This window comes from Hyperoodon ampullatus (assembly GCF_949752795.1).
Source record: "Hyperoodon ampullatus genome assembly, chromosome: 19".
Lineage (NCBI taxonomy): Eukaryota > Metazoa > Chordata > Mammalia > Artiodactyla > Ziphiidae > Hyperoodon > Hyperoodon ampullatus.
The window spans coordinates 15,448,302-15,559,277 of record NC_136932.1 but is presented as its reverse complement, the minus strand read 5'-3'; the positions used below and the strand labels follow the sequence as shown (position 1 = coordinate 15,559,277).

Below are 110,976 nucleotides of genomic sequence, written 5' to 3'. Positions count from 1 at the left end.
GCCTCTCACTGTTGTGGCCTCTCTCGTTGCGGAGCACAAGCTCCGGACATGCAGGCTCAGCGGCCGTGGCTCACGGGCCCAGCCGCTCCGCGGCATGTGGGATCTTCCTGGACCGGGGCACGAACCCGTGTCCCCTGCATCGGCAGGTGGACTCTCAACCATTGCGCCACCAGGGAAGCCCCGGGGCTGAGTCATTCTTGGTGGTGGCAGCTGTCTTGTCCATTGTAGGGTGTTTTGCAGCATCCCTGGCCTCCACCCACCAGGTTCCACTAGCACCCCTTTCCGCTATGACAACCAAAAATGTCTCCGGGCATTGCAAATGTCCCCAGGGGGCAAAATCATCCTGTTAGGAACTGGTCTAGGGAATTCCCTGGTGTCTAGTGGTTAGGACTTGGCGCTTTCACTGCCATGGGCCCAGGTTCAATCCCAAGTCGGGGAATTCAGATCCCACAAGCCATGCAGCGCGGCCCAAAGAAAAAAAGAGAGAGAGAGAGAACTGGTCTAGAGGAACCTGTTCCCACGGCAGCAATTTCAAAACCTCCAGGACACAGAGTTCACCCCTGTGTCCCTTCCTTCCTGAGATTCTCAGCCATCTGCGGTGCTTCCCAGGGAACATCCTGGTTCTCCTTCATCCTTCCCACCTTTCCCAGCCTTCTCCACCCTCACCTGCCCTGTGTGTCCTCATCATCCCAAAGCCCAGCCTGACGTCCCAACACACGCTGGCTGCCTCAGCTGGGAAGGGGTCACAAGTGATAGGTGAAGGACCCGAGTTAACATACAACTCATTCTTTAAAAAAATAAACTAGAAACCAAAGGATCAGATCCAGAATATATACAGAATTCCTAAAGACTCCCTTCAGAAAAAGGAGCAATATCCCAACAGAAAAAGCAGGCGATTCACAGAAGTGGAAACAGAAGGACTGAGAACATGAAATGAAAACCCAACACCCGACACACTGGCAAAAAGCAATTTTAATTCCAGCAAAAATGAAACAAAAGCCCAGGCAGCTATGTGAACCAACCAGACGGTACTGTCAATGGGGCTCATGACGGCCGCCCACCAAGCTGGGAGTAGGATGACCACAGGTATGATGTCGCCTGTGTCAATGAAGAGATGTGTGTAAAGCTATTTCCTGGTCAGAGATCATGGATGTCCGAGATTTCAGGCCATGCTGGGCAGGGTGCAGGCCAGCCTCGTGGGGTGGGGTGGCTGGGTGGAAGCGTCGCAGAGGGGCTGCAACTCAAGCTCTCAGGAAGAAACAAAAAAAACTTGAAGCCGGTATGATAAAATTATTGACTGGAAATGGATAGACCAAATGGAGTCTGTCCATATGATGGGATATTATTCAGCCTTAAGAAGGAGGGAAATTCTGACACCTGCTACAACATGGATGGACCTTGAGGACATGCTCAGTGAAACCAGCCTGTCACAGAAGGACAAATATTGTATGATTCCACTTATATGAGGTACCTGGGATAGTCAAACTGATAGAGACATAGAATAGAAGGGTAGGTGCCCGGGGCTGGGCGGGGGCTGGGGAGTTAGTGTTTAATGGGGAGAGTTACTGTTTGGGAAGATGAAGAAGTTCTGGAAATGAATGGTGGTGATAGTTGCACAACAGTGTACCCAAACGTCCCTAATGCCACTGAACTGTGCAGTTAAAAACGGCTAAGAGGGCTTCCCTGGTGGCGCAGTGGTTGAGAGTCCACCTGCCGATGCAGGGGACGCGGGTTCGTGCCCCGGTCCGGGAGGATCCCACGTGCCGCAGAGCGGCTGGGCCGGTGAGCCATGGCCCGTGAGCCATGGCCGCTGAGCCTGCGCGTCCGGAGCCTGTGCTCCGCAGCGGGAGAGGCCACAGCAGTGAGAGGACCGCGTACCGCAAAAAAAAAAACAAAAAACAAAAAACAAAAAAACGGTTAAGAGGGTAAATTTTATGTCATTTTTTGTGGGGGTTTTTTTAGTGGTCTTTCTTTCTTCTTTTTCTCTTTCTTTCTTTCTTTCCTTTCTCTCTCTCTCTCTCTCTCTCTCACTCCCCCCTCCCCCCCTCCCCCTCCCTCCATTTCTTTATTTTTGGCTGTGTCGGGTCTTAGTTGCAGGACACGGGATCTTTTGCTGCAGTGCGCAGGCTTCTCTCTAATTGTGGCGAGTTGCAGCACACGGGATCTTTTGTTGCAGTGTGCAGGCTTCTCTCTAGTTGTGGCGTGTGGGTTTTCTCTTTCTAGTTGTGGCGTGTGGGCTCCAGCGTGCATGGACTCTGTAGCTTGCAGCACGTGGGCTCTCTTGTTGAGTCATGCGAGCTCAGTAGTTGTGGCGCTCAGGCTGATTTGCCTCGAGGCATGTGGGATCTTAGTTCCCCGACCAGAGATTGGACCCAAGTCCCCTGCATTGGAAGACGGATTCTTAAACACTGTACCACTGGGGAAGTCCCTCTTTTTTTTTTTTGGCCACACCGCGCGGCTTGCGAGATCTTAGTTCCCCAACCAGGGATTGAACCCGCGCCCTCGGCAATGAGAGCATGAAGTCCTAACCACTGGACTGCCAGGGAATTCCCTATGTCATGTATGTTTTACCACAGTAAAACTTGTTTTCCTCTCGCTGTTGTGGCCTCTCCCGTTGCAGAGCACAGGCTCTGGAAGCGCAGGCTCAGCGGCCATGGCTCACGGGCCTAGCCGCTCCGCGGCATGTGGGACCCTCCCGGACCGGGGCACGAACCCATGTCCCCTGCATCGGCAGGCGGACTCTCAACCACTGCACCACCAGGGAAGCCCAGTAAAACCTTTTTGAATAATCAACTGGAGGGGGTTCTCAGGCTAAATTATATTGTTCTTTGCACCCTCTACACTTTGTACATTTACCCTTAAATCCAGGGCTGATTTAGGATGTTCCCTAAATGGAGTTCTTTCTGTGTCCAGTGCTTGGACGGGTTCTTGGGGCAGAGGGCGGGGGCTGGGGGGTCCAGCTGGCTCAGCAGGGTAGGGGTTGTCTCAGTGCTAATTTCCTTCAATGTCCTGGGACCAGGCAGCTCAAGGCTGGATCCTCAGGCCCTTATGGCTCTCTGGGTGTCCCTCTGTGCCCTCTTGCTCTGATCTCCCATCTCTTTGCATATTTCCAGTTGCCTCCACGGCTACTAACTCTCCCAAACACAGCATCCTTTTAACAGTTCCCTGCAGGCCCAAGAGTCACCCTTCCCATTCCTGCGTCTTTACCCAGAAAAATCCATCACTCTCTTCTCTCTCATTGCTGAGGTTCCTAACGTCAGGATGACCTTGAAAATCACTAATCCTGGAGACTCAGGCCCTGCTGGGGTCCTCACCTCCTCAGCCCTGAGCCACAGAAGCCCCTCCATTCTCGGCCATATCCAGGGCCCCGAATCCACCCCCTCTCAGGCATCCCCCATGCCTGAGACACTACTTTCAATGTGGGCTGCAGAATCAAGTGGACCCCTTGGCCCAGGGGACGGCAACTGGTTCTGTAAAGGGCCAGACAGGAAAAATTTTTGGCTCTGTGGGCCCAACGGTCACTGTGGAGACTACTCGATTCTGCCCTGTTGTGTGAAAGCAGACAGTACGTGGGCAGGTATGACCGTGGTCCCGCGAGACTTTATTAAATAGATACTCACGCCAATTCCATATAATTTTGCTGTTACACAAGAAAACTCTTCCAGTTTTTTCACCCATTTAAAAACGTAATAATCATCCTTAGTTTGTGCACTGTGTAAAACAAGAAGAAGGCTAGATTTGGTCCACGGGCGATATGTGGCCGACCCCCGGGTCAGACCACTTTCTGGATACTTGGGGCAGGGCTGCTCCTCGCTACCCAAATCCCCTCCGGGCCCACCTCTGGGGAAGTCTTGTGGCCTCCCCAGGTCGAGGGGGCGTCTCTCACTGTCTTAACTACTGAGTCCTGTCTGAACACACAAGGCACATTATGACACTTGACAACCAATGTTCCAAACAAAATAAATCACACTGGAACCTACACATCAAAATATGTGTTTTCCTTCCAATTCATCATCTGGTAAAGCTATATTCTTTTATTCTAATGATGACTTCATTCCATTGTCTGGAATATTTTTAGAATTCAAGAATCATTCCAGGATTACAAGATCAGTTAATGAGCCATAGAAGAAAAAGAATTCCCTTCTCCAGATCAGCACTGCCCAGAAGACATACAATGAGAGCCTCATATGCAATTTTAAGTTTCCTAGTAGCCGCATTTTTAAAAAGTAAAAAAGAAATGGGGGAAATTCATTTTAATAGTATATTTTTAGTTAAGCCACTATATCCCCTATAGTATCATTTCAGCATGTAATCAGTATGGAAAAATTACTCATGAGCTATTTTACATTCTTTAAATCTCCAGAGTCTGGTGTATATTTTGCACTTAAGCACACATCAGTTCACATCAGCCACCTTCCAGGTGCTTAGTGGCCTCCTGGGGCCCGTGGCCTCCTGCTGGGTGAGGCTGGGGCAGGTCTGTAGCCCCACCTCCTTCTGGGCCTCAAATGGTATTACTTAGTTTAATCACCCTAACCTCCAGAACGTGCTGCAAACAACGCTCAGCTGAGTCCAAAGACCACACCATCTTCAAGCTAAGACGGTTTGCCACCATTGAGGATAATCAAAAGAATGTGCTGGAAGCTCTGAAGGAGATTCCAAAATACAAGTGTTCACAATATAGCGTTTTCCCCCACATCGGCTGTGAAACCCCACTGCAGCTCTGGAAGGTACATTCTAGAAGTGCAGTTTTGCAAATGAGAAAACAGGGGCTGCACACCCCAAGTCAGCCAGTGAGCGGACACACCTGAACACGAGACCTTTGTCTTCTGTGCGTGGAATTCTGGCTCCTACCCCTGCCCCTGCGACCTGGGTGAACAAGGGCAATCCCCCAGTTCCACCCCCAGGTTGTTCAGTGCGGGGGACAACGTGCCTCTGGGTAGATCCAGCACGTCTGTTAAACATTAGCCATGAATATTTACTCTCTTCAGACAATGCTCATTTGTTTTTTCAATGTATTTGTTCCTTTGTGAGCCCATTTCATCTCAATTAAAACTGGTTCCCGACCTCTGCTCTCTGTCAAACTAGAAGTGGAGAATCCTTGACCTATTTTTTAAAAGCTTTTTCTTTTTTTAGATTATGAAACGTGTTCAGAGAAGTATAAAGAATACATGTCCCTTAACTCACACCATCCAAAAATAATCTGTGTATTTTCTACTATCTTCTGTGTCTATCTTAACAAAACAAAACCACCCACTGGAATTATACCATACCTTTCTTTCAGTTATAACATACATATATTTTCCCATGTGATATAGGTTGAAATATGTCCTCCCCAAATTGGTATGTTAAAGTTCTTACCCCCACACCTCATAATTCAACCTTATTTGAAAGTAGCTTCTATACAGAGGTAATCAAGTCAGAATTAGGTCATTAGGGTGGGCCCTAATCCAGTGACTGGTATCCTTTAAAAAGAGGGAGTTTGGAGATAGACACGGGTGTACAAGGAGAATGCAATGTGAACATGAAGACAGCCATCTACAAGCCAAGAAGAGAGGCCTCAGAAGGAACCAACTTTTCAACGCCAAGATTTCAGGTTTCCAGCCTCCAACACTGTGAGAAAATTAATTTCTGTTGCTTAAGCCACCCAGTTTGCGGTACTTTTTATGGCAGCCACAGAATACTAATACACCACATTATTAACTAATTTAAAAATTCAAAATGTCAACCCTCCATCTTGATGGCTATAAATAAAGAGGATGCACCATTCTTGAGCCAGCCACCATCATTAGATATTTGGTTTCCAAATAGTGGCTACTTAAATAATAAACTTTACATTTTATACATAAATCTGTACCTGTATCCTCATTATTTCCTTAGGACAATTTCTGGGATTCCTGACTATTTCCTTAGGAGGAAAAACTGGACCCCTGACATAATGTCCAATGGATTTCCAAAGAGGTATCAGAGTTTTAGGGATTTGAATCTGCTAATTTGGTCATTGGAAAATGGTTTTCTGATAATCAGTTCACTTGAGCAGGTTCTCCTATGTTTATTAAACATTTGTGAATTGTCTGTTGGTGTACTTTGCCAATTTTTCTGCTGAGGTGTCAGAATTCTTATTGATATGAAAGAACTCTTTATATAGCAAAGATCTTAATCCTTTGCTATTGTTGCTGCATGTATGTTTTTCCTAATTTGTTATTTGCCTTTTAATTGTATTACTCATTTTGAAATACAGAGGTTTTAAACTTCTAGGCAAATTGATGATAACTTTTCCTTAGTGATTTCTTTTTATCACTTTTACACTTTATATCATTCATCTCAAGCCAAAGATCCAGTCATCGCTGGCTTATATTTTCATCTAATTTTCTTATGATGTCCATATTCAATGAACTACTTTTGATATTTCAAAAAGCCTAATTCAAAGTGTACATTTACCTGAAAAGGCCACACGTGTTAACTATTCACCAGCTCACTGAACGAGTGTTTATGTTGTTTTTATCGCTATTTCCTGTTTTTACTGTGTACTGTTACTTGATAAAAATAGGGACATCAATATAGCTTAATAAAGCTGGGGTGTGTGTCATGTAAAATCTTACGGGAAATTTAAAAGGAGGGGGCCCTTAGCAATAACCCAGAGACCTGTGTGGCCTGGTCCGTGCTCTGGTCTGCACCCTCTCGTCTTCTCCTACATTGCACACGTGACGGACACACACGGTTCTCACACTACCAACACATTCCAGTGAGAACCACTCTCATTACAGGCCGGCTTGTACTGTAAACCGGGCTCTGCCCATCGGCAGCTGAGATGGTGACTGAGCCCAGCCAGAGCTGCCCTCCTCAGGCCCCAGCCATTCCAGGGGCCCACCAGCCACAGCTTCCTCATTTGAGCCAAAGGGAGGAGCCTAGAGCAAGCTCTCCAAACACACCTTCTCTGCCTGCATCCCCAACCCCTGCAGTACTTGCCCCTCGAATCCCCCTTACTGCCTTATTTTGCTTCTGTTTAAAGAGATGGCTTGTTGCTATTTACAGCGCAAGGGCCGTGGGTCCAGAATGCCTCACACACAGCGGGTCCTGACAGGGGCCCCTCACCTCCGTCCCTGTGGGGAGCGACGATCACCTGTCGTCCTCTTTACCACGTGGGACCACAGTCCCCCCCAACACAGCCCCCAGCTCCACCATCACAGCTCGCGTCCTGTAGCTGACCACCGTGGGGAAGGCGACGACCTGCGAGTCAGCAGAGGCTGGGTTCCTTGCTCAGTGTGAATTTCTATTCGGCTCCCACCATCCGAGTTGGCAGCGTCCTAATTTGGCAGTTCTATCCGAGTCCTCCAGCTGGTGAATATAAATCTGAGTTTACCCCCCACCCTACAGAAGAAAGGGAAGGAAAAGAATCCCAAAGAGCACAGTTGCTGCCAGGCTACCTCCCAGATGAGAATGGAGGCCCTCCCCGCCCAAAGCCCAGGACAATGCCCTTGGGGTGCAGTTGCCCCACATCAAGCAGGGCCTGCTAAAAAAGCACAGCTCGACTGAAACACCACTGGTGCCCAGAGGCTCTAAGGTCATCTGATTCAGTGCTTCTCCAAACCAGGGGGCTTTAAGAAATTCATTGGGCAAATCCCTACACTGTGACCCAGCAGGTCTGCGGGAGAGGGGTGCCCAGGTGACACCATCCCCATTTGAGATGGGGAACCGTTCACCTACTGCTCCCCTCCACGCCCAGAGGAAGGTGGAGAATTGGGCTCTGACAGAAGGTAGACCAGCCCCTCTGACGCTCAGGCTGTGCTGCTATCAGCACAAATGAATGACACGTCAGTGGCTGCCCAGGGTCACCCCCTCTGCATCCCCTGGTTTGTCACCAGTTGGGCGTTCAACAGGATGAAGGGGTGGGTGTTGGGTGGCTCCAAGGCTGCAGAAGGCCTCTCCTCACTGGCAGCCAGGGACCTATCTGTCACTGGGTTAATAAACATGGCTCTAGCCCACATGTCACCCGGAGTAGAGGAACGTGCAGCTCTGTGTCCAGGGACGTGGACTGGAAGCAGCAGGTCTGGAGAACTGCCTGCAGAGACACCCTGAGGGGAGGGCCCTGGGCTTCAGTGCCCACTGGTCTGGCAACAAGACTTGACTAATCGTGGTCTGGCCCAGGGCAGCTCTCTGTGTACCTGCCTGTCCTTCAGGGGTGTTCCAACGTACCCGGGATGGTGGGAAGGTTAATGGTCAGAGTCGTGGGGCTCCTTCTTCACAGATAAGCCACAGACGTGCAGAGACAGCACCCCACTCCCCTAGGGTCTCTAGACCCACCTGGCCAAAACCCCGTCTTGGGAAGCAACGGGCCCCTCTATACTATCATTTAAGTCATCCTCCTAGATTTCTAAGGTCTAGCCGTCCTGGACCTTCACTGCCCACTGCTGGGATCGTTCCCTGTACGCTGACCACTGCCCTGCTGAAGCTGCATCCAGAGCAGAGCACAGGTCTGGGCTTCCGATGGGCAGTTGGGCGGAGAGGAAAAAGGCCAGAGGCTGGGGGAGGGCTGGGGAGGGGATTCGGCGGAGCAGGGTAGGGGCGAGGAGGGCCTGCCCCCAGCACCTGCTCCCCTCACTTCCCTGACCAGCTGCATCCCCTGCGGAGCCCAAATTGCATCCCTCTCCCAGCCCCTCTGTTGGCTGGCTCTCGGGCTTCAACAGTTTGCCTTAGAGGGGAAAGGCCTTGGCCTTGGGGCCCCAGGCCCCTCCTCCACCCAACCCTGCCTTCATGCCCCACCTACAGGCTCTGTGGGCACCCTCTGCACACGTGCCCCCCCTCCTGACCCTGAGGCTACGTCCTAACTGGGCACTCCCATGGGATTTAACAGGCTGGGGGCAGGGCCGGGGATGGGGCCAGAGAAACAGGGGCAGCCTGGGAGGGGCACCCTGTCTCCTCCAGGGCACTCATGGGCTCTGTGGGGGGCATGTGACTGCTCCACAGCAGGGTCCACATCACAGCCCGCAGGAGGTGCAGATGGAAGGTTTCTGGGGAGCACTACATAAGGGGCAGGGCCCTGAAGGAAACAGTGGAGGCGATCCTTAAAGGATGTCAGGGCTGGGGCTCAGGCCAAGGAAGAGGGTGATGTCCAGGCACAGAGGAGTGCTGATGCCTCCAAGGGGCACGTAAAACAGAGGGGAGACTGGTAGGGAGGGCGGCAGAGCTAATCAACGGCCTGGCGCCTGCACTGCGGGCTGGGATGACAGGGGCTGTCTGGAAGACGCCACCAGGAGAAGCAGCAGCAGGTGCACAGGGAAAGCTCCCAGCCAGAGGAGCAGGCCCAGGTGGAGAGGAGGGAAGAGTCCTGGGAACGGATGGGGGTGATGGCCGCGCAAGGATGAGAATGCATTTAATGCCATAGAACTGTGCACTTCAAAGTGGTCAATATTCAAAATCTGCTGTGTGTACTTTACCACAATGAAAAAATAATAATAGTGGAACTTGAAGAGGGTATATGGACTCTCCGTACTTCCTGCTCATTTTCTGGTAAACCTAAAACTGTCCTGAAAAATAAAATATATTAATTTTTTAAAAAGACGCTTGGGACCAGGAAGCTTGCACCCAAAGAGGCCAGGCTGAGGTGAAATCGTGTGGATGGAGGCAAGGAAAAGGACAGGGAGCTCGAGGCCGGCAACAAAGGGAGCTCTGGTCCCCGCACTGACAGCAGGCTGCCAGCAGCAATGCCAGCGCCTGGCAAAGACCAAACAACTTGATGGGAGATCTTCCTAATGTCCTTGAATCCATAAGATGCACGACCTTGAATGGTTCTTGATCCGATGTGCAGAGCAGTTTACACCCATTACCTTAGGGACCCGGTGTCCTGCAGGGAACAAAGATCCCCACCTCCCTGGGAGACCAGAAAGCTGTGCTCCAGAAAGGCTGCCGGGTACAAACCCAGAGCAAGCAGAACACCCAGGTCCCCTTCACAGGTCTGGGGCCTTTCTACGGGCCAGACTTATTCTCCTTATTACCCAGATAGAGTAGGGGACCAGGGTACATAGCACAATCGTTAAATGCCATCAGCAGAGATCCTAAAACACACAAAACCAGTGAAGCCTGTAGCCAGAAAACAGCTATCTGACTTTTCACAACTCTAGTAAGGACTTAGAGTTAATTGAAATCAAAATAGCAGCTCGAGATGCTCAAAGCACTTTGTACGAATATCATAAATCCTCTCCCCAAATTCTGAGAGATGAAGGTGGATAGAGAAACAGCTCCAGGTAGATCAGTGACAATGATTAAAAAGCCTCATTCTAAAAAAAAAAAAAAGCCTCATTCTCCTCGAATGCGTTCACTTAATATCATTACTTTAAAATGGTTATGTCTTCATCAATATTGTTGATTTTAGATGATAAGTTCCTGAGTCCAAGACACCTCTGAGAAGATCCTTTTATGAAGGGCCTACCAGAATGCCATTTTCAGTAGAGTTCCAAATGCCATGTTTTTGTTGATGGAAAGGAGAGCGATGCCAACCTGGCAGTTGGCACAAGGAACATAGAGATGGAGTCAGGCCAAGATCTGGAATGTGCATTAGCTTGGGTGTACAAAGAAAAAGGGCAATGATTTTAAAAGGTATAAAATAAAAATGCCAGTGCTGGCTTTTAACCATCTCTGATCGATACCTGATTACAAGTTGAATTTTGTGCTGCTCTGAGCTGTCAGTGACCACTGACATTTTTGCAAAATAGGCTATTGTGTAATTCAAAGGGCAGATCAACTTGGCCTCCCCCCAGAAAAAACACACACCCTCATAAAACAAAAGACTCTCTGCAGAAACTCCCTGACTAGGGAGTCCATTCTTTCCTATTAACCTGCAAGTCTTTAAGAATTAGAACACCTTTGAGAACTATTCTTGGCGCTCTGTTGCTTGCAGCAGTAAGTTACACTGGTGATGAAAGTAGCTCAAGTTTGCTTCCAAGAGGAGGGGGGTTTGGTGGTCGTTGCAGGAGAAAGATGTCAGAAACGGCAGTAGCCCCAAGAGAAGTAGCTGGGGCTGGGAAGGGTAGCAGATTTCTTCTTTCACAGCCCTGTTCAGAACTGGCCCTGCTGCTGGGTTGGAGCCAGTGGGCAGCGGCAGGCCTGCTGTTAACCACACACGTTCCCTCCTCCCTCCCCCTAGGGGCCACTTGGCCACTGACACTTGGCCCAGAGGCAGTGAGGGGTGGGGCTCTCCTCTAGCTAATGTTTCCAGGGATTAAGTTAAGGCATCTATTACCCAAAATTCATCCCCCAAGATTTGGTGATTTATATCCAGGGAAAGGGAGTCCTCCTAGACACAGAGGCAAAGTCACCAAAAGCCAGAAATGAGCAAAACACAGATGAAGAAATGACACCCTTTAGAAGAGACACAAGTCTCCCCTCCTGCTTCCTTCACAAAGCACTTCTATCTCGAGTGTATTGGTTTCCCATGGCTGCCGAAACAAGTCAACACAAAAATAGGGACTTAAAACAATGGTGTATTATCTGGCAATTCCAGAGGCCAGAAGTCAACCCAGGTCTCACTGGGCTAAACTCAGGTGTCAGCAGGGCTGTGTTCTTTCCTAAGGCTACAGGGGACAATCTGTCTTCCTGCCTTTTCCAACTTCTGGAACCCGCCCAGATCCCTTGGCTCGTGGCCCCTTCCTCCTCCTTCAAGGCCGGCAATGTGAGTGAAGTCCTTCTCATAGGGCATCACTCTGACGCTGACTCTGGGCCCCCTCTTCCGCTTTCAAGGACCCTGGGATGACATGGTCCCACTGGATAATCCAGGACAATCTCCCCACCTCAGAGTCACCAGATTGGCAACCTTAATTCCAACTGCGACTTTAATCCCCGTTGCCACGTGACCTAATACAGTCACAGGTTCCCAGAACTAGGAAGCAACATCTGTGGGGACTGTTCTTCTGCCGACCACACTACACCTGTGGTAGGGTGGGCTTTCTATCTCCAATGACCATCAAACCCCCAGTCAGAGCCACTACCCAGGCCTAGACCCTGCAGAGGGGAGACCTGGCTTCCGTGTCTCTGAGCGGGCAGCAGGACAGGACAGAGAAAAGCTGCACACAGACCAGTGCCAGAGCCTTGGTTCCTGTGCTGGAGGCTCCATCAATTCCCAAATGGGAAAACAAATAGAGCAAAGGTGCAAACATCTCTTGAACCTTCCTAGTGAGACCGAAGAAACAGGGCAGCCTGGAGCCAGTAGCAGAAACGCTCTGCCCAGGCTTCTCCCGTTCACTGTTCTGTACTGTGTGCCTGCCTCGGGGCCGCCCTGGGTCAGCAGGACAGGTGTGGTCCTATCAGCTCACAAGCTGGCAGTTCCTTCACACCTGAGGGTCGCAGCCCACGCCCACCGTGACAGCTGTTCGCAGCACCTAGGGGGAGGCAGGTAGGGAGTGGGGCCACTGCATCCTTAGGGGGACGTGTCATGGGGCAAAGCCCACAGGTGATTCTTCCCCTGGCCTTGTCATTGTCACACTGCTCAGGAGCAAAATGCCCTGAGCTCTGGTCACCTGCCACGTGGCTGGGAGAAACCGGTTCATCTGCTTTGCCCTCAAAGCCCAATCAACACAGAGTTGGGACAAGGCAATGCCATCTTAAACACGAGCCAGACACACGCAAACAAGGATCGTTTTCCTCCCACAAAACATCTCTGCTAACACACCTCGCAGGAGGCCCCAGCTCTCTCTACCGACCCAGAACCAGGCACATGCACCACAGTCTTTTTGGGAACGCCGAGCTTTGAGGTTCACTGGGTGATATAAATCCTGCAGATCAGGAACCCCGTTCTCAGGGAAAGGTGGGTCTCCTTCAGTCTCATTGCTCAGATAAGACACCTGTGAGATGATATCACCCCTCCTCTCAGTTGTATTTAACTTCAAATTATGGGACTATTGCAGCAGAGAAATACATTTGCTGCACATGCATTCAGGATTCACAAGAAAAAGACTGTGGCCCAAAGATAGGGCTGCTGTGGGTGGGGCCTCTGTGTGGAAATGAGGACCAAAACAATCGACTTGCAGTTAAATTGAAGGAATGACGCTTAGGGCATCAACTCCAGAGCCAGAGGCTTGGGCTAATTGCCATAAGGAAAAAGGACCTTCAGGAGGCCGTAACTGGAGAAGACAGTTTCAGAAACGAGGGTGAGGGGAGGTCTGGTGGCCTGCTTAGCTGTGACTTTCCTCTTCCAACTGTCCAGTTGTCACTTCAATTGTCACCACTGCCTGGAAAGTCCCAAAGCCTCTGCCTCTCCCAAGAGAAACCATCTGCTGCCTGTGCCCCTCGACAGCAAACCTCCCAACACCATTTCCCTCAAAGAGCCAAGGAAGGGGGGCCTGCAAGAAGAAACAGACTTAAAGATGAGTCAGGATTGAGGACCAAGGAAGGACTATACCCAAAAGGCAAGGATAAGTGCAAATCCAGCCAGGAAAGCAATGACCGACCCCACAGTGGATGAGGTGCACCTGACTTCTATACTGTGCCTATAAACTTTAACACACAGAGGTTCTCACTGTCTGTGGCAAAGGAGTAGCTAATGTACCACAAAACAGAAATCAAACTGGGGGGAAATGTACTGACAACACCCCTGGAATGCAACACAACCAATCTTGCTCAGGGAAAGCATTTTAGCTACAGAAATTGAAAAATGAAAGGGTGTCCAATGCCATCTGTTAAGTATGCGCTTTGCTCAGATTCCAACGCCGGAAAGTGTAAAGACCAATTTATCAGACTGTTGAAATCAGGATCAGGGTCACTGGGTGGAAAACCAGCACACACACCAAGGTGTGCAAGCAGGTGCGGACACAGGCTCAGGGTGCACCCATGTTATGGTGGTTTCTATAGGAGCCAATCCAGAAAGAGCATGGAAAAGACACTGCCACATCTCTGTATGTGGTCAGGTGAGTCCACACAGATTCTTCATCTTGTGCATCAACTCTAAACACCTGCTCAGACTCGCTGCCCAAGGCTCAGGCAGAGAAGGGCGTGCCGTTCAGATTGGATAATGAATTTGGGTTCTTTCTGTTCTTTCCTTGTGCTAGCTGTATGACTGAAGCTACTGCAGGCAGACGTCGAACTCAGTTGCAAGTGACCTGATTTCTCTCCTCTCTGAGGATGTTTTTATCAGTTCAGAAGATTGGAGTAAAGGACACGCTTCAGATCAGATATCATCAGACAGCTCATCAAAGCAGATTCATTACAGATGCCAGACCAGGTGCCCAAAGGGTACGTGGGTGGTCGGTAGCATCAAAACCAACAGCACCGAATTGAATGGGAAAAGATTTCCTACATTATTGCCCTAATTTTTTTTTTTTTTTTTGGAGCAGAAAGTATGTGCCTTCTCTTCTGTGCATTGGCCTCATCTATTGTATCTGTATTAGATTGTATTCATCAACCTAATACAGATACAATAGAACAATGTACAATACAATGTACACCAATAAAACCACTGCTACACTCCACTCCACTCCACTGCTACAAATCCATCATGTTTAAAGCCATCCTCCCCAACTGTACCACTGTACGAAATTAATTCACTACTCTTACAGGAGAGGATTCAGGCCTGTAAATAACAAAATTGGGGACCCTCAGCCAGATGTGGGGGGACAAGTTAAAATCTCTACTCCAGATTTGTGTTGCCAGGAAACCTGATCACCTTGGTCCCTGGACAGCCCACAGGGACTCAGCACCCCAAAAAGTTACAAAGATTAGAATGTAGGGCTTCCCTGGTGGTGCAGCTGTTGAGAGTCCACCTGCCGATGCAGGGGACACGGGTTCGTGCCCTGGTCTGGGAAGATCCCACATGCCGCGGAGCGGCTAGGCCCGTGAGCCATGGCCGCTGAGCCTGCACGTCCAGCCGGAGCCTGTGCTCCGCAACGGGAGAGGCCACAACAGTGAGAGGCCCGCGTACCGAAAAAAAAAAGAATGTAAATATACCTAAATGGAGAATTCCACTTCTGCTTATGATTAGCTTTCCATCTGATGGCCCACATACACATGGAACCAAAAAACAAAATCAAACGTTTTTACCAATCTAGTTAAATGTGAAAAATCCAAATGATGGTCAATAATAATAATTAAAATTTTATAGTAACAAGCACTTCAAATGTGCCAGGTACTAGGTATTTCAGATAATTGTTGCAGTAGAACTCTGTGGTAGGTGGTATTACCCCCACTTCACAGATGCAGAAAACAAGGCACAGAGGTATTAAGTCAGTACTATGTACCAGGGTTGGTATTTGAACCCAGCAGTCTACATTTGGAGGCCATGTTTTTAACCAGTGCACTGAGCTACCCAAAGCCCGAGGCAGGGAGACCAGCACATTTGTAGGTAGGGTTCTGCAAACCCAGTGGCTGTCTTCTCAGATGCCTTTACACTGAAGCCTAGGGAGCTCTTTACAGACTAAACTGAACTGATATTAGCAGCTAGTGGTGACATAGATTAGTCCCCACTCTCTTGCATGTTTATGAATCACTTGGCAGAGTGAACCATGTTATTTGTCTGCAAAAATGGGGGCAGGGAGAGTGTGTGCATGTGAATCATAGGGGCCAGTTACAAGAGGGGAGGCAGTGTGTTACAGTGGTTTTCTGGAGCTGGAGCATCCTGGGCCCAAGGCCTCTATTACTGTCACTCCTGGATGTGTGAACTTGGGGAATTTACTTTAAGTGTCAGTGTTCCCACCTGTAAAATGGGGATAACTGTAAAGTTATCTGTAAAGTCAGTACTGACTTTATGGGTTTGTTTAGTGGGTTCAGTGAATTCATGCATGATAATCAGAAGCTATTTACACAACAATCATCATGTCTGGAGGATTAAAAAATTCCACTGATAAGAACTTTCCTTAGTCATATTCTGCGACTGCTCACCATAAACACTCCACAAGCCAAGCGTACTCAGCAGAGAACGAGCCTCCGAATACCAACAATGAATAGCCATGAACGAGCTTCACAGTTAATACTAAAATGCATTCCTAACCTTAATAATCCTTTATTTGCAAAAGTTTTCCTGGTTCTTAAAAGTGTTTAATGTTTGCTAATCAATTAAACATTAATGTTTCTAATGAGGAATTTCTAAAACTAACACACAGATTTTTTAAAAGTTCTCTAATCAATCTCTGACAGATTTAGGATGGAATTCATGAAACTGGGCCTTTGCACCTGCCCTTTGATAATATCCTCCGTCACATGGCCGTTTTTTGAGAACCATTTCCCTCTTCTCTCCAAATTAAAGAATTGGTGCCTGCAGGTGGTAAAGAAAAGTCGGTGGGACCAGTCACAGGGGCTGGCCAACCAACCCAGCTTCTCCTATGAACTTGAGGAGGCAGTAAAACAAACTTCACGGTAAGGAAAGTGAACGTATTATGTCGTTTTCTATTTCTGAATAGAATCTGAACTAGATTGTGGCCAACATATGACACCAACTTCCGAGTGTGGGAATAACAGGATTTCAAGATTCACCGCTTCTGGCAGCGTTCCTTAGGTTATATTTAGCAATCTTAAATTGCCTATTTTTTTTCCTTTTTCTTTTCTTTCTTTTTCTTTCTTTCTTTCTTTTCTTTCTTTTTTTTTTTTTTTTAAAGAAAAGAACAGGAGGAAGAGCCCGGGCCTAAAGGAAGTGAGTTTCCTGACATGCGGCTCTTAAACAGCCGAACCACCCACCCTAAGGCCGGGAATGCTAAGCGCGCGCGCTGTGCGGGTGGAATGCACACTTTAGGGGGCTGTGTCGGCGAACAGCGGGCCCCTACAACTTCTCATTCGCGTGCTCTGACGACCAGCCAGACAAAGACCGCAAGTTCTCCGGCCCAAAGCTCCAGGCAGGCAGAGACCGAATCTTCCCGAAGTAGGCCCACTCCCGGCCCCAGGGGCCCGCATCCACCGCGGAGAGGGGGCCCAGGGATCGCTCCGCGTGAACCGGCGTGCTCCTGCCCGCCCGGCTCCTGCTCCGGCCCTGCACCTCTCTGGGCTGCGGCCAGACCCCGGCCCCTCCCGGGCCCCGCGGCTGCAGGCCCACGCGCCCCGCGCGCCCCCACCCCGTCCGGCGGAGGGGCTGTGCCCGGTCCCCCGCGGGCCCCTCAGACCCCGCCCCCGCGGCCCCCGGCCTGCCCCAGATACCCACCCGGGTCCCGCACCGGGGGCCGGATTCGCGCCGGCTCCCGGAGCCGCCGCCGCCGCCACTGCCGCCGCCGCCTGTGAGGAGCGGTGGGGCGGGGACGCGAGGCGAGGCCCGGCCCCCGGCCCGCCCCCCGGCCCAACCCGGCCCCCGGCCCAATCAGGCCAGCCCCCCAACCCCCAGGTCCCAAACGGGCTCCAACCCGGCCGCGGAACTGCCCAAGTCACCTTCCTCCCTCCGACCCCAGGACCCGGCCCGGCTGCCCGCATCCCATTCCGGGCCTCACCGCCCGCCTGGGCCTCCGGCCCCAGGACTTTGCCCCGGAGGGAAGCCCCGAGCCTCCAGAGTGAAGGCAGACCCCCTAGGACGCTCCACGTGCGTGCTCGCCCTCTCTGTTCCACTCTCTGCGTTTGTTTTTCCTATTTTGAGGTAGGAAAAGAACACCACCCATCAGGAGACCACGGGGCGTCCCTCTTCCGCCAAGAATTCTTCGCAGGAACCCCGGGAAAGGGGTGCTGAGCCCCCCAGGTCTGGAGATGGACAGGCGGGCACTAGGAGGGGTCTCGGCATCCGAAGGTGCAGCCGGCTCCGGAGCCCCTCGTGCCCCTACCTCCGCCTGCCACCCTCAGGGCACTTAGCCGTCCCAGGTCCCCGGCTCCCCGAGTGCCCTGCGCGATCCCCCGGGGAGCCGGAGTTGCCCAGCTGGACGCACGTTGACATGTTTGTTGCTTTACAGAAACTGAGCCAGGAGGGGTAGAGCTCGGTCTTAGAGATAAAGATGGAGAAAATGCGTATTTATCCTTTAATATATTTACATAGTTAGATGTTCTGGGTTTCTAATGCACATAAATGGCACAAAGGCCGTCCGCCCCGCACGCCCAGCGCGTGGTCCTCGCCAGCCGGATGTTGACGGCGTCGCGTAGCAACGGGAGATGGCGGAGCCTGGCGGCCGGGCTGGCGGGTAAGCGGGCCTAGGGACCTTGGGTCTCGCAGCGACCCCCACGCCTCCCCCTTTCTATAGCCCCCTAGGCGCCCCTTCCCTTCCATGGCCTTTCCCCTCTCTCTGCCCCTGCCACCCCCACCCTCTGGGCCTTTCCTGCCCTCCCCGGACACCCCCACATTCCTGCGCGCCCTTCTCCCTTCTCACCTCGCGTCCCTTTGTCCTCTCCTGTACCCTCCCCTTTTCCCCTCGCTCCGGGCGCTCCACTCGCTGAAACCCGGGACTTGCTTGTCCCACAGTAACCATGACAACCACTGTGCTTGGTAGTCCCTGCTGCAGAGCCCTGAGAGCAGGGGTCTCTGTACTGGATGCTGCCCCAGCGAGGTGCTGTGAGAGGGAGCACCAGCCCAGCCCCCCGCCTCCCTCCCCCTCACCAGGGTTGGAGGTGGCAGGCGATGGGCCGGGGTCCCTATGGTCAGGCAGCCCCACCGTGAATGCCTTGAGCACACAGATAGACCGTAGTAAGGTAAAAATACGGCCACCAGGCCTCTGTTCTCTTATGCTTTGTTTAAAAGGATAGAAACTATTTTAAAGAATTTAACCTTTTACATTAGACACTGCTGTATTGTTTCTTTTTTTTTTTTTAAGGTTGGTCTACATGTGCTGACATGGAAAGAAGTCCAGATTACAATAAATGAAAAGACTAAATGCAAAACATATATATAGTGTGATCTCTAATTTGGGTGGGTGGGTGGCTTTAAATGCATAGAAAAATATTTGAAAGAAAATACCCTTAAATCTCTTACTTTTACCACTGGTTATCTTGAGAAGGAGAGGAGAAGTCACAGGGGATTTTCATTGTCTGTCACATATTTCTGTATTAGTTTTACTTTTTAAAAAAATAGAGTTTTTTTCTAATTAGAAAAAAAACCAATTTTAAAATGTGACATTCTTGTACTATCTACATCATGGGGAAATTGGCACTTCCCTGGTGGTCCAGTGGTTAAGACTCTGCACTTGCACTGCAGGGGGCACGGGTTTGATCCCTGGTTGGGGAACTATTATAAAATCCCACGTGCTCTGAGGCATGGCCAAAAAAAAAAAGAAAAGAAAAATTCACGGGGAAACTAACCAAGAGTTTCTAGAATATTTGTCCTTTTTGTACAATTTTCTCTTATTTTGCATTTATTTTTCCCAGTTTTGTCACAGACAGAGGTATATTTAAAGTGACTTTTCTGGCAGAATCTACCTGTTCCTTTAATGTTTCGATAATTGCATTTTTCATTCATTCTTGGAGTGACTCTTTTGTGCCACGTGACAGGCATGATCTAGTGCTGGTGTTAGTGACAAAGTCATGGCCATCAGCCTAGAGGGAAGGCAGATAATTAACGAGTAAATAAGTAGATATACAGACATCAAGGAGGTGATAAATGCCAAGAAAAAGAAAGATGTTATTTGAAACTGTTAACTTGTTTCTCTGCCACCAGGTCTCACCTGGAAGGCAAATCTCCTGAAGGACAAGAGGATCAGAATCATGAAGGCAACAGGGTAAAGTTCCTTATGGGATGAATTATTCTGGGCTGTATTTACTAAGAACTAAAGAGAGTTCAGACTTTCTCAAGAAAATTGTACGATGATCCTAGGACCTTGCTCTAGAACAGACTCGAGTCATTTGCAGAGAAGCTCAATTTCCTTCCACCCCATTCTGAAGTGTTGGTGGCTCTTCAGGAATGCCTCAGATATCCTACAGTTAGATTGCCCTGAGTTTTTCAGAGGTCATTTCCTGTCATGAAGGATGCAAAATAATTACCAAAAACAGAGAGCAGATAAATTAAAGCATGAAACATAATCTCCTAGCGATGCTCAGAGTGTGTAGCTGCAGTTTTCCCATTGGTGTAATTACCTTATTAAGAATAAAACCTCACAAGACCCTTTATACTTTGTATCCTGATTTTTTTCCTGCTACATGGCTACAGGTATCACCGATAGAGAAGAGCAGTGACCAGAGAAATGAAGAAACTGAGGGTGCTACAGAGCATTCTGAAGGGGAAATCAAAAATGATGGGGAAGTCACAGTCCAGGGGAAAGATGAAGACGATGAGAAAGTCAAAATCCAAGGGGAAATGGAAACGGAAGAGGAATTCGAATTTGAAGAGGAGTTAGAATCTGATATTGAAGCCACGGCCCCTGAAGGGGAAGTCAGTTCTCCAGATCTGGCTTACTCAGACATCAGTCCTGGGGAGGTGGCCAGAGATGAAGTTGGCCCCACACGCCGGCATGAAGGAGCAAGGAGGAAAACAGGTCTTGAAGACAGAGAGGCCCCCGGCCCATCCAAATCCAGAGGAGTGGGGGTCATCTCCACAGAGCTCTCCCAGCAAGTGTCAGGCTCATCTGAGCAAATGGACCAGGAATCGGTGAGTAGCCTGAGGTCTGTTTTATGCAAGTGTTTTACTGCTCAAGTTGTTTGTACTCCTATGTGAGGAACTCAGGGTACGCTATAAATAATTCACATTGCAATCCCTGTTAGAAATGCCTTAGTAAACTTAGGTCTCAGGATCTACCATCAAATGCCAAGAGTTTCTGGACCCTCCCTTGCTGTTCCCAAACCCAAGTTGGGAACATTCCATGTAAGGGCATCTAGGTGTCCAGTCTCTAGAGCAGCACTGTCCAGTAAAATTCTGCATGATGATGGAAATGCTTTTTATCTGCTCTGTCCAATATGGTACCCATTACTCACGTGTGGCTATAGTGCACTTGAAATGTGGCCAGGGACATGGAGGAACTGAATTTTTAATTTTTTGAAGATTCTAAGTAATTTAAATTTATATAACCAATTGTTACAAGTGGCTACCATACTGGACAGTGCAGTTCTAGATAATGACAATAGTTACATTCTTATAATTTTCATTTTTAAATTTTTTTTTGTGTACCATTTTTAAAGTCTTTATTGAATTTGTTACCATATTGCTTCTGTTCCATGTTTTGCGGGTTTTTTGGCCAAGAGGCATGTGGGATCCCAGCTCCCCGACCAGGGATCGAACCCGCACCCCCTACATTGGAAGGTGAAGTCTTGACCACTGGACCGCCAGGGATGTCCCCTCATTTTTAAATTTTTAAGCAAGCACAGACTTACAGAAAAATTGGAGTACCATAGAACTTTTAATTTTTTTAAGCATTTGAGAGTAAGCTGTCAATCTGATACCCCATTGCCTCCCAATGCTTCCATGTATGTTTCCCACAAACAACAATATAATGACTATCAAAATCAAGAAATTATATTACATTACCCAATCATCCTCAGGCCTCCTTCACCAAATGTCCCAGTAATGTCTTTTATAGCAGAGCTCCAGTTCAGAGTTGCCTGTTGCCTTCAGCTGCCCAGTTTCTTGTCTTCTCAATCTGTCCTTGACCTTGATGACCTTGACACTTTTAAAGGTCACAGGCCAGCTATTTAGTAGAATGTCCCTCAGTTTGGCTTTGCCTGGTATTTCCAGGTTCCCAGGTTTGGTTTATGATCCTTCGGCAGGAATGTCACAGAAGGGTGCTGTGTTCTCCTGGTGTCCTGTCAGGTGATGCATCATTTCAGCTTGTCCATTATTGATGATGTTGGCTTGGATCACTTGATGAAAAAAGTGTCAGCCTTATCCACTATAAAGATACCCCTCACCCCTAGGCATTTAAGAAACACTCTGTGAGAAGGTGCTTTTTTGGTTTAAGATAGGAAAGTGAATATTTATTTCAAATGAGAAAAAACAACAACAGATTACACCATTGTTTTAGGACTTCTTACTTATCTCAGCAATGTGTACTGCCGTTGCACATCTTTTGTCAGGTTTATCCGTCTATATTTTGCATTTTTTTAAAGAATTTGTGGAATATTTTATTTTTTATTTATTTATTTTGTTGGCTATGCTGTGTGGCATGCAGGATCTTAGTTCCCAGACCAGGGATCAAACCCGTGCCCCCTGCATTGGAAGCGTGGAGTCTTAACCACTGGACCACCAAGGAATTTCCTATTTTGCATTTTTTGATGCCATTATAAATGCTTTCCAATTGTTTGTTGCTAATTTATAGAAATACAATTGATTTTTGTATATCAATCTTATATTCAGCAACATTGCTAATCACCCTTGTTGGGTCTAGTAGCTTTTTTTTTTTTTGTAGAATCCATAGGACTTTTCACGAAAAGGATTGTGTTGTCTGTGAAAAAAGGCAGTTTAACTTCTTCCTTTCCAACCTGGATGCCCTTTATTTCTTTTTTCATGTCTGCACTGACTAGAACCTCCAGTACAATGTCAAATAGTATTAGTGAGAGCAGACATCCTTTTTCCAGATTTTAGGGGGAACGTTTTCAATCTTCACAGTTGCATATGACCTTAGCTGTGGGTTTTCATAGATGCCTTTTGCTGGGTTGAGGAAGTTCCATCTATTCCTAGTTTGTGGATTTTTTTTTAATCATGAAAAGATGTTGGCTATTGTCAAAAGTGTTTTCTGTGTCTATTGGGAGGATCATGTTTTTTTCTTTTTTAGTTTGTTAATTTGGTGGTTACATTGATTTTCAAATATTAAAACAACTCTTCCTTCTGAGATAAATATGGGAGGGATACTCTGAAACTATGGTAACATCCATCCCTCATTAAACTTTCAATTTATTCATGTAAAGTTTCGTATCTGTATGGACTCATTGTTTCCCATTTCATTCACTGTGTTATAATTCATTACTATCATTATTTATATTGAAGCTCAGATTTTTCCCAATTTGACCAGTGAGCCCATTCAAATTGGCCTTTGTGTCTTTCTGACACATCAGTACCATTCTTTTTTTTCTTTTTCTTTTTTTTTTTTTTAACCACCATCATCCTTTAGGCACTTTCTTGTTCTCTGGCACAGACTGCCCCAGCCTGAGAACCAGACATTTCTCCAGGAGCTTGGTTTCTTTTCACGGAACCCTCGACCCCAAACACACCATACACATACACACATACACGTAGCTCACACCAAAACGTCTCTAATTCCAAACCACCATTGACATGGTTCCTGCTAGTTTTCTCCCCTTCTATATTTTAACTCCTTTTTCCAACAGTAGGAGACCTGGTCCTTATTATCCTTAACATATTATTAATTTGATCAATCCCCCGAATGTAACCCTCACTGCACTTCCCTGCCCCCATGTGGACACTCCTCACCCCACTCAGGCTTGGACACACACCCTCACTGGGCCACCCTGACTGTGGACACCCTCATCACCTTGTTAGGCCAACCCCACCCAGGCCAGGCCCCAATTGTTTGGGCTGTGACTCTCCACACCGGGACCCCTCCTCAGCAGGCCCAGGCCTGACACCTGTGCTATCAGGACCCACCTCGGGGACAGTCTCTGGAACCTGCTCTCCTCACCTTGTCCAGGCTCATCACCCCACACTGGGCCAAGCCAACCTGTTGGCTTTAGGTTTGATTGCTCTAAAAGGGAAGTGAGGGGTAGGGCGGGGCAGGAAGAGAACGCATAATGTTTCTCCATCATGGACTCTGGGCTGGACACTTCAATGCCTTTGACATGTGTTGCTTCAGTGAATCCTGACAACAACCCTGTGAGGTGGGAACTATTATTATCCCCATAGTTCAGGTGAGGAAACTGAGGGCCCAAGGGACATCCTTGCCCAGAGGCATGCAGCTGTGATGGCAGACGGTCACTCTTGCTCTGAACGGTGAAGTGACAATCCCTCCCCACCCTGTGAAACCTAAAAGAGTTAATAACTTTAGAGAATGACACAATTTGATATTCGATGAGCCCTAATTAAGCTTTATAATTACAAATGACAAGTACATGATCAAAATCACTTTTAAGAATTTAACACAACAAAACAGTGCCCTCCTTTCTAAGATAGCCAGGACTGGGAATTCCCAGGTGGTCCAGTGGTTAGGACCCTGCTCTTTCATTGCCAAGGGCCCAGGTTCAATCCCTGGCTGGGGAACTAAGATCCCACAAGCCGTGAGGCATGGCCAAAAAGTAAATAAATAAAAGATAGCCAGGAGTGTTGAAGTATAGGTCACTTGTTGAGCTGTAAAGCCAATTTCCATCCTCGAGTCTAGTTTCCAGAAAACTCACGAAGAAACAGTCTCCAAATTTGATCAGCCAGAAGGGCAGAGACAAGCCCAAAGAGAGAACCGTATTTCTCACCTCTCACCTCTCAGTCTTAAGAAGTAACTTAATTGTGGAGTAGAAGCTGCTGTGTCATCGGCGTGGTCTGACACATCATTGACCTCTCATTAGGAGAAGCCATTTCTGGACACCCCAGAGGTGGGCTTTGGACTCTGGGCCCCCATTAATGTCATTGTGGTTCTGGATGCCTCAGAAATCATTTCTAGAAGCAGCATCACCTGAGGAAGTACAATGAGAAAGAACAGGAGCTGGGCGTTGAGATGACCCTTGTCTGGCTGTGCGAACTTAGGCAAGGGCTTCAGCTTCTGTGAGCTGCTTCCCTACAGATGACAGAAATGACTGGCATCCACCTTGCAGGGTCTTGTGCAGGGTCATTGTCTGTTGTTACTAATATTCACCTATTCATCAGCAGCAGTAATTACTGTCAACAATAATCGTTGCAAGAGTCCCCTTTAGAGCTAAAATGGAGCCAGGTGCTTCTATTGAGGGAAAACCTTTTCATATGGAAATGTCCCTAAAGTGAAACAGTTTGAAAGAAGAGAAGAAACAGCCCTCTTGGGAGACCCTGGCCAGGGCTCAGGCTTTCCAGCATCCTTTTATAAAGAGGATGCTCAGAGGTGTTGCTTACCATCCTTGGAGACAGCAGCATTTGGGAGTAAAGAAACCCAGGTCCAGCACACACCCGTGCCTCAGCGTTTACACTTTGCTACAGATCTAGACAGAAAGAAACCACTCCCGGATTCCTCATGGGAGTGGCGGTAGGTGTTTTCTGTTTTGACCATTTGCAAAAGCCAAATGTTATGCAAACAATATTCTATTTTTTAAAATAAGTTTATTTATTTACTTATTTATTTACGGCTGCATTGGGTCTTTGTTGCTGCACGAGGGCTTTCTCTATTTGCGGCGAGCGGGGCAACTTTTCGTTGCGGTGCGTGGGCTTCTCACTGCGGTGGCTTCTCTTGTTGTGGAGCACGGGCTCTAGGTGCGCGGGCTTCAGTAGTTGTGGCGCATGGGCTTAGTTGCTCCGTGGCATGTGGGATCTTCCCGGACCAGGGTTCGAATCCATGTCCCCTGCAATGGCAGGTGGATTCTTAACCACTGTGCCACCAGGGAAGTCCACAACTATGTTGACTTGAACACTGTAATGAATTAACTCCTTAGTCCTGACTAAACCCTCATAAATTCAGATTTGGTTGTTTTTGCTCTAAAAACAATCCCAGGGGGCGCTCCAGCAGAAGGTCTTTCCTCTGGGGGCTCAGCACCGCCTCGGACAGAGCCGGGGGAGCAGCAACACATCCCTGGACTTTGATGAGCCGCCTCTGGTTACCGAGGGCCCCTCCACGCAGGAGCCAGGTATTGTGGGACAAGCCACTTCACATGCCCTTCTACGCGAGGGCTGCCACTCATTCACCACCTGTTACCTTGTTTCCTGTTGCACTGTGAGCCAAAAGATAAAAATATCATTAACAGATATGGATAACACATGTGGAGCATTTTTCTGTTTTATCTCATTTAATCCTTACACTAACCCGGTGAGGTAGGCACTGTTCTCCATTTTAGAGACCCTAAGAGTCTTTAAGTAACCTATCCGTGTAAGTGGCAGAACCAGGCCGGGACCAAGACCCGGTGACGCCGCAGCCCACAGCCCTGGCCAAATGTCTCACTGCCTTCTGGTCTCGGGGCAGCTCACCCCTAAACGTGTGTCTGTTTGCTGACTTTCCAAGGCTTTCCTGGCACACCCCTATCTTTCCACTTGGCTCCGGTATCCCAGTGTTGAGTACGTGGGAAAGCAGATTGGGTTTTTTTATATTCCATATGATGGGTGTGTGTGGATGGTCCAGCTAACAAAGCCTCACATCACTCACAAGCAACATGCAGACAGCACACATCTAAAGGAGTTAGAAACAAAACAGGATCTCTCCAGCTCAGGAAGGGAGAAAAGTTGAAACTAGAGCCTCACTGATTTCTTTTCAATCATATCTGTTTTCCATTAAAAAAAAAAAAATCTAGTCCATCATTAAGAAGCCACCTTTCTGTTCACTATTTATGTATTAAAAGGTATCAACAAAATGTGTTTCCTTCTTGTCTACCTTTAAAGTGCAATCCTTTCTACAGAATGTGTTGAATCAGCTAGTAGAAAATTCATGAGCAGAAGACCCTGTGAATAGCACTTGTGAACCCTAACCCAAAGGGGTGCCTTTTGTTTCTTTTTTCCATCATGTTGCACGAAACTGGGCGTCAGCTTTGCCTGATAATTCCTCCAGAGAAGCACTCTCTCTATTAACTCCTCAGTGATGTTTGTTGTTCCCCCCTACTCGTCCCCCCAGAGCCTGATGCCCACCCCAGGGAAGGAGCCACATCCTTGTTCCTGGACAGGATCCAGCAGTTAAGCATGGCCGAGGAAGGAGGCCTGGTGGAGAGCGTGGAGTCTGAGGCCAGCGACGAGGCCAAAGAAGACAGATCCCAGCTGGTGGTTTTGGACCCAAACCATGTAAGAAAACATTCTGGAGTTTTGCTTTTGCCCCATGCAGACAAAGATGGACTTAGAGACATTCCTACACCTGCCCTGTAGGCCCTGCCCTGCCCCGAGCCTCCATGGCCCACCCTCCACCCGGCAAATGCCACACTCAGGTCTCACCTGCTCCCTGAATGGTTTATCTGCAGGGTTTGAGCTGCCACCTTGTAAAGTTTATTCTCCCTTTAAGTTCATTCATTCAGAGTCAGCATTTCCCAACCTCCACACTATAGACATTTGGGGCCGGGTCACTCTTTGTGGTGGGGACTTCCTGGGCACTGTAGGATGTTGAGCAGCATCCCTGGGGCCTCCACCCACTAAATGCCAGTAGCACCACCTTAGTTGTGATGGCCAGAAATGTCTCCAGACTTTGGGTATTGGGTGGACGCAAAATCTCCCCCACGGATAGCCACTGCCTTGAGTGTCCCACCCCTCTGGCAAGTGGGGAGGGCAGGTCTTGGTTGGATGAACCTCTTTGGAAAGACTTGGTGCTCCCGGTACCACGGGAAGGATCAGGGTTGCACTGGGAAAAGGGACTGAGGGTTCATTTGGTGCTGGCATCCCAGGCACTGCTCATCACTGCCCTCTGGCCCCAGGGATTAAACCAGGACCACTGCCCCAGCCCACCCTGTCATTTTGCACTCAGGTCCTTCAGTGCCTAGGATGAGACAACAAGTGCCTTGAATTTGTGGCTTCTGGAATAAGAATCCTGGGTAGAAGTGGGGAGCACCCAGCGTGGAAGTCATTTCTGCCGTCCCCTGCCAAGAGTTGTGGCAATTTAGGCTAAGCCCTGGAGGGGACAGCACAGTAACCGGCTGTGCTCTTCCACTGTTTTAGCCCCTGATGATAAGATTCCAGGCTGCCCTGAAGAACTACCTTAACCGGCAAATAGAGAAACTGAGGCTGGAACTTCAAGAGCTGGTGCGTACCTGTCCCGCCTTCCACCTGGCTGTGCACCCGCATCTCCGTGACCCAGCTTCTCTCTCTGGTGCAGGGCGTGGCCACCAAGCAAAGCCGAGTCCAGCGGCAGGAGCTGGGGGTGGACCTTTACGGGGTCCAGCAGCACCTGGCCCGCCTGCAGATGCAGCTCGAGAAGAGCCACGACCGCCACTCTATCACAGCGTGCGAGAGGCGGAAGAAGGAGGAGGAGCTGCAGAGCGTGCGCTTGCGCTACACCAGGACCTGCGAGACCGCCGGCGAGGAGCGCAAGAAGCGTAAGGCAGCCCCGTGTCGTCGCAGGCCTCCCCGTGGCGCGGCCCCGCGTGCCATAGACACCCCAAGGGGCATCCTCACATACCATCGTATCCCTGAATGCCATTGTAACCTGGTGGGGTGTTCCCAAGTGCCATCATGACCCCGAGGGGTGTCCCCACATGCCATCGCACGGCTTCATGAAAGGCAAGCTGTGTTCCCGTACTGGAGGGGTTCCCAAACTTTTGGGGGAAGGAAGACATAAATGTCTTAAAATGCACCTAATTAGGCAAAGGAGCAAACACTGAAAGCCAGCAGGCGGAGTATTTGGAGTCAAAAGCAAAAGAGGTGGGCTTCCCTGGTGGCGCAGTGGTTAAGAATCCGCCTGCCAATGCAGGGGACAGGGGTTCGATCCCTGGTCCGTGGAAGATCCCACATGCTGCGGAGCAACTAAGCCCGTGTGCCACAACTACTGAGCGTGTGCTCTGAAGCTCGTGTGCCTAGAGCCTGTTCTCCACAGCAAGAGAAGCCACCACAAAGAGAAGCCCGTGCGCAGCAACAAAGACCCAATGCAGCCAAAAATTAATTAATTAATTAATTTTTAAAATGCTGGAGAGGCTGGTGGGCTGCTGGGGTTGAAGATAGGGTATCCAGAAGGCAGGGAAGAGTGGGAATGGGCAGAGTTTAAATAGGTGGGGAGGTATAGGTGAGGCCAATCCAAAGCGCAGGAGCCCATGGTCCAGAGCCCTGCAGCCCCAGGATGTGTGGCAGATTACGGGGAATAGGTGGCTTTGGAGCAGAAGAGACAGTGAGGGTGCGACTAGTCACCGTGCACTGTTCCTATCAAAGCAACAGCTCTGCACGGAGCGGAGGTCATGGGCCACAGTGAACAGCGTGGTCACAGCAGGTTATTTCAGTTTTTGTGCTTTTTCATGTTTCCAACTTTCTTTATCAACTCTATATTACTATTATAATGGGGAAAATAACCTAAAAGAATTTGGGAGAAACCAAAATCACACGTATATCCCAACTGTGGATGGAAAGAAGCATTTTGGACCCTGAGAAGTGCAGGAGAGTTTTCTGGACAGAGTTGGGGAAGAGCACCCCTCCCTGAGTGTCACCAAATTAACAGAATCTACCAAAAAGAGAAGAGCACGACATTCACACTAAAACAATGGAGCCACATCCTCCAGATAGAACAGAATTTAGACCAGGCTGAAAGAGGACACAGGTCCCGCACCCCCTCCACACAGGAGAAGTGAGCGCCCACCAGCACCCCTCATCAGATCCTCAAGGTGTGGATGGGCTTCTGGAAAGATCCAGACATCTTCGTGGACACTCTGTCCTTTCTGGAAGTCACCAGGTAGCAGGAGCAGAAGCTGTTCAACCAAGCAAGGACCCACCTAACGGCACCATTTCTCCCCTCTTCAGACTAAAGAACTCAGGTGGCGGTCCCAGACCTGCCTACCAGGTGCCGCCACTGCACTGTCCCGTAGGTGAAACGTGGGGCTTGGCCTCTGGAGAATGTCCACAGTTGACCTCCTCACTTAGGAGGGGGGTGAAGCCCACCAGTCAGTAAACCTTCACATCCAAATGTGAGTCATCAGCGGCAATCCCCAGACAGGAGAGCAGACGCCTCCACAGACACAGACCGGGTTCCGAAAACATAGCGTACGCCAGCCGGTGTTCGACATGAGATTTTAGAGGACATCTCATCAGTCAAATGAGAACCAACTATTAGGGAAAAGGATACTTGGAATTAAAAAATAGAATCACCCCCCGCACCCCGCCAAAAGTACTAAATAGGCAAATCAGCACTGCTGGAAATTGAACAATTGAACTTGTGTACTAAAAGGTCAGTTTGAGGAATTCTGCCCAGAATTCAAAGCAAAAACCCAAAGTGATGGACGTTTTGAGAAGGAGATAAAAGACATGGACTGTAGGTCTGGTAAAGTCAGTATCCATGAGAGAGAAATTCCAGGAGATTAAGGGCATTAACCAGTGACATCAGAGGAAAACATTTGCATGAGTTCAAGAAAGATGAATCTTCAGATGTAAAGACTCATGGAGGGCCAGATGGGTGGAAGAAAAAATAAACATGCCTAGACATAGTTGGTGAAATTTTTAAATTCCAAAGGTAAAGGGAAAAAAATGCCATAGGATTACAGACAGGACAAAACCAGACACTTCCTATGTTATTTAACCCACAAGTGGGTGGAAAATTTGGGAAACTCTTCCCAGGCTTTTTTTTTGGCTGCATTGGGTCTTTGCTGTGCGCGGGCTTTCTTTAGTTGCAGTGAGCAGGGGCTATTCTTTGTTGCAGTGCGTGGGCTTCTCATTGCGGTGGCTTCTCTTGTTGTGGAGCACCAGCTCTAGGTGCGTAGGCTTCAACAGTTGTGGCACGTGGGCTCAATAGCTGTGGCTCGCGGGCTCTAGAGTGCAGGCCCAGCAGTTGTGACCCATGGGCTTAGTTGCTCCACGGCATGTGGGATCATCCCGGACCAGGGCTTGAACCCGTGTCCCCTGCATTGGCAGGCAGATTCTTAACCACTGCACCACCAGGGACACCACGCCTCCCCCCCCACCCCAACCCCAGGCTTATTTTACAATGTTCGGTATAATCCTTACTGGAAAAGCTTACAACGTACAAAAACAGAAAACTATAAAGTGTTCCTACTTATGAGGTGTAAAAGTCCTAAATAAAATATTAGCAAATATTAAATTTTTACTCAGCAACATATGAAAAGAAAAATACCTCCTAGTCAAGAGGGCTTAATTCTGGAATAATTTGAAACTAGGAAATCTACTGATTCATTGCATTATATTCTTAAAGGAGAGAGAACAAATAGATTTTCTGGGTGGATGTCAAATGGGTGTTTGGATAAAACTCATTGTCCATCCTAAACTAGAATAGAAGGAAAGTCCCTTGTAAGTATTTATCAGCAACTAACAAGGCAGTTTTACTCAGAGGAAAGCCCTGGAGTAATCATAGTTAAGGAGTGAGACGAGGATGCATTGTTTTGGAGGTTCCAGCCATGAAAGAAAATAGGAAAAATAAACGAAGTATAGATTCTGGATATGAAGTCATGAAACTCATTCTCCACCAATGGTATGATTGTTTACCTAGCAGATTCAAGATCACTGATGAAAAGCTAAAAAAAAACAGTGAGAAATCTATAAAGTAACTGAATACCAGAGCTATAATTTTCTTTTCTACCAGTCATATCCAATTATGAATTATAATTTTTTAAAACCTCATCCATAATAGCTATAACAACCATAAAATACTGAGGAATAAGTCTAACAAGAAGCAAGTGAACCTATGTGAAGAAAAACAATAAAATTTTACTAAAGGACATAAAGCAGATTTAAATAAATGGAACAATCATGTAACCAAATGAGAGGAAACAAATGTCATTTCTCTCCAAATTAATAAGTAGTTCAGGGTTTCCCTGGTGGTGCAGTGGTTGAGAGTCCACCTACCAATGCAGGGGACACGGGTTCGTGCCCCGGTCCGGGAAGATCCCACATGCCACGGAGCAGCTAGGCCTGTGAGCCATGGCCGCTGGGCCTGCGTGTAACCTTGACACTGTTTCAGCACTTCCTTAGACACGGAGAATCTCTAATATGTGGTGGGAATGGAGGGCTTATTGCAGTTGGCGGGCATAGATTACGTATATTTCGTCTCTCCAACTAGACTGTAAAGTCTTTGATGGCAAAAGATATGGGTCTTTGTAGTTTAAAGGCTGTTTCCCAGACTCACCCCACAGTGGGGGGAGGGGTGCTGCTTCCACGGTGCGATGCTGGGACACCCTCCCCCTCTCTCCCCAGTGGCAGCTCTGCAAACTGAGATGGAGACCCTGGCTCTGCATCTCTTCTACGTGCAGAACATAGACCAGGACGTGCGTGATGACATCCGGGTGATGAAGCGAGTCGTGAAGAAGTCGGAAGCCGAGCGCATGAGGGCCGAGTTGGAGAAGAAGCAGCAGGTATTCTGCAAAGATGATGCCCGTGTGACTATTTGCCACATCTTTGATTTCCTGATCTGATCAGCCCTGCCCCTGCGTGAGGGACCATGCCCAGCATGGGGTTGCTGACGTGGGTTGAGGTTGCTGGGGACCCATCTCACTGTGCATCTCGTCCCCTCCCTTCCAGGACCTGCACGTGGACCAGCTGACCACCCGAGCCAACCAGCTGGAAGAACAGATTGCCCTGTTCGAGGCTCAGTACCGCGCTCAGGCTGAGGACACCCGGACGCTAAAGAAGGCAGTGAGCGAGGTAAGTGCTCAGTGGCACAGGCGCCATCTGGCAGTGCCCAGGCAGTGCCTGCATGCCTACAAGGAGACTGACTGAGCCCCCAGTTAGCCGGCCAGCCTCCTGCACATTTGTCTGTCCTCATAAGCATCTCAGAGCATCTGGCTGACCCACGTTGGGGACACAGTAGATACCAGCTGACTGATAGCCAGTATTCTTATTCCCACTGTAGCCAGTGATAGACTGAAAGGCCCCTCAGGAGATGGGACATTCTGTCCTGCTTGCTGAGGCATCCTTAGCAAGTTCCTTACCGACAGCAGGCCTCTTTCAGAGAGGGCTGAAGTCTCCCTACCCGTTCTCAGCCTGGGCAGCCAGTGCTCCAGGGCAGTGCCCACATCTCCCTTCCCGTGGAGTAAGGGAGGGCCCGGGCTCAGTGCAGCTCCAAGTTCAGTGGCCAGCACTGGAAACCAAAGTGGCTGTGACGTTTTTTTTTTTAATCTGTGAGTCACCATCTGCATTCATACATGCAGTGATGACACAAAGGAAACAACACACTTTTATTGAAGGAGAGACAGATGGGCTTGAACAAACGAACAAACACACCTGGGTCCACATGGGAAAACGCCCAGTGCTTGCCAACCTTGAATATACTTAATCTAGAATGTGCTCCCAGCAGAATCTCAGGGGGGAAAAAACTTCTTAGTTAGCAAAGTGATTCTTAATTTTATCTGAAAAATAAATTCAGAGGACTAGCAGAGAATTGTCCAGGGAGGAAGGTTCTTGAAGGCTGGCCCACGGTCCCAGTTTGCCTGGAAATGACAGATTTTCCAAGACATGGGACTTTCTGGGCTAGAACCAGGGGAGTCCAGGATAAACCGGGATGGTGGGTCCACCTAGCATTAAATACTATAAAGCCCTAGAGGCTAAAATAATGAATTACTGGAGTCAGGGACAGACAGGTAGGCTGTGGGAGCCTGTGAGAGAGCTCAGAATCAAGGAAATGTTTATATAGAAATTTTATGGATTATAAATTAATGGAGAGCAAGTGAATTATGCACCCGGTGGTGTTGGGACATTTGGTTAATCATTTGGGGAAAAAAATCAAATCTTTTCCTCATACCACACACTAAAATAAATTCCACATGGGATCAAGTATTGAAACAAGGGAAACTGTACCAGAAGAAAGAAAATGAGAAATATTTATAAAGCCCTGGATTGGAGAGGCCTTTCTAAGCATAACACCAGTAAGTTTGGTGGTGTAAAGAGATTTTGAAAATCAATTCAGAACCTGCTGTGTGCGATTCTGCTCTGTGTTGATTGTGTACACACACACGATGCTGTAGTTCTCTTTCATTACGTCTTTTTTGCCTCCCGCCCCTCCCTGCTGGCTGTGTGCCATCGGGGCAGGGCCGTCCCACATTTGTTCATCCTGCATTCCTGCACCCAGAACAGGGGGGCCCATGGCAGGTGCGACATAGACATTGACTACAGATGAGGGCAGGACAGGGGTTCTCCCACCATGTTGGCAAAGATGAACAAGGCAGGGGAATCGGGGCTCCCACACTGATGGCGGGGGTGCAGTCTGTCTTCATCAAGATCCTTATTCAAGGGCAATACTGTACTGCATGTCAGGGACACCCACCCCACTCCCCAGCAAGCTCTCCCAAAATATCAGTGTTTGGACTTCATTCCAGGGAAAATAGGCATGCAAATAAAATTTCTGTATACATTACATACTTCACGAACAAAATGAATAGAGTCACTGGGGACACAGTGCTGTGTGTGATAACCAAGAAAGTCCCAAGAAGAGGATATTGGTTAAACAAATCATGATATATCCATGCAGTGGAGGACTATCCCACCAATAAAATAAATATTTGCTGGCATGGAAACCCATTCACAATATGCTACTTTTTATTTTTAATATTTATTTATTTGGCTGCACCGGGTCTTAGTTGCAGCACATGGGACCTTAGTTGTGGCATGCACGTGGGATCTAGTTCCCTGACCAGGGATCGAACCCTGGCCCCCTGCATTGGGAGTGCAGAGTCATAACCGCTGGACCACCAGGGAAGTCCTGCTACTTTTTTTTTTTTTTTTTTGCGGTTCGCGGGCCTCTCACTGTTGTGGCCTCTCCCGTTGCGGAGCACAGGCTCCGGACGCGCAGGCTCAGCGGCCATGGCTCACGGGCCCAGCCTCTCCACGGCATGTGGGATCTTCCCGGACCGGGGCACGAACCCGTGTCCCCTGCATCGGCAGGCGGACTCTCAACCACTGCGCCACCAGGGAAGCCCCCTGCTACTTTTTAGTACTAAGTTACAAAACAATAATAGGATATGATTGCTTACACACACACACACACACACACACACACACACACAACACAACACACACACACAGGAAGATAACACCAGGGTGTTAGAAATGGTGAACTCTAAGTTGTGGGATTATTTTTATTTTCTTTTTGCTTATTTCCATATTCTAATTTGAGTAGAATAAACACTTTTTTTAACGAGGAGTGTGTTTAAAACATTTAAAGACTGAATTCAGCCTCAATTTTTGCATCTCAGCCTGTACCTTGGTCAGCAAGCCCTCATCCGGCAGCCTTGGGGAGTCGGGGGGCACCTGCCTCTGGCTGACCAGCCCCACAGAGCCCAGCCTGGGGAGGAGCCCAGTGGTTTTGGTACCTACTGCCTCGGCTGGGCACTGTTGGGCAGTGCACAACCTACTCCACGGCACAGAGCAACCTCCTCAGTTAATAACTTACCCAAATCTGGAAATGTCTCACCAGTCACGGTATAATTAATTCATACCACTTTATGCTCTATAATAATAATAATGAATCGATGATTTTTTAAAGCCCTGACACCTGAGAGTGGGATCCCCAGTGGTGATGCTTCCTTTCACGTCCAGCTCCACCCTTTTATTGTCCCTATGAGTGTTCAAGGCCACTCTGACTTCCTCCAGCATCTACCATGCACATCCACCAAGAGTAGACGCTGCTGGGACTCAGCACCTCCACAAAGATGCTCGTGGCCTAATGGGGGTCTCACCTAAGCTCCCATTCAGTGCCCCTTCTGGGAATCAGCACGAGGCCAACTTGCTAACGGTGCAATGATTCCACTGAAATGACCCATCAGGACATTCTGAGCACCGCACAACACAGCAATTGTGGTCGAGCTAAGAACGTGCTGGGCATACAGGCACCATCCCCTCTGATCTGACGGCCGCAGGATGTGGGTACTGTTACTGCTCCCGTGTCACAGCTGGGGCTCACGGCTCAGGCAGGTGTTAGACAGGTCTTTAGAGCCATGTTTAATTTCACATGTGTCCTTCTGCTGATGCAGATAAAGAAAAGCATGGGTAACAGAGAAGGAAGATGATTCAGGAAGCTCGGGGCTCTCCGACATCCTTTTGGGGCTCTGAGCTTAATGACATAAGACCAACATCCAAGTAACCTCAACTCTCCACTGTAGGCCTGCACGGAAATAGATGCCATCAACATGGAGAAGAAGCGCATCCTGCAGCAGTGGGCCACCAGCCTGGTGAGCATGAAGCATCGCGACGAGGCTCACAAGACCATCCAAGAGGCACTCAGGTACAGGCGGCCCTTCTGGTTGCCATGGAGGTGGGCCAGGTGGCTCAGGACCACAGCGGGGGTCTGGGCGAGCGGGGAGAGCTCGTGACAAGCGTGGGAATGCGGAGGTGGGTGCGGAGTGGACTCCACGCCCAGCTCCACCCAGGTGAGCACGGAGCGCCCATCCTCGGCTCTCCTGGGACAAAGGGGTGCACCTGAAGCCCCGCAGCCCTTCGGCCCCAGCTTCCGTCCTGAAGCCACCCTTATTGTTCACCCAGATTTCAGTGTTTCTTAAATCCTTTCAAACTTTCCGTGGCACCAGGAGCAGCAAAGCTTTCACGCTCAGATTTCCTGGGAGGATTAAGGAGAAACAGTGAGAGAGAGAGAAAGAAAAAGGGGTATTTATCTTGGGGAGATAAAGGTGTCCCTTTGATTTGCAGTTTCACCACCTGTGTGCAGAAACTTCATCCCTTCTCTATTGTTCTGCCAGAGGGCTGAGTTCCAACCGAAATCCTGCTTTAATCTCCCTGAAAAGGGAAGGAAGAGGCCCCCCTCGCGTTCCCCTCTCACTTCTAGCGAGGGCTGGACGTGTAGCCTGGGCGGGGTGCTGGAGACAGAGGCTTCCAGACACAGCACTGCCTGAATTCCCCAAACCTCCAGGGTGCTTGGGGCCCAGATGTGGAAGCCGGTTCTGGAGGGAGCACATCATAGCTCGACTCGACCTCAGAAAAACAAAACTGGAGGGACTGATTGTTTTTAAAACAAGCCATTTTACATGGGTAATGCTGGATTAAAAATACTCATTTCCTTCATTTTCCTGAGTCGATGAGAGAAAGCCAAAGGGAGAATCATGGAATTATCCCGGCAAAGTCCGGCTAAACATCTGCTTTCCCTTTAAACACGCAGGTGGAGGAACCAGGCGGGCTCAGGGCTGTGGGGTCAGGCTCCTCTCTACCCTGCCCCCTGGGGCTGCTGGCCTGCCCACTCCCGCTGTGTCTGCCCCCTCAATGCTGCCCTGTGTTTGGTGCAGGAGAGGCCTTGGCCTGTGGGCAGCTTTTCCCTCCTGTCCAACGTCGACCTTGAATAAGGTTGAGGCTGGGAGTCTCATGGCCTGTGACCCCCACAGGGGCCCCCCGTTGTCCAGCACTTCCTGTGTGTGTCTGTTTTGTGTGTGTGTGTGTGTGTGTGTGTAAGCAATCATATTCTATTATTGTGGGTCCCCGCCACACCGAGACTTGAAAGACAGCAGCTCCTACGGAATCTTCGTAGTTAGCGACAAAGTTGTATCAGGAGTGCGTCCCTACCACAGGTGAAGAATCATGTTGAGGCTGCAGCAAACACTGAAAGTCATACATTCAAAGCAAACGGGTCATTTCCATGTGAAATGTCTCAGAACAAGCCAGAAAATACAAAGACTGTACTGTGCTTAACTTGGGATGGGGGGGTACCCTACCTAGAATTTACACCCTCTCAGGGATAGGGACACAAACACGTCCCCTTGTGCCCTGGTATCTGCCTCTGTCATACTTCCTGACAGGATACGTGTGGGACAGGCAGGGCTCAGCACCTCTGCTGGGTGTTAATTTGTCAGCTTCATCACCTTGAGATCCTGTAACAGTTTCCCTCTTAATCCTCAGATGGATTGGGCCAAGCTTCAGACATATTCTAGATTCCACCAGTTCTTTTCGTTCTGTTTATTTTCCACTGGTGTCTGTTAATCAAGGACTCTTTTTAATCAATTTGTTAATTGAAGTACAGTTGATTTACAATGTTGTATTAATTTCTGCTGTACAGCAAAGTGATTCAGTTTTACATATATAGGCATTTTTTAAATATTCTTTTCCATTATGGTTTATCATAGGATATTGACTATAGTTCCCTGTGCTCTACAGTAGGACCTTGTTGTTTATCCATCCTGTATATAAAAACTTATATCTGTTAACCCCAACCTCCTGCTCCATCCCTTCCCCAACCCCCTCCCCCTTGGCAACCACCAGTTTGTTCTCTATGAAGGACATTTTTAAAGAGTGTCTTTTTTATTTTATTATTTTTTAAATTTTTGGCCATGCTGTGGGGCTTGCGGGATCTTAGTTCCCCAATCAAGGATTGAACCCGGGCCACAGCAGTGAAAGTGCCGAGTCCTGGACAACGGGACCACCAGCGGATTCCCAAGTGTGTCTTTTTTAAAAATAATTTTTTTCAAGGGTAAGTGATCACATTACAGGAAATTAGAAAAACAGAGATAAAGATTTAAAATACCACAGTCTTTCTCCTTTTGTGACAATGACAGTTGATTAGCTAGCATTCTGGTGTCTTTTCCCCCATGCATGTTTTACTGAGTGTTCAGATTTGTGTCATAAAAATTGGATGTCTTATTGTTATTGTTATTGTCAAATTCTAGGTATTTATAAGGCTTCTACTTCCTAAAAAAGAAAATGAGTAACTTTTAAAAGTTTGGTTTATTGAGGATAATTTATGTACAAATTTATTATGTAAATTATTAGTGTTATGTTAAAAGTTATCCTTTTTCAGAGCACAGTTCAGTTCAGCAAATGGACAGACGCAAGTAGCCATGATACACTCAAGATATCAGCTATTTCCTGCATCCCAGAAGTCAGTACCTCTTCCCACCTCCAGCCCCCAGCAAATCCTGATCTGCTTTCTGTTCCTATAGTTTGGTCATTTCTAGAATGTCATATAAACAGGATCACACGATACGTAGCTTTTCTTGTCTAGCTTTTTTTTCACTTTGCACAGTGCTTTGAGAGTCAGCCTGATGTTACAAGATCAGTTGCTGAGTAGTAGTCCCTCATGTGTATATATCAACATTTGGTTGTTTCCAGTTTGGAGGGTAGCATGACCAGAGCTGCTGTGAAATTGTGTGCAGGTCTTGGTATGGGAATGCAAAATGGAACAGGCCACTTTGGGAAACACTTTGGCAGCATTTGAGATTCCCAGCCATTCTCATCCTCACCAACACTTAATAGTGCCGTCATTTAAATTTTGGCCATTAGTAGATATGTCGTGGTGTCCTGTTGAGATTTTAATTTGCATCTTCCTAATGACCAATGATATTGAGCGTCTTTTCATGTGAGTATTCGCCATCCATGTATCTTCTCTGATAAAATGTATCTTTTGCTCATTTTTAAAAATTGAAGTACAGTTGTTTACAATGTTTCAGGTATACAGCAAAGTGATTCAGATATATATATATATATATATATATATATATATATATATGTATACTTTTCCATTATAGGTTATTACAAGGTATTGAATATAGTTCCCTGTGCTATTGTTTATCTATATATCTGTTAATCCCAAATTCCCAATGTATCTCTCTACCCCCTTTCCCTTTGGTAACCGTAAGTTTGTCTTCTATGTCAGTGAGTCTATTTCTGTTTTGTAAATAAGTTCATATGTATCATTTTTTTAGATTCCACATATAAGTGATACCATATATTTGTCTTTCTCCGACTGACTTACTTCACTTAGTATGATAATCTCTAGGTCCATCCATGTTGTTGCAAATGACATTATTTCATTCTTTTCATGGCTGAGTAATTGCATATATATGTGTGTGTGTGTATGTATGTATATATATACACATACACACATACCGCATCTTCTTTATCCATTCATCTGTCGATGGACATTTATGTTGTTTCCATGTCTTGTCTATTGTAAATAGTACTGCTATAAGCACTGGGGTGCAGGAGTCTTTCCAAATTAGTTTTTGTCTTTTCTGGATATATGCCCAGGAGTGGGATTGTTGGATCATATGGTAATTCTACTTTTGGTTTTTTAAGGAACATCCATACTGTTCTCCATAGTGGCTGCACCAATTTACATTCCTACCAACAGCGGAATGTAAATTTTTCTCCACACCCTCTCCATCATTTATTATTTGTAGACTTTTTGATGATGACCATTCTGACTGGTGTGAGGTGATACCTCATTGTAGTTTTGATTTGCATTTCTCTGATTATTAGTGATGTTGAGCATCTTTTCATGTGCCTGTTGGCCATCTGTATGTCTTCTTTGGAGAAATGTCTATTTAGATCTTCTGCCCATTTTTTGATTGGGTTGTTTGTTTTTTTTATGTTGAGCTGTTTGAGCTGTTTGTATATATTGGAAATTAATCCCCTGTCAGTCACATCATTTGCAAATATTTCCTCCCAGTCTGTAGGTTGTCTTTTTGTTTTGTTTATGGTTTCCTTTGCTGTGAAAAATCTTTTAAGTTTAACTAGGTCCCATTTGTTTATTTTTGCTTATGTTTCCATTACTCTAGGAGATAGATCCAAAAAAATATTGCTGTAATTTATGTAAAAGAGTGTTCTGCCTATGTTTTCCTCTAGGAGTTTTATAGTATCCAGTCTTACATTTAAGTCTTTAATCCATTTTGAGTTTATTTTGTATATGGTGTTAGAGAATGTTCTAATTCATTCTTTTGCAAGTAGCTATCCAGTTTTCCCAGCACTACTTATTGAAGAGAATGTCTAGTCTCCATTGTATATTCTTGCCTCCTTTGTCATAGATTAATTGACCATAAGTATGTGGGTTTATTTCTGGACACTCTATTCTGTTCCATTGATCTATGTGTCTGTTTTATTGTGCCAGTACCATACTGTTTTGATTACTGTAGCTTTGTAGTATAGTCTCAAGTCAGGGAGTGTGATTCCTCCAACTCTGTTCTTATTTCTTAAGATTGTTTTGGCTATTCAGGATATTTTGTGTTTTCATACAAATTTTAAAACTTTTGGTTCCAGTTCTGTGAAAAATGCCACTGGTGATTTGATAGGGATCGCATTGAATGTGTAGATTGCTTTGGGTAGTATGGTCATTTTAACAATATTGATTCTTCCAATCCAAGAACATAGTATATCTTTCCATCTGTTTGTGTCATCTTCAATTTCCTTCATCAGTGTCCTTTAGTTTTCAGAGTACAGGTCTTTTCCTTCTTAGGTAGGTTTATTCCTAGGTATTTTATTCTTTTGCTCATTTTTAAACTGAGTGGTTTATCTGATTATTGAGTTATGAGTTCTCATATGTTCTGGATACAAGTCCTTTACCAGATGTGTATTTTGAAAATATTTTTCTCCCAGGCTGGCTTGTAATTTCATTCTCTTAATGATATTTTTTGAAAGGCCAAAGTTTAAAATTTTGATGAATTCCAATTTATTAATTTTTTCTTTCATAGTTCATACTTTTTATGTCCTCTCTAAGAAATCTTTGCCTGACGTAGAGTCATAAAGATTTTCTCTATGTTTTCTGCTAAAGTTTGATAATTTTAGCTCTTCCATTTAGGTATATGATCTATTTCAAGTTAATTTTTTTTTTTTTTTTGCGGTATGCGGGCCTCTCACTGTTGTGGCCTCTCCCCTTGCAGAGCACAGGCTCCAGATGCACAGGCTCGGCGGCCATGGCTCACAGGCCCAGCCGCTCCACAGCATATGAGATCTTCCCAGACTGGGGCACGAACCCATGTCCCCTGCATTGGCAGGCAGACTCTCAACCACTGCGCCACCAGGGAAGCCCTCAAGTTAATTTTATTATGGTCTGAGGTTCAGTCTTTTTTTGCATGTCCATCTCCAGTTGTCTTAGCACCCTTGGTGAAAAGACCATCCTTTCTCCACTGAAATACTGTGGCACCTTTGTCAGAAATCAGTCAATTGTGTGTGTGTGTGTGTGTGTGTACACTCTCCATCCTGTTCCATTGATCTATTTGTCTATCTTTCACCAATACCACATTGTCTTCATAAGTACAGCTTTATAGAAAGTCTTTAAATCAGATATTGGGAGTCTTTGTTCTTCTTTTACAAAATTATTTTGGCTATTCTAGGTCCTTTGGATTTCTATATGAATTTTAGAATTAGCTTGTCAATTTCTGGGGGAAAAATGCCTACTGGCATTGAGATTGGAAATGCATTGAGACTATAGAGCAGTTTGAGGAGAATTGACACCTTCATAATATTGAATCTTCTGCTGCGTGAACACAGCATATCTCTACAGTATCTTTTTTTTTTTTTAATGTGTACAGGTGTTTATTGCTATACTGGTGAAATTGGGAAAAAGCAGAAAACTGGATAGAGCCTAAATGTATACCAATGAGATATTTAAAATACTATCTGGTCATTGAAAAGAATTAAGGTAATTTCTATGTACACTGATATTGAATATCTCTAAGATACAACAGAAGAAAAAGTAAGGTGCAGAATAGGATATACTAAGCTTCCACTTGTAACTTTTTAAGTGGAGAGAAATACGCAAACACCCACAAACATAATGTTTATATATGCATAAAATATATCTGGCAAGACATTTAAGAGACAGTAACAGGTTGCTGGGGGAAGAGAGTCCAAGGCCCAGGAATAGATGTGAGAAAAATATGGAAGGTATTATTCTAGTTCAAGAAGAAAGTACTTTTTGAATTTTTGAATAAGAGCTTATTCAAAGGATAAGATACCACAAGTAGAGAAAAGCATGCTTAAAGTACAGCAGGACAGCACAGAATAAAAGGGAAAAAATGTCTCACACACAAAAATTCAAATTCCATTATCCAGGATCTGCATTTTTTAATTTGACATTACTTATGGGTATTTCCATGACCAGTATGCTGAGGGGATTTGAAGAGACAGCCACCTGTATTCCTCCCAGCCACACCATTCACTGTGTGCCTCAAATGCTTTAAGCTTCGTGTTCACGAGTACAAAACTGAGATAACAGCATATCCTTTCCAAGGGTTATGGTCATGACTAAAGGAGATGGGCTGGCGCCAACCACTCCCCACCCACAAGCACAAGGCAACAGTTTCCTGCCCTTCCCCCCCCCCCATAATCACAATATTAGAAGAGTTTTAGACTTGGACTTGAGATGGGTAATAGTTCTTTTAACTTTTATTTTTTTAAATTATTTTATTTTTGACTGCACAGCATTCAGGATCCTAGTTCCCCAACTAGGGATTGAACCCATGACCCCTGCAGTGGAAGGATGGAACCCCAACCACTGGACTGCCAGGGAAGTCCCGGGTAATAGTTCTAATTCATTAGAAAATATTAGTTAAGATTTGAGTACTATTGGGACTTCCCTGGCAGTCCAGTGGTTAAGACTCCATGCTTCCACTGCAGGAGGTGTGGGTTGGATCTCTGGTCAGGGAACTAAGGTCCCACGTGCCACACAGTGTGGCCAAAATTAAAAATAAATAAATAAATAATATGCGAAAGTCATAAAAAAATTTTTAAAAAAGATTCGACTACTATTAAAAGAGTTGGTTGCCTAATTTCTTTCTCTCCACTCTGTGAGCTTTCTCTGAGCAGGGTACCACCATACACATTGGTGTTCCGATGTCCTAGCTTTGCTCTTTCAATTTTGGCAGCGAATGCCAGCATCAAGTCAAGTCCATGGATGGCGAGCTCGAAGCCTATAAGAAATCCATCATAAAGGAAGAAGAAAAGAACGAGAAGCTGGCCAGTATCCTGAACCGGGCAGAGAGGGAAACCAGCCTGATGCAGAAACTGACTTCGCAGTGCCTGGCCAAGGAGGAAGCCCTGCAGAATGAGTTCAACACCTACAGGCTCACCCTGCTGGACACGGAGGACACACTGGGCAAGGCCCACATGGTACGGTCATGTCTCCCACCCTCAGGGCAAATCTCCCCGACCTCTTTCACAACACCCACCCTTTGGCTATTTCTTTCCAGGAATACACGGCAACCATAGGCCAATTGCAGACTCTCCACCAGACCATCCAGCATGAGCTGGAGCTGAGGAGGAAGATGGATGCCTCCATCATGGAGAAGCTGCAGGAGCACATGACCTCCAACAAGATGACCAAGTACTTCCACCAGTTCATCCTGAAGCTCCAGAAGAAAAAGACCAACCTGGTATGCCACTGCACACACCCGGGCCTCGAAAGGCAGATGCCCCCAGGGAGAGCAGGCATTGGGGTGCCTCTCGCGGGGAACAGACCACATGCGGCGGAATGGGCGGGAGCAAGGGGCACTCAGCATGTTCATTCACCTTTCATTTTTTTCTAGTTGAAAATAAATGCATTTTCATTGTAGAAAACCTAGAAGTACCAAAAGGCATAAGAGGAAAATAAGACAGCTGCAGTCCCACCATCCAGAGATAATCTCTTCTGAAATTGTGGTGTATTTCCTTCTGGAAATTTTTCTAAACACACACGGTCATACTCATACACACAAAGACACACAGAAACACACGTGCACATACACATCCCCACGTGCACATATGAGCAAACACATGCACACTCGTTCACACACACGCAAACATGTACACATTTGTGCAACATGTTCACATACATGAACACACGTGTGAAGACACCTATGCACACGCAACCCTAGAGGACATAGGACTCTTACTATATACCAGTTTTTAATCCATTTACATTAATTTTAATGAAATACAACACAGAGAAAAGTGCACAAACAAGTGTAGTTGTCAATGAATTTTTCACTATGTATGTAGTGTTTTATTTTACATTATTGGCCACATTCAACATAACATTTTCCATTAAATATTCTTAGAAAAAGTACATGTTGGCTTATGCATCACATTTCATCCTACAAATGTATGTGTTTTGTTCAACAGTTCTCTCATTAGACACTTCAGGTTGTTTCTAGGTTTTAAACTTTATAAATAACTCAGCACTGAACATGCTTGCTCACACATCTTTGTCCACATGTCTGAGGATAAATTGCTGCAGCAGAAACCCTGGTCAAATTGGTAGGAGCATTTTTTTGTGTGTGTGGTATGCGGGCCTCTCACTGCTGTGGCCTCTCCCGCTGCGGAGCACAGGCTCTGGACGCACAGGCTCAGCAGCCATGGCTCACGGGCCCAGCCACTCCGCAGCATGTGGGATCCTCCCGGACCAGGGCACAAACCCGTGTCCCCTGCATCGGCAGGTGGACTCCCAACCACTGCGCCACCAGGGAAGCCCGGTAGGAGCATTTTAAACGAATTGTGGAGTTGCCCAAGCCTCTGCCTCCCCAGGGTGTGCCTGGAGGTCCTGAGTGAATATGATTGGCCCACCTGGCCTGGGGACCCCACTCCTACCCCTGTCATGAGCTCTCTCTTGCTCCCTCAGGGGTCTTGCTTTTCTCTGAGTGGGGGGTCCCTGTGTCCTTAGAAAAGCAATTTGTTACTTAAATAGTTTCTTCTTTGGCTCTTCCTGTGATGTGACCCCCTGCCTCGAGGATTCTGTCTATCTGGCTAGCAGCCTGAAGCACCTCACCCCTCCCAGATACCTGGGAGGAGACCAGTTCACTCCCTGCCTGGTGTGCTAAGGAACTGGAGAGACAGGGCTGGAACCAAGACCGCCCATGCCTGGATCTCCTTGAGATGCCCTAGCTGACGCTGGTGGAGTACTTCCAGTTCTTATTCTGGGAAGTGGGGGCAAGACTACCTGCTGGGAGCAAAAATGGGGGGGAGTCAGTGTGTACTGGAGAAGCTATGGAGTGTGGTGGATGTGAAGTAAACCTGCCCGGCCCTGCTGCAGCACCACAGAGGCCGGTCGCCTGGCCCCCAGGTGTCCCTCTTCCCCAGCCACCCACGTAGGCAGCGCATGTACCAATTGTTGCAACAATTGGTGGGCAGCAGGTGTACTACCACCCATGTCCACAGGAGGGCAATAAGGAGTCCAGGTCCAGCATTTGTTGCAACAATTGGTGGGCAGCAGGTGTACTGCCACCCATGTCCACAGGAGAGCAGTAGAGAGTCCTGGGCCAGCATTCGTTGCAACAATTGGTGGGCGGCATGTGTACTACCACCGATGTCCACAGGAGGGCAGTAAAGTCCTGGTCCAGCATCTGTTGCAACAATTGGTGGGCAGCAGGTGTACTACCACCCGTGTCCACAGGAGGGCAGTAAAGAGTCCTGGGTCAGCGTTTGTTGCAATTGGTGGGTGGCACATGTCCTACCACCCATGTCCACAGGAGGGCAACAAGGAGTCCAGGTCCAGCATCTGTTGCAACAATTGGTGGGCAGCAGGTGTACTACCACCCACGTCCACAGGAGGGCAGTAAAGAGTCCCGGGCCAGCATTTGTTACAACAATTGGTGGGCAGCCCATGTACTACCACCCCCGTCCACAGGAGGGCAGTAAAGAGTCCAGGGCCAGCATTTGTTGCAACCATAGCCAGCAGATGGCTATGTCCAGCTCTAGAAAGGGGGCACTTTTCCCAAACTGCTCATTACACCCCGTGGGCTGGTGGCAGACAGGGTGGGCATATCTGGGACAAGGAGCAGAGATTGTGGAGGGACAGAATCATACGCAGATGGGTCCAGAGGGAGGGCAGGCACAGGTGAACCGTGGGGCCTACACAGTTCAGGAGCAGTACCAATGTCCCAGCAGGAGGCCAGGGTGGTCTCAACAAAGGGGACAAACAGCCCGAGGGGACTGAGGGGAGGTCGGGTGCTCTGGTTGGCCTGGTTGGTGGCTGAAAGGGGACTTAGGAGCTGAAACCCTTCCAGGGTGGCTAGCACTGGAGTAGAGAGGAAGGTAGGGCCCCTGTGAAGACCCAGTGACCTTGGATGGTCTTGGCAAAGAAAAGGACGGGTGGATAGCCAGAGCTCAGAGGGGCCAAGGTGTGACCGCAAGGAGCTGGGTGACTTGAGATGCTGGCAGGGTCTGGCTTTAAACCTAGGAATGTTCTGGAAAGCCATGCACGATGGCTGGTCAGAGAGTGCATGTGTGACAGAGCCAGCTGGGGTCATGTGGGGAGGGGCAGAGATGACCCTGGGAGACCAGGAGTTGATGGGAGCCACAGGCTGGTAGAGAGCTGAGGATTTTTGTGGGCAGGAACTAGTGGGCAACCAATGGCGAGGGGCTGGCTAGCAAGGTCAAGGCAGAGCCACAGCTCGGAGAAAGGGGCCCTGATCCCAAAGTGAGCCCAAGCTGCCTCCCTCCCTGATTCTCACAAGTATCCTTATGATCAACCCTCCATTGGAGGAAAGAGTGGAGCAAAGCTGCCTTCGGAAGCCAACAGAGGAGGCAGGGTGGGCTGGCCCAGCCTTCAGGACAGTGGCAGCCCCGCGAAGCCCTGGGCAGTTCTGCCCCGGGCTGAAGCTCCCACCCCCAGAACCAAGGTTGGCAAGAGCCCCAGTACAGTACAATCTTTTCTCTCAAGGACTGTGTCCAGCTTTTCCAGTGAAATGTAAGGACATTTGTCCCATCAAATAGAAATTAGAAGTTGGTGTTTGTCACAGCATTATTTAGAGTTGGAATGTTGATAAGAGATTGACAAGCTCAAAGAAGGCAGGCATCTTGGTTTTCCTCACCAAAACACATGAGCTGCCAAGAGCAGTGCCCCATGATCATTGTGGAACAGATGACATTCCCAGGGACAGCTGTGACTTGCTTCCTAATCTCTGTTACAAATATGACCGAGTATTACACAGCCATTAAAAATGACATGACATGAAATTTGTCAAATTGCAAAGTGGCTTACAAACCTATATGTAGAGTGTGATCCTGTTTTTCTTTTGGTGGGGGGAAAGGGGTTTATATACAAAGTCGGGAAGGCAGGATAGATTCTAAATAGTGATGCTGGCTAACTGTGTGGCAGATTTATGGGTGATCATCTGTATTTTCACATTTCCCCATTTCAATGCACGTTACTGTTTGTTTGATAAGAGGAGACAATAATGTTAGCTTTCTTTTTCTGTGAGAAATCATTAGGGTTCCAACAAGTAGGTCCTTTGACAGGTCATGAGGTGGAGAGAAAGCCAACATCCTCCTCTCCTGATTATGTTTTGGAATTTCTCCAGATGAATACCCGGAGGATCAAGGAAACAAGAAGCCAACCAGCTCATTTGGAGCCTCCCAGAAAGAGAAAAAAAGTTCAGTCATGTTTCCTTCTGCTAATTCAGGTGACACATCATTCCAAAATTGACGGTGACATTGCTCAGACCACCCTGGACATCACGAACACCAGCTGCAGGCTGGACATGCATCAGAAGACACTGGCTGAGCTGGACAAGGAAGTGAAAAAAGTCAACGACCTCATCACAAACAGTGAAAGTGAAGTCTCCAGGCACACAATCCTGATTGAGAGAAAGCAAGGCCTCATCAACTTTTTGAACAAGCAGCTGGAGCAGACAATTTCTGAACTCGGGGTAAGACCCCAGGGCCGGGAGCGGCTACTCGGGTTGATATCTATGCCTGGCCATTTCAGGAACTTCTTATGTTCAGACACGAACTCACATAGGACACACGCGTTCCTGTCACGCCGATCGTACAGGTGAAGCACACGTGTCTGTGCCAAATGCTCTGACTCAGGGGCTGTCTGCACTCCTTCTCTGTTGGGCCAGATAATCAGTATTTCAGGTGTTACAGGCCAGATGGTCTCTGTTGCAACCCCTCACCCCAGCGGCTATGAGGAGGAGCCACAGGCAGTACGTAAACAGACGGGTGTGGCCATGTGCAGTAAAACCTTACTTAGGGCCCCTGAAGTTTGAATTCCATATAACTTCTGCCTGGCACAAAATTCTCTTCTGATTTTTTGTGCGGCCCATGGGCTGTGCAAAGACAGGCAGCGGGCGGGATCTCAGCCACTGACTGCAGCTCTAAGTGAAGTGGTCTGATGAGTTTGGGGCTTGAAGTCCTACAGGTTATCCAGGTATCGCTGACCTGAGGAACCCACCAACAGCTTCAAGTCCCAGAGCAGGATGGGCAGCTGGGGGCACATTCTCAGGTAGACCTCGACACCAGAGTGCGGTCTCAGAGCTGCAACCTGAGTGGATTCCAAGGGAGTAAAGACCATAACCCATGACAGTGTGCTGTTAAAAGACAATTTGCAAAGCCCCTTTGGGTGACAGAGGCCCTGCTGCCCCTGCCCCAAGACTGGGGCATGGTGGGGCCCGGCCAGTGGAGGGAGGGGAAGGGGTCACAGACCCCCAGACCCGTATCTCCCACAGCAGGTCAGGCCATATGGCCTGGGCCCTCAGGGGAGGGGACCCAATGACAGGGTCCCTAGTCCCTCTGAGTAAAGACCCCCTACTCGTCGTCCAGACACATGATCTCAGGGGTCCCCACCCTCGGCAGCCCACCCAGATTTAGAGGCTCATTCTGCTTTCTGGTGAACATCACTTTCAGGGGGAAGAAGTGGGACCCCTGGAGCTGGAGATCAAGAGGCTGAGCAAGCTGATCGAGGAGCACAACGCCGGCGTGACGCAGGCCCAGGTGACCTGGCTCCGGCTGCAGCAGGAGATGGTGGCGGCCACGCAGGGGCGCGAGGAACACCTGGCCTCCCTGGACATGTCCAAGAAGGAGATCCACATCCTGGAGCAGAAGAAACTACGGATAGAAAGTGAGCTCCCCTGCCCAGCCCCCTCCACAGCACTTGCTGTGGTGTCCCGGTCGCACCTGGTCCCACCTGGTCAGCCCAGCCCTGCAGCCCCACAGGAAGTGCTGCCTGGTGTCCAGGGCCCACTCGGCCTGAACACATCATGCCCATTTCTTCCCGGAGGTCCTGCTGCCTGCTTGTCCTGCCCTTGGGCCACCCAAACCCCCCTGTTGGTGGTCAGGGTCGTTGCTTTCCGGCCCTGCCCCTGAGCTTGGCTGGTCTTTCCTAGGGGCTTGGTGTCTGAGCGCCACCCTGTCCCCTTAGGCCTCCTCTGGCTGGGCGGGGGTGCCCGAAGGTCGGCGGGGCCGGGGGGCGCTCTGGGCACAGACCCGGATCACTACCCACCAGGGGCCACCCCCAACCCCTGGCCACCCTCCCCGCAGACAAGATCGACCAGGAGAAGAAAGAGCAGAAGCAGATCGAGCGGCACATGAGGGACCTGGACAACGACCTGAGGAAGCTCAACGTGCTGATGAACCAGAACCGATGCAGCTCCGAGGAGCTGCAGCAGGGCAACCTGGCCACCGAGGGCGAGTTCGTGCGCGCGCTCAAGGTGGGCTCCACCTTGAGCTCCCGCCCCGCGGTGGGCAGGCAGGGGGCAGGGCGGGGGAACAGGTGTGCGCTGCCCTCAGCCCCACCCTCAGCTGCCCCCTCCCCATGCAGGCCTCGGAGCGAGAGACCATCGAAATGCAGGAGAAGCTGAACGAGCTCAGGGAGGAGAAGGCAGCCGTGCTCAACAGCCTGGTGGAGGCGGAGTGAGTGCCGGGCGCGTCCTGTCCCAGGGTCGCTGCCCCGCGGAGCCGTGGGAGGCCACCATCCACGTAAACCGGCCCGGGAGGTGGGGGCGGCTCTGGAACCCGAGGGGGATCCCAGGGAAGAGTGGGGTTCTTGTCTCCTGTGCTCGGGGCAGCCCTCCCGCCAAACCCATGATCGTGGTGGCTGGAAATAGAGTGGCTTCCTTTGGGACAGACTTTTAAAACTGTATGATCTTTCTGGTGCCTGATTGTAAGAGTAATCCAGACCCAACGGTAAGCATTTTAAACCGTAACAGTGTGTGCAGAGTAAAAAGGAGAATCACACTTAATCCAACCCTCTTCCTTTACCATTTTCTCTATGTATTTCTTTCATTTTTTTTTTAAACAAAAATGAGATTGGTCTCTATGTCCTCCTTTGAAGTAGCCTTATATTTTTCTGTGGATGTCCTTCCCCGTTGGTGCACGTAGATCTGTATCTCCAGTTGCAAGGGCTCTTGAGCGGGTACTGTATGCATGCACCCTGATTGGTGCCATGTGATCGCCAAGGGGCTGAGTGGCAAAGGGATCATCCCCTCCCTGTGGTTTGACAGAATCTACACATAACACCACCTGGAGCTTGCAGAGGATCTTGGTCCCTCCAGGCTGCTACAACGGAACACCACAGACTGGGGCTTATAAACAATAAACAGGAATTTATTGCTCACAGTTCTGGAGGCTGGAAGTCCGAGATCAGGGTGCCTATATGGTCGGGTGAGGGCTCTCTTCTGGGTTGCAGACTCCTTGCTGTGTCCTCACAGGGTGGCAGGAGAGGGGGAGTTCTGTGGGGTCTCTTTTATGAGGGCACTAATCCCATTCATGGGAGTTCCACCCTCATGACCTCATCACCATCCCAAGACTTGGCATAAGGATTCCAACATGTGGATTTGGTGGGGGTGGGGACACAAACATTCAGACCACAGGGGGTGGGGGGGCATGTGTCTTTGCTAACATTTTAATGGCTTTCAGGCTCTTGGTCTATCTAGGCTCTTGACTTCTTTTTTTTTTTTTTTTTTTTTTTTTTGTGGTACGCGGGCCTCTCACTGTTGTGGCCTCTCCCGTTGCGGAGCACAGGCTCCGGAGGCACAGGCTCAGCGGCCATGGCTCACGGGCCCAGCCGCTCTGCGGCATGTGGGATCTTCCTGGACTGGGGCACGAACCCGTGTCCCCTGCATCGGCAGGCGGACTCTCAACCACTGTGCCACCAGGGAAGCCCTTGACTTCTTCTAATATCAACTTCTATCACTTATATTTGCTTTTCTCAGTTTCTCCTAAAGTTACATATCTGTTTTCTCCTCTGCCCCTGCCCCCCGCCCCGGTCCCCCAGTGAGGGTGGTGGGCACTGGGGTTGAGTTCACCTTCTGGTCCCAGAATGGTAACATTTGTTTCTATTTAAACCCTTGCCTGGGTGCCTGCAAATTAACCAGGCCACGTGCTAGGCGAGGGCACCCCTCATGGACGGGAAGGCGAGGGTCTCCCGTAGCCCATTACAGACATTGCTCCTTGTGCTTGGAGCCCACCCCAAGCACAGCACACAGCGCTCACCAAAGCATCAGAAAGAAAACCCCTTCGTTCTCCAGCTCTTACACTGCCTCTCCTTCCCTTAAAGACACCAGATCATGCTTTGGGACAAAAAAATCCAACTGGCAAAAGAGATGCGCGCATCAGTGGATTCCGAGACGGGCCAGACAGAGATCCGGGCCATGAAGGCTGAGATCCACAGGATGAAGGTGGGTGGGAGGAGGGAGGTGTGGGGAGCCTGGGAGCTCGGGGTCCTGGGAGGAAACCACTCTGGCACAGCGGCCTGCAGCCCAAGCACAAGGAAACTCGCTGTTCCCCTTGCCGACCTCCTGTATCAGGGCCTGTCCAATTCTTGTTCTTACTGCACCAAAATGGTTACAGGACACACAGCTGTCTGCACAGTATTCATGAACTACTATTTTACCCTCACCCTGTGCAAGCAATGCACTCAGTATTTTTAAACGCTGGCTGTGACCGCCCCCCGCCCCGCACCAATCTCACGACCCATTTGTGAGATGTATCCCACCGTTGGACCAGAAAGACTCACTCAGTAACAGGGTTCAAGGAACCCATGTTTTCTCTCTACTGTCATCTTTAGCTGGATTTCATTCCCTTGAGAAAAGGCTGGTAATTAAATCACCAGCTGTCACTGAGCCAAAGGTTCAGGGCCTTAAGGATACAAATGAGAGCAGGTAATAAAAACAAATGTGACATCACTTTTACAATTACATGGATAATAATAACCCCACTAGCTATTGAGTCCAGAGGAATTCTGATCAAATGCATCTACTGCTGATAAGTTTTTAAAAACCACTCCATTTAACTGACTTTTCAAACCACAGAAGTTGCAGCAGGTCAAACCCTCTACCTCAGAGCTTACACCCACACAAGCACGTGCACACACACACATACATGGACGGACGGGGCTCCGTCCCCTTCCCTCCTAGTTGTGGTTTTGTTTTGTTTTGTTTTCCGCAACAAAAATAGTACATATAATTCAGCAACTTATTTTTTAAAAAATAATCCAGATATTATCTTTCTTTAACAGTTGCAGAATATACTATAGATATAACATAATTTAATGAAACATTCCTAGGTTGATGTGAAGATTCAGATTGTTTCCAGTTTGTTGTTTTGTCACTAAAACAATTGTTACAGTGATATCCTTGTGGAAATCAGTGACCATATTTGTTTTCATGGGTCTGTTTCTGGGCCCTCTGCTGTGTCCACTGATCCGAGAGCCCAAATCCACACGGTCTTGATTTCTGTGGCTCTGTCCAATGTGATTCCTCCAGCATTGTTCTTTTTTACAAAATTGTCTTGTCTATTCAATATCTTTTTCCTTTCCAAAAACACTGAAAATCAGCCTGTCAATTTCTACAAAAGTTCCTGCGGGGATCACGATTGGGATTTGAGGCTACAGATCAATTTAGAGAGAATTGACACCTTAGCATTGCTGAGATTTCCAGTCCATGAGCAGGTGTATCTGTCTCCCCATTTACTTGGTCTTGTTTGATTTCCCTTGTTAGTGTTTTTTTCTTCAGCATTTGGGTCTTGCATATGTTTTGTTAGATTTATACCTAAGTGTTTCGTGTTTTCTGGTGCTGTTGTAAATGGTACTTTCTAAAATTTTCAAATTCCAGTTTCTCATTGTTAAGGTACAGAAATACAATGGACTTTTGTACATTGGCTTTGTTCCTGTGATTTTGCTAAACTCACTCATTTGTTTATCAGTCTATAATATTTGACAACCCACTGCATGAAAAGGGGTTTCTCAGTGGATTTGCATTGCTGGTTTACACGTGGGGGATTGAGCACACACGTGTGCCTGTGGGTATATGTGTGTTTTGGCATTTCCTCCTTGGGAGGTTGCCTGTTTATATCTTTGCCTGATTTTCCTGTTTCTTATTTCTTAGCAATTTTTAGGACCTCCTTGTATATTGGGGTTAATAACCCCTGTCTTTAATACCTATTCTAAATGCTACCTCTGGTCTACTGCTTGCCTTTACACATTTTTTTAATGGTCTCTTTCCTCTCAGAGTGTGTTTAGTGTTTAGTTGTGTATCAGTCTTTTCCTGTATGGCTCCTGGGTCTCCTGTACTGTTAAGAAGGTTCCCCAGCTCGAGGTTACACAAACAGATTCCTGAGTTTTTTCAATTGTTTGCACATACTTAGGTCTTGAATCCACCTGGAATTTTGTTTGGGGGTATGTTGTGAATAGGGGTCCATCTCTATTTTCTCTCTGCTGGGGAGTGAGTTATGCCAGCAGCGTGTATCAGATGATATGTGCTTCTCTCACTGATTTGAATGGCCACGCTGATCACATGGATGGAGATGAGGATGCCATCCTTGTCCTGCATCTCTGCTCTGCTGTGACAGTTATTCTGACGGGCTCATGCCAGCACAGAGCATTTGGTTACTGTCACTCTTGCTCTGTTTTAACCTCGTGGGCTAGGCCTCCCACCACCACTCCTAACTTAACTTAGGGATTCCTGCCTGTCTATCCTTTTGTTATTTTGAATTAACTTTATTGAGGAATAATTTACATGCAGTAACATGAACTTATTTTAAATGTCCAGTGCACACGTATGCAGCCACCACCCCATGGAGACGTAGAGCACGTCCACCCCTGCAGAAAGCTCCCTGGCACCCCTTGCAGCCCAGCTCCCACCACGACCCAGCCCCCAGCCCCAGGCCCTATAGGCCCTACACACCACCATCTCACAAAACCACGGTGCGTTTTTCCTAATGAGGAAATTAACCTTGGTGCAATACAGTTAACCAAACTACAAATTCTAACCAGAGTTCACCGTTTTTTTTGGCTAATGCCCTTCTGCTCCAGGACCCAACCCCAGGCCACATCTTGTCCTCATGTCGCCCCACCTGCCCCAGTCTCTGACGGCTTCTCAGTGTTGCCCTGTTTGCCTGGTGTTCTTTACCTGGACCTTAAATCACTCTGACCGGTTGACTAAACCCCCAGGTTCCTTTCTCCCCTGGGGACATCACCCTTGTGGGTTCCCTGATGGTTCAGTTGGATGTGGTGGGAGGTCCCTCTGCTCTGTGCACCCAGGTCAAGCACGGCCAACTGCTGAAGCAGCAGGAGAAGATGATCCGGGACATGGAGCTGGCTGTCGCCCGCAGAGAGACCATCTCCACTCGGGCCGAGGGGCAGTGCAAGATGGACAAGAAGCTGCTCACCCGCACGGACTTCCACCGCCAGCAGACCGAGCTGAGACGGAAGATCAGGGACATTCACAAGGTAGGGGAGCCGAGCGACTGGGAAGGGACCATGCTGCGGGCCACCTGTCCACAGGCTGTCAGCCTGTGTCACCAGCCCCGCTGGCAGGCGTGCAGACATCACTGGCCAGGGCCATGTTTCTGATGTACTTTCCGCAGTTGGGCTGCAATTTCGCTCTGTGCTTCCTGCCTGCTTCTCGGCGGGTCCCTCCCTGCCCCACCTGCCTCCCCGCCTCTTCTTCTACCCCTCATTCCCAGAGCTATGGTCACAGCTGCTGTGTCAGGGCTGTTTTAGGAGACAGAGAAGTGACAGTGGGGGCTGGGGGGGATGGGAGGAGCTCGGGTGCAGAATCAGACAAGCTGCCTTCTTCTGTGCTGGGGACAAAATCCTGAGCCTCACACCCCACGTGCTGGTTCTGGGTCAAGATACAGTGGGTGCCAGATCAGTAGGTGCTTCCCGAGTGCCCCTAACGTCCTGCTCTGATAGGGGCTTTCTTTGAGAGTTTGTCTCGGGTTTAACAGAGGATCTGTATAGGGAGCGTCAGCTTAGGACTGGAGGCGGCCCTATTTCTGCCCCTTTCTGCCCAACAGAAATGGCATCAGGGAAGTATGGAGTGCTGGTGAAGGGCACGAGTCCTTGTGTCACTGACCCCAAGTGGGTGCTGGCGATGGGCCAGTGGGAACGTGGAGGGCACCCACTCGAGCCCATGTCCCTGTCCACCAGTCCACATCGACTGAGCATGTAGTGTGTGCCTTGCCCTGAGAGGGGACCAGCTGTATGGCCCCGGTGCCCCCTCCTTTTGTGATCACCAGGCTGGGCTGTGGGCTCAGACTTCCCTCAGCCCCTGCTGACCAGCTGTGTGGCCTCAGTGCATGTAGAAACCTTCCACGCCTGAATTTCCTCATCTGCCAGTGGAGATAGAAGCAGTGACCCCTCCCTGAGAGGCGAGGGTTACATGAGACAGAAAGCGGCCTTGGAGCCCCACCGTGGGTCCCCCCAGCCCCTCCGTGGGTCCCAGCTCTGCTCTTCCACTCATGGCTCAGGCACGTTGTCTGACCTCTCTGTACCTCTGTTTACTGACCTGTGAAATGGGTCCTCACCTCGTGGCATCACCCAGAGGACTGAATGGAGAATGTTGGAATAGCCCCTATAGGGGGAGTCCTGTATGAGGGAAGGTAGCCGAAAATGACAGACTTGATCCAACTGCTCATTTGGATGTTACTCGAGGCGCAGAGGGGCCTTTTCCGGGCCTGGTTTGTGCATTTCTCTGCCACATTGGCCACTCCTGGCGTCCATCCCTCTCGACCTCTCGTGGCTCCCCAGGGGCCTCCTCTGCCCAGCTTGGTGACGGACTCCTCTCTGCCCCACCCCAAAAAAGGTCCGGCCAGGGCTCCCTTGCTGGCCTCCCCACCCCCAATACTCTCCTGCACCCCCTCTTTGGGAATCCTCCTGGATCATGTGCCCAGAGGGTCCTGGGGTCCTCCCAGCCTGACTCTGCTCTGTCGGCTGAAAAACCAGTGGGCAGGGTCCCAGGATGCTCCTGTCTAACCCCCCAGGCCACCGAGGAGTGCACCCAAACCATCCTAGAACTGGAAGAAACTCAAAAATCTGTGAGCGACTCCCTCCTGGAGAAACAGGAGCAGCTGTCAAGGATGCAGGCCAAGGCCGACGAGCTCGAAGCTGACCTGTACCAGCTGGCAGCCCTCAAGCGACAGGTAAGCAAGTCCCCAGGGCCACCAGGGCCACAGGAACCCAGCAGCAAGGCCCGTTCCGGCCCAGCTAAGCCCAGGCTGATCACAGCACTGCCTACTGCTGTCGTCCACCTCATGTTTCCCATGAAGTCTCCATGGGCTGGCACTGTCCTGGGTGCCAGGGCAACAGACTAGAATAGAAAAGGTGACAATCCCTGCCCTCCTTCTGAGGGCGGGAGGGCAGGTGATAAAAAAAACTAATAAGAAAAAAGATACCATATATCTGATGGTGATATAGATACTCCGGAGAAACAGGGAGCAGAGAAGGAGCATCAGGTGGGTGGGGGCTACACTTGTAAGTAGGGTGGTCTGAGATGGCCACACAGGGGAAGCAACACTGGAGTCAAGACTTGCAGGGAGCAAGGGAGTGAGCACCCCCAGGTAGAGGGGCAGCCAGGTACAGCAGGAGCTGGAGACTGCCAAGGGCCCCTGGGCTTGCACAGCTTGGGGGTGCACCACCATGACCACGGGCTTCTCCCTCAGGGAGGGGGTTCGGGGGGAGAAGTAACTTGGGGTTATTGGGATCACTCGGCTCTGATGTTGACTGTGGAATGGGAGGGCCAAGAGTGGACACGGGAACCTGTCTGAGGCCATCATGGTACTTAAGGAGGATGGGGATGCACGGAACAGGGGTGGCCTGGGGCTAGTGCGAAGCCATCAGATTCTGCGTATAATTTCAAAGTCGCCCCAGTGGGATTTCCTGCTGGATTGTATGTGGTGGTGTGAGCAGAAGAGAGGGGTCAAGCAGGGCTGCAGGGTTTGGGGCCTGACCAGCTGAGATGGGAGTGGTGGGCGCCGGGCCTGGCACCTGGCAGGTTGGACGGCGGGTGAGGGAGGGTCCAGGCTCCACCCTGTGCATGTCAGCCTCTTTGCCTGGATCTGGAGACTCAGCACCCTCAGCTCTTCGTTCCTGCAAAGTTCTCTGGCATGTCCTTGAGTTGGAGTTCGTGCCAGCACAGTGGGTGTCCTCTTTTTAACATGCATAGCCTGACACGGGGTCTCTTGTCCCACCCAAGAACCTTTCCAGGCTCGTGGCCCTGCAGTCACGCCTCAAGCACCTGCAGGCCGTGAAGGACGGGCGCTACATCTTCCTGCTCCGCAATAAGCAGTCACTGCTGGCAGAGCTCAAGCGGCTGGACGACCGCCTGGCCAGCATCAGCACCATCCTCCACCACGTGAAGGACGAGTACCCCCAGTTCCAGGATGCCCTGCTCAAGGTCAGCCAGTCCATCAGCAACAGGCTGGAGTCATCCGGGCCCTAGAGAGCGCCCACCCCAAGGAGGAGATCAGTTCTGTGTATCATCAGGGACTTCAAATCTTTCTACCCTCAGAGACACCAGTTAAGAGAAACAGACAGGCCAGCATTGTAGGAATGTTTTTTTTTTTTTAGCCACCCAGCAGTTTAAACCAAGTCAAATGCCAGCGTTTCCAGTTGCATTTTGGTGAGTTTTCCGCTTGCAAAGGCAGTGTCAGTGAACACGAACCCATATTCCCACATTGGGCTTACTCCTCCAAGTAAAACTGGAAACCCAGGTCTCTGCTCCTGTCCCCACTCCCAGCTTGGGTTAAATCCAGATTCCCAGCTTACAGGAGCAAGTCCGGGGGACCCTGGCTGCGTCTGGAAGTCTAATGCCTGAGATAAGACCACACAGGTGCATGAACACAGACCTCCTTGTCTGCCCAGTTGTCCTGTCCTCTCCTCCAGCCAGGGGTCCTCCCCCCACACTCTGATTCCTGAGCCCCTGCTACCTATCCTTCTCTGCAGTTTAAAGGGAAAATGTTCTACAAAGTAATTTTAAACTTTCAGCAGAAAAATAAAACTATTTTTCAGAATCTGAGAGAAAATTGTATTTATTCTAAAGCATTTCAGAAATGCAAAACCCACAAAGAAGCAAGGAAGCCCTCAATCCTGCTCTGACACCACTGTGCCGGGCTTTCTGTGCCTGGTTCCACCTGACAAGGTCACAGGGTCCAGCTTTTGTATGTCATTTTGGAAAGCTTTCTCCTTTTTTTTTTTCTTTTTAATTAATTCTTATTGGAGTATAATTGCCTTACGATGTTGTGTTAGTTTCTTGCTGTACAAGCTTACCCCTCTTTTTTTTTTTTTTAAGCTTGCTCGCCTTAACATGAGACTTTGTGTACGAAAAGTTCCTTGTCATTGAACATTTTCACGACAGTCGATTGTATGGGTTATGACAGTGTTTTCCTTTTCAGAAGAACTTTAAGTTGCTTTCAAATTTTCTCTATTTTGTCGTCTGGGTGCTAGATTCGCAGAGCCGTGCCTCGACGGGCGGCCTGGCGGGCCCCAGGATGCTGAGGGTTCGCTCATGCGGGGGCGTAGCGCCCTCTGCGACCCCAAAAGGCGAGGCCCCGCCTCTCCCCCCAAGAGCTCTCCTCTTCAAGGTGCGCGCCCTCTGAGCCCCTCCCACGTTCCAGGGACGCCGAGGCCCAAGGAGGGCGAGGACGCCACCAAGCGCCCCGCCACCAGAGGGCGCATCCCGGAGGCGAGCACTCACTAAGGGCGCCTGCGCAGGGGGCTGTCACGTGACCCTCCGCCGCTGCTCTGGTGGGCGCAGGTTCCTGAGGTTGCTGCTACGGGCCGGGCGCGCGAGGGCCCCGGGCGCGCGTGCGCGCGCGGAGGTGAGCCGACCTGACTGCTGGACCCGGGCTGCGGTGCTCCCAGCGAGCGGCGGGGCGGGGGAGGTCCGCGGCAACCCCACAGAGTGGAGGCTTGGCGGGTGCGGGCAGTCGTGACGCCCGAAAGGGGAGGGGTCGATCGATAGAGGGGTCGATCGATAGAGGGATCGATCGATAGAGGGATTGGTCAGTGCTTTCCTACTGGAGAAGTTGAGCACACCGTGCCAGGGCCGCGCGCGGCAGGAGGCAGCAGTAACGACAGTGACCCCAGTAACATCGGGGACCCCGGACACTCCACGGTTCCCACTCACTGCCCCCGAGCTGGGCGAGGAAGGCTGCGCTTGCCCCCGTTCACAGGGAGGAAGCTGAGGCACAGGTTGAGAACCCTTTGCTTCCCTCTGCCGGTGGTGGAGCTGGGCTTTGAACCCAGCTTGTCTACACCACCACCGTGGCCTGGGGAAGCAGCAGTTCTGAGACACTTACCTGAAGGCGGGGTGACCGGCCCTCTGGGTCAGCAGTGCCACTTGATCTACTGACCTTCAGTTCTTCCCCGTTTTCTCTCTAAATTGTCAAGCGCTGTGAGTGTGGCTCTTCCCCATTTTAGGATCTCTTCCCCTTTCTAGGCTCTCTTCCCTGTCTGTAAAATGGAAGCAGGGAAGGGCATGGGGTGCTGCCCTGGCCGTGCTTCTGGGCACCTCTGCAGCTTCTGAAGTCTGGATGGGAAGGGCTGAGGTCATTGCCCAGGAGCTCCCAAGTGAGGACTCCTGGACTCCACTCTGAGTTCCTTAGTTTCTGAGTCATCATGATCACAAATGTGTCTGGCAGGGTCAGGTGAAGCTGGGACACTATGTGGTATAAAAAGAGAGATATTAGTCTTCGTCTTCAGTTCCTGGCACACAGCTCCTAAAAACCCTGGAATCTTGGGGGTGGTAAGAGTGTCTTTTATATGCTAATGAGATGACTGGGGGCTTGTAGATATAGCTTCAAAATGGGGGCTAGTCCCCAGAAGGACCAAGGCAGGAGTCGAGGGTGGGAACTTTCTTCTGGCCTTCTTCTGGGCAGGAGGCTCTTGATTAAGAGAGGGGGCTGGTGATTAATCACCAGTGCTCAGTGAGTTCATCATTCACACCTACATAATGAAACCCTAAACTAGTTGGGGTTTGGAGAGCTTCCAAGCTTGTGAACACATTTTGGTGCTCAGAGGGTGGCCAGCCCAGAGAGGGCATAGAAGCTCAGCACCCCTTCCCCGTACCTTGCCCTCTGGTTGTTCCTGAGTTGTGTCTTTTATAATAAACAGGCAACAGTAAGTGAGTTCTGTGAGTTGTTCTAGCCAGTTGTTGAACCTGAGGAGGTGAGGGGTGTTGTGTGAACCCCGGAATTTATAGCGGCTTGGTCAGAAGAGCCGGTGACAACCTGGGACTTGCGGTTAGTGTCTGAAGTGGGGGAAGTCTTGTGGGACTGAGCCCACAACCTGTGGGGCCTGCACTAACTCTGGGAGTTCGTGTCAGAATTGAACTGAATTGCTGGACACCCGGCTGGTGTCCAGAGAATGGGAGAATTGGTTGGTGAGAAAAAGCTCCATGCTTTTGGTGTCATCAGTGTTGTGAATGAAAACAGTTCACTCTTGCATCTAACATACTGGTGGCCCATGGTGGCCAGAATGTTCCCGGTGACCGGTCTGTGTCTGTGACAGGCTTGGACTCTCTCAGTGACCTGGGCGCACTTCTGCCTGGCGTGTGACTTTTCCCCAACACCTGCATGTTTCTGGAGGCCATGAGAATGCAGCTCACAGACCTCCCACCACAGGGAGCTTCACTGACAGAGGCTCAGTCGCCGTGCTCTGAAATCATCACTGCATTTCCTGCGAGGGGCTGCCTCCCGGCCCTTAACGCTAGGGCAGGCTGCTTCTAGGAGACCTGGACCCCTCTAACGGCCAACTTTGGCTCAAGGGACCCCAACCCTGTGGCCTTGCCCAAGCTTCCCTAACCTACATGGCAGTCTGGGGCTTTTGGATCCATACCACCCTCCCATGGGGTCAGACCTGCACGGGTGTGTTGGTGCTCTCAACCCTCTCTGGCAACCTCCCCAGTTTCTCTCAGACAGATGAAAAGGACCCCCCTAATAAAATCCTTGCATGTTTAGTTCCATATCAGTGTCTGCTGCTCCTCAGAGGAGCTGGACCAACAATGTTCCCTATAAAATATTTAGAACATACAGATAATCAAGACGCAGGTAAGAACAGTCTTAGTACCATAGTAACCAGAGTGAGGCTCCAGTGCAGCTGCTGTGACAGAGACCCAGAACCGGACCCCACATGAGCCTGACTGCAGGGGCGGGGAGGGGCTCCGCCTGCCCAGTCCTGGAGGCCAGGCTTTTCTTTCTGTGCTTGGCCGTCCCTGAGTGTTGCCCTGGGCTGCAGTGCCCAAGACCCCTCACAGGCTGTATCCACGTCCTGGTCAGCCCAGGAGGGACAGAGGGAGGGCACACACTTCCACCCCACTGGCCAAGACTCACCTCGGCCACAGTCTTCATACGGGAGCGGGACTTATCTACTGTGGGAACTTGTTTGTTCCACTTGATCTATCACGTGGGTCTTTGTGTGTTACTAAGTTATTTTTACAGACATTCTAGATGCGTTTATTTGTAACATATTAGAAGACTTCACAGTGCACAGGGTTCTGCAGCTCCCTGTTTGGGACTTTTCTCTCCTTTTCCTTTTTCCTCCCTCCCCCAGGTCTGCCCTGCTTCCTCACCAGACCTCACTTCCAGCCTGTGCGCTGCTGGGCTGGCCACAAGTTCATGTCTGGAAGCTGCTTTGAGAGTCTCCTGAGGCCCCGGCCACTCCTTGCTGCCGTCCCTTTGAGCCTGGTTCTTCTGTCTGCAGGCCTCCTGGGCCCGCTGCCCACACATGATGAGGTGGCCACCCTGTTCCTGCCCCCTGCTGGGGGTCTGTGCCCTAGTCTCCTTGGCCATCCTGGGGCACATCCTGCTTCATGACTTCGACGTGGTCCCCCAAGAGCTGCACAGCTTCTCCCAAGAGGAGATTTACCCAGCTCGCCAGCCCAGAGCCAGCGGCCAAGGGCCCCAGCCCGTCCCAGGGCGCCACGGCAGCCCCAGGGCAGCACCCACACAGTGCGACCTGCCCCCCGACGGCCGCTTCGACTGCGCCCCAGACAAGGCCATCACCCAGGAGCAGTGTGAGGCCCGGGGCTGCTGCTACATGCCTGCAAGGTGGCCTCCGGGCACCCAGATGGGGCAGCCCTGGTGCTTCTTCCCTCCCAGCTATCCCAGTTACAGGCTGGAGAACCTGACCACCACCAAGACGGGCTACACGGCCACCCTGATCCGTGCCACCCCGACCTTCTTCCCCAAGGACATCATGACCTTGCGGCTGGACGTGCTGGTGGAGACTGAGAGCCGGCTCCACTTCACGGTGGGTGGGCGGGGGCTGGGCAGGGGCAGAGAGTGTGCGGACAGTGGACAAAGACAGACGCTACGGGGTGTTTGTTTATGCACAGACGTGTGTTGTGCCCTCACCTGGAGTCTGGGTGTGAGCAGACACAGTGCCTACACTCAAGGAACAGTGGGCTGCTGAGACAGTCACTAGGAGGTTCTACAACATGTTCTAGGGGACAGGGCTCAGGACGAGGTGGTGGGAGGTTAGGTCCCCCCCAGGAAGTGACATCCCAGCTGGGACCTAAAGTAGGAGTCAGGAAGGGGAAAGGTGGAGAAGGAGGAAGAGGGGCTGTTCCAGGCAGTGGGCAGTGGGATCCCAGCCACTGAGGGCAGGGCCTCTTGTCTGGTTTATTCCCTGCTGCTTCCCAGCCCCTGGTACAGTGCCTGGCACGTAGCAGGTGCTCATTAAAAACTTGTCAACTGAATGAATGTGCAGACAAAGGTGAGAGAGCCTGAAGCACATAATTCAGTATGGCCCTGTTATTTTAACAAAGTAACTGATGACAGCCGTGTATTGCTGAGTGATGACTGCGTACCAGACAAGGGCTGGGTGTTCTACTTATGTTTGCTCGTTCACCCTGTGACTAGATATGCCAGGTAGAAAAATGTTGCCAGATTCAGCAAATAAAAATACAAATATGAATTTCAAATAACCCATGAATTAGTCTTTTTTTTTTTTAGTGTAAGCATGTCCCATGCAATATCTGAGACGTATTTATACTAAAAAAAATTGTTTATCTGAAATCCAGATTTCCTGTGTCTTACCTGGCACACCCCACAGGAGGTGCTCTCCTGGCTCTATAGACGAGGAAACTGAGGCTCAGGGATGTGGACCAATCTGTCCACGTGCCCACGCTGTGTGCAGCCACCCTGAGGCTTGAACTGACGCCTCGCTTCTCTGGAAGGTGAAGGATGGAATGGACAGGTGTGCAGGGGCAGCCGGCCACCAAGGGCCTCATGACACCACTCTCGTCCTCTAGATCAAAGATCCCACCAACCAGCGCTATGAGGTGCCCTTGGAGACCCCACGTGTCCGCAGCCAGGCGCTGTCCACGCTCTACAGCGTAGAGTTCTCAGAGGAGCCCTTCGGGGTGATCATACGGCGGAAGCTGGATGGACGGGTGCTGTGAGTGCCCAGTTTCTGTGCCCACTATCTGCTGGGAGGGTTAGGGAGCTGGAGGGCATCGTCCCTGACCCTGTTGTGGTCCACCCTCCTGCTCTGGCCTCCTGGCTGTTCCTTGCCCCGCAGGGCCCTGGTGCTCACTGTTCCCTCCACCCTGGGCCCTCAAAGGCCCCTCCTCAGAGGGGACAGCAACAGCTGGAGACATTTTTGGTTGTCACCACTGGGCGTTAGGGTACAGGGATACTGCTAAACACCCTACAATGCACAGGCCGGCCCAGAACACGGAGCGATTGGCCCAAATGTCAGTAGTGCCGCAGCTGAGAAACCCTGGTCCAGTCTAAAGTGGCAACCCCACTCCAGGCAGCACCCCCAAGCCTGCTTTATTCTTGTTTATTTATCACATACTACACATCAGTATATCAGGCACTGCAGTGATTAACTCGTCCAATCCTCATAACAACTGGGACGTAGGTGCTGTTATTATCCCCACTTTACAGATGGGGAGACAGAGACATAGAGAGGCCAGGTGCTTGCTGGCAGGTGATGGAGCCCAGCCCAAGCGTCTGTGCTGTCGGCCACTCTGCTCCATGTCCCTCCGGGGTTTGTGTGCCCCCACGGGACCTTACCTTTTCTTGAACCATGGCTGCCATCTGCCTGAGGCAGGAGCCTTTCCTGTTCCCTCCTGAACCGCCAGCTCCTAGAGCAGTTCTGACCCACAGCAGAGCTCAGGGATATTTGTGGAGAGGATGAGGGTGTTGCTTGGTCTCGCCCTCACCTCCCCCCAGCCCACCCGCCAGGTATTAGATGCACCGAAGCATCTTTTAGACTCAAATGCTGTGGCTGTGAGTCCAAGTGTCCGGTGTTGCTCGGGCCCAGAAGCACCCCCCCGTACCCCCAGCCACGGGGTTAGCAGTTTTGCCGCGGCTGCCCATTGGCCCTGACGCTAGGCTGTGCAAGCACCTTTCCCAGGACGCATCCCATGCACTTTGCCCACATAGTCCTACATGAATATGTGCTGGCTGACAAGGCCCTGCTCAGCACCGAACTCTGCTACACGCGCAGAAGGAGGGAGCTTGGACTTACCCAAATCTTCAGAGCACTTGCCTTCTGAAGTGCATTTCTTTCTTTTGTGGCCTGTTCATTTTTTGGCCGGTGTTGTGGACCTGCTCCCAGGACTGACATAGCAGAGGGAGGTAGAAACGGACTGTGCAGATGCAGGGTGTGGGCTGGCTCTGCAGCTGGGGGGCCTCTCTGAGAAGCTGACCTTCAAGCGGAGTTTGGAGAGAAGTTTTTTAAGCATTTTATCAGATCTTGGTCTTGAACACACACAGACACCCACAGGCAGGTGAGCAAAGTCTTACACGGGCTGGTGGGGTGCAGCAGGAACTTGTCCCATGAAATTAGCCGTGATGCGTCTTTCATGCAGAGAGGGACCCTGTACGTGGTTTTTGCCTTGCTCTTGACCCCATGGAACCTTGGGGCACCCTAACTGCCCCTGGCTGGGCAGCTCCACGATGTCTGGGAGCAGTTTGGCCCTCCTGGGAGGTGCTCAGGGCCACAACTCCCAGGACTGGAAGGGTTTTGGGCAGCCCTTGCCCAGCACTTGCTTGTGGTCAGGGCTCATGGGGCCATTGGCTTCTGGTGCAAGGCCACCTGGTCTCTTCCTGGCAGGCTGAACACCACAGTGGCCCCCCTGTTCTTCGCCGACCAGTTTCTGCAGCTGTCCACCTCCCTGCCGTCCCAGCACATCACGGGCCTTGCCGAACACCTCGGGCCCCTGATGCTCAGCACCAACTGGACCAAGGTCACTCTCTGGAACCGGGACGTCGCCCCTACGGTAAAGGGGCAGCCAGGGCGGGGTGTGCGATCGGAGGGGCTTCATGGGCCGGGATGTAAAGCAGGGTGTCTGCCATGTCCCAGCCCGACGTGAACCTATATGGATCTCACCCTTTCTACCTGGGCCTGGAGGATGGCGGTTTAGCTCACGGGGTCTTCTTGCTGAACAGCAATGCCATGGGTAAGCAAGCGGGTACTGGAGCCCTCCACATCCCCCAGCCAGTTCTGCTTCTGAGCTGCCGGCCAGGGTTTCCCTGGTGCAGCCACACCCCCTCCTTCGTAGAGGGGGCTGGGGCTCTCTGCACCTATCTGACAGGCTGGAGGTAGAGGGGGCAGGGGGTCGGGTCTCGTACACTATTCCAAGAAATGACCATTGGGCTGTGGCCTCTGCCAGCTCTGTCCTTCAGTGCCTCTAAGGTGGGCTCTGGGACCTCTGACCTGGGCGGGGTGGGGCTGAGGCCAAAAACAGGGGCCCCAGGCCCAGCTGCTCAGCGTCTTTCTGTCCTGCTCCAAGGATCTCAGCAAGCTGGGCTCAGAGCGACTGTCCCAGGGCCCCCAAGCTCCCTGTGGGAGGACCCCGCCTCACCAGCAGTGGTTTGGCCCATTGGTGCAGTGCCGAAGGCCCTGGGCAAAGGGGGTGAATATTTGCCCCTGAGCCCCAGGGCTGCTTCCCCCAGATGTGGTCCTGCAGCCCAGCCCGGCCCTCAGCTGGAGGTCGACGGGCGGGATCCTGGATGTGTACATCTTCCTGGGCCCGGAGCCCAAGAGCGTGGTGCGGCAGTACCTGGACATCATGGGTAGGCCTCTCCCTGGCCCTGGCCCCCGGCCCCTCCCTCCCCAGCCCCTCCTGCCCCCTCACGGTCGCCTTGGCTCCCAGGCTACCCGTTCATGCCACCGTACTGGGGCCTGGGCTTCCACCTGTGCCGCTGGGGCTACTCCTCCACCGCCATCACCCGCCAGGTTGTGGAGAACATGACCAGGGCACACTTCCCTCTGGTGAGTGCCGGGCAGGGGCCTGGGGCCCCCAGGGTGGGGCGGGGGCAACGAGCCTGGGCCCCGACCGCCCTGTGCTGTGGCTGCAGGATGTCCAGTGGAATGACCTGGACTACATGGACGCCAGGCGGGACTTCACTTTCAACAAGGACGGCTTTGGGGACTTCCCGGCCATGGTGCAGGAGCTCCACCAAAGTGGCCGGCGGTACATCATGATTGTTGTGAGTGCCCCCTCCCCTCTTGTGCCACAGGAAGCAGGCTCTTTTGGAAGGAGAGGGGCCCAGTGTCTGGTGGCTCCAACGTTCAGTGGCATCGTCCTCATGCTTGCCATGGTTACTGAGAATGTTTCTGAGGGTCTTTGATATCAAGGGAATATCAGATTTATAGACTTGGCTCCTGCTAGCCAGTGATGTCCCTGGAGACATCTGTCTGTGGCTCAGGATCCTTACGGCTGTAGGTTACTTGAACAGCTTAAAGCAAGGGCCGGGTGGAGCTGTGTGCCAGGGTGGCTGGAACCCCAGAAGCTCTGTGAGACTCCTGGCCCTGCCTCCCTGCAGTCAGCTTGTGGGAAGGAGGGCAGGATCTGAGTGGCTCAGCAGACACACACTTCCCTGGGCCAGTCCCTGCAGCCAGAGGGGTGTGATTCAGGGTCTGGTACAGCTGGGGGGCCGGAGGAGGGGAGGGGGAGCCAAGACAGCCAAATGGTCGCCACCACGGATACCCCTCAGGAGAGGAAATCCGTTTGGAATTGGGCTGATGGTCATTTCCATCCCTGCAGCCCCTCTGAAGGCAGCAGCATCCAGGTCCACTCAGAGCAGGGAGGGCAGACGCAGACCTTATCTTTTTTTATTCTAAATGAAATAAACGCTCCCTGTAGAACGTTTGTGAAACTCTGGGCCCTTAAATCAAAAGTAACGCCTGCATCCAGGTGCGCCCTTTTTGGCAATGGGGGCGGGGTCACGTGCACGTCCACGCACACGCAGCGTGTTGGCGCATCCACCTGTTCCTCGTTAACGTTTATCGAGAGCGTTTTCCCGTTTTCCCAGCGATGGGTGCCGAGGCTTTGGGCATTTCCCTCTCATTCTGACTGGTTTCTCTCCCCAGGATCCTGCCATCAGCAGCTCCAGTCCTGCCGGGACCTACCGACCCTACGACGAGGGTCTGAGGCGGCGGGTCTTCATCACCAATGAGACTGGGCAGCCGCTGATTGGGCAGGTACAGCAGGGCCTGGGGGGCGAGGGGGAGAAAGCAGGGGTCCCTGGGCAGTGGGACTGCAGGGGGGCGGCGGTGACAGCCGGGGGTGACAGTGGCCCCTGACGAGGAAGACCACCCTGAATCCTTGTGTCAGGGGCCCTTGTTTGCGGGCAGCTCAGAAACAAGCTCCAGAGATGCTTGGGGAGGCCTCGGGGTCCTCCACATCCTCTGGGCCCCCAGGGGCTTCCTGATGGTTCCCAGGCCTTCCCGGTGGGCGGGGCACCCAGTAGACTCCTGACCTCCCAGTCCAGGGCAGGCCCAGAACCAGGAGGAAGGGGGTCCAGCCTGAGGGGAGGCTGGCAAGGCTCCCAGCAGTGCAGATTCTGGGGCCTCTCCCCATGCTCCTCCCCTTGCAGTCCACCCATCCCTGAGTTAGATGAGTGAGGCTATGGCTCTGCCTGCAGTCAGGACACACAGGGCCTCCGTGCAGGCTCCAGGGCCCCTGTCTCCCCTCTGGCCTTTCGTCCAGGTGTGGCCCGGACTCACCGCCTTCCCTGACTTCACCAACCCCGAGGCCCTTGACTGGTGGCAGGACATGGTGGCCGAGTTCCACGCCCAGGTGCCCTTTGACGGCATGTGGATCGTGAGTATGGCCCCACCCTTGGGTGTCCGGTGGCCTCAGGGACCATCCCCCCTCTCTGCACCAGGCAGGGCACCCACCCCCAGGGCCTCTCTTGCAGGACATGAACGAGCCATCCAATTTTGTGAGGGGCTCAGTGGATGGCTGCCCCAACAGCAACCTGGAGAACCCGCCCTACGTGCCAGGTGAGCTGCCTCCACCTGCCGGCCCCGCAGCACTAGTCGGCTGGGGATTTAACAGCTCAAATCAGGGATTTCCTTCTCTGGTTTGGGAGACTCAAACCTCTGGTTTCCGAGAAGCTGATGGGCAGCGAGCGGCCAGCCTGGGAAAGGCAAGGGGTGCCCTGGGAGTAAGGTTCATGTGGGGAGACCCCAGCCACGTGATGCTGACTGGGCATGTGCAGCTGAGGCAAGACCCTTCAGAGGGGGTGTTTCAGGCTTAGGCAGTCGGACAGGGAAAAACTTAAAATGGTTAGGAGCAGGCAGACATGAAGTCTGGGTGTGCAGACCACAGCCTGCGGCATCGCCTTGTCCTGTCCTTAGAGAAGTGGAGACTGTACAGGGACGCACCCCATGTCCCAAGGGGTCTCTCAAGATGTGGGGAGCACCAGCCTGCTGGGAGGAGGCTCCAAGGAAACATCCCCCTCTCCTCCAGGGGTGGTTGGCGGGACCCTCCGGGCAGCCACCATCTGCGCCTCCAGCCACCAGTTCCTGTCCACGCACTACGACCTGCACAACCTGTACGGCCTGACCGAAGCCTTCGCCTCCCACAGGTGAGGGGCCAGGGTGCAGGAAGGAGAGGAGGAGGCCCTGGCCATCCCCACATCCCACCCCCGCCCCCCACCCCAGCTCCATGCCTGGTGCCTCAGAGGAAGGGCATGGTGATGAGACAGGGAGGCCAGGGCTGACCAGGGCCTCTGGCTCCCTTGATTTTGTCCTCCCCGTGACATGTGCATTTTCGAGGGTGTCAGGTGGCAGGGCTGACTGCCTGGCAGACAGTGGCGGTGACCTGAGCAAGCCAACTCCTCGCTCCCAGCTTGTCCTTCCTGCTGCACCACCGGGCGCTCTTGCGGGCAGTGGTGGGGCTCCTGGTGACCCTGCTCAACACAGCTCTCTGTGCCCCTGCTCCACCCAGGGCTCTGATAAAGGCTCGGGGGACGCGCCCCTTTGTGATCTCTCGCTCCACCTTTGCCGGCCACGGCCAGTACGCCGGCCACTGGACAGGGGATGTGTGGAGCAGCTGGGAGCAGCTTTCCTACTCTGTGCCAGGTGAGCACACCTGTCAGGAGGGGTGCAAGGAGGGGAGGGTGGGCCCCTCTCTGGGTGTGTTTGCCCAGAGCTGGGTCCTCAGAGAGATGCTGCTGCAATGGCATGGGGCCCGTCACCAACTCATGTGCCATTGGGCTCACCTGTGATGCCCCTCTTCCAATGTCCCCATCTCGGATTCATGCTAACATCAGAATGTCCCTTCTGGTGACCACATTCTGAGCTGCATGAAATAGCATCTGAGCTCAGTCCAAAGGGTGCCCCCACCCCTCTCGGCTCAGTGCCTGGCTCCACCCTGCAAAGAAAATTTTGATTTTTGTTCCAAGAGCTCTGATGCTACAGACAGATCTTAGGCCCAGGGATGGCTCAGGAGCCCTGGGGAAGGGGATAGAGGTGACCCCAGAGGTCACAGCTGAAAAGAGCCTCCACCAAACCCCCGGCCTGGAAGTGCTTTCATAGTCGCAGGCTTGCTTCCATGTGCGATGCATCTACAGAGCCTCGGGCCACAGGGATGTCCTGCCGAGCTGAGCTCTCGGGTGAGAAGTCCATTCCTCCTTCACAAAGCGGCTGCTGGCTCTGCCCACAGGTGCCAACCGGCTCTGATTTCCACCCTGGGGCCAGCATGGTGGGTCGAGCCTGAGCACCTGCAGGCCAGTCTCTGAAGCCACCCCAGAGCCGGATTCCTGGGCTTTGTGTCCACCTGTCTGGTTCTTGGGTTTTAGTTCTGGTGTGAGCTGTTGTTACCAAGCTAAAATAAGTCTGTGCAGCTCCCAGGACCTGCTGTGACCCAGACCAGCACTGCTCACAGCCCCAGGCTGTGCCCCATCCTGCCCACTGGCTTCCAGACTGGGTCCTGGCTCCCGAGGAGACAAGGAGAGGGTGGCCCAGCAGCCTCTAGTCCTGCCCAGCGGTGGCGGGGTCGGCACGGGGCCCAGATGCTCTGGAAGCTGTCTGACCCTTCAGCAACTCAGGGGACTCACTGACCCTCTGCTGTAACGAAGTACCACACCCCAGGTGATTTAAAACAACAAACTTATTCTCAGACTAGAAGTCTGATCATGGTGTCGGCAGGGCCTTGCCCTCTCTGAGACTCTAGACAGAATCCCTCCTTGCTTCTTCCAGCTCTTGGTGGTTGCCAGCAGTCCTTGGCCCTCCTTGGTTTGAGGCTGTGTCACTCTAACCTCTGCCTTTGTCAGCTCTTGGTCTTCTTCCTGTGTCCTTGTCTTCACATGGTGTTTTCCCTCCTCTTTTCTTTTTTAATATAGTTCCCTGGGCTATACTGTAGGACCTTATTGTTTATCTATTTTATATATAGTCGTGTGTATCTGCTAATCCCAAACTCCTGACTTATCCCTCCCCCACCTCCTTTCCCCTTTGGTAACCATAAATTTGTTTTCCATGTCTGTGAGTCTGTTTCTGTTTCGTAAATAAGTTCATTTGTATCATATTTTAGATTCCACATATACCTGATATCATATGGCATTTGTCTCTCTCTAACTTAGTATAATAATCTTTAGGTCCATCCATGTTGCTGCACATGGCATTATTTTCATTCTTTCTTATAGCTGAGTAATATTCCATTGTATATATGTACCACATCTTTATCCATTCATCTGTTGATGGACATTTAGGTTGTTTCCATGTCTTGGCTATTGTGAATAGTGCTCCTATGAAAATTGGAGTGCATGTATCTTTTTGAATTATAGTTTTGTCCAGATATATGCCCAGGAGTGGGATTGCTGAATCACATGGCAACTCTATTTTTAGTTTCTTAAGGAACCTCCGTACTGTTGTCCATAGTGGCTGCACCATTTTACATTCCCACCAACAGTGTAGGAGGGTTCCATTTTCTCTGCAACTTCTCCAACATTTATTATTTGTAGACTTTTTAATGATGGCTATTCTGACTGGTGTGAGGTAAATACCTCATTGTAGTTTTTTGTTTGTTTTTTTTAAAAGATTTAATTTTATTTATTTTTGGCTGCGTTAGGTCTTTGTTGCTGTTCGCGTGCTTTCTCTAGTGGCAAGCGGGGGCTACTCTTCATTGCAGTGCATGGGCTTCTACTTGCGGTGGCTTCTCTTTTGTGGAGCATGGGCTCAAGGCGTGCAGGCTTCAGTAGTTGTGGCGCACAGGCTTAGGTGCTCCGTGGCCTGTGGGATCTTCCCAGACCAGGGATCGAACCTGTGTCTCCTGAATTGGCAGGCAGAATTTTATCCACTGTGCCACCAGGGAAGTCCCTCATTGTAGTTTTGATTTTGCGTTTCTCTACTAATTAGTGATGTTGAGCATCTTTTCATGTGCCTATTGGCCATCTGTATATCTTCTTTGGAGAAATGTCTTTTTAGGTCTTCTGCCCATTTTTTGACTGGGTTGTTTGTTTTTTTGATGTTGAGCTGTATGAGCTGTTTGTATATTTTAGAAATTAAGCCCTTGTCAGTCACAGCATTTGCAAATATTTTCTCCCAGTCCATAGGTTGTCTTTTCATTTTGCTTATGGTTTCCTTTGCTGTCCAATATCTTATAAGTTTAATTAGGTCCCATTTGTTTATTTTTGCTTTTATATCTATAGCCTTGGGAAACTGACCTAAGAAAACACTGCTATGATTTATGTCAGAGAATGTTTTGCCTATGTTCTCTTCTAGGAGTTTTGTGCTCTCATGTCTTATATTTAAGTTTCTAGGCCATTTTGAGCTTATTTTTGTGTGTGGTGTGAGGGAGTGTTCTAACTTCATTGATTTACATGCAGCTGTCCAGCTTTCCCAACAACACTTACTGAACAGACTGTCTTTTCTCCATTGTATATTCTTGCCTCCTTTGTTGAAGATTACTTGACCGTAGGTGTGTGTGTTTGTTTCTGGGCTCTCTGTTCCATTAATCCATATGTTTGTTTTGTGCCAGTACCACACCGTTTTGATTACTGTAGCTTTTTAGTACTGTCTGAAGTCTGGGAGGGTTGTGCCTCCAGTTTTGTTCTTTTTCCTCAGGGTTGTTTTGGCAATTCTGGATCTTTTATGGTTCCACATAAATTTTAGGATTATTTGTTCTAGTTCTTTGAAAAATGTCATGAGTAATTTGATAGGGATTGCATTAAATCTGTAGATTGCTTTGGGTAGTATGGCCGTTTTAACAATATTAATTCTTCCAATCCAAGAGCATGGGATATCTTTCCATTTCTTTGAATCATCTTCAGTTTCCTTTATCAATGTTTTCTAGTTCTCAGCATATAAGTCTTTCACCTCCTTGGTCAGGTTTCTTCTGACGTATTTTATTTTTTACTTTTTGGCTGTGCTGTGTGGCTTTGTGGGATCTTAGTTCCTCAACCAGCAATCGAACCCAGGCCCACAGCAGTGAAAGCGCCAAGTCCTAAACACCGGATCACCAGGGAATTCCCCAAAGTATTTTTTTTTGATGCGATTTTAAAAGGGATTGTCTTTTTACTCTCCCTTTCTGCTATTTCATTGTTAGTGTAAAGAAATAACAGATTTCTGTATGTTAACCTTGTATTCTTCTTCCTGGCTTTATTTATCAGTTCTAGTAGTTTTTGTGTGGAGTCTTCAGAGTCTTCTATATATAGTATCATGTCATCTGCATATAATGACAATTTTACCTTTTCTAATTTGGATACATTTTATTTCTTTTTCTTGCCTGATTGCTGTGGCTAGGATTGCCAATACTATGTTGAATAGAAATGGTGAGAGTGGGCATCCTTGTCTTGTTCCAGATTTTAGTGGAAAGGCTTTCAACCTTTCACCATTGAGTATTATGTTGGCTTTTATTATGTTGAGATATGTTCCTTCTGTACCCACTTTGGTAAGAGTTTTTATTGTGAATGGATGTTGAATTTTATCAAATGCTTTTTCTGCATCTATTGAGATGATCATGTGGTTTTTGTCTTTTGTTGATGTGGTGTATCCCATTGATTTGCATATGCTGAACCATCCTTGCAACCCTGGGATGAATCCAACTTGATCATGGTGTATTATCTTTTTTTATGTGTTGTTGGATTCAGTTTGGTATTATTTTGTTGAGAATTTTTATATCTATATTAATCAAAAATTTTGGCCTGTAATTTTCTTTTTTTGGTAGTGTCTTTGGTTTTGGTGATGGTGGCTTCATAGAATGACTTTGGGAGTGTTCTGTCCTTTTCAGTCTTTTGGAAGAGTTTGAGAAGGATCAGTATTAGTTTTTCTTTGTATGTTTGGTAGAATTCCCCAGTGAAGCCATGTGGTCTTGGGCTTTTGTTTGCAGGGAGTTTTTTTAAATTACAGATTCTATATCACTTCTAGTGATTGATCTGTTCAAATTATCTATTTCTTCTTGATTCAGTTTTGGTGGGCTGGATGTATCTAGAAACTTGTCCATTTCTTCTAGGTTGTTCAGTTTGTTGGCATGTAATTGTTCATAGTATTCTCTTATGGTTTTTTATATTTCTGTGGTATCAGTTGTTATTTCTCCTCTTTCATTTCTTATTTTGTTAACTTGGGTCCTCTCTTTTCTTCTTGGTGAGCCTGGCCAGAGGATTGTCAATTTTGTTTACCCTTTCAAAGAACCAGCTCTTGGTTTTATTAATTTTTTTTCTATTTTTAAAAAATTTCTATTTTATTTGTTTCTGATCTTTATTATTTCCTTCCTTCTGCTAACTTTAGGTTTTGTTTGTTCTTCTTTTTCTAATTCTTTTAGGTGGTAGGTTAGGTTGTTTGAGATTTTTCTTGTTTTGTTTTGTTTTTTTTTTTTGAGGAAGGCCTGTATCATTATGAACTTCCCCATAAGGACTGCTTTTGCTGAATCCCACAGATTTTGTTTGGCTGTATTTCCATTATCATTTGTTTCAAAGTATTTTTAAATTTCCTCTTTGATTTCATCATTGACCCATTGGGATTTTTTTTTTTTTTTAAGTAGCATGTTGTTTAGTCTCCATGTAATTTGTTCTCTCTGTGGTTGATTTCCAGTTTCATGCTGTTGTGGTCAGAAAAGATGTTTGAGGTAATTTCTATCCTCTTAAATTTGTTGAGGCTTGTTTTATGTCCTAGCATTTATATAGTCTATCCCAGAGAATAGTCCATGTGTACTTGAAAAGACTGTGTATTCTGGGGTTTTTTTGGATGTAATGTCCTGAAGGTATTAAGTCGGTTTTATTGTGTCATTTAGGATCTCTGTTGCCATATTGATTTTCTGTCTGGAAGATCTGTCCATTGATGTCAGTGGGATGGTAAAGCCTCGTGCTATTATTTTATTCCCATCAATTTCTCTCTGTCTGTATTTGTTTTATGTATTTAGGTGTGCCTATACTGGGTGCATATATGTTAATGAGTGTAATATCCTCTCCTTATAGTGATCCTTTTATCATTATATAGTGTGCTTCTTTATCTTTCTTTATGGCCTTTATTTTTTTGAAAATACAGAATTATATTTAATCATTTTTTGTTGTTGTTAATAAAAGTCATTTTGAATGTTCACTTTGACAATCAAAGATCCCATTGCCCTTTAGCATGGTGCAGCCCAAGGTTACCTGTGGTTACTTCAGGTAACCACACTACAGTCAAGGGCACCATCCCCCTCTCATCTTCAACTCTGAGAGAATAATAGCCCACATGCACACCCCTGCCACTTAAGTTTCTAAAGATTCCTGTTAGCAGAGGAATGAGAACCCTGTCATCTAGGAAATTTTAGTAGCACAGCGTCTAAAGAAATGGCAGCTAATAGCTACAGTAGAAAACAGTAGCTAGCAAATTTCATGCATGGGTCAGAATTCTGTATTTTTATATTCCCATCTTAGTTTAAAATACTAAGCCTCAATGACCTGTAACGTGAGAAAGAGTTGGTTACACTTGGGTCACTGATGAGAAAACAAGATATCTGAAAATGTTGTATGGGCTTTGTTTTAAAGTCTGTTTTGTCTGATATGAGTATTGCTACCCCCGCTTTCTTGTCATTTCCATTTGCATGAAATATCGTTTTCCATCCTCTCACTTTTAAGCTATGTGTGTCCTTTGCCCTAAAGTGGGTCTCCTGTAGGTAGCACCTTGTAGGCTCTTGTTTTATTATCCAATCTGCCACTCTCTGTCTTTTGACTGGAGCATTTAGTCCATTGACATTTAAGGTAATTATTGATATGTGTTTATTGCCATTTTAAACCTTATTTTCCATTTGATTTTGTATTTCTTCTTTGTTCTTTTTTGTTTCTCCTTTTATGGTTTGATGGTTTTCTTTTGTATTTTCCTTGTGTTCTTTTGGTTTTTGTGAATCAATTTTATGTTTTTGATTTGTGGTAACCTGTTTTTCAAGTATGTTAACCTGTTACTATATCTACTTGCTTTAGACTGGTAGCCATACAGGCTCAAACACATTCTGAAAAAAAAAATCTATATTTTATTACTCCCCTCCCCCACATATTATGATTTTGATGTCCTCTTTTACATCTTCATGTTTATCCCTTTGCTGTTCACTGTAGTTATCATTGCTTTCACAAAAATATTTTTGATTTTTTTTTTTAATCTTCGTACTGGCTTAGGTGATTTACTTTCCAATTGTGCTTTTCTTTTTCCTATAGATTCTTGCTTCTTTTCTATTTAGAGAAGACCTTTCAGTATTTCTTTTAGGATAGGTTTAGCATTGCTGTATTCTGTTAGTTTTTGCTTGTTTGAGAAATTCTTTATCTTTCCTTCTATTCTAAATGATAACCTTGCTGGGTAGAGTATCCTAGGTTGCAGGTTTTTTCCTTTCAGGACTTTGAATATATCTTGCCACTCCCTTCTGGCTTGCAACCTTTCTGTAGAGAAAGCAGCTGATAGCCTTATGGGGTTCCCTTGTAATTAACTCTTTGTTTTTCTCTTGCTGCCTTTAGAATCCTCTTCAACTTTTGCCATTTTAATTATGTCTTGGTGTAGGTCTGTTTGGGTTCATCTTGTTTGGGACCCTCTGTGCTTCCTGTACCTGGTTCCCTCTTCTGATAAGGTCACCAGTCATGGTGGATTAGGGTCCACCCTAACGTCCTCTTCTCAACCTGATTACATCTTCAATGACCCTATTTCCAAATATGGCAACCAGGGGTTAGGACTAGAACTTACCTTTGGAGGGAGATACAATTCAGCCCTAACGGGTCTAGTTTGCCCTGCCCACCCTGGGAGTTAGGGAGCAGATGCGGCTTGTCATTCTGCTGACCACAAGTGCAAGGTGAAGTGGCCATTGGTGTACTGACCATCAGGTGGGGGCTGGGTGGGAGGGGCTTTGGGAAGGATCCTTGCCTCCAGCCAGTTCAACAGACATGTCTGTCAGGCTCCTTGGCCCTAGACTGCTCCTGCTGTAGCAGCTGGAGGCCCATCTGACTCTGCCCTCCAGAAATCCTGCTCTTCAATCTGCTGGGGGTGCCCCTGGTGGGGGCCGACATCTGTGGCTTCCTGGGCAACACTTCGGAGGAGCTGTGTGTGCGCTGGACCCAGCTGGGGGCCTTCTACCCCTTCATGCGGAACCACAATGACCTGAACAGCCTGGTAGGGCGGGGGCGGCAGGGGAGGCCGTGCCCTGGGGAGTGCCACTTTCTGTGCCAGTGAGCCCAGCACTGGCTGGCCCAAAGTGCTGGGTCTCCTGGGGTGGGGGGACCTCGGAGTCCGTGGTCCTAGATCCCAGGTGCTTCCTCCACTCCCTCCACTGCAGCCGCAGGAGCCGTACAGGTTCAGCGAGACAGCACAGCAAGCCATGAGGAAGGCCTTTGCCCTGCGCTACATGCTGCTGCCCTATCTCTACACGCTGTTCCATGGGGCCCACGTCAGAGGCGAGACCGTGGCCCGGCCCCTCTTCTTGGAGTGAGTGCCTGGGTTGGGAGTAATGGCCTCCGGCCCACTGACCCCAGGGCAGCTAACCTGCTGCAGGGGGTGTTCTGGGCACTGAGAGAGGAAGGAGGTTGCAGCAAAATCCGGGCATTCCCCACTGAGGTGCCCCCCTGCACCCCCAGTTCCCACCCATTAGATTCCAGCTCAGGGCAGGGAGCACTGGATAACGGAAAAACCCAGGATGAACACTGAGTACAGACCAGGCCTCCCAGATGGTAAAACAAGTTATAAGACTATCATGATTGAATCCATCTGGGGCTTAAGGGGACAAGACCACTAAAGAAATCCAATAGATATCCCCCAAGTAGGACTTAGTATATCTAAGAAGTTACCGTACCATAAAATGGCACCTCGAATCAGAGGATTAAAGGATTCTCCAGTAGTAAGGTAATTAATTAGCTATTTGCAAAAATCAACGTATTTTCCACTCATCCATACAAACCTAAGTTCCAAATGGATTAAATAGTTAAATGTCAAAAATTAAGCGGTAGAAAAAGCTGCAGGAAATCAGAAGTGAATGTTCCTCTATGACCTGTCCGGAGAGGGCTTTCTAAGCATCAAAAGCAAAAAAGCAAAGGGAAGGAGATTTCATTTAGGAAAAAAAAGTAACACTTCTTTGAACATAAGCAGAAAAATATTAAAACTGCTCTGAACATAAGATTGTCAAGGCAAACGAATGGGAGAAAACATTATCAATAAAATGACAGTCACTGTCCCTACTGTACAGAAACTCAGACCAGGGGTAAGAGCCAGATAGACATGTGGGCAAGAACACAACTTGCAAACAGGAAATGTGAACAGGTCATGCCCGAGTAGTCGGGCAGGGAGAGGTTCTTCTTGGCTCCTGCCTTGACTTAAGCTGGCCAGAACCGGCCCTGCCACATGTAACCCAGGTCCTCTGGCTCCTGTCCACGCCTCCCCATGGGTCCCTTGAGCCCACTGACCTCAGAGGTCACCAGGCCCCCCTGCCCGTCCCTCCTGTTTGAAGGTTTCCCGAGGACCCCCACACCTGGACAGTGGACCGCCAGCTCCTGTGGGGGGAGGCTCTGCTCATCACCCCGGTGGTCAAGGCTGGGAAGGTTGAGGTCACTGGCTACTTCCCCCGCAGCACGTGGTACGACCTGCAGACGGTGAGTCCTGGGGCCCTGAAACCGGGGAGGATGGGGGAGATGGAGCTGGTCTTCCCTCCAGCACCATCCATGTGGACCAGAGAGTGAAAAAGGAGTCCTGGCTACATGAGGGCCCTCACCTGGGTGCTCCATCAGCAGCATCCTGTGCGATCCTTACAGGACCCATTTTCCAGATGGAGAAACTGAGGCTGAGTAGGTGACTTGCCACCGAGCTGAGCTGGGACTCCAGTTCTGCTCCCAAACTCCTGCCCCTTCTTGCATCCTCTGACCTGCCTGACCCAAGCACTGGCTCAGGCCTCGCACGCTCTGTCCCCACCATGTGGCCAGATCTGTGCTCTCAGCTCCCGACAACAGCACAGGAGCTTGGCAATGCCCCGGACCCTTTGTGACATGACATCCCCATCCAGGTGCCAGTGGAGGCCTTTGGCAGCCTCCCACCTCCTGCACCCCTCACGTCTGCCATCCACAGCGAGGGGCAGTGGGTGACACTGTCCGCCCCACTGGACACCATCAACCTCCACCTCCGGGCCGGGCACATCATCCCCATGCAGGTACTTGGGCCGGGCCCCTGATCCTATTTGTCCAGCCCTGGGGTTGCTGGGACTCCACGTGCCTCTGTTCAATTGGGGGTCTGCCCCCAGGCAGAGATGATACTTCTGAGGGTTGAGGATGAACTGGGCTGGAGAAGGACAGGATACATCCTTGCACTCACTTGCTCCCAGGCCTGGCGAAGGAGAGGCCTGCTTCATTGGCCTTTCTCAGAAAACAGTCTGTCAGTCAGTCTGCAAACCTCTGTGGGCCTCACGTCCTCTGAGGTGTCCACGGGCCTCCAGGCCGCTCGGCCGTAGGCTGTCCTGCGGATCCTGGTTTCTTCTAGCACGGCACTGTCCCAGCCTAGTGCTCCTCACGCCTGGGTCTGGAGGCCTCCACCAGGTTTGGGACAGTGACGTGGGCCACTCCCTCCCAGGGCCCTGGCCTCACGACCACAGAGTCCCGCAAGAAGCCCATGGCCCTGGCCGTGGCCCTGACTGCGAGCGGGGAGGCCCGAGGGGAGCTGTTCTGGGACGATGGGGAGAGCCTGGGAGTGCTGGACCGTGGGGCGTACACGCAGGTCATCTTCCTGGCCAGGAACGTGAGTCCTGGGATCCGCCCAGGCTGGGGGCTGTCTTGGGGTGACTATCCTGACTTGGTGAGGGGAGCTGGCCTGGGGTCCTGGGATGGCCACCTGTCCCTGGGTCAAGCAGACTGAAGGGGAGAAGAGCCCGTAGGCCAACTGCCTTGGCTGGAGTCCCCTGCACTGCGCCAGTGTCCTAGGGTTTGCATGGGGTGTGCTGCCGACCTGCCCTCCCCATCTGCTGTCCAGAGGCCCTGCCCTGGTGGGGCTTCTTGCCCCAGGCCATCTGCTCACACCTCTGGTCCTGTCTCTCTTGCTTCTGCCAGAACACCATCGTGAACCAGCTGGTGCACGTGAGCAGTGAGGGAGCTGGCCTGCAGCTGAGGAAGGTGACCGTCCTGGGGGTGGCCACAGCCCCCCAGCAGGTCCTCTGCAATGGCGTTCCTGTATCAAACTTCACCTACAGCCCTGACACGGAGGCAAGAGAGCCTACATTTGAGGCCAGAAGGCCTGTCCCTGAGGGTGCGCGAGGGGGCGGGAGGTGCCCGCTGAGCTGCCATCATGGGATTCCCTGTCCAGAAGGGAGAGGACACTCAGGCCTTACAAGGGGCGGAGAGGAACTGATCCTCGCGGGGAGGAGTGGGAAGGTTCAGTCCCCTCGCACTTCACATCTTTTCTCTGCCTGTGTCCACACTGTCAGCCCCTGGTTAAAGGGCAGCTCATTTCCAAAGCAAATTAAGGCGGCCACTGCCAAGAGTGCTCGGAGGGAACAGAGCGAGACGCTCCCAGGGCTAGGTCAGACCCCATGTCCACCGTCCACCCGTGTCCGCAGACTGCTGTCTGCCCCACCTCTTGCCAAGCAAATTTTCCTATTCCTTGTCCCCAGGCCCTGGACATCCCTGTCTTGCTGACGATGGGAGAGCAGTTCCTCATCAGTTGGTCTTAATCCGGGGCCCAGTGGTGTGCTGCTCCTTTACAGACCTCCCGGCAGCCCAGCACCTGCACCCTCAGTCGGCGGTATGTGGGCCTTGGGTCAGAGCGCTTACCCCGAATCGCATGTCACTGACATCACTGAACACCCGGATATGCTTGTAAGTCTGCCTCCCAGGCTCTGGGCCAGGAGCTCTTCTTGAGTCTTCTGTCCAGATCCCAGTCGGGTCAGTGCCCTGAGGGGTGCCCTGTATCTGGAATGTTTACTGGAAGATTTGCTTCACTGTAGCCTGTCACTGTGATGCGTGCACTGTCAGTCACCATTGCCTGCCTGTGACGCAGAGGTGGTGCTTGGGATGGGGTGGTACCTGCACCCCAAGGTCCTGCCTCGGGCAGCTCTGCTGCTGCTCTGACCTGATGAAAGCACAGAGCTGGGGGCCGCTGCAGACTGCTTTCTGGGCAGCTGCCCCCGACAACAGGTGGAGGCTGTCCACCAGTCTGACAAGTGGGCCCAGACACTCGGCAGAATTCACAGGACTTGGGGAACCCTTAATCTGAAGTGCAATTATTTTTAATAAAAGGGGCATTTGCAATCAAGCTTCTGCCGGTCCTTCTGGGATTCAGGGTAAGGAGGATGTGTCTAAAGGCCCTGACACAGAAGCAGGACTCCATCCTTGATGGGCCCCTGGACGTTCCCAGGCAGGGTGTGCATGTGTGCTGTACTGTGCACGCTCAAAGCAGCACCCTCACACATCCCCACCTCACACCCTAGTATCACCCATCTCTAAGGTGACTGGAAAACATCCAGCCAGGCCTGGTGTCAGTCACGTGGTGGGAGATGCACCCTCCCCTCGACCCTGCCCAAGGGCTATGTAGACTAAGCTGCTACCCCCAACACCTCCGTTCCCAAGCAACAGCTGGTCTGCTTTTGGTCACTACAGACTAGTTTACATTTTCTGGAATTTTATATAAATGGAATCATATAGCATGTATTTCTTTTGGTCTAATTAATTACTCTAATTACTTTGAGATTTGTCCATGTTGTGTGCTTTTTCATTGCCAAATAGTTTTCCATTGGATGGAGGTGCCACATTTATCAAATTATCATGGATGTTAGGATTGTTTTCAGTTTTTGACTATTGTGAATAAAGATGTGGTAATCATGGACCAGTCTGTGAACAGACATGTTTTCATTTCTCTTGAGCAAACACCAAGTGTGATATGGTCAGGTCATATGGAGGGTGTGTGTGTGACTAAACTGTTTTCCAAAGTGGGTGACCCACTCTGCACTCCTACCAGCCTTGCTGTCGCTTGGTGTGGTCTGTATGCTCACTTTCAGCTGTTCCAGTGACAGTGGATCTTGCAACTGAAGATGGCGAGCATCTTTCATGGACCTATGTCACCCATAAATCTTCTCTGGTGAAGTGTCTGTTCAGGTATCTTGCCCATTTTTTACTTGGATTTGTTGACCTTATTAATGAGTTACAAAGTACACTGTTTTTCCAAATGCTACCATAGCAAATTACCACGATCTCTGTGGCTTAAAATAACAGATTTATTCTATCACAGTTCTGTAGGTCAGAAATTTGACACGGTCAACTGGGCTAAATTAGGTGTCAGCAAGGCAGCGTCTTCTCTGGAGGCTCCAGGGGAGAATGTGCTCCCCTGCTCATGCAGGTTGTCGGCAGAATTCAGTCTCCTGAGTGTATGGGTGTGAGGTCCGCATGTCCCTGTGGTTGTGAGCCAGATGTCCTCCTCAGCTTCTAGAGGATGCTCCATATCCTGGCTCGTGGCACCTTCATCTTCAAATCCAGCAATGGTGGGTTGAGTCCTTCTCACCCCAGAGAATCAATCCTGCCTCTTCCATTATACCACACTCTGACCCATGGTAGCCCAGAGCATTCTTGACTTTAAAGGGCTCATGTGATTAGATAGGGTCCACCTGGATAATCCAGGATAATTTCATCTCAATCTTTAATTCCACCTGCAAAGTCCTTGCCATTTAATGTAGCATATTCACAGGTTCCAGGGATTAAGAGGTGGGCATTTTGGGGGGACCACCATTCTACCTACACATAAAGTTCTTGATATTTTCTAGTTTAAGTCCTTTGTCAAGTATATGCTTTGCAAATATTTTCCCCCCTTGCTCATGCCCTTCTTGTCTTTAAGTATAATTTTAGAGGAGGAAGTAAGATTCCCCACCTGATTTTTTGAGGTATAGTTCACATATCACACAATTTTACCACTTTAAAATGTACAATTCAGTACTTTTTAGTACATTCACAGAATTGTGCAACCCTTACCTCTGTCTAGTTCCACAACATTTTCATCACCCCCAAAGAAGCCCTGTACCCTTTAGCAGTCACTCCCTATTTCCACCTCTCAGCCCCCAGAAAACCACTAATCTGCTTTGTCCTATGGATTTACCCATTTGGGACATTTCACAGAAATGGAAACACTGCGGCCTTTTGTGACTGGCTTCTTCCAGTTAGCCTATTTTCAAGGTTCATCCATATTGCAGCGTGTCAGCACTTCATTCTTTCCTATTGCCAAATAATATCGTGTACTTACCATATCTTTCAGTCAATGGGCACTTGGGTTATTTCCACTTTTCGGCTATTATGAATAATGCTGTGAACATTTCTGTCTAACCTGACACACCAGCCCCTTGTTTCAACACTTGGCCACCACAGGTTACAACTGAACCCACCTGACCTGTGATGCTAGTGGCCCCAAGAACCTCCACCCACGTGCATCAGTGCCAATGTCCCATTGCTTCCCTCCCCAAGCCCCCAGTGACACGCACTCCTTTCCTGGTGCTGGAGGTCACTGGTGAGCTCACCTGTGCAGTCTGTACTCCAGACTACTGCCTACGCAGAAGGACGCCCTCAGAGGGAAGTATTGTAATTGCTCCTACTGCCCAAGAGCCAGGCTGCTTTCCAAAAAGTCTGCACCTACTGACGCCACCATCACACCCCCCACACCTTCACCAACATCAGGGTTAATGGTTATGAAAACATAACACTTCTGAATCACCCCCAAGGATACACATTTCCGTGGATGTTTGCATTTCTTTGTTACCTTACTTGACAGCATCTCAATTAGGTTAAGTTTCTCAGGTGTCTTACCTTCTGGCTTGTTTCCTGCTTGCCCCTCCCTGAATCACCGATGGTGCCCTGTGCACAACCCCTCCTCAGCTGTGACCAGTGGGCTCACGAGTCCAGAGGAAGCCTGGCTGGTGAATCCTTCCTCCCGGTTATCTGCCCAGGGTGCCATCCTGCCCCTCTGCATCTGGGCACACAGACCAAGGCCAACCCAGAGAAAAGTATTTATGGTCTCAACTCCCCCACCTGCCGTCCATAAGAAATGGGATTGGGTACCAATCTGGTTAAGTGTGGAGAGGCCAGGCAGCTTACCACTTCCATTCCACCATCCTAAAGATCAAAAAAGAGTGAAATGACTGCCCAAGATCATACAGACAGCAGGTTACTAGAAAAGCTGGGGGCAAACAAAAATTAGAAATACAAATTAGAGTTTATGGGAAAAGTTTTAAACGTTTAATGAAAAAGACTTAATGCATTATTTACATGTGGGTAAGAAAAGGTGGCAGAATCTCCAAAGTTTGTCCTGGGGGGAGCTTTGAGAAGAGAATTCACATAAACCCCATTAAAGAGAAACTGCCCCTAAATATTTCCAAATTGATACAAAATAGGTGAACAGGCTCCAGCAAGCAGATTGTTCAAATCAGATCAGCAACTGAAAGAGAAGATAAACAAGAAGGAATAATACAAAGTGAAAATCTGTAAATTTAACTAAAGGCTCACAAAAGACTTCTCAAAAACAAAAGAAAAAAAAGCAGGAAAAACCTCAAGTGCCCCAAACCAGGAACCAGGAAGCTCTCTCTAAAACAATCACAAATACGGATTTATTGTCTTACCGTTCATGGGCATCTCGTCAATCTGAGTGGAATAGTACTGCTCAATGTCTCTGAGGATTCGGATATCATCATTCTTCACAAAATTAATGGCCACGCCCTTTCGACCATATCGACCTGATCGCCCAATTCTTCAACAATAAAGCAAAATCACTTCAGTAAGCATAGCGAAAAAGGTTTCAGTAAATCCATTAACAAGAGTGAAACCAAAGAAAAGCTTGTGCTGCCTACCTGTGTATGTACAGCTCTCTGTTGTTGGGCAGGTCGTAATTAATGATGAGGGACACCTGGGGCACATCCAGCCCCCGGGCCCAGACGTCTGTAGAAATGAGCACTCGGCTGCACAAAGAAAGGCATTTGAGACAATCACCTTAGCATAAAAGGGTCAGACCGGCGACGAACACATCAGGGCCCCTCACATTGGCCCCTGTGCAGGCTGAAGCACAAGGAACAGCACCAGAAAGCCCCGTTCAGAAGGTGCGTTTGGTATATTTCATTACTTAGGTCATGTGTGCTGATAAAAAAAAAAAATTGGCTATCTTTTACACTACTACATTTAATTTGTTTAGAGCCAGTCCCATACCAATAATTGGGAAGGACATTTTACTTTTATCTAGCAAAAACTCAAGTACAGCAGCCTCACTGATTTTGGTGCAGTGTACGGTATCTTCAAATTAGAAATGCAACTCACACCTCTCTGTCCTTCACACAGGACAGAATCTGACACACCACAGACCCACACTACACAATGCTGAGGCCACCAGCCCACCAAGCACCGGAGTGGCTGGTCTGAAATGAGATTGTCTTATGGTGTAAAATTCACACTGGATTTGAATACTTAGTACAAAAAAATTGCAAAAAACCTCATTAATATTTTTAATGTTGATTACATGTTGAAGTGATATGATATATTGGGTTAAATGACATATGTTTACTTGAATTATATTTCTATTGGACATTGCTGGTCTAGAAGCATTCAAAGTCTGAAGGGACAGCAGAACAGGAGAAAATAATCCTGCCAGATAATCACATATAACTGGAGCCCTAGAGGAAGGAAGAGGAAAGAATGGGGCCAGAGCACCAACAGAGGGGTAAAGCCAAGAGTCACAGACGTGCCAAACGGAAGGAGTAAGACTGAATCACACATGGACCCATCGGCGTGAAACCACAGAAACAAAACACAAACAAAACAGACCTAAGAAGCAGCCTGCAGAGAAGACACTGTTTTACATGAGCAGCAGCAGGTGACATCCCCACAGGACCAACACAACCAAGAAACACCAAATACAGAGGGCCGACTGCACTAGGTCACTTCATGTAAGGGATGAGAATGTCTGCAGAGTTTGGTGTCCACAGGACTTCTGGGACCGATCCCGCCTGGTTTGCCTCCTTCAACACATCAGAAGGAGGTGTTTCAAGATGAAGCAGACATTTCCAAAGAAACTAAAACAGATATTTTGTTACCAGCAGACCCAAACTAAATACAGAAAGACATTCTTCAAGCACAAGGAAATGCATCCCTGGGACTTCCCTGATGGTCTAGTGGGTAAGACTCTGCACTCTCAATGCAGAGGGCCCAAGTTTGATCCCTGGTCAGGGAACTAGATCCTGCATGCATGCCGCAACTAAAGGTCCCACGTGCCGCAACTAAGACCTGGTGCAGCCAAAATAAATAAACAAATATGTATATATATGTATATATTAAAAAAGAAAGAAATGCATCCCTGATGGAAGCTCAGAGATAAAGGAAAGACAGAAGAGTAACAAGTATGGTCAATATGCAGCATTCATTATATGAATTATGTAAGTTTCATTATATAAAGCAAAAATTTCTTGTTGAGGTTGAAATATATGTAAATTAAAACACATGACGGGCTTCCCTGGTGGCGCAGTGGTTGAGAGTCCGCCTGCCGATGCAGGGGACATGGGTTCGTGCCCCGGTCCGGGAGGATCCCACATGCCGCACAGCGGCTGGGCCCGTGAGCCATGGCCGCTGAGCCTGCACGTCCGGAGCCTGTGCTCCGCAGCGGGAGGGGCCACAGCAGTGAGAGGCGCGCGTACCGCAAAAAAAAAAAAAAAAAAAAAACACATGACAACAGTGACAGAAGTCTGGGGGGGGGGTCACTGAAGTCAGCGTTTCAAGTTCTCTGTGCTCTCAGGGGAGATGGTAAAAGTACCAAGCAACCACAGCTGCTGATGACTCTTCAGGGTGACCACTAAATAACATAAATAAACATTTTCCAAAATAAAAAGTGGGGAAAAGGAATAACAACAAAAAATCCAAACTAAAGAAAGAAAAAAGAACCACAGAAGAGAAATGACAAGTAAGATATAAGATGGTCAATTTAAAACCAAATACATCAGTATTTACATTAAACGAAACTAGACTAAATGTTCCAGTTAGAAGACAATTATGGGCTTCCCTTGTGGCGTAGTGGTTAAGAATCCGCCTGCCAATGCAGGGGACACAAGTTCGAGCTCTGGTCCAGGAAGATCCCACAGCAGGCAGAACAACTAAGCCCGTGCACCACAACTACTGAGCCTGCGCTCTAGAGCCCATGAGCCACAACTACTGAGCCCACATGCCACAACTACTGAAGCCCACACGCCTAGAGCCCATACTCCACAACAAGAGAAGCCCGCGCGCCGCAACAAAGAGTAGCCCCCGCTCACCGCAACTAGAGAAAGCCCCCACGCAGCAATGAAGACCCAATGCAGCCAAAAATAAATAAAATAAATTTTTAAAAAAGAGCAATTGGGCCTCCCTGGTGGCGCAGTGGTTGAGAGTCCGCCTGCCGATGCAGGGGATACGGGTTCGTGCCCCGGTCTGGGAGGATCCCATATGCCGCGGAGCGGCTGGGCCCGTGAGCCATGGCCGCTGAGCCTGCGCATCCGGAGCCTGTGCTCCGCAACGGGAGAGGCCACAACAGTGAGAGGCCCGCGTACCGCAAAAAAAAAAAAAAAAAAAAAAAAAAAAAAAAAAAAAAAAAAAAAAAAGAGCAATTATCATTAGATGAAAAGAAAAGGAAAAATAAAACCCAACTATATGCTGGTTACATGAAATCCATCTAAAGCTTAAGTCTACAAACCAGAGGTGAAGGAAGAAAGGTGGTACACTAAGGAGACACCAAGCGTTCAGAGCTGGTGCTGCTAGTCAGACAGAGCAGGATTCAGGACAAAAGCCCTAGTAGAGAAGGGCAGACGCTTCCACAGCAAAAGCTAAATCCTCCAGAAATCTAGTAATTCTGAACTTGTACACTCAGGTCTCTGGACCCATAACGCAAGAACGGACAGAACCCCCAAGAGGAAAACCAGCACTCTCAACACTGATGAAACAAGACTTAAGGGAAAAAGGGTAAGGATGCAGTTTTGAGAAATACAGCTAGCAACTGAAATCCAACACCATGCAGCACCCATCTTGTCCAAGCACAGGGAACATTTGTAAAATGACCCCGTGCTGGGCCACAAAGCAAGTCTGAATACACACTGAGGGGATGAAATCACACAAAGCGGGTTCTCTGTCCACAGTGGGATTAAGCTAAAACCAATACAAAAAGATAAATAGAAAATCTCCATTTATTTGGAAACAGAAAAATACGCTTCTAAATAAGGCAACCGACCTACGTAGTTAAGGCTAGTTCTCATCTCAGCCTCATCTCACACCAGCAGTGGCCGCCCTGCTCACCAGCAAGTTGGTGACCTGCCCGAGCTCAGTTGTTGGGGGGAAAACTCGGGTAACACCCTGTAAATGCTGGCCCACAGCACCAGCACCAGGACCACAGCAGAGAGCTCAGCCAACCCACCTGGCACCAGACCGGAACTCCTTCATGATGGACTCACGCTCCTTCTGGGGCATGTCCCCGTGCATGGATGACACGGTGAAGTTGGCTTCCCTCATCTTCTCCGTCAGCCAGTCAACCTACAGATGGAATCAACAGATGCTGCCATAAGCTCACAAACCAGAGACTGTATACAGGATTTCATGTCATTACCTGCAGAACCAATTCGAATATTCATAAACAAGTGCTCTTAAAACTCAGGCTAGGGACTTCCCTAGTGGCGCAGTGGTTAAGAACCCGCCTGCCAATGCACGGGACACAGGTTCGAGCCCTGGTCTGGGAAGATCCCACGTGTCACGGAGCAACTAAGCCCGTGCGCCACAACTCCTGAGCCTGCGAGCCACAACTCCTGAGCCTGTGTGCTGCAACTACCAAAGTCCGTGTGCTTAGAGCCCTTGCTCCACAACAAGAGAAGCCACCACAAAGAGAAGCCTGCGCACCACAAGGAAGAGTAGCCCCCGCTCGCCACAACCAGAGAAAGTCCATGCGCAACAGCAAAGACCCAGCACAGCCAAAAAAAAAAAAATATATATATATATATATAGAAACAAAACTCAGGCCAATCCTCACTGGCTGTGTAGAAAACTTAATTTTGCCCAGCAAATATTGGGGCAAAAATTCTCTTAAAAGACAATATGTCACTGTTCTCATCTGAAATTTAAGTTCGAATCTTTTTTGGAATGTGGTCCAAATCTTCTTCCTATTCCAAGGAGAGCCGCCAGGGTTCTCAGCTCTGCCGGCACATCAGCATCACCTGGGAGCTCAAAGAATGTGTGTCCGGGCCCCACCTGAACCAATGACCCGGAGCCTTCAGTCAAGGGACCAGATCAACACCCTGCACATGTTCCCTGGATACACCCGCTTGTCCGCTCACCGTCCAGGGTGACTTTGAGCTAAAGGGCAGAGCCCAGTGGCTGCCCGAAGAGACCACATACCCAGAGCCTAAAGCACATAATTCTGGTCCTCAACAGAAAATACCTGACCTAAGTTCTATGAAAACCGATCTTTGGTTTTCGCCACAAGGACATTAAAGAGCCAGGATAGCCACGCACCTTCCTCTTGGTGTTACAGAAGATAACAGCCTGAGTGATGGTCAGCGTGTCATAGAGGTCACACAGCGTGTCGAACTTCCACTCTTCTCTCTCCACAGCCACAAAAAACTGCTTGATGCCTTCTAGAGTCAGTTCATCACTGGAGGACAAACACAATCCTGTCAACTCATCCTTCCAACCAAAACTTGAGGACGTGCGCAGGCCAGGGGCTGTTCCAGGCACAGGCCCAACCCCCAGCGACCCAGGAGCCTGGGCATTAAACCCCTGCCCCTCCCGCCAGCCACATCCTCCTAGGAGTCGCCACTTCCACCGCACGGGCCCAAGCCCTGGATCAGTATGAACCTTTAACCACACCTTGTATATGGTTCTAAACAAAATGTTCGGCTGTTCAATAGTATACACATTTTACTGCCAATGGCAAATAATTCCATCGATAAGTAAATACTATCAGCAAATTTTTAAATTTGGAATTCCTGGATCAAAGGAGACTATATAAAAGCTGGCTTTTCAAATGAGAAAATTAAAAAGAACTTTCATGTTTTAAAACCCAAATACAACTATGCTATGTTTTAGTCCCACCTGAGAAGTAGGGCATCCTCACCGTTTCACCAAAATGCGGATAGGGTCGGTCATGAACTTGTTGGTCATCTCCAGGATCTCATGGGGCAGCGTGGCACTGATGAGCACCACCTGAGTGGCCGGGGGCAAGTACCTGTACACATCGTAGATCTGTTCTTTGAAACCTGGGATGAGGAATGAGACACACGGGGAATTTTTAAGGCTGCACACTTTGAAACAGAAGTTGCACATCAACTGTTCACATTTGACTGGACGCAGCACTGTGACTGTAAAGGTGCAAGATTTCACACGGAATCTTCTTCCAGAGCTGGACCAAATTCTCGCATCCCCTCTCCTCTCCCTGGTGTGCTCTAGGGATCAGAGCCCCACCCAAGAGTCCTGGATGCCAACAAGTAAAAGCAACAGAAACCTGAGCCCTGAGCCCACAACCTCAGACCCCTGCAGGTAGTTTCACATCTCAGTTCCAGCTGCTGCTGCCCTGTGAGGGTATGCATCCACTGTGGCCAGATCTGCCACATTTTAAATAAATCCAGAGATCTAGATTTTTTGTTGGTTTTTTTTTTTTGCGGTACGCGGGCCTCTCACTGTTGTGGCCTCTCCCGTTGCGGAGCACAGGCTCCGGATGCGCAGGCTCAGCGGCCATGGCTCACGGGCCCAGCCGCTCTGAGGCATGTGGGATCTTCCCAGACCGGGGCACGAACCCGTGTCCCCTGCACTGGCAGGCGGACTCTCAACCACTGCGCCACCAGGGAAGCCCGAGATCTAGATTTTCACCAAAAAAATCTCCACTTAAAAAAAAATCTCCCACAGATACTGACCCATGTTGTACACCTGAAAATGTTACATGTCAATTACACCTTAATTTAAAAACCTCCCAATTAAATAATGCAACTAGTTTACATTATTTCATATGGTATAGGCTGAATAAAACCCGCTGGCAAGCAGGACCTGGCCCTCGGGTCACCACACCACCACCTCTGCAGGACGCGTTAGGAGGCTGACGTGTGAGAAGGGGGCAGGTGGCTGCAAGGTTCTGACTGTAGAGATCAGGGGGCCAGAAGCTACATTTCCGACACATTCCCAGCTGACATAGATGCCACTGGTTCTGGAGACCTCACTTTGTAGTAACTGTACCTTTAACTTAGCTGAAGAGCAGGGCCTCCAGGTAAGGGGCCCAAGACAGAGGTGGGGTGCAGGGCTGCTCCAAGGGGTGGCATCAGCCTCTAGGCTCCTGAGAGAACTGCTCAAGAACCAGGGAACAGGAAAACGCTTGGGAAGAACCCCATGAGTTACTGGTGACTCCTGAGAAGCAAAATATTCCCTTCACACCAGGCGACCCCAATGTCTAAGGGGACGACCCATCCGACCCCCTGGTATGGAAGTAAGACTGGAGGGGGGTGTGCAGGGAGGGGAGGCGTGAAGACACTGTGAGGTACTGCCCACAGCTGTTACTGAACCAAGGTAGCAGCTGTCATTATGCATTTCCCAGTTGCTGTGCTAAGAGCACAACTGCTATGACTTACGGGTCCTCACATATTTGTCCTCATACGTTTTGGGAGAAATACATGAAATGCACCCCAATTCTAGAAATTTATCTTGAAAAATAACCGATAGAAGAGTAAAAACAACCTGGACAACCAATAAAAAACAACTAGTGAAATAAATTATGGAACATCCAAACCACAAAATACCCTACTGCCATGTAACAAGATTTATTCAGCTATCTGTTCCACCCCTTCCCCACCACCAGGCATCTCTGCATCAAATCCCAGCTCCACGCCTCAGCCATCTGTGCTCACCCACCACACAACGAGCAGTACCCCATCAGTTTGGCTGAAATGCTGCTGTTCTGGTTGTCATCAGTCTTACAAACCACTACCATAAAAAAATCAGAGTTTTATATTCCTAAGTGCACCCAGGGCATAACTGTTTTCCACAAAGAACATACTACTTATACTGAGTTCATTAGCTCCACATTTCAATTTTACACGGTGAAAATTTAAGAATTTTACATCAATAGAAAATGAATTCTTTTGTTACTCATACCTTTATTCAACATTTCATCAGCCTCATCCAAAACCAACATCTTGATAGCACGTGTCCTCAAACTTCTGCGACGAATCATATCTATAAAATCAGATTTCGAAATAAGCAGACCTCAGGCTATAAGTAAAGAGCCAGCCATTTCAACCAGTTTCCACAGCATTTCAGGGACCTTCCCTCCACTTCTTACAAGTTACTCAAATGCAAAAATCCACTATGTAGCATATCAAATTGAAAATGGTCCTCTATTGTTTAAGCACTTTTTATAGACAAAAGCAATTACCAAAGACACGCCCAGGTGTGCCAGCGACAACATGCTGTCCATAATCCAGTTTCCTGATGTCCTCCCCCACGTTGGTGCCCCCAATGCAGGCATGGCACTGGACGTTCATGTAGTCACCCAAAGCAAGCAGGCCCTGAATTAAAACACAGATTCATGTTCAAGGTCTGCCCCAAGACTGCTATGAGTCTGAAACATCCGAGTTCCCCCAAAATGAAGATTGTTTCTATTCTAGTTTAAGATGACCACTGGGTATTGTTTATGCCATTATTTCTATCATAAAACTACAGAGAGCCCAAGTCTCCTCCTTCCACTCTTTTCTGTGCCAGAATGAAGTCAGTTTTACTGTTTTCTCATTACAAAAGCAGTATGTATTTACAGAAAAATAAGAAAATATATAAAATTCATAATCCTATCCACCCACAGATGCTATTAACATCTTAATAGATACACTTCCAAAATGTTTATACTATAAAAACAAAATAATTACAATTATTTTTTACAATTATTTTTAATTTTTTTGGAAGAGAATTACAATTCTAAGATTGCAAAGAACTATTGGAATCCCACAAGCTACACTAACAATGACTTCATACAAACCAGCAACTCACATAATATGTGATTTATCACAAAATGTTAGGAATCGGGGAAAAAACCTGACAGAACAGAAAAACCGAATTAGATTAAGTCAACAGTTGGCTTGAACAGCGTGGGGGTTAGGGAGGGAGGTTAGGTATGCCGGCCTACCTACGGACTGCAGACACCCCTCAACCTCAGCTTAGTCAGATATCCACACAGACTTTACAATCAGCCCTCCCTAACCTTGGATCCAACCAACTTCGCATCATGTAGTGTTGTAGTACATATTCATTTTTTAAAACCTGCATATAAATAGATCCATGCAGTTCTAACCCATGCTGTTTAGGGTCAACTGTACTTGCAAATACGACAGTGCCATCTTTAACTGTCTTACCTTCTGGATCTGTACAGCTAACTCTCTCGTTGGAGCCAAGATCAAAGCTTGGGTTTCACGAACCTGGTAAAATAATTTGTCGGAAAATAGAGAATCTCAGTATCTTCACGGTAGACTGCACTAATTCAGACTCAGATCTATTTTGAATATTATCTCAAGTTAACCACACATCTGATTTCAGGTAAGCGAACCTGAATGTTACTTAAATTGCATATTCAGTGATAATGGGTATACCGGTCAGAATTCTTGTTTACAGACAAGAATTTCCACTAGTTAAAAAAATCTCCCAGTTTACAGACATAGAAAACAAACTTATGGTTACCAAAGGGGAAAGGGTGGAGGGAGGGATAAATTAGGAGTTTGCGATTAAAATATACACACTACTATGTTAAAAAAGAGATAACCAAAAAGGACCTACTGTATAGCACAGGGAACTAGATATATCTGAATCACTTTGCTATACACCTGAAACTAACACAGCATTGTAAATCAACTAAATTTCAATAAAAATTTTAAAAAAGACTCTCAGTTTAAATAAAAAGGAATTTATGACAGGATATTAGCTCAGATATTAGTGTGCACTTAAGATTCTCTTTAAAAAATGTGTTTAATCAGTATAACTAGAGACATTTAAGAACTGTACTTCTTGAACACTGTAGTTACAGAAGGTAAAGGAAGTATTTCCTAGGATTAAAGAGAAGTTTAAGATTACCTGAATATCCAAACACTGGAGGACAGAAATACTGAAGGTGGCTGTTTTGCCTGTACCAGACTGAGATCTAGTAAAGAAAACACAGATAAATGGGATTTAGAGTGATGGGCTACATGTCACTGCTCCCATTCATGTAACCCCCGCTCCAGCAGTGCTCTGAGGAGATGAGCTGCAGAAGCACTGGGCAGCTTCTTCCAAGTCGATTCCCCCACACCCCCTGAACAATATCTTAACTGCAAGGTGGTGGGACTCAGGCATAACGTCACAACTTTTAAATCACAGGTGATAAGGACAGTAAATGTGGCCTTTGCATCAGGGGGTGATAGAGCTGCAGAATCTATAGAATGGGTGTTAGAGGTGGCAAAAAAAAAAGATTCCCCTTTATATAATTCTTTTCTACGGTTTCAGACTTCTTTTTTTTTTGTAAATGAGTCTTTAAAAAATTAGGCAAATAGGGAATAATGCTATTAAAAGAGTATTATATACAATTCCATATGCCAAATAATAGGTTAAGTAAAGCTGACTTAAAAAAAAGAAAAAAAGAAAGCTTTCTAGAGTGGAGGATGCAAAACTAAAAACAAACAGCCCATAGCTGAAGTCAAGGCAAGAGCTGGTAACAGCATCTGAATGAAGAAGCACTGACCTACACGCTGCTGTGCTAACCAGCACCTGACTCCCCCTCTGCATGAGCAGACTTACTGTGCAATGACATCTCTCCCTTTAATTATCTGCTTAATAGCTCGCTGCTGGATTGCTGATGGTTTTTCAAAACCTGTAAATTAAAACAGAAAAAATGAGCTCTAACCACTAGGACAGCATACTTGCAACCATACACTGGAGCTCCTTGTGCAGAGGATGTTATCTTTTTAAAATCCGCCACCCCCTCCTAACCCAAAGTCCAACATACTAAGCTCTCAAGAAACAGCTGCTGAATGAAGTAGGCTGAAGTGGATTTTTATACTAACATACCATCTTATTTATACAGACACAATCTCTAAGGAACACTGTTGCAAAATACAGACACCCCAGTTAGGTTAAAAAAATGTTGGTGGTTACTCCTGGAGAATGGGGTGAGGGAGGCTCACATTTTACTCCAATTACTTGTGTATTGTTTGACTATATTACAATAACCTGCACTAATGGGTTTTTTTTTTTTGTATTACTTTTTAAGTTAAAAAAAAGGAATATAAACCCATCAGTGCTGTAGTCACCACTCCCCACCAGCAGTAAGTCTGCAGGTTGTTTGTTATCACCTACAACCCCATTTCATCTACTCCTCCTGCCTTGATGCAGCTACATGAACTACACCACCGCCCTTCTACTGTCCAAGTAAACAAACAAAACTTTACGTACAAATAATGTACTTTAATTAATTTTTGGTAGTCTCTTAAAATGTAATACAATTTCCCATCTAACACAAAAGCAAATATAACAGATGATTTAAACCCCTCAGGATGACCCAGCAAGTAGATAGGAAACTAAACACGGTATTTTAGGGCAGGGACGTCCCGGCTGCCAAGAGGCAGACAGGGCTGTCGGCCACACTACGAGGGCCAGCTGCAGTGGTTCTTTACCTCCCATTCCCTCCGTACCTTCTCTGTGTTAGACTGTCATGACACCATGAACTGCTGAATAAAAAAGATGTGGGTCCCAGTCCCAAGCATTAAGCACAGATGCTGATCACGCCCATCTACATCCCCAACCCGACCTCTTCCCAACTGCCTCCTTGACATCTCCTACTGGATGGTTTACAGGTCCCTCAAGCTCTCCTCATTCAAGAAGACCTCCCTCGAGTGCTCCCCGCCGGAGGAGAGGGCATCATCACCTGCCCAGTTACTCAAACATCCAGGACTTTCATCTCCTGCTCACATTCAACCCATCAGCAAACCCTGTTAGTACTCCATCTCCACCACAATACCATCATCACTCCCCTGGACTGGAGCAAAAGCCTCCTAACATCTCCCTGCTTCCTCTCCTGCCTCACCTCCCCCCATATCCAGACACCCAGGACCACCTCTGTGACTGTAAATCTGATCCCATCATTTCCCTGCTTGAAACCCTCCAATGGCCTCCCACTGCACTTAGAAATAAAATTCAAACTCTATCACCTCGCACCATGCTTTCCAAGATCTGCGCCCCCCCCCCCCGCCAAACTCGCCCTTAGGCTCCCAGGACAGGGAGATTCTTTCTGTTCCTGGAATGCATAAGGCTCCCGGCTGCAGGGCCCAGTTCTACCATAATCTTCTCATAACGGCTTCCTTAGCCCAGATCTCAGCTCAAATGCCAGCCCCTCCTGGGAGCCCCCTTACCTATGTGCTCTACTATCTTAACTCTCTCCTCCCGCCAATCACGCTTGATTCCGTTATCCCGCTTTATTTTCTTCGTAGCCATTACCACTGACTATATAATCCTTCTCCCAAACATAACAAGCTCCGTAAGGCCTGCCTCGTTCACTACTAAGCCGCCAGTGTCTAGAGCCGCGCACGTTCCTAGCACCTGGCAGGTTTAAGACAATCATCCGCTGAATGAGTGACTCCGGCCTGCAAGGAAGACCCTGCAGCCCTCGCGGGACCCTGCAGCTCTCGCGAGACCCAGCACGGCGCCCCGCCGGGAGAACAACACCCGAACCGGCCGACACAGACAGGGGTGGGAACACGTGCTGGGTGCAGGGATCGCCCGTCAGGGCCCCCGGGCTCGGCCTCAACCCTGACCCCCAGCCCCGGGGCGGCCGCACTCCCAGTCTCGGGAACCACCCCCGGCCGGGCCGCCCCCCTCCCCGGGGGCGCCCCAGCCCGCGGCCCGAGCTCACCGACCGTAAGCGTAGATGCCGCGCAGCAGGTCCTCCCGCAGGCCCATGGTGTCGAACGTGGGGGTCACGTCCACCTCCTCACTGGTCTCGAATTCCACTTTGGTCATGTCTTCCTCTTTGAGCAGCCGCTTCCGCGCCGAGCCCGAGGTCGCCATTGTGGCCGTACCCGCCATGATTCCGAGCAGGCTGAGAGCCAAGCTCTCGCCTCAGAAGAAAGCGGAAGCACGGCCCCGCGCCGCCGCTGCCGGAACTGACGTCGTAGCGCGCGCGTGCGTGCGTGCGTACGAGCGTGCGTCGGGGCCAAGCCCCAGAAGGGGCGGGGAGCTCCTGGTCACGTGAAAGGGGAAAGGGCGCCTAATGCAGGGAAAGGGGCGGTGCTGCGGCTCTTGCGCGGGAGGGGCTCCCGCGGGATCTCGCCGAACCGAGTTCCGCCCACCCCTACAAAAGGTGCGGAGGCGGCAGGGCGCAGCGGTTCGTACTGGGTGTGGTACTCCCGGCCTGGATCTCCGGCTGATGTAGTCCTTTCCAGTTACCGGATCCTCCGCGCGGGACGGTAGACCTGGCGCCCCTGCAGACGGGCTGCGGACCGCGCCAGGGCGCCCCTGCTCAGGGCGGGGTCTCCAGGCGGCCCTGCTTCGAGTGGGAACCTGCTTCGGTGGGGACCCGCCACCCACTGGGCGCGGGTCCCCACCGGTACCCATTCCTTCATGTGTACGCATGTCCCGACGTTGTCGCCGGCCGGGGACGCCGGTAAACGCATTATTACTCGTTACCACTGCCGCCCAATGGAAATCCTCACTGCACATCGTCTGCTTTTGGAAAGTCTGGAATCTTTAACTGCTTGCTTGTCAGCTCTCACTTTGACACCCCCAGGCCGGTTTTTAACCCCCTAATGGAAAAGCCCCTACCCGGGGTCGAGTGTGTTGGGAGAGTAAGGGTCCTGCGACGGCCCCCGGCACCAGGACCCCCAGAACTGGCCGCGTGACCTTGGGCCGCGCCTTGCTGGACTGTGCGTCTGTCTGTTCATTAGGCCCTGGATTCCGCGTGTCTGGCGGAGGTGCTGATAAATCCCGCCCTGCAGAAAAGATGACCCTGGAGGTGATGGCTTTCGGTTGCCCTGTAGAATATTTCCAGTTATGCCATGTTACCCTAAACTTCTTTAAGTGCCTCTAAAAATCCGGCTCCTCAACCACCGTCACCGCCTGACGCACGTTCATCTGTGTTGTGTGAAAATAGCGTTTTTAACTTTGTGAAACTTACACTTGCCCAAGTGCAAGCTCTGTCCTTTCTCATTGTTTGCTTGCCTCGCATCACTGGGCACATCTTTAATCTCTTAACAGCCTCTTTCCAGGACTGCTTGAACGCTCTCCTGTTGTGAAGGTTAATTTAGTGAAAACTTTTAGCGATAATCATTTTATCCACTAAACCAGGCACACTTAGAATGCAGAGGTTTGCAGTATGTTGACAGCAAACAAGGAAATGGGGCGGTCTTACTTGCCCTGAAGCTCTTGCCCTGACTTTGGAATATGTCCAGACCTTACAAGATAATTGACCTGAGAAACATGCCTGAAAAGGATGCCAGTATCAGTCAAATATTTATAAATTTGAATTTCTTTCTTAGACTTTAAAGTAAATAAAATGCAAATATAAGTTCTTATGTTTTCTCACTCCACAAAGAGTTATCCAGTACCCTCTCTGAACTTGCCCACACTCCGTTATGCAAGCTGTGCCCTAGGGCTGTGTTGTAAAACGCACACAGGTTTCAGACTTAGTATAAGAAAAGAATGTGAAAGACCTCATTAATAATTTTTGTACTGATCATGTGTTGAAATGTCCATATTTTAGATACACTGAGTTAAAATATGTCATTTAAATTAATTTCACCCATTTCTTTTTACTTTTTAAAATATGGCTACTAGAAACATTTTAATTATATGTAGTATCCCTATTGGATGGTGCTGCTCTAGGTACTTAACAGCATGTGAAATAACCTTGCCAAGGGTATGGGGAAAGAGTAAACTGAAGATCGCTGACTTTATGAATCTAATATCAATGGGGAGGGGATGAAATTATTGCACTCTTCTACTAAGTTTGAAGAGGATGATTGCCTCTTTTGTACTTATCGAGAGATTTTTGATCTTATTCATGATCCCCCTGGACTTGTCTCTTGCCTTCATACATTTATATTTTATGCCATTTTCCTGGCAATGTCCCTTTTGCTCAATGTCTGAATACACATCTTAAAGCCCTCTTCCTTTTGTTTGGCGCCAATAACTTTTTAGACCAGAGTCCATGAAGATGACAAGAGTCAGGGGTGGGCGTGGGCGTGCAAAGGGGAGCAAAGGTCTCAAGTGGAACTGGCAACCAAGCCGACTTGGCCTTAGTCCTCCTTGAGGTTCCTCTAATCAAAGGGGCTGACCCCTCCCCCAAGATAACGACAGAAGGGGCAGGTCCACCAGGAGGCCTCTTTGGGATGATAAGGAGTGTACCCGCACTCTTCCAGGAACTAGGAGCTGGCAGTGGGCACAATAGGTCATAGAGAGCCATGTTTTTATTACGCAGGAAAGAGGGCTCTGGATAATTGCAACCAGGATAAGAACTCCTCTCAGGAGAAGAGGTTTTTCTCTTTTTTTCTCAAACACGGTGCCAGTTTTCACAAGGGCTGTACAATGCTCACCAAAGGTCTCAGTGTCACTAAGATCCGAGATCCGAAATGCACTTTGCTTTTTTTTTTTTTTTCTTCCTTTTTTGTGGCCTCGCCAGGCGGCATGCAGGATCTTAGTTCCCTGACCAGGTATCGAAGCCAGGGCCCCCCCACCCCCCGCAGTGAGTGGACGCGCTGAGTCCTAACCACTGGACCACCAGGGAATTCCCTGAAACGCGCTTTGCTTTATCAACGGCAGGTGAGAATAACCTAGGCAGTCGTGTGTTGGAACATGCCTGGCTCTTCTCCCTATTTGTTGAAATACTTGTTCTGCGTAGCTATGTTATGCTGAACCTAAGCCTCCACAGTTGACCCTTGAGCAACATGGGGGTTGGGGTGCCAACTCCATGCATATTTGAAAATCCAAGTATAACCTTTGACTCCCCCAAAACTTAACTACTAATAGCCTACTGTTGACCGGAAGCCTTACCCATAACCTACAGTCGATTAACACATGTTGTATTTATATGTATTATACACTGTATTCTTACAATAAAGTAAGCTAGAGAAAAGAAAATGTCTGTTAAGAAAATCATAAGGAAGAGAAAATACATTTACAGTACTGTACTGTAATAATCGATACCCCAAGTTCACATTGTCTGTTTGAAACAGAGCACGACACAATGGTCCTTCCCCTCTGTCCTCCACCTGCCTTTTGTCTGTGGTAAAACTTTAGCCAAAGAATAAGTTAAATCAGAGAAGTGGGAAAATGCAGAAACAAAGGAAAATTGTCCAAGACTAAATAATGATAGTTTAGTCATTAAGCAAAGTCAAGGACCTTTAGTTCCTCCTCAAGGGCTGTAGATAATATTCTGAGCCGTGTCCCGTGAGCTGTCTTATAGATGCTGAAGCCCCCACCAGGTGGAAGAAGTTAACTACATGATGACCAGACTGTAGCTGCCACAATCCTGAGAAATGGCCTCAAGGAAGTGGGAACAAACCGACCATGGAACTGAAGATTAACTGTACTTAAAACTATCAAGAAGATGCTGGTCAGACCACCAATGACCAATTTCAAGATGATTGTCAGAGCTGACTGTGCTGCTTCTACATGTAGCCCCCTCCCTCTGCCTATAAAAACTCTTGCCCCCTGATTGTCAGGTGGGGGGAGTTGGCCTTTGGACAGGTGTCCGCCTCCCCCCACCCGCCATTTGCAGCATCCAAAATAAAGCAAACTTTCCTTTCCACCAACCTTGCCTCTTTATTGGCCATTGAGCGGCAAGCTGCCGGACCCTGCTTTCAGTTACATGTTTACAAGATGAATCATCCGTCTCTCAGTACCTATATCAATATTGTCTTATATGATATAAAACACTGTAGATGTTACCCGCACAGTTCAAACTCCTGTTGTTCAAGTGTTGACTGTGACTAGGTTCATCAGTACCACTTTTTAAAATTCCATATATATACATTAGTATTTGTTTTTCTCCTTCTGGCTTACTTCACTCTGTATGACAGATTCTAGGTCTATCCACCTCACCACAAATAACTCAATTTCATTCCTTTTTAGGGCAGGAATAAAGATGCAGACGTAGAGAACGGACTTGAGGGCACGGTGGTGGGGGAAAGGGAAGCTGGGATGAAGTGAGAGAATAGCACTGATATATATACACTACCAAATGTAAAATGGATGGCTAGTGGGAAGCTGCTGCATAGCACAAGGAGATCAACTCGATGCTGTGTGACTATCTAGAGGGATGAGATAGGGAGGGAGGGAGGGAGGCTCAAGAGGGAGGGGATATGGGGATATATATATACATATGGCTGATACACTTTGTTGTACAGCAGAAACTAACAAAACACTGTAAAGCATTTATACTCCAATAAAGATGTGGGGAAAAAAGCTATCTCCTAGAAACTTCTGATCAGAAAAAAAAAAAGAGTCAACTGTACTTACAAAGCAAGAATTGACAGCCCACATGAGTTGTCAATACATAATTCCACTGCTTAAATGTCCAGATTAATGTTTCAATTTTTATCAGAAACCTCCATTGCAATTTCAATTAAGGAGTGCAGGCATATATCTTGTCTTAATCATTTTTACTGCTGGGAAAACTAACGCCCAGCCTGTTAAGTTAAAAGTAACTTCCAGCGCAGCAACGGGTGGAAGCTGCCCCACTCTGAGTCCCCGAAAAAGTGTGTTTATATGGCTTACCATGCCTGCATCCTTTGTCCCAGGGCTCTGGGTCACCCAGGTGGACCTGCCTGTTACGTCTGGGCACAGCCCTCTGTCTCCTGCACCTCACTTCCCATGCTTTCCAAATCTGTGGGAGGGAGGTTATCTCTCCTGATTAGACTAATCTCGAGGAGGGCAGGCCCATGTCTGTTTTGTTCCCCAGCGCTGCCCTAGTACAGCGTGGTGTGCCTGGATGTCCAACGCAAGAGGGGAGGAGGAGCACAGGAACTCTCCCAGCTCACGCTGGAGTGGTGGGCAAGACAGGAACAGCTCAACGGGTGGTACCTGAGGAGCTGCCCTGCCTCTTCCCTGAACCCTTATTGGACTCAGGGTGTACACAATCAAGTCAGCTCGTCTTGTCTGGGATGGGTAGAAGTTTGGGTGTAGTGCTGCTGGGCTGGGCTGGGTTTCCATGAATCATCACCACAGGAGTTGATGTCCTGGATCCTAGGGGCTGTCCCCAAAGAGTGACTTCCTGCCAGAAACCTCACCTATCACCTGGTATTGAATGACAAACACTGTTCCTTTGTAGGCATAGCCACCTCTAACCCACCCAGGCAGGCAGGGCACCTTACTAAATAAACATCACCAGATCCCACCCAGCTGGATCCGGGACTCCACACTGCTGGCATCTGACATTTTGGCCACAGATGTGCCTGGAGCATCTTCCTGGTGCAGGCACTGTTCCAGGGGCTGTATTGGGTGGCAAACAGGACAGACAGTGCTGTCCTCGTGGAGCTTGTGTTCCAGAGGAGGGCAATAAAATAACTGTAGGCTTTGTAATTTCTGTGATTCAGATCAAATGAGGCAAAGTGGCAGACTTAATGGGTTGCAGATTTACTAGGTGACTGGAGGAAGTTTTCACGTGAATTGTGAGAAGAGGTGGCTGCGGTAACACCCCAGGTTCCAAGAAGAAGGCACAGGGAGTGTGGAGACCCCCAGGTGGACTGGGGATTGACACAATCAAGGGACAGAAAGCCAGCATGGTTGCAGCATCGAGAATGTCGGCCAGAGGGGGAGTGGGGGAAGGGGTGAACAGGGCCAGATCATAAAAGGTATTATAGACTGTGAAATAGAGTTTAAATGCATCATGGTTGCCATAGGAGCCACTTCAGGGTTGTCTTTCTTTGTGGGGAGAGGATTCATTATGATAAACAGTTTGGGAAGATGACCTGGCTTATCACTTTTCACCCTTTTGGCTAAGATCAAGTGTAGAAAGATGACCTGGCTGCAGCAAGAGGTTGAAAGGTTGGTGTGAAGGGGCCAGAGAGGAGCTGGGAGCCCCATTGGAGAGGTGGTGGTGGCTTCTGGAGCTGATGCAGTGGAGATGGTGAGAGGAGGGCTCAGGAGACATTCTGGACAGGGCTGACACATGGGATAGAGGGGTCTGTTAGGGTTTAAAGGATGAAAATTGACTCCTGGGTTTCAGGTGTGAGCATCTGGGTGGTACCATCATGAGATGGGGGAAGCCATGGGCAGCAGTGTTGTGCTGGTTTGAGGGCAAAATCAACAGATCCAACAAACGCATGTGCCCATGTGTTCATAGCCACAGGTCTCACAACAGCCAAAAGGTAGGAACAACCCAGTGTCCACCGACAGATGAATGGATAAACACAACGTGGTCCACCCACACAATGGGACATTGTTCAGCCATTATGCTACATGAAAGAAGCCAGACCTCCAAGGTCACATATGTATGATTCCATTGATGTGAAATGTCCAAAATAGGCAAGTCCAGAGAGACAGAAAGCAGCTTAGTGGTTACCAGGGAATAGGGGGAGGGGCTGCTTGATGGGCACAGGTTTTCTTTTTGGAGTGACAAAAATATTTTGGAACTAGATAGAGGAGATGGTTGCACAGCATTGTGAATGTACTAAATGCCACTGAATTGTTCACTTTAAAATGGTTAATTTTATGTTATGTGAATTTCACCTCAATTAACAAACTTTTTTTATAATAGATCTGTGCTTGACCCCAGGATTTCTGGGCTGTAGCACGCTATGCCGATCAAGTGTCCGCACTAAGTTCAGCATCAATATGGTGACCTCCCGGGAGCGGGGGACCACCAGGTTGTCTAAGGAGTGGTGAACTGGCCCAGGTCAGAAACAGAGCAGGTCAAAACTCCCATGCTGATGAGTAGTGGGACTGCGCCTGTGAATAACCATTTCACTCCAGCCTGAGCAACTTAGCAAGACCCTGTCTCTTTAAAAAAAAGGAAAAAAAGGATCTGATTTCCCTGGGTTAAATTTGAGATGCCTAGGTATCCAAGGGGAGTTGTCAGGTAGGCAGTTGCATGTTCATATGTGAAAAGCAGTAGGGAATGGCCATTCTCACCTGTTCCTGTGGATATTGCTGCTTCCCGACTTCCCCTGGCCCACTCGCCGCTTTGGTGCAGGCCAGGGTGGGTGTGGGGGGGCCCATGCTCCCATGCAGAGGCCAGAGAGCCACACCTCAGCCTGGAACCCTGTCCCCGGGTGCTCTCTGCTGCGAGTCTGAACTTTATTCCTACAGGGCTTTCCTGTAGCACCTGCATTTGCAAGTGGTGTTAGCATCTTGATTCCAAGGCAAACCCAGAACCCCCCACCAACTCCCTACATTTTATGGATAAGGTAGCACCCAGAGGCCCTCCACAGAGTGCCCAGGGCGTTCACAATGACCGTCTATCGCTCACTCCTTGATCCTTTATTGATTGCTGCCAGGGGCCAGGACATACTCTTCCCACTGAGCCCAGGTTACCAAAATGCTGCTTGATTGACCCTAGAATTGTGTACACAGCTATAGTCCCGTGTCATACAGAATAACTGTCAGTCGGGGTGCTCCTGAAGACCCAGTGGTGACTAAGAAACTGTTTTTGCCCTCAGAAAGCTCATGGACCTTGGGGGGCTGGGGCTTTCTCAACTCCGGTCCTATAACGCTCAGAATTTCTGTTCTTAACAGAGGCTTAGTGAGGCTCTGGCCCCCTCTTTTACCTGGAAGGACAGCATTTTGAGTTTTTTAAAACTATCTAGAACTTTCTATGCACCAGGCACAGAGAGAAGTGCTTTCCCACCATGAAGCAGGTGCCACTATTAGCCCCACTGGAGAAGTAAGAAAGCTGAGGCTTAGGGGTTTAAATAACCTGCCCCAGAGGGTAGCTGATGTGCAACAGGGCTGGGGCTCTGGTCCAAGAACTTGTTTTCTTATCTGAGTTCAGACCTGTGTTCTTACATACTCTGCCCCGAGCGGCCGCAGCCCCAACCCTCTCACTCACCAGGAGGAAGAGACTTGGGTTCTGGTTGCTGCTCCTCCATCAATTAGCTGTGTGACCTTGGGAACCTGCCTTTGTCAGGAGAATAATCCTTAAGGTCCTTCCTACTCATATAGGCCATGGAACAATGATTGTCCCTTCTTTCTTGAGTAGTATATGCATCAGTGGGAACCAGGCACCCAACCAATGCTTATTGATTCACCCAACTAGTATGCATGGAGCATCACTCTTCTCAGGGTGGGGACACAGCAGAAAACAAGAAAGGCAAGAATTCTTGTCCTCTGGAAGTTTCAGGGTTGTCATGGGGAGGCAGGCAAGAGACAGATAAATAATTAGAATATATAATACGTCAGGGAGCAGTGTGTCCAATAGAGAAAAATGAAATAGGAAAGGGGGATGGGGAGCCGTGTGGGAAGTCTACGATTTTATTTTATGTATTTATTTTTAAAAATGAGACCTTTTATTTATTTATTTATTTTATTTTGGCTGCGTTGGGTCTTCATTGCTGTGCATGGGTTTTCTCTAGTTGCGGTGAGTGGGGGCTACTCTTCGTTGCAGTGCGAGGGCTTTTCATTGCGGTGGCTTCTTTTGTTGCGGAGCACCCTCTCTAGGCACGCGGGCTTCAGCAGTTGTGGCTCACAGGCTCTAGAGCACAGGCTCAGTAGTTGTGGAGCACGGACTTAGTTGCTCCGCGGCATGTGGGATCTTCCCGGACCAGGGCTCAAACCCGTGCCCCCTGCATTGGCAGGCAGATTCTTAACCACTGCGCCACCAGGGAAGCCCAGTCCTACGATTTTAAATAGAATGGCTGGAAAGGCCTCTCTAGGAAGGTGGCCCTTGAGTGGAGTCCTGAAGGAGGTGAAGGAAAGAGCATTGCAGGCAGAGGTGAGTACAAAGGCCCTGGGACTGGCATGTGCCTGGCGCAGTCAAAGACTAGCAAGGAGGCCCCATATGTGGAGCGGGTAAATGCAAATGGGGTCAGGAAGTACCAGGAAATCAGAGTCTCACGTGAGAACCTGCCTCGGGGGGCATGGAGAAAGCAGCTAGGAGGTCATTGCAGAGGTCTGCGTAGGTGCTGATCAGATCCCAGCAGTGCAAAGGGCGAGAGTGATCACATTCTAGATATATCTTAACATAGAAGAACCAAGACTTTCATTTAAATCTAAATAGTAATTATCAAATGTTGATTTTAGATGGATCTATTGGAACTATTTAGATACTTCCCAGAATTGCTCATGAGAACCAAAGAAGAGGTCCAGAATTTATCCTAAACTTCCTAGGACTTTTCTGAAGGATCTATGGGCTGGCTGTTCACACAGAAGAGAAGATTCTATCCACTCCAAGATTTTCCATCATCTTCTCAATCACTGTCTTCTGTGGGTTGACCACATACACGGGCAGTTCTCGGAAGGTTCCTGCAGTTCTCACAAAGGCAAAACAAACCCTTCACAGCCATCCTCCCTGCTGTGGGAAAATGTGTTGGCGTTTCACTGATGCATGGAGGCTCAAGTGAGGCGCAGCTCCTGTGGGCAGGACCCAGACAGACGTGCCTGTCAAACCTGCTTGTCTGTGGCTGCTCAGCCAAGACTGTGGCTGGTCAACCATCGCTTCTCAAGGACAAGGAAGGCAAGTAAACGGAGTCTGTCCCCAGGAGAGCAGGTCATCATACCCAGGGAGGGTGGATAGGCCAAGAATGGGGTCCAAGAGCTGTCTACAGGGGAATGAGAGGGGCCGGCTTCCTCCTTATAAGGCGTGGAGGTGGTGCCTGGTTTGGGTACGAGAGGAGAAAGCATCTTGTCCCATTTTGCTTGGTTAAATTACTTGAACATTCTCTGGCTGCTAAGTACCACCTTAAGACAGTATGGGCCATGCTGGGTGAAAGGAATGCTCTGTTTAGTACTCTTGTCTCTGCATCATTGCCCAGGACAAAAGAAAAGGAAGGAAGGTTTCTAAGTTCAGGTATAAAGTGAGTAAGACCAGCTGCCTCCTATCTGTGGTAAGGGCATAGCTGGACATTTACAATGGCACTTTGGTGCTGGATTTTAGCTGAGGGGTGCAAGGGAGCACCCCTTTTGTGCTTGGTGAACTTCTGCCTCACTCACTATATTTGTGGGTCATCAATTCCCTTAAGCTTCCTCTAACTCATTCTCCCTATTCTGGAGTACTGTGCATGCGTGTGTGTGTGTGTGTGTGTGTGTGTGTGTGTGTGTGTGTATGCATTTATCCTTCTTCCCTACATCACAGGCAAGCGAAGATCTGCGCCTTGGGCTTTGAGAAGAATGTTGACATGGAAAAGGGTCAGATAGGAGGACCCACGTCTTAGAGGCTCAGGGCTCTTATAATCTAAGCCTCCCTCTAGGATTGCTGTAGGGTGAAAAGAGCATTTTATAGAGTTCAAAATATCCTTAGGGATCTCTGGGCTAAATTTTCTTTACTGTTAGGACTAACCCCTATTTACATTGGGGCTGAGTTGCAAAGAAACTCCCACATTTTAAATTCCCATTTGGGGACCTGTCTTGAGCTGCTTCACTGCATGAAGCAGGGACTAGCATGGCTTCTACTCGGCTACGCCCACTTATACTCAAACCCCGGTGTGGCTGACAGGTCCCAGGAGCCAGGGGTAGTTGGTTGAGGTTTAGAGAGTCCTAGAGAGACCTGTCTTCAGCTGTCCTGGTAAGGCAGCTTGTCGCTTCAGCTGGCCCTGATTTTCTGAGTTCACTTTGATGGAAGTGGGAGTCTGTGAACAGTCAGGTGTTCCTTGGGAGTCCTGTGATGCTATGGTAGGCGGGGGCAGGGGTGGCAGTCAGACTAGAAGGCGCTCCCAGGGCAGGCTGTCACCCCCTGTGACCCAGCCCAGGGAAGGCTTTCCAGCCAGTCCTGGTTGTCAGGGCATGCACGGAGACCTGGGCATCTGGAGCTCCCAGAATTTGAGCTGCAGGCTGGAGATGTGCTCCCTGACCCAGACCCTTGGCAGCTATATCATATAATACCAGACAGTGTGCCAGGGTGTAAGCTAAAAATAAAAGTTAATATTCCGTGAGCCCAAGTTTTTGGGTCACTGTCTCCTTGGAGCCAACTAATCCAGGGCCATTGACCTAAGTCAAAGGAAGGCATTTAGGTTCACCATTCAGGGCCAGTGTATTTATTTCCCATCTGTTTTTGAATCTTCAGGCTCAGGCTTGATGCATATTAAGGGGGATATTTTATGAGAGATTTGTGGGGAACACAGGGTTTTATAAATGTGCTCCCCTCTCCTTCATTAAGTGGAAGGTTAAGAAATCCCGTCCTGGGAGTCAGAAGCAGTTCCCTTCCCCACTGATGCAGGACTGAGCCAATCAAGTCTTCTTCCCCCACGCCCCTGCCTTTTCCAGAATTTCCCCTCTTCAGCCAGCACCTGTCAACCTGGTCCGCTCCCACCATCTCTGTGCCCGGCACACATGAGGGTTGGCTCTTCCTCGCAGGACTGAGGGAAAAGCAAGAGAGGGGACGCCTCTACTGGTCTCTGATAGTTGGTCACCCAAACCATGTGACCTGTGAGAGAGAAAGGGGGGCACGGTGAATAATCATGCTTGGACAGGAAGTATCCCAGGCGCTCTAAGACTGATGGGCACCTTATCTATGATGACTTCCCTCTCCGTTTGATCAACTGAGTTAATTTGATTGTTTTCTGAAACAATGAGTTTATGGTTGTTATTGAACCCATGCTTGCTCATTCTAAAAAGTTTAATTAGTAGAAAAAAAGAAAGCAACAGATTTCCTAAAATTCCAGCACCACAAATAACGAGTATTAGCATCAGGGAACAGCATTCCAGAATCTACCTGCTCTCTTTCTCTGTTCCTATCTCTCTGTGTTTCTCTCTCTATCTCTCTCTCCCACACATTCGAGTGCACACACAAACACATACACACATACTGAACAATAGACAGATGGACAGATTAGACGGATGGGTGGATAAGTATATGGATTGAGGGACTGCTAGAGAGATAGATACACTAACATCATTCAATAAAAATGAGATCCACATGTTTTCAAAGTAAAATTTTAGCTTTACTTACATTTAAAATTAAATTATGATGAAATAGTTGAATGCAGTATAAGTGTTTCTCAACTCCAAGAACCATTACTTCCCTAAAAATCTCTTAACTAAGATTAAGAGATTATGATAACCACGACAAGGCAGAGGCTTTATATAAAATCGACATGCCTCCGTTGAGACCTGGTTTTGTCACTGGCGGCCCCGAGCCCCTTAACACCACTCCACCCATTGCAGGGCTCGTCTGATATTATGACATTTCTCAAAGTTCGGGGGAAAAACTTGTTTATCTTTCCATTGTTCCTATTTTGTGGCTGCTGCCGCTTCTTCTTTTTTTTTTTTTTTTTACATGTTTTGGCTCATTTTGCGAGGCACTGGGGAAGAGAGACTCTGTGAGTCTTCTTCATTCAGTCCCTTTCCCATTTGGACTGGTTCTATGTGTAGAATCTGACCCAGAACCTTTGAGGTTTTAAGATTCTTCTAGGTCTCAGTGTTCTCATCTGTATCATGGGCTTAACAGGACCCGCTCTCTGTGGCTGGATGTGGCAGGAGTGGCTGCACTCACGAGATTGTCATCTGAGAAGGCGCAAGGGGAACCCCTAGACGCCTCGGCACACGTCGCAACGCATTCCTGGGGGTCATGGGATCAGCTGAGGGGAACAGGATGCTGGGATGAGCAAGTGTAGGTGTGGAACAGAGGAGGCCAGGAGGGAATGCAAAGCTGCCCCAGGGCAAAAGCACTCAGCTCCACTCAGGGCCTCCTGGGCAGGGGATGGATCTTGGCTGGGAGCGCTGGGCCAGCAGGGGCCAGCAGGCCTGGCCTCCTTGGCCATGCACTGGGGCTGGGTACCTGAGATCTTATTGCTGCCCCACCACTGTCCCAGAAGGACAGGCAGGGCCTGAGAAAGCAAAGACCATGGCCTTCCCCAGGCAGGGCCAGACGGGGCTTGGAAGGGCTGCTCCTGGGGTTGATCCTCTGTCCTGTGTCCTTGGGTGGTTGACCAGTTAAAATCCTCTGCTATGAAGGTTGACCAGTTAGAATCCTGTCCTGGCCCCCAAGCCACCAGCCTGGCAGCCATGGAGAAAGTGGGTCCCATTTGGCCCTCCACCTCTTGACAAGCCCCCTCACACCTAGGTGCCAGGAGTGAATGTTTATTCCCCCAGGGGTATTTAAAGAGAACCTCACAGAAGGGCGATGATCATCACAAAAGAATCACTTGGTCAAGACAGGGATTTAGGCATAAATTACATAGTGGGGGCCTGGAGACCACTTGATCATGCAAAGCAGTGCCAGCTTCATAGGTGTAACCTGTGCCCAGGGCCCCACACTTGGTTTAATGCTCTGCTGTCACTGACTAGAAATTCTGGGTACTTTTTAAACAAGGGGCCCATATTTTCACTTTGTACCGGGCTCTGTGGATTGTATAGCTGGTCCTGATGCAAGGTGGAAGGTCATCCAGATTTGGAGGGCCGCACCCCAGTGATGCAAACATCTACTGGGTAGAGATCCCAGGAGCTTGAGAACTTTCCATTCAAGTGTGTGGTTGACAGCTTGGACGTGGCTGGGCACTCCAGGACTTGGGCAAGTTTCCAAATCCCCTTTGCCCCTCTGTATTAGTTTCCCAGGGCTGACATAATACATTACCACAACAGAAATTTATTTGCCCTCAGTTCTGAAAGCTAGAAATCCAAAATCTAGGTGCCAGCAGGTCCAGCCTCCCTCTGAAGGTATAGGAGAGAATCTGTTCCATACCTTTCTCTGAGCCTTGGGTGTTGCTGGCAATCCTTGGCGTCCCTTGGCTTCTATGAGCATCGCTCCGATCTCTGACTCAGTTGTCACATGGCTTCTCCCCGTGTGTCTGTCTCTGGGCCTCTTCTCTTCTTATAAGGTCACTAGTCATGTGGGATTCAAGGCCCCACCCTAATGACCTTATCTTGATCACATCTGCAATGATCCTGTCTCCAAATAAAGTCACATTCACAGGTACTGGGGGTGAGGACTTCAGCATATCTTTTTTTTTTTTTTTTTTTTCCCTCCGGTACGC

At 49.1% G+C, this 110,976-nt stretch overlaps 3 protein-coding genes across 4 annotated transcripts; 2 read left to right on the top strand and 1 right to left on the bottom strand.

Annotated features, from left to right (window-relative positions):
• Nucleotides 1–17,953: 17,953 nt before the first annotated feature.
• Nucleotides 17,954–57,663, top strand: CCDC40 (coiled-coil domain 40 molecular ruler complex subunit; the record flags this gene model as incomplete). Its single annotated transcript, XM_079725503.1, has 20 exons — nt 17,954–18,065; nt 18,482–18,570; nt 20,021–20,452; nt 25,422–25,554; nt 26,529–26,692; nt 27,554–27,637; nt 27,711–27,930; nt 31,739–31,896; nt 32,063–32,185; nt 35,638–35,759; nt 43,114–43,357; nt 43,438–43,620; nt 47,626–47,871; nt 48,851–49,064; nt 49,484–49,653; nt 49,764–49,855; nt 51,501–51,621; nt 54,483–54,671; nt 56,207–56,365; nt 57,418–57,663. The coding sequence occupies 20 exons, from the start codon at nt 17,954–17,956 to the stop codon at nt 57,661–57,663; spliced, it is 3,501 nt and encodes a 1,166-aa protein (XP_079581629.1).
• Nucleotides 57,664–61,943: 4,280 nt separating this feature from the next.
• On the top strand, nt 61,944–80,565 carry GAA (alpha glucosidase; the record flags this gene model as incomplete). Its single annotated transcript, XM_079724605.1, has 19 exons — nt 61,944–62,471; nt 63,475–63,620; nt 65,289–65,454; nt 65,538–65,634; nt 66,131–66,250; nt 66,331–66,449; nt 66,536–66,667; nt 67,551–67,661; nt 68,170–68,283; nt 68,381–68,465; nt 68,935–69,052; nt 69,415–69,548; nt 76,885–77,036; nt 77,200–77,348; nt 78,364–78,505; nt 78,913–79,056; nt 79,473–79,637; nt 79,946–80,098; nt 80,506–80,565. The coding sequence occupies exons 1-19, from the start codon at nt 61,947–61,949 to the stop codon at nt 80,563–80,565; spliced, it is 2,832 nt and encodes a 943-aa protein (XP_079580731.1). The 5' UTR covers nt 61,944–61,946.
• Nucleotides 80,566–84,089: 3,524 nt separating this feature from the next.
• EIF4A3 (eukaryotic translation initiation factor 4A3) lies at nt 84,090–96,943 on the bottom strand (the record flags this gene model as incomplete). 2 transcript variants are annotated; one of them, XM_079725621.1, is made up of 12 exons in its annotated part: nt 84,090–84,305; nt 84,487–84,614; nt 84,715–84,822; nt 88,287–88,402; nt 89,375–89,513; nt 89,976–90,117; nt 92,000–92,080; nt 92,280–92,412; nt 93,250–93,312; nt 93,962–94,028; nt 94,661–94,733; nt 96,775–96,943. In XM_079725621.1, 12 exons carry the CDS (start codon nt 96,941–96,943, stop codon nt 84,289–84,291), a joined length of 1,236 nt encoding a protein of 411 aa, XP_079581747.1. The 2 variants fall into 2 exon arrangements, with proteins under 2 accessions (XP_079581747.1, XP_079581746.1); XM_079725620.1 differs by lacking the exon at nt 84,090–84,305 and having other exon boundaries at nt 84,461–84,614.
• Nucleotides 96,944–110,976: the final 14,033 nt, after the last annotated feature.